Source organism: Palaemon carinicauda, chromosome 30 (genome assembly GCF_036898095.1).
Source record: "Palaemon carinicauda isolate YSFRI2023 chromosome 30, ASM3689809v2, whole genome shotgun sequence".
NCBI classification, from domain to species: Eukaryota; Metazoa; Arthropoda; class Malacostraca; order Decapoda; family Palaemonidae; genus Palaemon; species Palaemon carinicauda.
In genome coordinates this window covers 24791633-24915126 of record NC_090754.1, presented here as the reverse complement: position 1 = coordinate 24915126, position 123494 = coordinate 24791633, and the positions used below count along the sequence as shown (strand labels likewise).

The following is a 123494-nucleotide window of genomic DNA, read 5'->3' as shown; positions in this document are numbered from 1 at the left end:
CCAGCTGTTTACTCAAATATAGTTTTACGGATCACCTGAAGATTGGGTACCCCAACACTCGCTGGGGTCGCTTATCTTCAGGTGGAAAAAATTGGGGTCTTTCTTCTTCAGGTGAGGAATTTAAATTTAAAAATGGGACTAACAAGCTAACTAATCAGTTTATAAGTTGATTATTATTAGTGTAACGACATGAGAGAGGCTAACCAATAAAAGTGCTAACAAACTAATTTATTAGGTAGCAAGTAGATTTTTTTGAATTGACGGTATTTGAAAAAAAAATTCTTATTTTTCTTTAATGGCTAAGAGACAAAATGTTTTTACTCTTCAACATAAAACCAAGTGGTAAAGAATCCCTCACGGATCGTGCAGCTTATGAACAAGATGTGCCGCCACTTTTAATGGATGATTCTCTTCCTGCTATCAACTGGTTAAAGAGCAAGAATCTTTTGAGGAGAGAAATTAAGTGCATTCAGTGCCGAAATTCAATGAACGACGAAACTGTCTGCTATACGAGATAATTATGTGAAGAAATTCCAATTTAAAGAGTATACTAAATTTAAAAGCAAAGTTTCTATTTGTAAGGACTCATTCCTTCCTAAATCTAAACTTCCACTACATAAGGGGATTCAGGATAATATTCTAAACATTTCAGAAAAAAAATATGATTAATATTTAGTTTTCTTAGAGAAATCTGCATGGAGTATTTTGAGGCAAACCCCGTTAGACTTGATGGTAATGGCATAATTGCAAGATAATACGCTTTTAATTGAATATGGATTATTTGTATAAATTAGTTCTTTTTAACAAAATTTTGATAAAGTAGTATTAATGAATATATATTTTTTTCATTTTTTTCTATAGTATTATAAGCCAAAATAGATCACCTGAAGATTGGCGACGTCAATAAGCTGGGGTCGCTTATATTCAGGTGAAGAAAATCAGGGTCTCTCTTCTTCAGGTGAGTGTAGTTGGGGTCCTTTATCTTCAGGAGAACTATTTGGGGTCGCTAATCTTCAGGTGATCCAGTTTGGAGATACTACAAAATATGAGCTTCCTCTAGTAACATCGAGTGTAATTCATCCTTCAATATGTCATTTGGTTAAATATTTTTCAATGAATAATCTCCAGGGAAGAGTAATTTCATCTATTATATCATAAGAGAGTTCAAACGCCCATACGAGATTTGCCATGACAACGTTGGGCACGGGCGAGCATAGGCCTAGTATACAGCGGGCTGGTTTTATCTGCGTAGATAATCTCAAGTTTTCCTTTATAAATAAATAAATAAACAAATTAGAGATGTATATACTATTTCTTTAAGTTAAATGATAATATCTGAAGCTTATTTTCTTGAAAACACGAACATAGATCTTCAGATTTTAAAATAGATTACGTGAAAGTATTAGCAATTTGATGGGATTTCCTCCAACACTCCAACAATGTTTCTTTTTTTTCAACACCCAATGTGTATCAGATAATGGCTTCATATGCGTGTATATGTATATATATATATATATATATATATATATATATATATATATATATATATAGGCCTATATATATATATATATATATATATATATATATATATATATATGTGTGTGTGTGTGTGTGTGTGTGTCTGTTTTATACATCGACAATACAGTAAACCGATTCTAGTCCCCTGCAGGACATAGGCCTCAGACATGTCCTTAGTCATGCCTGGTGTTTGGCCATTTTGATCACCACACTGGCCACTGTGAATTGATGATGGTGGGAGACTTTAGTCTGATCGCTCACAGCAAACCTACCTAGTATGGGCGGTCTTGATTAGTACAGCCTTGCTTGATCATGGCGATATGCAATTCCTTTCACTACATATCTAAGAGGAAAATAAGAAATAGAATAGTGTTTGAATAGAAGTTAAAACGTATGTATAGTAATAATAGAATTAACTGAGGAAATACGATATTAAGAAAAAGCAAAATGAGAATATGATTAAACTATAGGCAGGGGCGTAGGAGCGTTTTCCTGTTTGGGGGGGGGGGGGGGCTAAAGTTCGAAATAACACTGAAGGCAGAGCCGCAGGCGCGAAGGTATAGGGGGTCTCCCCCAGAAATTTTTTATGATGAAACACCCTCAGATGCGATTTCCTGGCATCTGACAGCATATTGTATCAAAAACAAAATCATATTTTTGGAAGATTTTTATGTGACCAATTCCAATTTTTACACAATAACAATCATAAAATACCAATAGGCCTATAGGCCTATATATATATATATATATATATATATATATATATATATATATATATATATCATCTATCTATCTATCTATGTATATATATATACATATATATATATATATATATATATATATATATATATATATATATATATATATATATATATACATTCATGCATATGTTTATTTGTGTGATATTCGTCAACTACATGTGTTCGCGTGTGTCATGTTTTCAATTTATTACTGCGTATCAATAATGTAGTTTGTTACTATAATAGTGTTTGGTAGCCTAATGATGGATAGATTAACATAAGTTTGCACGGTATGCACTGGGGGTCAAACATTTTAAGTGGCTTGATTACCAATATTGGGGCTGCTCTCTGTAAAACTAAGCGAGTGACACGTGACGTACGGGACTGTGAAACTATGATGCTGGGTACTAACATGATACTTACGTGGCGGGAGTGGGGTGGGAGGGTGAGACTGTACAGGAGCTGTTGTCAGAGATGAAATGCATTTACAAAATGTAAATCTGAATGTTTAAAAGCATATTTTCAGCAAAAAAGTGGGGGGGGGGGCTATAGCCCCCCAGGCCCCCCCCCCCCCCCTGCTCCTACGCCCATGGAGATAATGACTGAAATGGAAACATGGATGCAGAGGAAAAAGCTTAAATTAAATGATGATAAAACAGAATGTATGTTTTTTTTGGCACAAAGGTGGCTTTGAAGAATTACCAGTTATTTCAAAGTATAAAAATTGGTGACGCTGATGTTAGGATTGTGCCTGTTGTGAAAAATTTGGTTGTACTGATAGATTGTAATTTGTCAATGAGGGATCAAATAGTGAACACAGTGAAAGTGTGTACCTATCACCTGAGAAACATGGCATTTATTAGAAAATATTTAACAGACGGCAGTACAAAAATTTTAGTGATGAGTCACGTAATATCAAGGCTTGATTATTGCAATTCTCTGTACTATAAATTGCCCAATACACTACTAAGAAAGCTTCAAAATGTGCAAAACCGGGCGGCTAGACTGATAAAAGGCATTAAATTTCGGTAGAGAATAAATCCTGCACTGATCGATCTACAATGGTTACCTGTTAAGGCTAGAATTGAATTTAAGATTTGTTTGTTGACCCATAAAGCACTTACAAGTGATAAGCCTAAATATCTTCGTGATTGCTTGGTCCCCTACCATCAAGCAACTAGCGCTGCTGTAAGACATGCTGATGACCCATATAGACTATTCGAAATTAGTGTGAATCATGAAATAGGAGGAAGAACTTTTTGTTATGCTACACTGAGACTCTTCAACGACCTTCCACTTGATGTCAAGAATAGCAAAAATGTGGCAGCTTCCAAGAAAAACCTGAAGACTTATCTCTTTGGAAAGTGTTATAATAGTGATCTGAAAACTTTTAAGCCTGAATACAAATGCTAGCGAATGACTGAAAAGATACAGAGCAAAATATAAACTGGAAAGGAATTATTTCCACACATCAAGGCCCGCCTGAACAGACTCCTAGTGTCTGATGGAGGGCGAGAAATAAACCCCTAAAAGTAAAAGTAAAGTAGGCCTACATAGATACCATACAGGGCTATAGCCTACCAACATTAAACCCAGCTCCTTTTTATCGCTAGAATCCCTCATACTGTTGTTACATAAGTTATTATTATTATTATTATTATTATTATTATTATTATTATTATTATTATTATTATTATTATTACTTGCTAAGCTACAACCGTAGCTGGAAAAGCAGGATGCTATAAGCCCAGGGGCTCCAACAGGGAAAATAGATTAGTGAGGAAAAGAAACAAGGAAAAATATAAGATTTCAAGAACAGTAACATTAAAATAAAGGTTTCCTATATAAATAAAAAAAAAAGAGAAATACGATAGAATAGTGTGCCCGAGTGTACCCTCAGGCAAGAGATATATTGCTTATATCAATCTATCCATTTTTGTTGTTGTCTATCTGTTAATGCTGCTATTTTATTATCGAAACTTTCGTTTTGGTTTGTTAAGCCGTGAATATTCATTATTTTGAAACAAATTGTCTTATTTTTACCATTGTTCTTTATCGTGTGCCGTTCTGCGTTCTAGCTTCAACGTTCCGTTGTCTCCTCTTGTTTTGTGTTTCTGGCCCTGAGTCCTCTATGTTGACCTTAAATTCCCTGAAAAACTTCCCTTTTACAATATGAATCAATATTCTCATTTATTTCGCTTTTCTTCGAGCTCTCCTCGAAATTTTGAAGTTTCTCTCTTTTTCCAGTATGAAAAATTTTAAAGTCAGTATTGCCAACTTGAACGTTTTTTATCTAGCAAAGCTTCATAGATATCTCACGAGCCATACCTATTTTCAATGCCGTGTCCAGGAAAGGTTTTGTAAAATTTTGCTATAGAATATATATATATATATATATATATATATATATATATATATATATGTATATATATATATATATATATATATATATATATATATATATATATATATGTATGTGTGTGTGTGTGTGTGTGTGTGTGTAGTATATTCTTGTGTGGTGGCGAGCATGTATGGATTTTATACCTCCATAGAATAAGGCTACAAATATTTTGTTGTTAGCATAAACCTTATAAAACCATGTTAAATAACCGTAACATCACTGATAAGTTCAGTTCACTTCCAACGGCAAAATATTCGCTTACAATCAGATCTGGCAACAGTGGTTGTTGTTTACATGATCCGAAAACGATTTGGCGCCACTGCTTCAAAGGTGTATCGCGATCTACCGAAAGTTGTGTCACATTTTAAACGGTTTTAATTATCAACGATGGTTCGAGCAACGCAAAAGTAAGCTACTTGTTCGCTATTTTTCTTGTAAAGGAGTTAGACTCCCAGTTGAACTGTTTAACACTGTCTATGTATGCTTTAACATTCGTAGGCCCGCAAGCCAAGTCGATTCTCTTCGGTAGCCTGTAGTTGTTTACCGTGCCTTAGGGATGAATATCATGTTTAAATTACCATAAGTGAAAATTGTGTCTTTCTTGCCAATACTTAATACTGCACATCTGTATAAACTGTGTTATCGGGTCTGAGATAGTTTCTATATATCCCAATTTGTTAGCATTGAAAGCAAAAAGTATATTGTACCATGCCATCGGGGTTGGCTAAACCCAGCAGTTGTACCGATAAATGTCCAGGAGAAGGCCGCACCCGTTTTTCAAGTATTAACGACGAAAAACTGCAAAAAAAACTACCAGATTGGTGTTGCACATCGCATAGAAACATGAGAAAATGAATAAAAAAGAAACTAAGACTTACTCTTACACACAAAGTGTAAGCATAAACCTACTACTACAATTATGGGGGACCCCAGTGGGAAGCTGGGTTTTTGGGTTGGGGGAGGAGGAGAAAAAGTGATTTTCGGGGCACTACCAAACCTAATACAACCACCTAACCTAACCTAGGGCCCTGTACCCCTACCTAGGCCACAGTGATTTTTGGGGCCAAACATGTAAGATGTCATAGTGAACTAGTTTGTCTGCAGATTATAGTAGTTACAGGGCTCATTTGAGCTAAAAACAAGACTGTCAACAATAACAATAGACTTAGAAAAATTCTGGGAGGAAGATAAGAGTAGCACGAGTTTGATAGTCGATATTTCCACTTATTGAATTTCACTAGATTATCTCACTCGTATACCACTATTTACATACATTCCTATACATTCTAGTAAAAATACATTGAATATCACTGATATCTTCATGCGGCCCTCTCCTAGACATTAACCGTTTTACGGTATTGTATGAAGGAAGGAACTCAGGTCTTTCAACATTATTAGTTATGTTTTTTTTGAGAAGGCTTCAGGGTTTTGGTTCTATTGTAGTTTATTACAGGGTAATGTAACCTAGGGCAAAAACTACTTTTTTCTTTAGAAATAGTTTTGTTCTCTTCGAAAATGACACTCGTTCCTGTCGGAAATGAATAGTTTCAGAAATATATCTATATCCGCCGATAATGGGGGCCCCCCAGTCGGAACTCGGATTTTTGGGCGGGGAAAGCGGAAACCAGTCAATACAGCCCTCAACCACTGCGGCCCTAGTCACTACGGCCTCTCTCACCGTCAACCCTAGTCACTACAGCCTCCCAAGATGGTAACTTAAATATGAGAACTACAGTGGTACCTCTCTCTCTCTCTCTCTCTCTCTCTCTCTCTCTCTCTCTCTCTCTCTCTCTCTCTCTCTCTCTCTCTCTCTCTCTCTCTCTCTCTCTCTCTCTCTCTCCTTTTTATTCTTCTTCTTTGCTTTCTTTGTTTCTTGAGAGAGAGAGAAAGCACATGTCAATTTCTCTCTCTCTCCATTATTATTTTATTTATTATTGTTTATCTTCGAGAGAGAGAGAGAGAGAGAGAGAGAGAGAGAGAGAGAATAAAAGCGCACATACATGAACACGCAAAATAAATTAAGAAAAACAAATAACAATCAAATCATAAAAAGAAAAAAAAAACAATAACGAATATGGGAAACAGACCACTTAAAAATTCAGTGGATTATATTAAAGAAACTTGGATCAATGGATTCTGGGCGCCAAGTGACTGGACTGTATTCGGCCAGAGTATCCGTATCAACAATGACGTAGAGGGATACCACAGAAAGTTGAATGGCATGGCAGGCAGCTCTCATATTCCATTTCATGTTTTAGTACCATTATTGTACAAAAAAGCCAAAAATGTCACCGTAGAGGTCCGTCTTGTCAAGGATGGTTAGTTTAGAACAGTGCAAGGCAAAATATTTGCCTTATGGAAATGGTATGAAGACCACGAAATTACCACCAATCACCTCTTAAAAGCATGTTCTAAGTTATGTACAAATGGACCTTCCAAATAAATGCTGTTTTTAAATATTAAACTTAGCCGGTGAATATATAATATCTGACGTCTCGGACGGCTCGACAGAAACACAAAAACTCGCGAGCGATCGCCATGAAGGTTGCGGGTGTGCCCACCAGCGCCGACTATCGGCCAGATACCGCATATACTTGTAAACAGCTCCAGTTCTTCTCTGTCGGTCTTGTCGACAAGTTGATTCCGCTCGCTGTTGACCTGGAGTTTTCGTCATTTTTGGTGAAGTACTTCTTTTTGGTTGTTTTGAGCTTTCGCAGTGACAGGTGTTTTTCTCTTCAATTAAAACTCTTGAACCCTTTTTTGGCTAGTGTTTATTGTTGATGACTTTGGATTTGTTTTGGATTTTCTTTGACTGTTCAATATGGCTGACCCTTCTCCTATCCCTGGACCTAAATTTCGTAAATGTAATGCTAGGGATTGTAACAAACGTCTTCCCAAGGCTTCTCTCGACCCACATACCGTGTGTTCTGATTGCCGGGGTAAAACCTGCCAATTAGGAGATCGGTGTGATGAGTGCGTGGTCTTGTCGGAATTCGACTGGCTTGAGTTTGATAAATATTCTCGTAAGCTGGAGAGAGAGATAGGGTGAGGAGAAGCTCCTCTAGGTCGTTGGAATTTTCCTCCTCCCGTGCCCCTGAACCTAATCCTTCCCCTGAATTTATTGAAGTGTCAGAGTGCCAAATCAGAATATCGTGGGGATAAAGTGATAAGTGCGCAAAGTGTTTTAAGTGTTGCGACCGAGGGTTCGTCTGTTCGTGCTTGTCGTTCCCCTAGTCCGAGACCTCTTTCAGGCTCCCCTGCACCAGGGAGAAGTAATGTCGTAGGACTTAAGGGGACGAGAGGCTTTAACCAACGTACAGACGTTCCCTCTTTGGTATCGGGCGTGTCTCGTCAAGATCGCCCCTACCATAAGACGAGCGAGGCTGTTTTCTCCTCGTCATCCGAAGGCTTCTCGCAAAAGAAACCTTGGCGCAAGGTTTCTAGACCCTTGAAGCGGAAGTCAGTCCCTTCAGGACAGGTCCAGCGTCCTGGCTGTAGCCATTGGGACAGCTCTGACCCTTTGCAGTCGTCGGAAGACTGTTCGCCTATTAAACGTAAGCGTAACACGGGCTCCGAGATTCTCAGTAAAGGCAATGTTTTGCCGACACAGACGTTACCATCGTCTCGGCCCGTCCCGACTCCCGTTGATCCTAAATGGGTTGTCCTGCAGGATATGCAGACTAAGCTTGCCTCCCTTATGGAGGAGTATACCGTTGAGCAGGTTCACGATGATCCTCGCCGTTACGCTGATCGAGACTCTGGCCGTCAGCCGCCCAAACGAGCTTTTACTCGTCCTTTTGACGTTATGAAACGTGATGTCGGTAGTTTGTCACGTCAGTCACATGACTTGGATCCTCACTCGCTGCAGTCCCGTGTTGACTTTCAGCCGCTGCCGCAGCCTCGTGTTGACGTTCAGCCGCTGCCGCAGTCTCGTGTTGACGTTCAGGACGTTCGCCAACCAGCTCAGTTGCCTCGTTTTGACGTTGAGCGTCAAGCACCGCAGTCAAGGGTTGTTTTGACTGCTCCAGTCTAGGCAGTCAAGGCAGTCTCGACTTGACGTCGAGCGTCCATCAACTCCTGTTGTTGTTGCTGGTCAGTCCTTTCAGCAGCGACATGACGTCGCTTCCTTAACTGCTACTACTGCTCCTTTGCTTGTGGACTTTGCCTGTCAAGCATTGCCACCGCGGCAGGTCTCTCCTTTTCTTGAGACTCGACAATTGTCGGACGAGGTTCCTTCAGATGAGGATGTTGCTGATCCTCTGCCTACTGATATTCCTTTGGGTGTTTTATCAGACGGAGAAGAGCCTAAAGCTGCTCAACCCTCTATGGACTTTAAGAAAATCATGATGATTTTTAAGGATCTTTTCCCAGACCATTTTGTAACTTCTGCTCCTCGTTCGCCTCCGTCAGAGTTTGCGCTAGGCCTAGCTACTTCGAAGCCTTCTTTTACTAAGCTAGTGCTCTCTCGCTCTTCTAAGAGGGCTTTACGTTTGCTAGGCGACTGGTTGATTACCAGGAGGAGTTTGGGGAAGACGGCCTTTGCTTTCCCTCCTTTTAAACTAGCTTCTAGAGCGAGCGTCTGGTATGACACGGGAGAAGTTCTCGGCTTGGGAGTCCCTGCCTCTGCCCAGGGAGACTTCTCAAGCCTCGTAGACTCTCCCCGTCGCCTGGCCATGAGACGCTCTAAAGTTTGTTGGTCCTCCTCGGACCTTGACCATCTCCTTAAAGGGGTTTACAGGGCCTTCGAAGTTTTTAACTAATTAGATTGGTCTCTAGGAGCATTAAGCAGGAAGATCTCGTCGGCCGACCAGGATGTTTCCGTGCTTATTATGTCTTGCATGGACAAAGCCATTCGTGATGGCTCCAATGAGCTCGCCGCTACCTTTATGGCTGGAGTCCTGAAGAAGAGGGAGACTCTTTGCTCGTTCCTTTCGGCAGGAGTGACTCCCTGTCAAAGGTCGGAGCTTCTCTTTGCCCCCTTATCAGCTGCCTTGTTTCCTCAACAGCTGATCAAGGACATTGCGGCTTCGCTGGTGCAGAAGGATACACACGACCTGATGGCGACTTCTGCTCGCAAGGGTGCTCCTTCATCGTCTTATGTAGTGAGACCCAAGATCGATACCCCAGCGTCTAGGTTTATCCCGCCCTTTCGTGGCAGAGCCCCCGCAGGGGAGGCGCTCGTGCCGACGGTAAAAGAGGCAAGAGGAGAGGATCGAAGTCCTCCCGTGGCAGAGTCTGACTGCCCACGTCCTCAGACAGCGGTAGGGGCCAGACTGAACAGCTTCTGGCAGGCCTGGGAGAAGAGGGGTGCAGACCAAGAGTCTGTGTTGTTGCTCAAGGAGGGGTACAAAATACCTTTTGTACGCAGACCTCCTCTAGTAACAGTTCCTTTAGACCTCTCTCCCAGGTATCGAGAGGAGTCAAGGAGACAAGCTCTACATCAGCAGGTTTCTCTGTTGCTAGAGAAGGGAGCGGTGGTGAAAGTCTCGGACCTTCAATCACCGGGATTTTACAACCGTCTCTTCCTAGTCCCAAAGCATATGGGAGGTTGGAGGCCAGTGCTGGACGTCAGTGCGCTCAACGTTTTTGTTGTAAAAACAAAATTTACGATGGAGACCACGAAGTCCGTCCTAGCAGCGGTCAGAGAGGGAGACTGGATGGTCTCTCTCGACCTGCAGGATGCGTACTTCCACATTCCTATACACCCAGATTCTCAACCGTATCTGAGGTTTGTTTACAGGAATGTGGTGTACCAGTTCCGAGCACTGTGCTTCGGCCTCAGCCCTGCTCCTCTCGTGTTTACGAGGCTCATGAGGAATGTGGCAAAATTCCTTCATTTATCGGGAATTCGAGCCTCCCTGTATCTGGACGACTGGCTTCTCAGAGCATCGTCCCGTCATCGCTGTCTGCAGGACCTTCAATGGACGTTGGGTCTGGCAAAGGAGTTGGGACTGTTGGTGAACTTAGAAAAGTCTCAACTGAATCCCTCCCAGACGATTCTCTATTTGGGGATGGAGATTCGCAGTCTAGTTTTTCGGGCTTTTCCGTCTGCCACCAGGATAGAGCAAGCCCTGCTCAAAGTCCGCCTCATGCTGAAAAAAGACCGTTGCTCAGTAAGAGGTTGGATGAGCCTCTTAGGGACTCTGTCATCCCTGGAGCAATTTATCTCACTAGGGAGACTTCACCTTCGCCCTCTCCAGTTCCATCTAGACTTCCATTGGAACAAGAGCAAGACTTTGGAAGCTGTGTCAATCCCGATCTCCGAGCCAGTAAAAACGTGCCTGAACTGGTGGGACAGCAACATAAGTCTGCGAGAGGGTCTGTCCCTGGCGGTCAAGAACCCAAACCACATGTTGTTCTCAGACGCGTCGGATTTGGGTTGGGGAGCGACTCTGGACGGTCTGGAATGTTCGGGTCTTTGGACGTCGGATCAGAAGAGCATGCACATCAACTGCAAGGAGCTGTTGGCGGTTCACTTGGCCTTGACGAGTTTCGAGAGCATTCTTCGGAACAAAGTGGTAGAAGTCAATTCGGACAACACCACAGCCTTGGCGTACATCTCCAAGCAAGGAGGCACTCACTCCCACACACTGTTCGTCATCGCAAGGGACCTCCTCATCTGGTCAAAAAATCGAGGCATCTCCCTGTTGACAAGATTCATCCAGGGGGAATTGAACGTCTTGGCGGACTGTCTCAGTCGGAGAGGTCAGGTGATCCCCACAGAATGGACCCTCCACAAGGATGTGTGCAAGAGTCTTTGGGTGACTTGGGGTCAACCCACCATAGACCTCTTTGCCACCTCGTTGACCAAAAGGCTCCTGACCTATTGCTCTCCAGTCCCAGATCCAGAGGCGGCCCACATAGATGCGTTTCTACTGGACTGGTCTTACCTGGACGCGTACGCATTCCCGCCGTTCAAGATCATCAACAAGGTACTGCAGAAGTTCGCCTCTCACGAAGGGACAAGGTTGACGTTGGTTGCTCCCCTCTGGCCCGCGAGAGAGTGGTTCACAGAGGTACTTCAATGGCTGGTAGACGTTCCAAGGAGTCTTCCTTTAAGGATGGATCTCTTACGGCAGCCCCACGTAAGGAGTCTTCATCAAAGCCTCCCCACGCTTCGTCTGACTGCCTTCAGACTATCGAAAGACTCTCAAGAGCTCGAGGTTTTTCGAAGGAGGCAGCCAGAGCGATTGCGAGAGCTAGGAGAGCTTCTACCATCAAGGTCTACCAGTCGAAGTGGGAAGTCTTTAGAGACTGGTGCAAGTCCTCATCCATTTCCTCTTCCAGTACCTCTGTAGCCCAAATTGCAGACTTTCTCCTGCATCTGAGAAATGTTCGCTCCCTCTCGGCTCCCACTATTAAGGGCTACAGGAGCATGTTGGCTTCTGTGTTCAGACATAGAGGCTTAGATCTGTCCAATAATAAAGATCTCCTTAAGTCCTTCGAGACCTCTAAGGAGCGTCGTATGGCAACTCCTGGATGGAACTTAGACGTGGTCCTAAGGTTCCTAATGTCCGACAGGTTTGAGCCATTACATTCAGCCTCCCTGAAGGATCTCACCCTCAAGACGCTTTTCTTAGTGTGCTTGGCTTCGGCTAAAAGGGTCAGTGAGATCCATGCCTTTAGTAAAAACATCGGCTTTTCTACAGATAAAGCCACATGTTTGCTTCAGCTGGGTTTCTTGGCCAAAAATGAACTGCCTTCTCGTCCTTGGCCTAAGTCGTTTGATATACCTTGCCTATCAGAGATCGTAGGCAACGAGCTTGAAAGAGTACTGTGCCCAGTTAGAGCTCTTAAGTTTTATTTAGCTCGTACCAGATCCTTACGAGGTGGATCTGAGGCCTTGTGGTGCTCAGTTAAGAAGCCCTCATTGCCTATGTCTAAAAATGCTTTATCGTATTTTATTAGATTTTTAATCCGAGAGGCTCATTCTCACTTAAGTGAAAAAGATCGTTGCTTGCTTAAGGTCAAGACGCACGAAGTAAGAGCGATAGCAACTTCCGTGGCCTTTAAGCAAAACAGATCTCTGCGAAGTATTATGGACGCGACCTTTTGGAGGAGCAAGTCGGTGTTCGCTTCATTTTACTTAAAAGACGTCCAGACTCTTTATAAGGACTGCTACACACTGGGTCCATTCGTTGCAGCGAGTGCAGTAGTGGGTGAGGGTTCTACCACTACATTCCCTTAATTCCAATATCCTCTTAATCTTCTCTTGAAATGTTTTTAATCTTGTTTTGGGTTGTACGGAAGGCTAAGAAGCCTTTCGCATCCTTTTTGTTTTGGCGGGTGGTCAAATGTCGTTTCTTGAGAGCGCCCAGATTAAGGGTTTTGGTGAGGTCCTGTTGTATGGGTGGTCGCCCTGGATACAACAGCTCCTGGGAGTCTTTCAGCATCCTGAGAGGATGGCTGGGCTTCGTGAGGAAAGCGGACTAATAAGGCAGAGTAATCGTCAGAGTCAGCTTCCTTACCAGGTACCTATATTTATTTGGGTTTTGTTATGATATAACTGTCAAAAACTCTAAGCATATACGCCTTTATTGTATTAATACTGGTCTCTACCCACCACCATGGGTGTGAATCAGCTATTATATATTCACCGGCTAAGTTTAATATTTAAAAATGATATTTTGATTATAAAATAAATTTTTGAATATACTTACCCGGTGAATATATAAATTAGAGGCCCTCCCTTCCTCCCCGATAGAGACCCAGCGGAATGAGAAGAACTGGAGCTGTTTACAAGTATATGCGGTATCTGGCCGATAGTCGGCGCTGGTGGGCACACCCGCAACCTTCATGGCGATCGCTCGCGAGTTTTTGTGTTTCTGTCGAGCCGTCCGAGACGTCAGCTATTATATATTCACCGGGTAAGTATATTCAAAAATTTATTTTATAATCAAAATATCATTTTATATATTATATCAAGTTTTAAACATACTATATATTGGATTTTAGATCATAAGTTTTAAATCTAAATATATGTATACTGTATATCATATTTCCTTATTTGTGTAGCGCGACTACAATTTGTACAGTTTGTATGAACCATATACTGTATTCTGGTTGTACTGCTATTTTTTTTTTTTTAATGAAATACATTTTTCTTCCTTTTAACATGTTTTACTATTTAACCTTATAATGAATATATATATATATATATATATATATATATATATATATATATATATATATATATATATATATATTATTTGTTCCGTAACCGAAATACAAACCACGCTATTTACAAAGGGTTATTACTTTTAGCGTAGCTGAAATGGCGAGCCATTAGAATTTAACGAGGGTGTATTACCCCCGCGCTAGTTAGCGGGGGGGTAGGGGAGTGGTAGCTAGCTACCCCTCCTCCCCCTCACACACAGGTGAATACTCACTTTCACTTTTGGCTCGGACTGTGACAGACGTCTCTGTCTTGGTCCTCGCTTGGCAGCCATTGTCTGTTTTGTCTTTACTTAATCGCTTACTTTTCTTTTACTCAATATATATGTAAACATGTTTTCATGTTTGTATATATATTTGAGTATAGAAATAAGTAAGTTTCCTTTTCAGATGTGTGTGTGTAGTGTACGATATCTACGTGGAGGCCTCGGCAGTTAGGCCACCACGGCCCTATTTTTATGGGTTGCGATCGAGTTTGACTTCGGTCTTTCTCTCTCTCTCTCTCTTGAGGTCGTTCACCCTTTTACTATGTTTTACTACGCCCTTGTAGCTTCCTTCCCGTGTGGGTGGGGTTGCTACGCCGTACATTTTGTCTCAATTAGTTTATGAATCTAATTGTAGTTGTTAATTTTTCAGCTTGTAGAACGATTCCTTTCGGGGTTTTCGTTTTTTCATTAGTGTTCATTCATTTTTAAATTACATAATTACATAGTTACATAATTATAATTGTTATAATTCTGTTTTGGTTACAGCTCTCCTTCCGCGAGTGTAAGTGGTTGTGAGGGCACGTGCCTGTTGTGTAATTCTTGTTCCTTTTCCTCGGGATTCCTCTTCGGAGCCTTCCCGGGGGAATGAATGTGTACTAATATTATTTTTTTTTTTTTTTTTTTACAGTTACCGATCTAGTTCGTTTCTGTAATATAGCAACGGTGTGAGCTGTCTGGTTGAGTCCTGGGGATTCGGCTGTTGCTGCCTCCCCCCTTGTATTGTCGTCAGGGGCGTGTCTCCTTCTACTGGTAGTACTCCCGTGTCGACGGACAGCTCTCCAGTTCATTTTAGAACAGTCAGGAGGCTTGCCTCCTTGGGCGGATAACTTTCCTTCCGAGGGAAGTTTTTTCCTGTCCAGGCTTGAGCTTTTCCTCTTTTGGGGGGTTCTTCTCTTGCCTTTTTTTCGTGCGACTATGCTCTTGGTGCTGAGCGGTCGCACCTGCAGTTTCGCTCAAGGGGCTGGGCAACTGCAGGAGCTCCTCTTCGGAGGATTGCCCCTTTTAGGTCACTGGCTGACCAGTCTCTTCCACGAAGTGTTTCTCTTTCGTTCGCGAGAGAGTACACTCATAGAGACTCCTCTTCGGAGGTTTCTTCTGTTGCTGTTGCTGTTGACCTCCCTCGCCGTAAGGCCCTCCGTCCGCCTCGTCGTAAGGGCCTCTCATCTCCCTATAAGGGTGCTTGAGGCGCCTTTTTGAATCTCCGATTGCAGCCTACAACTTCTTTTTCTCGATCTTCCGTCTTGGTGCAGATGGACAGCAGTCTAATCTCGTCTTCCGACGGGCAACGGTCTTCCCGACGGACAACGGTCTTCCCGACGGACAGCGGTCTTCCGACGGACATCAGTCTCCCGGCGGACAACGATCCCTTCGGGGCAAAGGGTTGCCCCCACGGGGGTTCTTCCCTTGCGTGTCAGGGTTTCCCTGTGCGCCCTTCTGTTCGTCAGCGCTCTCCTGTTCGTCAGCGCTTTCAAGATGATCTACCCTGCGGTTCCTGTTCCGTGCCCTGTGCGCCCACGTTCGCCCTCGCGATCTAGAACTTCGGTTCAGGTCGGGGTCAAGGACTCTTCTTCTTTGCGCAGGCTTCCACGCGTAGCCTTCTGCTCGTCAGCGATCATCAGCTCGTCAGCGATCATCAGCTCGTCAGCGATCATCAGCTCGCCAGCGATCGTCAGCTCGTCAGCGATCATCAGCTCGCCAGCGATCTCCGGATCGCCCACGTGTGTTACAGCTGGCACGCCAACGTTCTCCAACACTTCTGAAGGAACATGGTTCGCCAGCTACTAGCTCAACTGCGGATGCTGATCGCCATCGCGCGACCCTCAACTGCAGATGCTGATCGCCATCGCGCGACCCTCAACTGCGGATGCTGATCGCCATCGCGCGACCCTCAACTGCGGATGCTGATCGCCATCGCGCGACCCTCAACTGCGGATGCTGATCGCCATCGCGCGACCCTCAACTGCGGATGCTGATCGCCATCGCGCGACCCTCAACTGCGGATGCTGATCGCCATCGCGCGACCCTCAACTGCGGATGCTGATCGCCATCGCGCGACCCTCAACTGCGGATGCTGATCGCCATCGCGCGACCCTCAACTGCGGATGCTGATCGCCATCGCGCGACCCTCAACTGCGGATGCTGATCGCCATCGCGCGACCCTCAACTGCGGATGCTGATCACCATCGCACCCTTTCACGCGATCATTCACCTGCGCATGCTGCTCGCCATCGCACAACCCTGAACGATTGCCCGCTTACGCATGCTGCTCCTCATCGCACAACCCTGAACGATCGCCCTCTTGCGGATGCTGATCACCATCGCACCCTTTCACGCGATCATTCACCTGCGCATGCTGCTCGCCATCGCACAACCCTGAACGATTGCCCGCTTACGCATGCTGCTCCTCATCGCACAACCCTGAACGATCGCCCTCTTGCGGATGCTGATCACCATCGCACCCTTTCACGCGATCATTCACCTGCGCATGCTGCTCGTCATCGCACAACCCTGAACGATTGCCCGCTTACGCATGCTGCTCCTCATCGCACAACCCTGAACGATCGCCCTCTTGCGGATGCTGATCACCATCGCACCCTTTCACGCGATCATTCACCTGCGCATGCTGCTCGCCATCGCACAACCCTGCACGATTGCCCGCTTACGCATGCTGCTCCTCATCGCACAACCCTGAACGCTCGCCCTCTTGCGGATGCTGATCACCATCGCACCCTATCACGCGATCATTCACCTACACATGCTGCTCGCCATCGCTTACCGCCAGCGATCTTCTTCACCTACGCGGCAGCACGATCCCTCGCCGTCACGCCCATTCGCCTGCGCGATCGCTCGCCTGCGCGCCCGTGCGATCGCTCGCCCGCGCGATCGCTCGCCTGCGCGACCGCTCGCCTGCGCGCCCGCGCGACCATTCGCCTGCGCGCCCGCGCGACCATTCGCCTTTGCGCGACCGTTCGCCCTCGCGCGACCATAGTTCGCGGCGAATTCCACAGCCGGTGGTAGCAGCAGGGACGCGTGCTCCTAGGCGGCACTCGGGATCACCTCCATCCAAGCACAGGTTGGTAGTGCAGGACGAAGACAGGTCAGTACAGCATTCTTCCCACCTTCTTTTCAGGCAGGAACCGTCGTGTCCTCTCCAAAGGATCGCCCGATCCCTTTTCACCTTAGCGAGGATTTCGGACTCTGTGTCCTTGGAGCAGCAGACATGGTTTGATCCGCTGGCACGGGCGTTAATGAGGTTTATGAAACCAGCACTCACCGGCCAGGGTAACAAACCAGCGGCTGTCTCTCCTACGCTGAAAAGAAGGAGAGGAGTGGACTTCGTGGTGACTTCCCCCAGGGCGAAGTTGGTTCCCAAGAGGTCGGTCTCGAGGGTCCCCTCTCCTGCACGAGTACTCTCTCCTTCTCCCGCCCTGGAAGGATTTTTGGCGGGGGGGGCTTTCCGTTGAAGATTTCTCCATCGGACAAGGGGTGACTGCTTACCTCTTCCTCTGGGAGCTTACCAGGTTCTTTCCCTCCTCGGTTACGGCCCGAGGTTTGGTTCAAGGAAGCTACAGGAAGATCAAGGGTACTTTCCTCCTCTCGAGCTCAGGCACCTTGGCCTTTCGTCGTTAAGTATCTACTTGCGGACAAGCTCGATGTTGTACCATCTGGACGCACTGACTGAAGGCTTCCTTCGGGTGTCTCATCTGTGGAGGTCAACGACCTCAGACACCCTTCCATCCTTGAGAAGAGTTTTGTCTTTGCCCAAGGACAGAGACTTAAACATCTGCTGTGCGGAGTAAATCGACTTCCGGTTTCACTCCTCCAAGGCGCTTTCTTCCAGACTCTGCAGGGCTCCAGCTCCCTTTTCTTTCAACCACGTCGGCCTAAGTTATCGGCTACGACAACTGGGACAAGGTGTCCAATTGTAGTTTCCTCCTGTCAGGAACAGTTGGCACGGGAGACTCCCCCGGGGGGGCATAGTCCTAAAAGGAGTTCACGAACTCTAGGATTGCAGGTTTTTTCGCTGGGAGGATGCTTAAGGTTACTCATCCGAATGACAGCTTCCCGATGCCCATTCCCGCACAATCTCTGTGAGTAGCCAAGGATATCGCGCCTGCCGTCTCTGTCAGCGAATTCAGTGTCTCTGAACCTCTATGCCATAGCATCAGCAGAGTTGCCCGGTTGGGCAGAATGATCCATACCTTAGGCGAAGGTCTTCCTTAGGATCATCGACGGCTTCACCCCCGGCCCCCTCAGTCGATCCTTTCTTGTAAGGAAGGATCTGAGAGGGGATGTCCATAGTCGACCTCTCAGCCCTGATCAAGTTTGTCGAACAAACTTCGGCCAGCGTAGACCAGCAGAATCGATCAGACTGGTAACGAGGCGACAGGACTCCTTTAACCCTGGATCGGAAGGACGGGTACTTTCAGTTTCCATTCCATCCATCTTCCAGGGTGCTCGTCGAATTCAGCCTAAACTGCAAGTACTCCTGCTTATGATGCAGTGTGGCTATCCCGCCGTGGCATAGCAGGTTTGTTTCCCCAGAGAACTCTCCCTGCCTTCCTCTTGGCCGCTCAGGTGCAGACTTCCGCCTCCTCTGCTGTTTGGAGGGCTGGTCAACTCCGGTAGGCTCGGGTTTCGACCTTCTTCAGCGCCGGGAAAAGCTTCCGAATGCTGACCATGAGTGTGGGCTCATGGTATTTTGCTTGGAGCCTTCTCTTCCTCTGCCTCAACATCTGGAGTATCTGGCCATGATATTGAGTCAACCGCCTTACCACGTTGGAAACCCCGCTTCTCGTCCGTCCAGCGAGGTTAAGCAACGTCGGTACTTGGATGGGTGGCCACCTGGGGACGCCAGATTCTGTTACCACATCCTCCGAGCCTTCCTTTCGGTTCACCGTGGCAAGACTGAGGAGAGTCGCAGTACCTGTTCTCAGTCAAGCAGAGTTTTCAGCCCTACCTTGGAACGTTTCCTAGTTCTTCTTTCCTCATTGACCCGTTTATAGTCCGAACGGTCGCCTCAGGATAAGTTCCATGTGGGGCGATCCAAGTTCCGGTGGCTTCAGGCAATGTTTAACCGGACTCCCTGGCCCTATGGGACCAGCGGAACTATTAAACCTGCAATGGGTGTTGACCTATGGAGCCTCTTGATGGTAGTGGATATTCTCGTCCTTTCCCCACATTCTTGATGCGGTTCTCGGACTCGTCAAAGGAAAGGGGGGGGGGCATGTTCCGGTCCAGGCCTATGGTCAAGACCTGAAGGATACCTCTCCATCATTCAGGCAGGCTTAAGGGCCTTAGTCTGGCCCCTCTTCAGATCCTACCGCTCCTGCCAAGTCGCCCCGTTGCGTGTCGACTTCATGCTAACCAGCAGGGGACGCATTTTCACACCTTCACATCTTGCAGTAGAGATATCGGGATGATTGAGATTCTCTCAATTCCACCATCGGCTCTCTCATTCCAGGCAGGGGAATGTTTCTCTCAGACTATCCGAGCAGAGCCTCATAGAGAGAGTGTACCTAGGGGTCTTTGACCTTGGGTAACCAGCAAGTGCTGGTCTGGGGGACCTGATCGCGACAGCTTGGAACCTCAAGCTTCCGCTAGTTTTCCCCCCAGTCTCAGACCCCGAGACTCTGGCAAGATGCATTCCGGTGATGGTGGGACAACTTCGACGCCTGCGTCTTCCCTCCTTTTTGTCTGCGGACAATGGGTCTCAACAAATCCAGGTTGTCTGTCAACCTTTCAATGGGAGAGCTCCACTGGGACTATGTGCAGAACGGTTTCTGGACCCTCTGCTTCCCCTGACGGAACTCCCGGGAGAGCTTCTCCCACGGCGCAGACTACTCAAGCAACCACACTGCGACATCTCTCCCGAACCGGGGCGTCGCTTCGGCTTCATGCCTGGAGACACTACGCTTCCTCCTCTAGAAGAGACAACCCGCTACAGTCGCGGTACGGAGGTCGCGTCATCTGCGATAGTCATCCACAGGGGTCTCCCAGGCAAAGTGAAGAGTCTAAGGTGGTTGGTGCCGTGGGAGATATACCTCTTCCCGTGAGGCCTCTTCTCCAGCAATAACGGTCTTATTGCCTTTCGGCGGGAGGAAACTCCTTTCCGCTCTTGGCAATGAAGCCTGTCGCTCAGCCTTTCCCTGACCTTCAGGCTTAAAGGAATAACTTTTTCCTGCCCGCTGGATCTATCCTCGCTCATGCGAAGCTACGATCGTCCCTGCCCTAGTCGGAGGAAGACCTCCAACTTGGAGCATGGCTCGGACTTTTAGTCCTTTAAGAGATCTTCTCAAGACCCTTTTACGACAGGCCTCGGATTGTATTCCGCCCTGGGTCTTCTGCTCACTCTGGCCACGGCCAGTGTGTAAGCAATCATCTTGGTCTCTTACTACTCCCCCCCTTTCTAAGGAAGAGGGGAAGGCAACATTCAGGCTCGCTCCTGAGTTGTTGGCTAGACTCAGAATCTGAGGGTCCCGACCCTTCGGTCCGATTCATTCAAGATTTTGAGTCTCCATTCTGTGTCTGATGTCCCAAGACCTTCTCTTTCTGGCCAGTACAGGAATCGAGAGGTTAGCGCTGGGAACAGCTGCAGTTTGGCCTCAGTTGCAGCCGATTTGGGAACACAAGGAGGACATGGGGGGAGAGTCACCAGTATACCTCTTCAGCCCGGACTCAAGGACATTCATCTCGACCTGTCTTCAGACCCTCCCCCGTCACGTCGCCCTACAGCACGATGTTGGATACATCGCAACGTCCCTCGCCTTCGAGTAATACTACTCTGTGACGCAGGTGCTACAAGCTGGAGTCTGGAAGCGTCTGATGACCTTCGCAGCCCGCTTCCTGCAGGGCGTGACCCACAGGAGTCTCGATACGTTTTCTATCGCTCTGTGGTGGCTACACAACAGCTGGTCTAACCTCAGGCTCCTTTTTGGACAGGTAGCAGAAGGTTGAGGGCATTGTTATCAGGTTTTAGTCTGCATGAACGAAAGAAGTATGTCTGGCCCTTACTTCTTTCTTCATCATCCCCTCTACGGGGAAGCAGCATCCTGGTCTCTGCATAGCTGACCTCGAACCTCTGCAGGTAAACCATGCTTCCTTGTGTTCCGAGTATTGAGTCAATACTGTCGCGTCCCCCATACCCTGACGAGGTGGTATTGGGAACGTCTTAACCCAGAGTTCCTTCTGGAACTCCAGGTCAACTGCCTAAGACGGGTCACACTTCTTCCTTCACACACAAGCTTACGTAGGCCACATGGTTCCTTGCGGTGCAAGGAACTTGTGAGGTGCAGGGACTCCTTTTCTCGAGTGCGACTCACTCGGATTCTGAGTCCCCGGGTAAAGCCAAAGCCAGTATGGCTGGGGACTTTCCACCCTTCCTAAGGGATAAGTCACCCTTTGTAAATAGCGTGGTTTGTATTTCGGTTACGGAACAAATGACAAATTCGAAGATAATTTGTATTTTTCCTAACCATACAAACCTTAGCTATTTACACATATTTGCCCGCCAGCCCTGTCCCCCAAGACAAGTCCTACCTCTAAGTGAAAGTGAGTATACACCTGTGTGTGAGGGGGAGGAGGGGTAGCTAGCTACCACTCCCCTACCCCCCCGCTAACTAGCGCGGGGGTAATACACCCTCGTTAAATTCTAATGGCTCGCCATTTCAGCTACGCTAAAAGTAATAACCCTTTGTAAATAGCTAAGGTTTGTATGGTTAGGAAAAATACAAATTATCTTCGAATTTGTCATATTTATATATATATATATATATATATATATATATATATATATATGTGTGTGTGTGTATATATATATATTCTTTTATTTTATATTAATGCAAGGTCACCAATGAATACCAATTTTCATTAAAAAATACTTTGTTCCGTAACCAAAATACAAACCACGCTATTTGCATAGGGTTTACTTTCGGCGTAGCTGAAGTGACGAGCCATTAGATTTTAACGAGGGTTAAACTACCCCCGCGTTAGTTAGCACGGGGGTAGGGGAGGGGTAGCTACCTAACCCCCCCCCCCCACACCGGTGAGCTGCCTCACTTCACTTTTGGCTCGGACGATGTACAGACATTTCTGTCCCGTCCTCGCATATTTGACAGCCTTAATCTGTTTTTCTTTTTCTTTCAGTGTGTGTTTGTTTGAAGTTGGCCTCTACCTTTGCTTCCACCATGCGGAAATGCCCTGGACTTCCCGATCGCCCCTGTGGAACATTCATGTCGGCGGTCGAGACAGACCCTCACACCCTTTGCCCGCAGTGTCGCGGTCAACGGTGTGATAGTGATAATCTGCGTATGGAATGTAGGGAGTGGCCTACCTCCCAGTGGGAGAGGTTTGCCCGGCGGCGTAAGAAGAGTTCTAAGCAAGACCGTTCTTCCTCAGGGACTGCCCTGGGGAAGGAAGGCTCCAAGGACTCTTCTTCCGTTGTCCGAAGCTCCCACTCGTTCGGTCTCTCGTGAGAGGCCGCCGAGTGGTAGCGTAGGCCCTTCTTTTGTTTCCCAAACTCGGGGTGGGGGAGAGGGCGTTGCCTCCCATAGCGAGGTAGCTCCTCCTCCGGGGGAGGATATTATTGATTTTGTAGATTACGACCAAACTGTGTCTAACTATCTTTTCCAGCTTTGGGCTTCCTTGCGGCTTAAGGGCTCCCAACGCTCTCCTGTTCACCAGCGCGCTCCTGCTCGCCAGCGCCCTCCTGCGAGCAAGCGCTCTACGGTAGATGAGTCGTCAGACTCTTCTTGCCAGCGCTCGCCTGCGCACACGCGCACTTCAGCCCCTCCTGCGCGTCAACAGTCTCCTGAGCGCCGTCAACCTCCTGCGTGTCAGCGCACTACTGCGTGCCAACGTTCGCCCGCGCCCCCACGATCTTCGGATCTGGGCGCAGGCAAGGACATTGTTCCGATGCCTCGCCAGCGTTCCCTTACGCGTCGACTGCCGCCTGCACTCCAGTCTCCAGCGCGCACTAAGGCGCATACGCGCCCACGAGACTTCACCTTCGAGACCATCAGCCACGGCGCGCCATCCTACGCGTCAGCGATCTCCTACGCGCCCACGCGTATGATCGCCTCAGGGCTCCGACTCGCCCACGCGCCAACTCACCTGTGCGCGGTCAGTCGCCCGCGCGTTCCACGCGTCATCAATCACCAACGCGTCACCGTTCGCCAACGCGCTTACTCTCGCCTAGGCTCCATCGTTCGCCTACGCGCCATCGTTCTCCTGATTGCCAGCGATCACCCAGGCACTCGCGCTCACCTGTGCATTCACACGCACCCTCACCTACGCGCCCCCTCGCCCGCGCCTTCATCTCCGCACGACCCAGCGATTCGGCCACCGTGCGAGCGCCAGCTCGACCCGGCAATTCTGCCATCGCGCGAACCAGCGATTTTACCATCGCGTGACCCCCAGCGTGATTCCCGCCGGGTTTCGCAGCGCGCCCAGCCTTGCGAGGTACCGGGGCCGCGTACTTCTAGATCGTCCTCGCGATCACCATCGCGGACGCGCCGAGCACGCGCCCAGGAGCAGGAAGAGTCATCAGAGAGGTCCGGACAACATTCTTCTTCCCTTTCTTCTTTCCAGGCAGGCCCTGTAGTATCCACTCCGAAGGATCAACCGATCCCCTTCCCTCCAGCGGGGATCGCTGACACTGCGTCAGTCAGCCGCCAGCCTTGGTTTGGTTCCCTGATGAAAGCGGTGGTGCAGGCTATGAAGCCAGCCCTCGCTGATCTGGGACTGAAACCAAAGGCTCCCTCGCCCCCGCTGAAGAGAAGGAGAGGAGTGGATTTCGCGGTGACTTCTCCCAGGGTTAAGCTGGCTCCCAAGAGGTCCGTCGGGAAGGCCCCTTCCCCCTCGCAGGCGTTTTCTCCTTCTGTGGATGAACCTTTCCCGTCCTCGGGAGAATCCAGTGAGGTGAGACACTCCCACGGCACCAATGGGAGGAACCCCACCTCAAGGAAGAGAAACGTCTCGCGTAGGGGGGACCTTCCAGACCTCTTTGCTGGATTCCTGTATCCCTCCTAGGAGGGAGCCCAAGGACTCGAAGACGGTACCCAAATCATCGTCGAGGTTTCGTCCAGAGCCAACCTTTCCCCGGGAGAACGTCCGCGTGTCCCCCCATGAAGGTGCCATAGGGCACAGGAGACTTAGCTGCCAGTCCACAAGGAGGAGAGCAGCGTGAGTCTGAGCACGCCTTCTGGCAGGTCCTTGGACTAATGAGGCAACTCAATAGTTTCAAGGACCCCGAGACCGCCCCTCGCGAAGGCAAGGATACGGTCCTGGACCAGATTTATGGCATTCAGAAGCCCCCCCAAGACCAGTGCAGCCCTGCCCTGGTCCCAGGGGGTGAAGAGCGCCAGGGACAAGGTTGAGGGCCAGCTTTCCGAGCTCGCCTCCTCCAGCCGTTCTTCTGCCGGGAACAAGCTCCTCCCACCTCCTCGCGTGCAGCAGAGGAGGTACTTCGAGATCATGGAGGAGCCTTGTTTAGCTCTTCCCCTCCACCACTCCGTGGAATAGCTCACCAGGGGTCTCTCTTTAGAGAAACTCAACGCCCGGCAGGTGACATTCTCGGCGTCTGAGATCCTGATCCAGGAGAAGGTCGCGAAGTGTGCCATGCAGGCCACTTCGTGGCTGGATGTCTGGCTAGGGTCTCTGGGCATCCTATTGCGCTCTGAGGACTTGTCCAAGGAGAACAATAGGAAGGCCCTGGAGACCTTCCTCCTCCCGGGCCCGCGCTCCATCGAGTTTTTAGCTCACCAGGTCACTAACCTGTGGCTAACTCGATTCTCAAGCGTCATTATCCGGTGACCGAGAGGTTCCACCTGAAGGTCCCCGCTATGGATGTCAGCAAGCTCAGACATTGCTTCATCCTTGAAGGAAACCTGTTTGAGCCCAAGGACGTAGAACGGACAGCTGAGAGGTGGAGGAAGACGAGTCACGATTCGCTCCTCCAGAAGGCCCTTACATCTCGGCCCTACAAACCTCCAGCTCCTCAACAACAACAGCAGCCTTGCAGGACACCGAAGCAGGCTCCGGCAGCTAAGACCAAGGTGTCTAAACCGCAGCCCTTTCCTGTCAAAGACAAGAGGGGCGGAAAGTCCTCTAGGGGAGGCAAAAATCCTAGAAGGAGCGGCCGAGGCCGCAAGCGCTAGGATTGGCAATCCCCTTGCGTGTCCACCTGTGGGGGGATGCCTACAAAGTTGCCTGCTCAGGTGGCAGCAACTTGGGGCCGATTCCTGGACGATCTCTGTGATCGGACAAGGATATCGCGTCCCGTTAATTTCATCTCAACCTCCCCTGACAGCGAATCCAGTGTCGTTGAGCTCCTATGCCACAGGATCGGCAAAGGGTCTAGCCCTTCGGGCAGAAGTCAAGACCATGCTCAAGAAGGATGCTCTCCAGGAGGTCGTGGACGGCCCCCCAGGCTTCTTCAGTCGACTCTTTCTTGTAAAGAAGGCGTCTGGAGGCTGGAGACCCGTCATCGACCTCTCAGCCCAGAACAAGTTTGTCAAGCAAACTTCATTCAGCATGGAGACAGCAGACATGGTCAGACTTGCAGTGAGACCGCAAGAATTCATGTGCACACTGGATCTGAAGGATGTGTACTTCCAGATCCCAATCCATCCGTCTTCCAGGAAGTACCTACGATTCAGCCTAGACAACAAGATCTACCAGTTCAAGGTGCTGTGTTTCGGTCTCTCCACAGCACCTCAGGTGTTCACCAGAGTGTTCACACTGATATCTTCGTGGGCACACAGGAACGGCATCCGTCTCCTCCGTTATCTGGACGATTGGCTGATCCTGGCAGACTCGGAGTCGACCCTTCTTCGACACCGAGACAGGCTTCTGGGAATTTGCCAAGATCTAGGGATTATGGTAAATCTCGAGAATTCCTCTCTGCTCCCAACACAACGACTGGTATATCTAGGTATGATATTAGACACCGATCTCCACAGAGCCTTTCCATCAGACGACAGGATAGCAAGGCTGAGGAGGGTTGCAAAGCATTTCCTCAGTCGAGAAGATCTTCCAGCCCAATCGTGGTTACGTCTTTTAGGTCACCTAGCTTCCTTGGCCCGTCTGGTTCCCAATGGTCGCCTCAGGATGAGATCCCTTCAATGGCGGCTCAAGGCATCGATTCCCAGGACCTCCTGGTCCCGATAGTACCTGCGGAACGGACGGACCTGCAGTGGTGGCTGACCGACGACAACCTTCGAAAGGGAGTGGATCTTCTCGTCCTTCCCCCGGATTTGATGCTGTTTTCGGACGCATCAAAAGAAGGGTGGGGTGCCCACGTTCTGAACCAGAGGGCCTCAGGCCTATGGTCAGAATCAGAAAAGTACCTCCACATCAACCTGCTAGAGCTGAAGGCCGTTTCCCTGGCCCTTCAACAGTTCCAACAGACCCTGGCGGGCCACTCTGTGGTGGTGATGAGCGACTACACCACGGTAGTGGCTTATATCAACAGCTATCCCATCTTGCAGTAGAGATATTAAGATGGACCGAAGTCCACTCGATACGTCTATCAGCTCGCTTCATTCCTGGCAAAAGGAATGAGCTTGCTGACAATCTGAGCAGAGCTTCGCAGATAGTGAGTACCGAGTGATCTTTGGATCCTCTGGTAGCCAACAAAGTCCGGACTTTGTGGGGTTCCCCGACATTGGACCTGTTCACGACAGCCTTGAATTTCAAGCTGCCGCTGTACTGCTCCCCAGTCCCGGACCCCAAGGAACTCTGGCAAGATGCCTTCCAACAACGGTGGGACAACATCGACGTCTACGCCTTCCCACCGTTCTGTCTGATGAGAAGGGTGCTCAACAAGACCAGACTATCGGTCAACCTGTCGATGACCTTAATAGCTCCGCTATGGCATCATGCATAGTGGTTTCCGGACCTTCTGCAGCTCCTGACGCAACCCCCGAGAGAGATTCCCCCACGACACGAGCTACTCAGACAACCACATTGCAACATCTTCCACAAAGCCGTAGCATCGCTTCGGCTTCACGCCTGGAGACTATCCAGCATCTCCTCTCTGAGAGAGGCTTTTTGCAACAAGTTGCGGAAAGGATGTCTCGACACCTGCGAAAGTCATCCGCAGGGGTCTACCAGGTGAAGTGGAGAGTCTTCTGTGGTTGGTGTCATGGGAGGGGTATCTCTCCCCTCGATGCCTCTATTCCAGCAATAGCGGAGTTCCTTGTGTATTTGCGGGAGGAAATGCGCCTTTCGGTCTCGGCGGTGATAGGTTATCGCTCAGCCTTAAGCCTTGCCTTCAGGCTGAAAGGAATAGACATTTCCTCCTGGCTGGAACTTTCCTTACTCATACGTAGCTACGAGCTTACCTGCCCTCAGTCGGAAGTGAGACCGCCTCCTTGGAACGTGGTTCGGGTCCTCAGGGCTCTGAAGAGACTTCCGTTCGAACCATTACGCCAGGCCTCTGACCAACACCTGACTTGGAAGACGGTATTCCTGCTCGCTCTGGCTTCGGCCAAGCGAGTCAGTGAACTTCATGGTCTCTCATACGACATCGCCCATTCAAGGGGATGGGGGGAGGTAACGTTCAGGTTCTTCCCTGAGTTTGTTGCCAAGACTCAGAACCCTGGGGTGCCGGACCCACGGTTCGACTCCTTCAGGGTTGTGAGTCTCCATTCCGTAACAGATGACCCAGATCATCTGCTACTCTGCCCAGTAAGAAGTCTGAGACGTTATCTGAAGGGAACAGCTGCAGTCCGTCCCCGCATGCAAGCCCTGTTTGTGAGCACGGGAAGGACAAAGAGGAGGGTCACCAAGAATACCATCTCAGCCTGGATTCGACGGCCCATCCATCATGCCTTGAATCCAGACCCTCCTCCGTCATGTCGCCCTAGGGCACATGGTGTCAGGGGCATCGCCACGTCCCTGGCCTTCAAGAGAAACTTCTCTGTGACACAGGTGCTACAAGCTGGGGTCTGGAAGCGTCAGACGACCTTCACAGCCCACTACCTGCAGGACGTGACCCACAGGAGCCTCGATACTTTTTCTATCGGCCCTGTGGTGGCTGCTCAACAGCTGGTCTAACCTCAGGCTCCTTAATGGACAAGTAGCAGAAGGTTGAGGGCACTGTTACCCGGTTTTAGTCTGCGTGAATGAAAGAGTATGTCTGGCCCTTACTTCTTTCTTCATCCTCCCCTCTCTTGGGGAATGCAGCATCCTGGGTCTCTGCATAGCTGACCTCAAACCTCTGCAGGTAAACCATGCTTCCTTGTGTTCCTAGTATTAAGTACAATACTGTCACGTGCCCCATACCCTGACGAGCTGGTATGGGGACGTCCTAGCCTAGAATTCCATATAAAGGACTTCAGGTCAACTTCCTAGGACGAGTCACACTTCATCTCTCCACACACAACTTATGTAGGCCGCCCGTTTCTTGCGTAGCAAGAAGCTTGCGAGGCGCAGGGACTCTTTTTCTTGAAGTGCTGCGCACTAGGATTCTGAGTCCCCGGGTAAGCCAAAGCCAGTAAGGCTGGGGACTTTCCACCCTGCCTAAGGGTAAGTCACCCTATGTAAATAGCGTGGTTTGTATTTCGGTTACGGAACAAATGACAAATTCGGAGATAATTTGTATTTTTCCTAACCATACAAACCTTAGCTATTTACACATACTTGCCCGCCAGCCCTGTCCCCCGTGAAGTCCTACCTCTAAGCGAAGTGAATCAGTTCACCGGTGTGTGAGGGAGGAGGGGTATCTAGCTACCCCTCCCCTACCCCCTCGCTAACTAGCGAGGGGGTAGTAAACCCTCGTTAAAAATCTAATGGCTCGTCATTTCAGCTACGCCGAAAGTAATACCCCATGTAAAAAGCTAAGGTTTGTATGGTTAGGAAAAATACAAATTATCTCCGAATTTGTCATTTTTGGGATTTTCCCTTCATAAAACACAGTTTCTCACTGGGTCTCCCATAATTATCTTTTTATAATGGAGTCTAAAAACTCATAAACAGGTGGTTTGTCCCAATAATCATGGTTAGAAATACATAAAACACATGATAGCGACTAGGAAAAATATATGGTTCATGTGTTTAGCTAAAAATTAAAGTATCATATATTTACCAGATATTGTTTCAGTGCAAGCTGGAATTGGTCGTTGAAAGTTAGATAACGAGTGATTATTCAACTAGCTAGGGAGTGGGGTAAGAGTCCGACCCCTCTCCAGCCGGATAGTTTTGTTGTTTCAATCTTTATCATGGACGGAAGTGCAAGACAAGCACTCTTGGAATTCAGATTGTCTAATCTATATCTCTTCTTTTAGGAATTGAATGATTGGTTGTAATGGAATGGAAGCAAGAAGTTTATTTTTGCTGTGGGAAAGGAGGACACTTTGCCATGATTATGGCGAAACTGGCTGTTGATCTTCACTCCTGTGATTCTTGTAAGGGCATAACTGTTCGCAGTCATCCCAGTGTCCCGAATGTAGGTCATGGCCTCCAGTGCAGGGCAGGCGTATACCCTGAAGGAGGGGAAATGTGTGAAACGTCCATCAGGGTTGGACTGGGAAACACTCAAAAAGACTAGGGAAGTCTGTCGCCTCAGGGGAACTGCTGTTGCGCTTGTACTTATCCCCCATGGATTAGACCCCGGGAAGTACGCTGTAGGTGTCAAGGGGGACTCTGGAGCGTGGGAACCTCTGGTGTTTGTTTCTCCCCTTCAGGGACTGAAACTCCATTTTTGAACATGCAGGCTGCTGACGACGAGTTTGGCCTTAGGAAGTCTTGGTTTTCCTTTGCTTTTAGGTAAGCCCTTGATGACTTTTTGAGGGAGTTGGCTCTCTCAGTACCCCCCCCCCCCATGCATTTTGTGCCTCAGGAGGTGTCGCCGGTGATGCCAGTGGTGGTTCCCCCTGTGTTATGGAGCCCAGTGGTTCCCTTGAAAGTTTAAGTCTGATAAGATGCACCAGAACTGGAAGGCAAAGTCCTGGGTTCATGAGACATAGCCACTGTGGCCTTGAAGGATAAGGGTAGAAATGAAGGTAGGATGTACTCTGTTACCCTGATTCCTGACCCAGTACCTGTGCTTGCTGCAGGCATCTGCATCCAACTCCTGCCTCAGTGTCACTGGTTGTGCTTCCGGCCTTGCTCGTTCCTGGGTTGTGGGCCTTGTGAGTGTGTCTTTCCCTCTCCTTGTGACAGTGTTCCCCATTGTTGTAACTCCTGTTGGAGTAACCCGTGTTAATCTCCTTTCAGGAGAGTGTCATTCTACCACATGAAGAGGAGGAGGAGGGCAAAGAAGTCCAGTTAGCCATATTCACAGGGAAAGGAGTCTCTTGAAGATTGTGAATGGCACCCAAATGGTTCCTGGCTCCATAGGAGCTGGGACAGTGGTGTACATGCCTGTGCACTTTCTGTTCTAAGGTTGATGGATAAGCTTTGACGACCTCCATCTCCCATACTTCCAGTACACTGGACACCTGCACCTCCTGGTATTGATTCGATAGTTGGGATGGTACTATTCCAGATTGTTTTCAAGCATACATGCACTTTTGTTGGTCAAGAGTGGGAGGCGGAGATCCTTGCTTCCTTCGCCTTAACCCACAGAAAGAAAAGTGCTGTACTCTTGTTTCTGTCTGGTCTCTTGCTAGATCTCTTCCATTTGCCACTGACCTGTTTGGGCCTTCATCAACCCCTGATTATGTGCCCGTCTCTGTCCTAGGGATAAACAGTCATATGTGGGGAGGTCGGGGTGAGTCTCTTGAGCTTGCTGGTTCACCTTTGACAAGGGTGTTTTGGGGCAGTTTATTCCGAGTACTCCATAGCCTCCTGAGGCAGAATATCCCATGTCAGATAATTCTTTTATGAAGGTCTTTGCACTCGCTTGTGAGTACAATGGCCTGGGACAGAATTTTTTGGCACCTCCGATGAGGAGGACTTCGGTCATGGGTTGGCGCTTTTGTCCCCCCCCCCACCAGGTTCAAAGCCCCCAATGTAGTTGCTGAAGTCAGATCGGGTCTGAAATTTCATGCCATGCCATGAGGTCAAGCTAAATCCTGCCACCCTTACTTGCGAGGCAGCTGAGGTTCTACACACCTTCACCTTTGCAGGTTGACCTGTCAGTGTGCCCTCGGATGGGGACTGCTCTTGGAGAGCCCCAAGTCATGAGGCATGTCCTTCTCGGCCTTATGAGTCTATGGCCATGAAGGCTTTGACCTTGGCCACTCTCTACGGTGTTTCGTGGTTTGACCAATGGTCAGGGACAGTTATGCACAGTACATCACAAATTCAACAAAGTTACCAGATCTGGAGGCTTTTGGAGAAGTACATGAGTTATACTGTTGAGTGGGAAGGCAGGAACTTTTCTTGCCTGTCAATCAGCAAATCTGTGAGCTAACTGGTTCTTGAAGAGGTGAGGCCCTTTGGTTGTTCGCATCTCAAGATAAGTTACCTCAGAGGTGGCGTTGGCAGCGAGATACTCGGATGTGCGTTGTGCCACTTCTTTTCTGCTAGAGAGTTGTGTTTAGGCAGCGGAGGATACATGCAGGACTCTTTGATTCACCATGCTCCCTCTTATAAGGGTCCCAGCCCTTCAAAGAGGGCAGCACCCAAGCCTTCAGGTTCCAAGCCTGCGGGGTCAGGATCAAGGAAGTGCCTTGCACTTGTTTCAAGACCTCGGACTGCAGCGCCTGTGACCTTGTCCATTAAAGAGTTTGTGCGTGCACAGACTATTTGACCAGCCAAGCCCATTCACCGTCTCCCGCTGCTAATAATAGAGGGTTGCTTGTTTTGTCAGTGGGTCACTTGGCTGAGACATGGGGCTAAGTTTTGGGTGGTGAATGCCATTCTGGACGGTTACTTATTAACTTTAATTGACAACCAGCCTCACCTATCTCTAGTTCTGATAGAGTTCACATTGAAGTATCCAACACCCATCAAAGCCTATTCCCTACAGGCAGAAATGGAGGGGATGTTGGAGAAGAACGCGCTCAAAGTCGTTCGAGAAGGATATTCGGGCTTCTTCGGTTGATCCTTCCTGGTGGAAAAGTTGACTGGTGGCTGGAAAACTGTCATTGACCTTTCTCCACTAAACAAGTTTGTTTGTCAAATGTTGAGGATGGAGTCATTACAGTCTGTGGAGGGGCATCCCCTCCCACCTATCAGTCAGCTGGAGACACTTTTGGCTTACACCACAATCTTTACAGTACACATGTACTCTTGTGCCTCTGTGATTTTGGCGGTTTCAATTTCTGCTTTCTCTTTCTAAAATAAATGGATGAATGGGCTGACAGGCTGTCTTGTTCAAGGGATAGGTTAAAGGAAGAAAATGAGAATTTGCAGTTGTTTCCTGATATAGCCACAAATGCATGACAGGTTTATGGGCAAATCTGCCTTTAATCTTATCGTCTTTGTTGGTGTTGTAAGTGTCATGACTGTTTGCATCGGCTTGGAGTGGTACGACAACAACCTGAACCTAAGGAAGTTAGTCGTCTTTGAACATTGCTGGTGTTCTGTTGGGTGGAGATGGTTATTGGTTGCTGCTAGAATTTCTAAGGCTGTGGTGTCTTCCCAACTCTTGTTTCACTCATGGAGGTGCTGAAGGACATGACACCTGCTTGTATTGTCTGATGCTTTGGAAGAGTCCCATGGGAATGTTGTTGGTTTCAACAACCCCAGAGAAGGCGAGCAAGAAGTGAAAGAAATTACCCCGTATAGAAGTCCAGGAAGATCGATAGAGCATTAAATGATTGGCATACTAGTGATCATGCACCAATCATTATAAACACCAACAATAATCCACCTTTACAGAGATTGCCACGATGGAATCTTGTCAAGGCAGACTGATAGATTTCTGCTGGAGCTAAGCAAAATTGAAGGGAATGCGGAACAGTTTAAAATTGTTGATGATGCATTAGACTTACTAAATGGAACTCTCCATAAGGCAAGAATCAATTTGATTCCAAAAACCCTAGGGTTATTCAAACTCCGACCAATCCCTGGTGGTCTTTAGAATTAATTGCCTTGCACAGAGCTAAAAGAAAATCTTTTGAATAGATGCGTAGACGCCGTACCGAGGAGAATTTGATAATATAAAAAATGTAGCACAGTCATGTCATGCCTTGAAAGAAGCTGCTCGTCAGTCTTAGATATCTTTTGTTTCCTCAGTCAACAGTATAACACAACCATCTTCGGTATGGAGGAAGTAAAAAAGATAGCTGGCAAATTTATCCTCAACCCACCGTTAGTGTTAAAGGTGAATAGTCAGTTGACTAGAGTAACTGAGGTTAGCAATGCCTTGGCCATTCATTTCTCCATTGTGTCATGCAAATGTGAAGGAGCAGTTGGTCACTAGTGTAAAAGCACTGAAGAACAGAGAATGCTAAATTTTGCAGCAGAAACAGAGGAATCATACAATGTTCCTTTTTCTGTAAGGGAATTTGATTCCGCACTCGCAATGATACAGCCCCTGGACTCATGGAATTTTATATACAATAATTTAAAATGTACCTGTTCATACTAAGTTTTTTATTTTAAGCATTATCAATGAGAGAGGAAATGTCAGGAAGATGTAGTTCCCCAGAGTAGTGTGCTAAGTGTAATCTTATTGGCATTAGCCATTAATGGGATATCCTTTGTCATTCCCCCCAAGATATTCTCTCAATGCTCTTTGTAGATGATCTCTCTATATCATTTGCTGGAGCTAAAATATCAATGGTTGAGAGGAAACTACAACTCAAAAATTATTCAGTGGACTCATAGAATCTTGTCCCTACCAAGATTCTTAGACATGATATGTCGTACCATGCTAGCGGTAGTTTTATATTTATTTCAGATGCAGGTCATCTGAAAGCTATTTAACTTTTATTGTTGTAAATTGAATTTCCTTTTATTCTTTTTTAACAAGTGATATAGATGTTGGGATGCCAGAAAACTCAATCAATCAATCCAATCATGTCATTTTAACTAGGTTTATCAACCTGAGTCCTTTAAATTAGATTTCCCACCTCTACCACCTCTCTCAGACCTTAGTGTAAGGATCAAAGTGGTTAATCTTTGACAGGTGGGTGAGTGGGGCTGTCCCCTCATACAACTTAGCCTTTTTAACTACGTCGTTAAATGATTTAGAACTTTTGAAGTCACATGCTTGTTTTAAAGGACTTAGTTTTGTTTAGAGACGAAAAATAAGAATGAGCTGGTTTTTTTTATTTCCATCTTAATTTACACTTTTCACCTCAACCACCTTACTCAGTTCTGGGTCAAAGGTCAAATTCTTTAGTCTGTGATAGGCAGGTACTGAATGTGGGGGGCGCATGCTTTTCCCTGCCACCTCTTGATGTTGATTTCATGCTTCATTAGTAAATCAATGGTTCTTCCAGACCCTTCTGAAGGCATCTCCTATATTATAGGACTCAGGTTTGCATTGCTGTGAAAAATGACATAACTTTTTAGATTTTTATTTTTGCAGATACAGTATACAGATCTGAAGTACTATTTTATGTTAAAACTTATCTAAACAAAACTGCATTTGTTCCTGTAGCCAAAGGAAAAATTTGAGGGTTCAACTGAGTTGGTGGGGGTCTATACCCATATGTTAAACCAGCTGTTATCAAATGACGTTTCTATAGATATTCCAAGGCTTGCATATCAAGAAAAACAAAGTAATTTTCAAACTTTGCTTCATTTACAGATTAGCCTCAAAGAAGAAGATAGTTACTTCTACACCTAAGAAATCTACTGTGACACCACCACCACTGTCCGCATCTGTTGCAACAACTCCAGGCACTAATAAGAGAAGAAGTAGTTTGGGTATTCGCAAAAAGGCTGTAAGTTAAATAGCCACAATATTCATGAAATGTTTGTAGATTTTATAGTACTGCCATAAAACAGAATTATTTAAATGCATAGTACTTGGTAGCCATGCTTTAATCATTGAAGGGACTGGTTCTCCTATCTTTTAACATTAATAAAATATGTGTACCCTACTATCTCTCCCATCTCACCCTCCCCTGTGTTTCCTAGTGGATTTGATAGGTGGCTCCACAGGGCAAAACATTGCAATCCTATTACTCTTAAGGACTGGCCTCTTCTGCCCCAATTTAATTCAAGATTTTATAAATGGTTTATCTGGTAGTGCAGTGGAATTAAGTGTGTTTTTTATGGTTATTAGATAGTTTTGTTCCTACGTGGATACAGCCTTCGTCATTTATTGGGGTTAGCTCTGGTGAGCACAGCTTTGTTGTGACCATATTGAAGAATTATTGTGGGTCTGACAGCCAGCTGCTACTGCTTCAGGGTCCACCATGTGCTTTGTTATGTTGATACTGTACTAGCGGCTGTGTGCCCACTCTGGCATTGGCCGTAACGGCATTCAGTCGTCCAGTACTGACCTTCCAGGGTGCTTTGTGTTATTCCTTTTTTAGAGCGAGAGCTAGCAGCCATTTATTTACCGGAGATGACCAAAATTCTAGTGGACATTTTTGGAAAGGGTCTACCATGGGACATCCAAAAATGGGTATCTTTAAGTTTGGCAGTGGTGGGTGTGGATTTTATTAACCCCTTTCGTCTGAAAACGGGCTTTTCATTTTTCGGCAAAATTTGGGGGTTGGTGAAAGTAAATTGGCTGCAGCTCCTCTCACACTGGGCCTAGAATAAATAACTATATACCAAAATGATGCTATTGATGAGTAGATTTATTTGATATTAAACTAAATTAATTAATTTATTATTAGAGGTCACCAGGGGTCAAAAGGTCAAGTTCAGCCCTTTGAAATGCCGGATTTGGGTTTTAGTTGTATTTTGGCTAAATAAGACATCAAAATTTCCAAAAGGTTTACTAAATATGCATAAAATATAAAAAAGAGATACAAATAAAGTTTTTTGAGGAACGTGGGATCTATTCCAGCTATATTACTAGTATGGAGATCTCTAAAAATCTATTTCCTTTTCTTCATCCGAGGAATGGTTGATCTCATCATCATCATCATCATCATCTTCCTGTACATCAAATTCTTCAATGGTTAACTTATCAGGAATATTTGAGCCAGTGAACCAGACAATCATCAATCTGCCATTCTGGAGTTTCCAGCCATGTCCTTCAGGAACAAATGAGTCTGGATCGGCTTCCCTTGCATTCCTCCATTTGTGTGCAACAAAGTTAGTTCTTAGCAACTTCTGTTGCAACACTCCTTGGCAAGGAGGAAGACAACAGGGGTCTGTAGTTTTGATTTTATCCGATGGATCAGTTTCCTTCTTAGGGGCATACAACTTGCGGAAAAATTGAAGCCTGGCTTCATCAACACTTGTCAGGTTCCGAACTCCATAGACAATGCACAAGTACTCTTCAACTACAGCAGCAACATCTGGATCGATGACATCTGAGTCTCCAAGGTGACTAATTGCTGATGTGAACCTAGGGTTGTTTTTCATTATTTCAAATGGCTTCAATTTTGCTTTTCTCATAAAACAGGCTGCGTAATTACAGCCTGTCAGCGCATGGAAGCTTGGTAGAGCATTGCATATAGCTCCAGTCAGTTTGGTTGCAAGATGTGACATATCTATGAAACGCATGGAATTTCTAAAACTCAGTCCAGCATCCATCCAAATCCGTGCATTAAGAAACCTAGCATGGTAGAGAATGATGATGAAGACGTCATTGTCGTTACTGCGAATGGCAATCACTGGGACCACATCATGGTTAACAGCAACAAAGTTTGCATGGTACAGTAACCGTGTATCAGCTTCTTCATGCCTGCACTGAAGTTCATGAACCAGGATCCTGTTGACAGTTTCACGTGCTGAAGTGTAAAGGTAGCATTCATGTTCCACTGCAAAGTCGACCTGATGTCCCTGAAGAATCGATGCACATCTATCTGATGACCATTCATCCTTCAAGAAGGCCAAAAACTCTGTTTTGAAATGTGATGTGCTCCTAGCCGTGTTGAGATCTGGTGGTCTTTTCTGTGACGAGCCAGTGATTATGTAGGTAATGGGTGTCCTACCACACAAGCCATGTTCAATGTCCTTGATACTTGGCCCATTAGGATATGTGTCACAGGCTATGTGTACAATTTCACCAGTGCTACAAGCTTATTTCAAAATAGACATTGCCATCCCCCCCTAGGTGGATGGCATGTCGAGCGTACGGAAGAAGAACATAGCATCAATAATATACACATCAGTCCTGTCTGGTATGGCATTCAAGGTTCCCATTGCTTCTAATTTTTCCATTAATGTCCTCTTTGATGTCTTGTTCATATCACCGGTTATATGACACAATGAGAAAGGAACTGGAGTGAGAGGATAGGACAGGTCAATACTGAGATCAAGTTATTGCGTTACCGACGAATACAGCAGCCTTCTAAATATGTCTCTAGTGCATTTTTCTTCCTTGATCTGTTCATGTGCAGTTAGAACTCATATCGGGAAAAAAATTACTTTATGCTCGCTATATATTGAACCATCCTTAGAACTTTTCCTCTTAGATCATGCTGGTAATCCAAGAAGGCTTAGACTTTCTGACCTCCAAGACTTGATCAATCAGCTTCCTGCCCCTTTTATTTTAATGGGTGATTTTAATGCAAAGCATACTTTATGGGGTGGAAATGTGTGCGATAGATGGGGTAATCTTGTTGAAGAATTAATCGACAACAATGATGTAATACTAATGAATGATGGTTCTCCAACTAGGTATGATGTATTCCACAACTCTACATCAGCCATTGATTTGTCAATCTGTTCCTCATCCATTCGATTGGACTACCTTTGGTCAGTAAATGAACACCTACATGGCAGTGACCATTGGCCAATAATGTTAAATTATGTCCATAATCTTCCTTCTCAGTGTCCACCAAAATGGAAGATAGATGAGGCAGACTGGGCAGCTTATGAAAACTGTTCACACACTGATAAAGAATATGATGAATTTACATCTCCAGTGCATGCCTATCAACATCTTGAAAATATTATTGATGATAATGCTAGCAAGTTTATACCTAAAACATGCGGTTTACCTCATCGCTCTGTAGTTCCTTGGTGGAGTAAAGAATGTGCCAACGCAAGAAAAGTGACCCGAACTTGCTTCAGAAGATACTTGAGGACAAACTATTTAGCAGATAGAATAGCATATCTCAGAGCCTGTGCCAAACAAAAAAGAATTTTTAAAAAAGCAAAGAGAGCATCTTGGAAGAAATATATATCTAATATTAATACCAAAACTCCTTCAAAGGAAATATGGGACAAGATTAGAAAACTTCAAGGTAAATTCGTCCCTAAGCCTCTACCAATATTAAGGGAAAATAATAGATATATATCTGACCCCAAAGATGTAGCAGAGGTTCTTGCTAAGCACTTTGCTCATGTATCAAGTGCTGACAACTATTCCCCAGCATTTCAACAAATTAGAGCATCAACATCTGTTGTTCCTCCTGCTTCTTCAAATACTGAAGCTTTTAACCTGCCTTTTAGTATGGAGGAGATGCAAAATGCTATCTCCAGCTCTTCTTTAACTGCCCCAGGTGAGGATGGCATCCGGTATGAAATGATATCACATCTTCCAGTGGATACCAAGGAATTTTTATTAGAAACCTTTAATGGTCTATGGGCTTCCCATACATCTCCTGATTCCTGGCATACTTCAATTGTAATTCCAGGCCACAAGTCTGGTAAAGACCCAGAACTGCCATCTAGTTATAGGCCCATATCCTTGACCAGTTGCATATGCAAACTATTTGAGAGAATGATCAACAACAGACTTGTGTGGTATCTAGAATCAAAAAATCTTTTATCTAACAGACAGTTTGGTTTCAGGAAGAACCGAAGTACTCTGGACCCTTTGCTGATGTTATCAAGGGAAATTTCAAATGCTTTTTCTAACCAAAACCAGGTGGTGGGTGTCTTTTTTGACCTCGAAAAGGCATATGACACCACCTGGAGGGGTGGTATTTTAAAGCAATTGGCCTCGTGGGGTATAGGAGGACATATGTTCTCTTTTATTGAAGAATTTTTATCAAACCGCTCCATTAAAGTGAGAGTAGGGTCAGAACTATCTTCATCCTACATGCAAGAAGAAGGTGTCCCCCAAGGCAGCGTATTGAGTGTGACCTTGTTTGCTGTTGCAATTAATAGTCTCATTAGTCACATACCTCCTGGCATACAAGGATCACTATTTGTCGATGACTTTGCAATTTATTGTAGTGGATCATCTGCACTACAAGCATGCCAAAATCTTCAAATTGCAATAAATGCTGCTTCCGCATGGGCAAATTCTCGCGGATTCATGTTTTCTCCTCAGAAGACCAAAGCCATTCGCTTTACTCGTACTCGTAAAAGGGAAGAGATCCCCACCCTTTTCTTAAATGATTGTATTTTGCCATATGAGGATAGTGTCAAGTTTCTTGGAGTCATTTTCGACAAGAAAATGACATTTGGTCCCCATATAAATGACCTATCTATCAGGGTTAAGAAGTCACTGAACATTCTGAAAGTGATATCGCATTTTGATTGGGGTGCTGATAGAACAACTTTGCTTAGAATTTATACATCTTTGTGTCTGAGCAAGTTAGACTATGCATGCCAAATATATGGGTCAGCTACAAAGACTTTACTTGGAAAACTTGATATTGTTCACAATGCTGGGCTTCGCATCTGCACAGGTGCTTACAGAACATCTCCCATTGACAGTCTCTATGTTGATTCTGGCATACCTCCCCTTTCCATTCGCAGAGAGGAGTTGAGTTTGAGGTTTTTAGCTAGGTCCCTTGCTGTGAGAAACAATCCTAACTGTAAATATGTTAGGGCGCCTTTAGATCGGGCTCCTAACAGATCTAGAGTGCCTAAGCCTTTGGAAGTACAGCTGAAAAATGATGCTAGAGAAGTAGGCTTGTTAACAGCACAGATAGCAGAGGTAGGATATCCCAAGTCTCCTCCTTGGTGTAATCCACCTGTTAAAGTATGTTTTACGGCAGGAGGGAAAAATACCTTACCTAGTAGGGTAATGAAAAGTGAGTTTTTAAATCATGTTGCTCAACATCATGGGAAACATGTTTTTACAGATGGCTCCAAATCGGCTGCAGGAGTTGGAAGTGCAGCTGTGGTGGGGGATATTGTTATTAGAAGGAAACTCCCATCCTCTTGTTCAATTTTTACTGCTGAGCTGTACGCAATAATTCTCGCAGTCCAACATATTTTTAAAAATGGCAACCAAAATAGTTTTTATACAATTTTTACGGATTCCAATAGTGTTTTACTCTCATTAAAACAAATTATGCCAGGCCATCATCTAGTACAAGAGGTGCAGGACTGGTTAGTACTTCTGCAGTCTAGGAAGAGTATCAGTGTTCACTTCTGTTGGGTCCCTGCCCATGTTGGGGTGGATGGGAATGAACAAGTAGATAAGGCAGCAAAGGAAGCTTCAGGGCTAAGTAATCCATCCCCCTTGAGTATTCCTTACAAAGATCTTAGAAGTGAGATTCATCTTTACTGTAAAAATAAGTGGCAAGCTCGATGGTCTGAACGGACCACCAATACAAAATTGAAACAAGTCCACCCATTGGTGGATAAATGGTCATCTTGTAATTCTACAAGTAGAAGGGATACCATTATTTTAACTAGGCTGCGTATTGGCCATACACATGCAACGCACAATTATTTAATGAAGAGTGGGGAAGGGAGACAGGCCCCTCTTTGTAATACCTGTCAAGTGACAATGGATGTTAAACATATTTTAGTCGATTGTCCTGTTTTTAATCTCCAGAGGAGGACACATTTACTCCAGGACAAACCGTTAAGAGATATACTGGGGGAAAACTGTAATACCCTGAACTTGAGAAAATTTATACAAAGTATTGGGTTATATTACGAGCTATAATTGATTTTATTAATTTATTTATTTATTTTACCCTTTTAATCCCTATTTATTTCACATCTAGATTTTATTGTATGAAAGTGTTACGATTTGTATTAAAGGTTAAAATGATACTAAATGTTGTGAGTGTACAGATATGATTGAATGATTTTAGTTATATAGCGCTGAATGGCCTTTGATGCCCCAGTGCTTGGCTTAATGCCTAAATCCCATATTCAATTCAATTCCTTGATCTGTTTGTCCTTTGTGGTGAATTTAACTTTTACTGCATCCTGTGTGACATTTATCACCTTTCTTTGCTTAACAGTCCGTTCAAAACGCCCACCATCTACATTACATTCATTAACAAAAACTTGATGCCAGGTAGATCCAGTTTCTTTTGACTGCAGAAGTCTGTCTTTCACACCATCCAGTGTTTAGGCAATACAGAGTATCATCATTAACAGTGAATGGATTGAGAGTGTTCTCCACCTCTGTGATCGTGCTCTTAAGGTATGCATTGTCTTTGGCTATCCTTGATGGCTTTATTCCCGTATTGCATCATCCACCAGTGTGATTCCAGCCATTTCCAGGACACAACTCACAAATGCTCCCCTAAAAGATCTTGTCACCGTCAACCCCATACGTACTGCAACATTCTGTGTAAATGCAGCAATACCCTTTTGGCTGGATGCGGCATCCCTATTCACAGCTTGCTGTAAGGTAATAGCAAATGCACTTCTGGAAAAGGTATTCCTAGTTCTCTGCACAGAGAGTGCACCTGCTTCAAAACTTTGCTTGATTCCGGGATGTGTTATTTCCATATTAAGCAGATTGAGGTGATACAATGACATCCAACGGGCATAGCTTGGCTTGTGAGTTGCAAATAATATAGGAATCATTGAGCCTAAAGCATAGATGTAGAGGTCTAGGTCATATGTCCTGCTGGCCCTGTCAAAAAGCATGAATATGTGAATGAGATCAATGTAGAGAAACCAGAACCTAGCAGTAGAGCCATAATGACCCTGACGAGTCTGATCATAGAATTTACCATATCTTTCCAACAAATTACAAATTACAGCGGACTCCAATAATGTCAAAAGTGATTGGGGTGATGGGTCTGCAGAAAATGAATTCAACAATGCCATGCATTCATTTGGTATTCCACCTTCTACCAAAAATTGCTTAAAATGCAGAATCTGCCAGGCAAGTGCAAACAGGAGATGGATACGCTTGCATCTGTTAAAATGTTTTCCACCAATGAACCCTCGTACTGAACCATGACCCAACACATCAGCCAAGCTAAGAACCTCGGTACAACCAGACGATTCAACAATATAACCTAATGCGCTGAAATAGGCCATGGAAATATGAAATGCACCAAAACAAACAAAGATATTGTCAAAGAGAGAGGATTCTTGTGCTTGGTTCTGGAGTGCAGGTTTTGCGATAACAAGGTCACATGTCACTATAGCATATGCCTCACTGCACTCACTTGCAACCTTTTGAGACCTGACCAAAGTTTCTTTAACTACATCCAATCTTGTTGGTGGCACTTCAATATTTTCCATATACCCAATCTACTGCAAAGGGATTCTGTCCTCTGTGACCAAGATATTCCAGCCTGCCACATAGGGGTGCTGGACATCAGGCAGCAGCAGATTAACCAGATGATATTCATTTTCTTTGCTATCTCCAGGCTGGATTGTGGATCTTGTGAATATTTTTCAAATTCGAACCTCGACAGTGATGACTTTCTTTTATATGGGATGATTTGTCGCTGAGGCGCATCAAATATTCAGCGTCTTTTCACAGGTACTTGGTCAGTAGTTGCATCAGTATTCATGGTCCCTTCAGTTTCAGCACCTTGCATCACACCTGCAGCAGGCCTATTCTGGTAGCATATCACAATGGTGTCATGAAGAGTGTCTTTGCCAGATAGGGTTTCTGTCAGCTCGTCATAATTATCCCAAGCAAGACCTGTGGAGAGACCAACTTGAGGTAAAAGCATATCAGGTAAAAGCTGCCCTTCTGCTGTGATTTTTGACGCTATATCCGTCTCAATTGATTCAGCTGTGTGATAACTTACCGCATAACCCTAGTGATTAGGAATTTCCACAACTCTGCGACTACCAGTGAGGGTTTTCATTCCGACTCCCAGACAAAGATGCTTGGATGGTTTTACTCATCCCCGCCTGGTACAGAAAATAACATCCTGAGATAGTGAGACTACCCTTCGTTTTACTTATTCACTAGGCTTATCTTTATTCTGCAAGACTCAGAGAAGTGTGGTAAAAACCAAATGAAGAAGGTCTGGAATTTCTACTTGCCCTTTCTTAAAATCCTCAAGTGACAAGGACACGGGCAATTCAGGTGCACACTTACAAATTTCAAGGATGTTAAAACACAATGTAGAGGTTGTTTTTATAATATTTTAAAGACAAAACAGGTGCACACACAAATTCAATAAAACAAATCTCAGTAATATAGGTGAACCATCTATCAACTAAATTTGAAACGGTTTGAGGAATAAAATTCACAGGAACCGTTTAATAATGACTTTTGTCATATCAGTCATATTGCTGGAATAGATCCCATATTCTTCAAAAAACTTTATTTATGTCTCTTCTTTATATTCTATTCATATTTAGTAAACCCTGGGCAAATTTTGATGTCTTATTTACCAAAATACAGCTAAAACCCAAATCCGGCATTGCAAAAGGCTGACCTTGACATTTTGACCCTTGGTGACCCCACATAATCATTTAATTAATGATGTCTGATATCAAATAAATCTGCCGATCAATAGCATCATTTTGGTATATAGTTCTTTATTCTAGACCCAGTATGAAAGGAGCTGCAGGCAATTTATTTTCCTCCACCCCCATATTTTGCCGAAAAATTAAAAGTCCGTTTTCAGACAAAAGGGGTTAATAAAATCCACACCCACCACTGCCAAACTTAAAGATACCCATTTTTGGATGTCCCATGGTAGACCCTTTCCAAAAATGCCCATTAGAATTTTGGTCATCTCCGGTAAATAAATGGCTGCTAGCTCTTGGACTATTTCTTATACAGTACATAGTACGTATGAGTGTTAAATAGGTGTTTATGAGAATCTGCCCTGGCCTTGAAGGTCTCACTTATGGCACTTTCATGTGTCCTGTCAACATAGACCCGCATCCTTTGTGTCCTACTTGTAGGGGACATAGTGTTATGAATTAACTATGTAAGTTTTTCTGGGAGTGGTTACCCTCTTAATGGAAAAAGTTCACCAGCCATAAGAAAAAAAAAGACCAAGCTGGATCATTCCCCTTCAACAGATTTTTCTTCTAAGGAAAAGATGTTTAAGTCCTCTTTTTCCAGCCCTGATCTTACATTGTCCTATCCTTCATTATCGGAGTTCCTTGAAACCCTGGTTATGAAGGATGACGACCAAATTTTTGTGGATTAATTTATCAATGTAGTGTCTTATGCCCTACTTAGTGTGACCGTTGAATGCTATAGTGGGTCATGATCCTGTAGCATCTGCTTTTATCTCGATGGAGGGTAATGTAAGGTATCTTTTTATTACCAGAATTTGGAAATCCTGCTCGTTCGCTGTTGTCCAATGAGTGTGCTAAGCTTGTACAAGCAAGGGTATTTCTCTTCTGTTGTTTCAGAAATGTTCCCTGTGCATGTGTTGCACGTATTCCCTCAAAATACTCTTAAATTTTTTCCTCGTCAGCTTATGGGTGTATGTCATGTCTATCCCCATACACCGTCTTTATCCTTGGAGGGAGCTTATCTCTCCCTATCAAGGTCTGATTTTTCATCAGCCCTTCCTGTTGCCCCACGTGGTCCTACAGGTGCAGCTAACCCCCAAAAGGAGAATAGTAAAATATTCTAGAAAATCTTTTGTGAAAGATCAATACAATATTCATCATCGTTCTGGAGCTAGAGCTAGTCCGCAAACCTACAAACAATCCCCTTGTTCGCATTCCCATAAAGTCTGTCACCTGTCTGTCAATGTATCCACATTATGGACACGCCATGTGCCCGACTGCATGTGCATCATGTGATTCCACAGTGTATCCACAAGAACGTGCCTGGGCCTGGCCCATGTGCCCTACTGCTTGCACGCCACATGAATGGGCTGCAGTCATTACTTGTCCTGCCGAACTCGCCACTTATTAAGTGTGTTCCAACTTTTCGCCCAGTTGCTTATCCTTCTGGGAACTTTCCCGCTTCCAAGACTTTGCCCTCTCCTCCAATAACCTCTTTGGAGGATGGCAAGCATTCATCAGTGACATATCAATCAAAATTTTCAGACCATAGTAAAGAATTTGCAGTGTTAGAGGTAAGACCTCACCTCATCCGAGTGAAAAGAAACGGAGTGCAAAACCATATCCTCCATTTCTGTAAGATATGCCTTGTGCTTTCCAGCATCATGCTTTACCAGCACATAAGTGTCCAAGATTTTTTTCTCCTTCGGAAGTTATTTGATAAACATAGAAGTTGATATTTGATAAACAGACCTGATCTTAGAGTTGAAGGCTCAAAAAGACCTGGTTATTTTAGAAGATATTACAGATTACACAAATCTAATTCGCTTTGTTCCTCAGATGAAAACAAGGTAAAGCCTCCTCTGCCTCCATCTTATTATGAACCCGGTATTTACAATGCTATCACTAAAGTACAGCTCAATTAGCTCAGGTGAGACGAAATTTCACTTGTATTGTCTAGGTCGACTCGCAACCTTTCCAACTCATCACAAAAGTATGATACAGTATTTACCATAGAATATTAATACTGTATTAAAAAAAAAAGTAGTGACACGGCTAACCATTTTGAATAAGTGTTGTATTAATGAAAAAGTAACGATGACACAACTAACCATTTTCATACGAAATTCTACGCAGCAACATCTTGTGAAGCATGATGCAATTCCTGAGGTGATGGCAGGTAGTTAGGATGTAACTGTAAAGTTTCTAGCACACAATGCGGCCAACTATTAGACTAACTGGATCTTAAAAAGGAGTGATGCCATCTTCTGCCCTAACACCAGTGGGGGGATGCGAGAGATGGACGTTCCATGGGGCCGATCCTCGGACGGTCAAAGATCCTCCGAGCAGGATGCTGCATCCTGTTTGCTAGCTCTCACGCTCTTCTGATGCATCATCCTTTGTGAAGATATTAACAAAGGATCTTGCCCTTTAGGCGAAAGTTCAGACCTTGCTAGAAAAGGGCGTTTGCCAGGAGGTTGTCAACGGGTTCCCACTCTTTTTCAGTCAAATCTTTCTTGTAGAGACAGCGTTTTGAGGCATGTAGCCTCCGAGCTATGGTCCAATTCTGCTCGGCAGTGCCACATAAACATCCTGGAAATGTAGGCAGCCTTTCACACTTCCAACAGCTCCTTTCAGGTCATGGCGTAGTGTTGATGAGCAAAAACACGGCGATAATGGCATGCCTAAACAAAAGGGGAGGTATTTTTTCATGGCTAGGCCATTTAATTGTGGGAATTCTGCGATGGAAAGAAGAGAATTTGATTTCCGTCATCTCGGTTAATTCCAGGTAAGAATGTTCTGTCAGACAATCTGAGGACTCGGATAGTTGGTTCCAAATAGTCTTTGCATCCCTGGATAGCCAAAAAAGTCGTAACTTAGTGTGTTTTGTTGATACTAGACCTGTTCGAGACGTCTGTCAACGAAACTCTTCTGGTGTACTATCCACCAGTACCAGTCCTGCAGGGGACCTTCCTGAAACCCCCCCCCCCCCCCAACACCCGTTCAAGAGCATAGACATCAATGCTTTCTCCCCGTTCTGCCTAATGAGACATCTCAACAAAGTGGGGGCATCCCACAACCAGTTGATGGGTCTAATAGCACCACTGTGGTAGCAAGCAGAATGGTACCCAGACTTTCTATTTTAGCTGACAAAGGTTCCAAGAGAGATTCAGCTTATATAAGAATGTCCTTAGTATAGAATAGGAGCAGCAAACGTCGGATGCAGAGCGTATCAGTGTGGGATGTACTAGGCGACTTCTATCCTAAAGTTACGCCAAGGCTTTTAAATCTAAGGATGCAGGACATTCAGAAAGAATTGCAACACCACCTATACCTGGTAATGTAAAGCATCCTATTCGTGAATCACCAGCTAAGGCTTGTACCATTCCTCATAATTTAGTTGTTCCGTAACTGGAATACAAACCATGCTATTTAATAGGGGTATTACTTTCGGCGTAGCTGAAATGACGAGCCATTAATTTTTAACGAGGGTTTACTACCCACACCGCTAGTTAGCGGGGGTAGGGGAGGGTAGCTTGCTTTTCCCCCCCCCCCCCCACCCCCTCTCACTCACACCTGTGCTTGAGCTCACTTTGCTCTCGTCTCAGATGGTGGTCGGATGTGTCCGCTTTCATCCTCGCCGTCATTTGGCAGCCATTTAATTGTGTGTTGTTTCTGGTGTGTGGTTTTTTTTTTTTTTTTTTTTTTTTTTTTTTTTTTTTTTTTTTCTCCTGTATATGTGAAGTTGGCCTCTGCGATCCTGCGCACCTTCCTTGGGTTTCCCGACCGCCCCTGTGGAACATTCATGTCAGCGGTCGAGATTGATCCTCACGCCCTTTGTCCTTCTTGTAGGGGCCAACGGTGTGATAGCAACAACAGGTGTAGGGAGTGGTCTACCTCACAGTGGGAGAGGTTTTCGCGGTGACGGAAGAACAAGTCCAACGGGATTTTACTCCTTCGAAGGTTTCTTTGAAAGGAGAAAAACACAAGGCCTTTTCTTCCGTTGCCCAACCCTCCTCCGAAGCTCCCACTCGGTCGGTCTCTCGAAAGAGACCGTCGAGTGGTAGCGTAGACCGATGTACTGTTTACCAACCTCAGGGCTCAAGAGATGACGTTGCTTCCCCTAGCGAAGCAGCTCCACCTCTCCTCCCGGGGGAGGATGTGTCACTAACCTTATTTCAGCTTTGGCCCTCCTTGGGGCTTACGGGTTCGCCCTCCAAGAAGGTTTTGCTTAACTACATCCGATTGGGTGCCGCTGTCAAGCAATCGCCGTCACCGTCAGATGTTGATCCTCTGTCTCTTGTCGATGTTGTGGTGTCAGAGGTATCCAATGCGGTATCACCCATCACCTCTGCCTCTCCTAACTCGATGGTAGCTGACGGCTTAGTTACTCCTGTTCCTGTTCAACTTACGAGGGAGAAACTAAGTCCATTGTCAGTCTCTCCTGCTAGTGTTTCTTTTCCTCTGGGGAGTTCACTTACAGAGGCTCCTCTTCAGAGAACTGCAGAAGGTCAGCTTGCTGATCCAACGGCCCCCAGAGGGCGCATTCGTCGGAAGGCTCGCCTTCCTCTTCGCCATAGAGGCCTTCCTTCACCTGCGGTGAGGAGGCGCCTCTTTGGTTTAACACCTTCGTTGCAGTCCACCACAAAGGAGCCTCGAGACCAATCATCTATCACTGCTCCTGCACTGGTCCTGGACCTTTCTGCAGATCGTTAGTGATCTCCTTCGGTGGAAGGTCGTCCTTTTAAAGGACACGTCGACCTTCCATCCGACAGACCTGCCGACCTCATTTCTACATGGGCCTAATAAGGCTTCACCTAAGCACGCTAAGGTGCGCCAACCAGATACGCGCTACGCGCCAACGAAACCTGACGAACGCTCCCTAACACAGGGCATCAAGGGCGTACGGGCATACGCCCCAACAGGAGCATAGCTCCATCATGTGCTACCCGCGCCCTTATGTGCGTACGCGCCCATGTTCTCCTGCGCGCCAGGTCTTGTCAGCACCTACGCGCCAACATTCTCCTACGCGTCAACATTCTCCTGCGCCCTACGCGCCAACATTCTCCTACGCGTCAACATTCTCCTGCGCCCTACGCGCCAACATTCTCCTACGCGTCAACATTCTCCTACTCGCCCACGCCCAGCTGCACGCCAACGGTCTACTAAACGTAGTGGTGCTTGGAAGTCAACAAAGCTGGCTTCTCCCACGCGCCAGCCTTCTCCAGCACACATCCGCGAGGATACGCGCACGCTCGCCCATCCTCTCCAAAGGATGCGCGCCAACATTCCCTCGCACTCCCGCACGCCTCACATGATTCAACTGCACGCCCGCGCACTAGGGATCCTTCACCTGCGCGCGCCCTACGGCTGGTACAGGTGCACGCGAACTCTCTCCCGCGCGCGAGGCCCGAGATTCTCCCGCGCGCGAGGCCCGAGATTCTCCCGCGCGCGAGGCCCGAGATTCTCCCGCGCGCGAGGCCCGAGATTCTCCCGCGCGCGAGGCCCGAGATTCTCCCGCGCGCGAGGCCCGAGATTCTCCCGCGCGCGAGGCCCGAGATTCTCCCGCGCGCGAGGCCCGAGATTCTCCCGCGCGCGAGGCCCGAGATTCTCCCGCGCGCGAGGCCCGAGATTCTCCCGCGCGCGAGGCCCGAGATTCTCCCGCGCGCGAGGCCCGAGATTCTCCCGCGCGCGAGGCCCGAGATTCTCCCCCGCGCGAGGCCCGAGATTCTCCCGCGCGCGAGGCCCGAGATTCTCCCCCGCGCGAGGCCCGAGATTCTCCCGCGCGCGAGGCCCGAGATTCTCCCCCGCGCGAGGCCCGAGATTCTCCCCCGCGCGAGGCCCGAGATTCTCCCCCGCGCGAGGCCCGAGATTCTCCCCCGCGCGAGGCCCGAGATTCTCCCCCGCGCGAGGCCCGAGATTCTCCCCCGCGCGAGGCCCGAGATTCTCCCCCGCGCGAGGCCCGAGATTCTCCCCCGCGCGAGGCCCGAGATTCTCCCCCGCGCGAGGCCCGAGATTCTCCCCCGCGCGAGGCCCGAGATTCTCCCCCGCGCGAGGCCCGAGATTCTCCCCCGCGCGAGGCCCGAGATTCTCCCCCGCGCGAGGCCCGAGATTCTCCCCCGCGCGAGGCCCGAGATTCTCCCCCGCGCGAGGCCCGAGATTCTCCCGTGCGCGAGGCCCGAGATTCTCCCCCGCGCGAGGCCCGAGATTCTCCCCCGCGCGAGACTACTGAACTACGCACGGCAAGGTCGCCTTCGCCTCATTCCCCTCCCCGCAAGCGCATACCTTCGTGCATTGTGGGAGAAGTCAAACATCTTCAGGGGTCCAGGATCCCAAAGCCACCACAGGCGAACCCACCAATGATGGGGACTCCTCCCAGGTATCCTTCAATCCCTGTCCCTTCAAAGGGTATGTCTGAGAGTGCATCTGTCAGCCAACAGCCCTGGTTCGGTGCACTGATCAGAGCCCTAACGCAGGCTTTCAAGCCTGTCTTCTCTAAATTGGGACACAGAACCATGGCTTCTTTTACTCCTTTGAAGAGGAAAAGAGAAGTTTCAGACACGGTCACTTCCCCAAGGGCGAAACTGACTCCACACAGACCTTCGAGGCAGATTCCTTCCTTTCCTGAGACTGCCTCCTTCCCTTTCGGGCGAAGATTTTCCGTCCCCAAGGGAATCACACGAAGAGAGACTTTCCCCCCATCGCACTAATGGGGGAAGCCTCTCCTCGCGCCGAGGGGTCTACTCAGTTGGGGATTGAAAGGAACATGCCACCCTCGTCAATGTTGGAGTCCTACATCCTTCCCAGGAAGGAATCTAAGGACTCCAAAACATTGCTGAAGTCCTCTACTAGGACTAGGATGGAGCCAGCTAGCCACTCGGAACGTCCGCGACTCCCCAAGAAGAGCCTTTGGGGACAGAAGAAGACTTCGCTGCAAGTCCTACAACAGGAGGAGACCAGCAAGAGTCAGAACATGTGTTTTGGCAAGTTCTGACTCTAATGAGGGCTCTCAATGGGTTTTCCGACCCAGAGATCCCTCCTCGAGAGGGCAAGGACACTGTCTTGGACAGTGTCTTTGGTACTCAGAAACCCTCCAAGACCAGTGCAGCACTGTCCTGGTCTCAAGGGGTTAAGAGTACCAGGGACAAGATCTCACAGCAGCTCTCCGAGATGTCCTCCTCCAACTGTTCCGGTGCCATCAACAAGCTCCTCCCACCTCCTCGCGTACAGCAGAGGTGGTACTTCGAGATCCTTGAGGAGCCTTGTTTAGCTCTTCCTTTTCACCACTTGCTGGAAGAGCTAACCAGGGGAGTCGCTCTTGAGAGACTCTCCAACTGGCAGGTCTCGTTCTCGGCACCCGAGATCCTCAACCAGGAGAAAGTTGCGAAGTGTGCAATGCAAGCCACTTCGTGGCTCGATATCTGGTTGGGGACCTTAGGTATCCTGATACGTTCTGAGGATTTCTCCAAAGAACGTACCAGGAAAGCTATGGAAACCTTCCTTCTCTCAGGTACTCGCACAATCGAGTTTCTGGCCCACCAAGTCTCGAACTTGTGGGCAAATATCATCCTGAAACGTCGGGATGCAGTTGCTGAGAGATTCCATCAGAAGGTCCCTAGCATCGAGATCAATAGGCTCAGACATTCCTCCCTAGAGGGATCCGTCTTGTTCGAGCCTAAGGATGTGGAACATGCCGCTGAGAGGTGGAGGAAGTCTCATCAAGACTCCCTCCTTCATAGAGCTTTAACATCCAAGCCCTATAAGCCTCCAGCACCACAGCAGTCCCGTCTAGTCAAGACCACTAAGACGACAACATCAGCGAAGACCTTGGTGTCTAAGCCCTTTCCTGTCAAAGAAAGGAAAGGCTAAAAGTCCTCCAGGGGTGGCAAGAGTTTTAGAGGTAGCAGCCGAGCCCGCAAACGCTAGGATAGGCAGTCCCCCTGCATGTCCACCAGTGGGGGGATGCTTACAAGTTGCTCAAACATGTGGAAGCAACTCGTGGCCGATTCCTGGACAATCTTCGTGATCAGTTTAGGATATCGCGTCCCGTCCATAACATCTCTACCTCACCTGACGATGAATCCAGTGTCATTGAACTCCCTTGCCATGGGATCGGCAAGGGGGCAAGCCCTTCGGGCAGAAGTCCAGACCCTGTTGAAGAAGGGCGCTCTCCAAGAGGTCCTTGACGGATCCCCAGGTTTCTTCAGTCTGCTCTTTCTTGTGAAGAAGGCGTCTGGAGGCTAGAGACTAGTCATCGACCTCTCGGCTCTGAACAAGTTTGTCAAACAAACTCCGTTCAGCATGTAGACGGCGTACACAGTAAGACCGCAAGATTTCATGTGCACACTGGACCTAAAGGATGTGTACTTCCAGATCCCAGTCCATCCGTCTTCAAGGAAGTACTTAAGATTCACCCTAGACAACAGAAAGTACCAGTTCAAGGTGCTGTGCTTTGGTCTCTCCACAGCACCACAAGTCTTCACCAGAGTGTTCACCCTAGTATCATCTTGGGCACACAGGATTGGCATCAGTCTCCTCTGTTATCTGGACGACTGGTTAATCCTAGCAGACTCGGTGTCAACCCTTCTTTAACACCGAGACAAACTTCTGAGATTTTGCTAAGATCTGGGGATCATGGTAAATCTCGAGAAGTCTAAACTGCTTCCCACTGAAAGACTGGTATACCTAGGCATGATAATAGACACCACTCTCCACAAAGCCTTCCCATCAGACGGCAGGATAGCAAGGCTGAGGAAGGTCGCAAGACCTTTTCTCAGACGAGAAGAACTTCCAGCCCAATCGTGGTTACGTCTCCTCGGTCACCTTTCATTGCTGGCCTGTCTAGTTCCCAATGGTCGCCTCAGGATGAGATCCCTCCAGTGGCGACTCAAATCCCGGTGGAATCAAGCGTACGACTCCCCGGACATCCAGATCCCCATGGGACCTGCGGAACTGATGGATCTCCAGTGGTGGGTGGCACACGAGAACCTACGAAAGGAATGGATCTTCTCGTCCTCCCCCCGGATTTGATGCTGTTTTCGGACGCTTCAAAAAAAAGGGTGGGGGGCCCACATGCTGCACCACACGACCTCAGGCCTCTGGTCAGAATCAGAAAAGTACCTCCGCATAAATCTCGTAGAGATGAAGGCCGTCTTTCTGGCCCTTTAACAGTTCTAACAGTACCTGGCAAGTCACTCTGTGGTGGTGATGAGCGACAACACCACAGTAGTGGCCTACATCAACAAACAAGGAGGTACTAATGAAGCCACCAAGAGAACTCCCTCCACGACACAATCTACTCAAATAACCACATGCCAACATCTTCCACAAAGCCGTAGGTTCACTACGGTTTCACGCCTGGAGACTATCCAGCATATCCTTTCTGAGAGAGGATTTTCGCAACAAGTTGCGATCAGGATGTCTGGACACCTGCAAAAGTCTTCAGCAGCAGTCTACCAGGAAAAGTGGAGAGTCTTCTGTGGTTGGTGACGTAGGAAGGGGTATCTCTCCACTTGATGCCACTATTCCAACAATAGCGGAGTTCCTTGTGTATTTGCGTGAAGAAATGCGCCTTTCAGTCTCGGCAATGAAAGGCTATCGCTCAGCCTTAAGTCTCGCCTTCAGGCTGAAAGGAATGGACATTTCCTCATCGCTAGAACTTTCTCTACTCATATGTAGTTATGAACTTACCTGCCCTCAGTCGGAAGTGAGACCTCCCCCATGGAACGTGGTTCGAGTTCTCAGGTCTCTTAAGAGACCTCCCTATGAACCATTACACCAGGCATCAGATCACCACCTAACCTGGAAGACGGTATTCCTGCAAGCTTTGGCCTCGGCCAAGCGAGTCAGCGAACTTCATGGTCTCTCGTATGACATTGCCCATTCAAGGGGAAGGGGGGAGGTAACGTTCAGCTTCGTCCCCGAGTTTATTGCTAAGACTCAGAATCCAGGAGTAGCGGATCCTCGATTCGACTCCTTCCGGATTTCTAGTCTCCGTACTGTAACAGATGACCCAGACCATCTCTTACTATGCCCAGTAAGGAGCTTGAGACTGTACCTCAAAAGAACAGCCGCAGCCCGTTCTCGCGTGCCAGCACTATTCGTCAGCACAGGAAGGACTAAGAGGAGGGTCACCAAGAACACCATCTCTGCATGGATTCGCAGGGTCATTGACCTGGCTCTGAATCCAGACCCTCCTCCATCACGTCGCCCCAGAGCACATGATGTCAGGGGCATAGCTACATCCCTGGCCTTCAAAAGAAATTTTTCAGTGATGCAGGTTCTTCAAGCTGGGGTGTGGAAATGTCAAACAATATTCACATCCCACTACCTGCAAGACATGACCCACAGGAGCCTCGATAGTTCTCAATCGGTCCTGTGGTGGCTGCACAACAGCTGGTTTAAAACCTCAAGCTCCTTATTGGACAAGTAGCAGAAGGCTGAGGGCATTGTTACCCAGTTTTAGTCTGCATGAATGAAAAGGTTTGACTGGCCCTTATTCTATTCTTCATCATCCCCTCTCTTGGGGAAAGCAGCATCCTGGGTTCTCTGCATAGCTGACCTCAAACCACTGCAGGTAAACCATGCTCCCTTGTGTTCCTAGTATTAATATTAATACTGTTATGTCCCCATACCCTGACGAGGTTGTATTGGGAAAGTCCTAGTCTACAAGTTTCCATCTAAAGAACTTCAGAACAACTTTCTAGGACGAGTCACACTTCTTCATACCTTCACACACAGCTTGCGTAGGCCTCAGACCTTGCGTAGCAAGGTTCTAGCAAGGTGCAGGGACTCCTTATTGCTTGGGTGCTTACACACTCAAAATAAGGAGTCCCCGGGCAAAGCCAAGAGGCAGACTGGCTGGGACGTCCACCCTTCCTAATGGGTGAGTCACCCCTATTAAATAGCATGCTTTGTATTCCAGTTATGGAACAAATGACAAATTCATAGATAATTTTTATTTTTCCTAACTATACAAATCTTAGCTATTTAACCAAACTTGCCCGCCAGCCCTATCCCCCTTGAAGTCCTACCTCCAAGCAAAGTCAGCTCAAGCACAGGTGTGTGAGGGGGGGGGGTAGCAAGCTACCCTCCCCTACCCTCGCGGCGTCAATGACCTTAGATGTCAGGATGCCTGAAAACTTTAAATCAATCAATCCCCTACCCTCGCTAACTAGCGGTGTGGGTAGTAAACCCTCGTTAAAAATTAATGGCTCGTCATTTCAGCTACGCCGAAAGTAATACCCCTATTAAATAGCTAAGGTTTGTATAGTTAGGAAAGATACAAATTATCTACGAATTTGTCATTTTCAGTGCCTCTCTTCAAAAAGGCACCACCTCCTTCCTTTAAATCTGCCACACCTCAGATGAACAGCCCAAGGCTTTCATCTCGGGTAGCATCATTGCCAAACTTGGGGGAAGAATTCTATGCTAGAGAGCTGCTGAATGCACTTGTCACAATGGAGGTACATAATCCTATTAGCTCTCCAACTTTCAATTGAAAAAGAGGAAGACCGCCATCTCTCTTCCCTCTGAGAAATACTAAGTACCCATTGCAAATAGGCCCAATATTTTCTGGAAAAAAAAAAAAGATGAACTTTCAACAAAATTAAATCAATCAAAAATTCAAGTTGAGGTCCACCATCCCCTCATCATCATGGGGTCAAAAGAACATAAAAAAGGCACATGTTTAACCTAGTTTATCAAGACCCTCTCTAAAGAAGCATACAGGAAAAAATTTTTGAATCAAAAATTGCAAAATGGGAAGACCCATGGATAGTCAGGATTTAAGGGCCAAATATTGAGAATTTGAGCTCCTCATTCATGAGCACTCCCCTATAATTGTATGTCTACAGGAGAGTAAGCTTGATGCCTCTTCTCTTTGTCCTCAAGAGTATGTTAGCTATAAGACACCATATGATCAACAAACAGAGCCATGGCGGAAGTCTTATATTTGTTCGTTGAGATGTTCCCCAAATATCTCTGTCTATTCGTACTCCTCTGCAGGGAATGGTTGTACAAATTAATATAAGGAGGAAATACACAATTTGCTCTTTGTACTTGCCTCCAAATGGTAACATTATGTATGATAATGTAGTAGAGGTGATTCAACAAGCTCAACCTTTTGTTTTACTGGGAGATTTCAATGATAGACATCCTTTATGGGGCGATGTTTAGCAAACGCAAGGGGTAATACAGTTTTATATCATAGGTTATGGAGAATGAAGATGTAGGACTCCTTAGTACAGGAGAGCCCACACACTTTCATAACCAGACAAGTACCTGGTCATGCATTGACCTTTCAATTGCAAGCTCTAACTCCTTTCTCAATTTTGATTGGCAAACCTAAGACAGTTGGCATACCAGTGATCATGCACCAATCATTTTTAACCGACAAAAATCCACCTTTACAGAGATTAAAGGTCAACGGATCCCATATGTAAGTGAAGCTAGATTTATAGGATTAATATTTGATTGCAGGCTGACATGGATTCCTCACTTGAATAGAAATGTCTTGAGGCTCTGAATCTTTTAAAAGGTCTTCTATTGTTTGGTATTGGCTTTGGTGGCAAAGACTTAAGCCTATCAGACTGCAACACTTGTAAGGCTTTGTAAATATTTTGAGTTGCATCCAAAATCTCTGCAACCTTATGGTTATTGGGTAAAACCATTAGTAAACAATCTTGATAAAGCTAGAAATAAAATGCCCCCATTTAAGATATCAGCCCCTCCATGGAAATTACTAGATATCTTTTTGTAAAAATTTTATTAGTATAAAAAGGACATGACTGACATAGAAGCCAGGTCTCTTTTTATGGAACATGTTGAAGAACATAGGGAATAGATGGCTCCAAATCTGATGCTGGCGTTGGATTTGGAGTATATAGTTGTGCTTTTAATTGTAGGGGTTCACTTCCTGTAGTCTCTTATATTTACTGCTGAACTATATGCCATACTAACTGTTATTGAGAAAAATAATTAAAAGATGAGAGCAATTTTTCCATTTTTAGTGATGCAAGAAATATCCTACAAGCTTTAGAAGTTTTTAATTCCAGTAACTAGTTTTAATTTTGGAGTAACTGAGAGGTATAACTGTTCTATTTTGCTTGGTTCTGGCGCACGTAGGTATGTCTTGAAAATGAGAAGGCAGATTTACTGGCTAAGAATGCTGCAGCAGAGTTGCTACCAGGAAGGTATCCCATTTTCTCTAATGATTTTTTTCACTTAGCTTTAGGAATTTTATTTATAATAATTGGCAACAGCATTGGGATAGTTTAGTTGAAAATAAGATGACAAATAATGAATGTTATATGTCCTTGGAGGTATAGGAGGATGCCTTGGAAGTGGGAGACTACTATTTGAAGTCTGGATTGGTCACACTCGGCTGACACACGAGTTTCTGCTGACTGACCAACTCCAGCCATATTTCAACGACTGTTGGGTACACTGGACAGTGAGGCGTTTATTGACCGAATTCCCCACTTATAGCACCGGAAGAAATAGATATCTATTTGAGGCTCGAGGTGTGGATGGCAGGTTCATCCTTGCCAAGATTATTGGGCAGGATGTATTGTACAGTACTATGCTAGTGGTATTTTCAGATTTACATCTGAGGTAGGTCTTCTGAAAGCTATTTAAATTTAATTGGGATATCTTTGCTTTTATTGTTTTAAATTGAATACTCTATTCTTTGTAACAAACAATGTCGGCATCAATGAACTTCGATGTCAGCATGCCATAAAATTCTAAATCAATCTATCCGAGGGAGACTTAACCCCTACACAACCTTCTTCAACAACCATACTCAGAGATCTTTCACAAGACAGTTGCATCCCTATGACTTCAGTACTGGAGGTTATCCAGCATCTCGCAGAGAGGATTTTTACACGCTGTGGCGAAACGTATGTCTGAGTACCTCAGAAAGTCTTCTATCACCATCTACCAGGCAGTGGACCTCTATTGCTCTTGGTTCCGTGGACTGGGTATCTCTCTTCTCAGAGCCACCATGTACCTGATCAATGAGTTTTAGTTATACTCCCAGGAGGAAAAAGTTTGCACTGTCTTGATGGTGAAAGGCTATCGCTCAGCCTCAAGTCTAGTCTTTAGACTGAAAGGAGTAGACATTTCCTCCTTAACGGAATTGTCTATGCTCATACAGAGTTTTGAGCTTGCCCTCTGTTGGAAGTGAGACCACCTCCTTGGAACGTAGTGAAGTTGCTACATTCTTTGAAAGGAGCTCCTTGTGAACCAGTAAGTTAAGCATTAAATCGCGACTTGACTCAAAACTTTCTGCTCACTCCACTCGCCTGTGCAGAGTTTTAGTGAGTTGTATGGTCTTTCTTATGACATTGCCCATTCAAGTGGATGAGGTCAAGTAACACTTGGCTTTTTCCCTTAGTTTATTAAGACTCAAAATCCGGCTGTAGCAGACTAGGTTTGGGTCCTTCCAGATTTCGCGTCTTGGAGGAAGTAACTAATGATTCTAACCTGCTGTTATTATGACCTGTGAGAGTGTTAAGGCACTATCTCAAACTTACTCATGTCAGGTGTTTGTCATGTCATGGACATAAGCATGTCCCAGGCGTTCAAGAGAAATTTCTCTGTGGCGCAGGTACTCGAATCGAGAGTGGAAAAGGCAGACTACCTTCACCGTACACCACTTATAAGACGTGACCCACACGACCCTAGATACCTTTACTATACAGTTATTCCCCTACATTCGCGAGGGTTAGGAACCAGACCCCCCTGTAAATAGCTCAAATTTGGGAACATTTCAAAAGCCTTTTGAAAATACTTATAACTGCTTATTTTGGTTTATAAAACGTGTAATAACATCAAGAAATTTAAATAATTAGAATCTTATAAGAATAGTTGACATTTTCCAGAAAAATATTCTGAATGTGGCTCAACACCAATTAACAAACTACCAAAACACATTACTCCTGAACAATGCCATTCACATACAAAATATACAGTAGTGTACTTTATTAATGTTACCCTTATTGTAGGGATATAAGTTTTCTATTATGCATTACCAAACATTTTTCTTTTATTCGCTCATATTTCTAACCCTAGCTAATTTATCAAAGTAATACAATAGATACCTACCTGGTTTTTTTTACAAACACATTTTTAAGCTATTCTATTGTAATACAAGCAAGATTCATTGAAGATAGTCAATAAATAACCTACCTGTTTTTTTCTATACTCATATTTTTAAGCAAGATTCCTTGATGTTAATATACTGTATATACATATACTGTACATATATATCATGGGTGTAAGTAACTAAAGCACAACACACACATGCATGTGCATAGTATTTTTTAATTATGTTTTTGGGCTCAGGCCATGTCGTCCTGATGGAAGGTTCATATAAGTAACTTCCTAGGGTATATTTGACTACAGTGATATTCACAGAGAATTTACCTTTAGGTCTCAAGAATTCTAACTCCTGGCGCAAATATCCTTAAAATTTCTCATAAGGATATCGCATAAATTAGGGGACGTATATCTTGATACGACACATAGCGATCTTCACCCCGAATAGCATTTTCACTTCGAGGGGGAAAGTGGCAAAATTTTGAAGGGGAGCCGATATCAAGGTTACCCTTTTTCCCTTGAGTATCCAGATGGCGCTGTACGTCGCCGCCATGTTTATTCCTATAAGTGTAGCGCTATAGCTTGGTGATTTTCCCTGTTGCTCTTTCGTGTACGCTCTACTTTTTGGATTTATCATGCAATCTCCAGCCTCTTCTGACTCTGGAAAGTTGAGTGTTTGATCTTTACATTGTATAAATTTTAGCTCCTGCCTCACAGTGAAATTAGGTTAATTTAAGTGAGAGAGCTTTGCCTTAACTGGAGGTGTCATGGGCGCTGTCGTTCATTACGCATGAGTTATTTAGTTAGCCTGAAAGACTTTCCTGGTATTAATAGCATGAATATCTTGAAGCTATTCAGTCTTCATTGCTATGAGTTAATTATATTATGCCGATTGTATTCTTGATAGTTTCGGTGATTTAGGTAACCGAACCTTTCTTGCGCTAGGCTTCCTAGCCTATGCGTTTTAGTTTACTTTCATGCATGATATAATAGACATTCCTAGTGTAATAACAATTAAATGAAGCTATTTAGGCAATTTATACGTGTAAGATACATTGATTGCATACATATATTCCTCTTCTGAGATCGTATACGAGAGAGTTTCGGCGATTATGGTACAGTAGTCGATTCTCACCCGCCGCTAGGCTACTAGCCTAGTGGCTTTAGTATACTTTCATACATGTTCCCCGGTTAGCCTCGTGTATCGTTTTATCAATTCAGGCGGAGATAGATTTCTCCTAGAAGTATTATATAAACCGATACTCGTCTCCAGTAGAGATTTAAGGGTAATCCCTCCATCCCTCTGATCGTAGCCTTAGGCTATAACCCTAGTTGGTCTTGCCTTGAGTAGACACTCAGGCATGACTAGGCTAGGGTTTTCTGTCTCTTCCCTTGGCCGGCAGATAGCAGGCTTTGGGTTTCGGTCAGAACCTCGGAGTATACAGTATGGTCTTTTGCCGGCAGCCGGCCGGCAGGGTGAATGGGCATTCCCCTGCCGGACTAGGCTGCCGGCATAGGAGGCTACACCTCCCTAGGCCGCACTTGAAGTGGTTGTACGATGCTGCCACCTTCTCCCTGCGGTCTAGTGGACTAGTCCTGTGCTCGCAGACCCTAGGCTGAAGAATAAACATTCTTCTGCCGCCTAGGATGGCGCCGGCACTGGAACTCCGTTTCTCCCTTGTTGAGAGAAGGTGGCAAGTTTTCCGCCGTCCCCTTAACTGTATTGGCAGACCCTAGGCTGGAGAATAGATATTCTCCTGCCGCCTAGGATGGCGCCGATACTGAAACAGAGTTTCTTAGTGGTTAGGTAGGACCGGCAACCCTACCGGCTCCTTCCACACCTCATATAGGACCCTTTTCCCTCCCCCCTCTGTCCTTTAGTGATGGCCTAACCATTGCAACCCTTTGGCCGGGGCTCCTACACACAGCGGCTTAGTCGTTCAGCTTTCCCTTATGAACGCAAGGTTCCGGGAAAGCTGTGCCGGCGGGAGACCCCTACACGGTAGAGTGTTCTTTAGTCCTCTCTTGGACTGCCATCCACATACCAGTGGCCGGCAGAGACCAGCAATGGTTTGCATTTGGGTGGAAGCCTGAATGATACATTCTCCCCTTCCATTTGAACCCTCATTCTGGAGGAAGGCAGTAAGACTGAGTACTTACACCCTTATTTACTGTTAATACACATTTAATAAAGTCCCCTTCACTCCTTGCTCTCTCTCTCTCTTTCGGCTAGTGCCTAGCCGGCAGTTGCCAGCGGGGTTGATGCTGTTAGCCACTACCCCGGCTGGACCAGTGCGCCGGCAGCCGGCGTCTCGCCAGCCGGGCTGATGCTGCCAGCCATTACCCCAGCCGGCAAGGCGCTGGCTGGACCAGTGCGCCGACACTACCCCAGCCGGCAAGGCGCTGGCTGGACCAGTGCGCCGACACTATCCCAGCCGGCAAGGCGCCGGCTGGGCTTGCCAGCAACATGCCGGCTAAAACTACAGAATATGATTATACAGTACCCAGTATATTTGCAGTATAGATCATACTGCAGACAGAAAACTATAGTATATAATATACAGTAGTTATTTTCCAACATACCCTGTGTATCCATGCACAGTCTATTGTTGAGAGCAATTATATATGAAAAGAAAAGATTTCTTTCCACATATTGATAGATGATCAGTTACAATTTACCCTCATTATTAAAACCTTTGGAAAGTCAGTGTTAAGTTACACTTATCTATCCTTACAGGTTAGAATTCTTCCATTGGGTTTCCTGAATAGGAAAACTAGGTTTTAAACAAAAAACTTACCTGCTGGTTATATAAGAATGGCTAAAGTCCCTGGACGCCTGGCAGAAATTCAAAATCTCGCGGCAATCGCAGATATGCCCTCGCGGTAGACAGGCCGAACTATTCCAACCAATTCAGACCTTCTCTGCCGCCATTGCTGGCTGGAATGATTGAAATTCACTCGCAACCTACTTTGATTTGGACGGTTTATTTGGTTATGTACACTGTCTTTTGGTTTTAGGCTTTCGCTTTATTAATTTCTCTTTCATAACTTGAAATCTTTGTTGTTTTGGGTTTATTTAGATAGTTTTGACCCTTGTTTATGTTTTCATCTCTCATAACTTTTCAATATGGCCGACCCCTCCCCTGTATATAGGAAGTGTATATAGGATGTCATACTCGTCTTCCTAAAGCTTCAGTTGATCCTCATACGATTTTGTGAAATGTAGGGGTAATACTTGTACTTTTGGGGATCGGTGCGAAAAATGCTTTTCTTTGACCGAAAGTGAGTGGTTAGCTTTTGAGCGCTATACTCGGAGACTAGAGAGAGATAGAATTAGATGCAGTTCTTCTCGTTCTGTAGATTTACCTGTATCCAATGTCATTGATCCTAATCCTTCCCCCGTAGTGGTAGATCAAGAACTGAAGGAACCTACGATGAAGGATATGTTGTCTGCGATTCAAGCTCTCGGCGTAAGAGTTGAATCGCTAGCGGCGGACAAGAACCAGATTATGTCCGAAATTAATTTGCTTAAAAGTTGTCGCACAGGCGACCTGTCAAGTGCGAAAAGTTTGGCTAATGTGTTCAGTGTTGTAGAGGGTGCGTCTGCACTATTCTGTCGGTCGCCTAGCCTTAGACCTCTTTCAAGCTCCCGAACCCATGGGAGAAGTAACGTCGAACGGCGAAAGGGAACGAGAGGCGTCATCGCTCGCGCAGACGTCCCCTCGAGCATTCCTGATGTCGTATCACAGGTTGCTCACCCTCACCATAGGATAGGTGAGGTTAGTGCATTATTGCCTTCTTTGGATGAAGTGTCGCGTGATGAAGTCTGGCGTCAAGCCTCTAGACCTCTTAAGAGAAAAGCAGACGCAGTGGTGCATCAACACTATTCTCCTCCGCAAAAGCCTGACTGTAGCCATTGGGATACATCTGAGCGTTTTCAGTCCCTTGGCGAGGGTTTGCCTGCGAAACGCTCTGACGGGAGTTCTGATATAGATAAAGGTTTGGTTCAGTCAGTTTCGGAGCTGATCCCTGGTTCATGCACCGCTGCTTCCATCAGACTGGTGTTCGTCTGAAAGTGGGGAGCGATGAGGAAGGCGAATTTGCGTTGGAGGAGGCTGAACGTGTGTCGCCTAAGGGTGATCCCAAATGGTCTATGCTGTTGGGCATGAAGCAGCAGCTCTCGTCGCTTATGTAATCTTATCTGTCTGCTGTTGGCAGTGCGGTTGGGCGTCGGTCTTCCGGTTTAGACGTGTTGTCGGATAGGCGGCCTGTTGATTCCGTTAATGACGCGCTGTCGCACAGGCGGCCTGTTGATTCCGGTAATGTCACGTTGTCGCACAGGCGATATCCCAGCCGCAGTGTTCAACGACAGGTTGAGGTGGATGTGTCTCGTCAGGGACCTGCTTCTCAGCATCAATCGACTGCTCATAGCGCCGAACGTTGGTCTTCCAAACGCGACGACGTTCGCCAAACAACGGAGCGGGCCGCAAGGCGGCAGGACAGAAGCAGACGTGATACGGAGCGTCGCGTCAGTCAGACGCCACGCGTCAGTTAACCCATGACACCGCACGTCAGTTTACTTATGACGACAAACATCAGTCATCCCATGACGCCGCGCGTCAGTCTACCCACGACGGCACACGTCAGTCAATCCATAACGCCACACGTCAGTCTGCCCATGGCGGCACGCGTCAGTCTGCCCATGGTGGCACGCGTCAGTCAACCCATGACGCCACGCGTCAGCCAACCCATGATGCCACGCGTCAGCCAACCCATGATGCCACGCGTCAGCCAACCCATGACGCCACACGTCAGTCGACCCTTGTCGCCTCGCGTCAGTTGGATACTATTCCACAAACAACGTGACAACAAGCGCAAGGCTAGTGAACGTTATGCAGATGGGAATATTGAACAGCGCAAACGCACGCACGTCAGTGCTCACGCGTCTACGCGGCGGCTGATGTTCTTTCGGAGGAGGAGCCGGATGAGGTTTTCTCCCCGGATGAACCGTTGGACGAGATCTCGGAGGAAGAAGAGGATAAACCACCTCAACATTCGGTGGACCTTAAGAAGTTAATGCTGGTCTTTACGGAGTTATTCCCAGACCATTTTACTCCTGTGGCCCCGCGTTCTCCACCTTCGGAATTTACCCTTGGTAAAGCAGCAAGAGCGTCTATATTCACGAAGATGGTACTATCTCGCTCCTCTAAGAGGGCGTTGAAGTTAATGGGAGTGTGGATGAATTCGAAGAAAATCCTTGGCGAGACGTGTTTCGCTTTTCCTCCTGCCAGACTAGCCTCCAAGTCTAGTGTTTGGTATGAGACAGGAGAAGTCTTAGGCTTGGGAGTTCCTGCCTCTGCCCAGGGAGATTTCTTGAGCCCAGTAGACACTTCACGTCGGCTAGCTATGAGGAAGACTAAAGTGTGGTGGTCTATGTCTGAGTTCAACCATCTCTTGAAAGGCATGTTCAGGGCTTTCGAAGTGTTTAATTTTCTGGACTTTTAACTGGGAGCCTTGGGAAGGAAAGTGTTGGTAATGAAGGGCACTGACACTAGTAACCTCATTCAACTAATGTCATGCATGGACAAGGAAGTTAGGGACAGTTCAAACGAATTGGCTGCCCTATTCACAGCCGGAGTTGTCAAGAAGAGGGCAACTATGTGTTCTTTCCTCTCCGTGGGGGTCACTCCTTTTCAGAGATCTGAGTTACTTTTTGCGCCGCTGTCTTCTGCGCTATTCCCTCAAGAGTTGGTAAGGGAAGTTGCCGCTGCACTGACCCAGAAGGCTACCCATGATCTGGTTGCCAAGACGGCTAGGAAGGTGCTGCCTACTTCATTCCCTTCCCGTTGACCAAAGGAAGTTACTTCGTTTCCTCAATCCGCTCAGCCCTTTCGTGGTAAACCTGCCGGAAGGGGTAACTTCAGGCCCGACGGGAAGAAGTCCAAGAAGAAAGGAGCTAAATCCAGTCGAGGCAGCGTCTGACTGCCCTCTCCTTCAGACAGCAGTGGGGGCCAGGCTGAATTACTTCTGGCAGGCCTGGGACAAGGTCTGGCAGCCAACAAGATAACTACGTGTAAGTCGGCCCTGACTAGACTTCTTCTATACGCCTTCCAAGTGGACCTGACGAACGAAATCTTTAACAAGATCCCGAAGGCATGTGCTAGACTTGGGCCTGTAGCTCCTCCGAAGCCAATTTCATGGTCCTTGGACAAGGTCCTACATTATGCTTCAACCGTGAACAATGAAGATTGTTCTCTTAAGGATCTAACTCAAAAAGTTATTTTCCTGTTCGCTATAGCCTCAGGGGCCAGCGTTAGTGAAATAGTGGCCCTATCCAGAAACGAGAGCCATATTGAGTTCACGGAAGTGGGAGAACTGAATCTTTTTCCTGATCCAACCTTTCTTGACAAAAACGAGCTACCCACTAAGAGATGGGGTCCCTGGAGAATCTGCCCTCTGAAGGAAGATATTTCTCTGTGTCCAGTAGAATGTCTAAAGGTCTACAGTGAACCCTCGTTTATCGCGGTAGATAGGTTCCAGACCCGGCCGCGATAGGTGAAAATCCGCGAAGTAGTGACACCATATTTACCTATTTATTCAACATGTATATTCAGACTTTTAAAACCTTCCCTTGTACGTAGTACTGTTAACAAACTACCCTTTAATGTACAGAACACTTAATGCATGTACTAAAGTACCCTAAACTAAAACAGGCACAAATATTAAAGGCGATTTTATATCATGCGTTTCCTAAACACGCTAAAAAGCACGATAAAAAATGGCAACCAATGTTTAGTTTACGTTTATCTCTGATCATAATGAAGAAACAAACTCATTTAGTGTACACATATATGTATAGGTTAGTTTTTGCATCGATTATATTGATTATACAGTATGTTGATTTTGTTATTACCAATGTTTTACTTAATTTTTCTTAGGACTTCCAAATGAAATGTTTTTCTTTATGACGCCGCCTGAAACGACGGCGTCATAAAGTACTGTACGCTCAGTAAACAACCACGCTCAGAACAAAGAAGGCATTTAACGCGCATGATGAAAGTGATAAATAATGATATTTACAGTAAAAGCATTTACAAAATATGTTATTACAAATATAATTTACCGTATCTATATAAAATCATACAGTACATACTGTACGTAGCAAAGCAGGAAAACAATTTACGAGAGAGAGAGAGAGATTGTTTTACGTACGTAAATGTAAATTTTAAACAAAAAAAATATGATAGGTTACAACATGTATACTGTACTCTTCAGACTTTTAAAACCTTTCCTTTAACTTAATGCATACAGTACTACAACTATAAAATAGGCACAAATATTAAAATGTTAGAATATTAAAGTAAAAAATAAAGATTGTTACTGTACTCACCACGAAAGAAGTTCAAGAAAAACTTGAATGATGATGGCGATGAATTTGCTGCACAGTAGAAATGATGATGATGAAGCTGATGATGTCTTCTACTGTGCAGCCAATGATAGTATTTTACGTCAATTCAGACGGAGGTGTCTTTTCCTGGGACACCTCTTCAACTTCTTCAATTTCTTCCGAAGGCGTACTAGCAGGAGGAACTGGCTCTTTTTTGCGAGGCTGGAAGAACATTGTGATCGGAAGTTGCTGCCGCTGCTTCTTTTTTCGCTCTAAGAGCATCCTGTAGGGAGTCATGATGTCATCGACCTTGTTGGAGAATTGCATAGACCGAACCATATCCTCGTCCCACTCTTGCAACATTTCTTTCGCCTCCTTTATATGGTTGCAGAACTTGGCAAGCCGTTCTAATGTTAAGCCCGTTTCTTCGACATTTTTTTGGGTCTCTTCCTGTATTTCACTGTCTTCTTCGCTTGCCGATTACGTCAGGTCTTCGAGGTCTGCGTCAGTTAGCGGCTGGGAATGGCAGTCCAACAACTCGTCGACGTCTTCAGTCGTCATGTCGCCAAACCCGTCACCTCCAATTATGGCAGTCAACTGCACAGATTTGCGTATTGCAGAGTGTTGGATTTCCGACGGAGTAAATCCCTCGTCGTCGTAAACAATCTGGGGCCACAACTTCTTCCAGCTCGCATTCACGGTTGCAGGTTTCATCTCTTGCAGTGCCTTCTGAATATTCTTCAGGCACGTGGCTATGGTGAACTGCCGCCAGTACGCCTTCAAGTTAAAATCTTCATCCTCATCATCTTGGGCAGCATCCACACACGCAACGAGGTCCGCCAAGGTGTCCTTCGTGTAGAGGGCCTTCAACTCCCTGATAACCCCCTGGTCCATCGGTTGAATTAATGACTGGTGTTGGGTGGCAGGAACTCAACCTGAACGCCCTCACGCGACAGGTCAGTTGCGTGTCCACCAGCGTTATCCATAAGGAGAAGGATCTTGAATGGCAAGCCCTTCTCTACGAGATATTCACTGACTTGCGGGATGAAACACTGGTGGAACCAGTTGGAGGTCAGCATCTTCGTAATCCATGCTTTTGGATTATGCATCCAGTACACGGGAAGGAGATTCTTGTTTTTATTTTTCAAAGCGCGAGGATTTTTCGACTTATAAATAAGCCCCAACTTTAGCAAAAATCCAGCAGTATTGCCACACATCACGAGGGTAACGCAATCCTTGAATGCTTTAAAGCCAGAGGCTATGGCTTCCTCTTTGAACAGGAAAGTTTGCGACGGCATTCTCTTCCAAAACAAGCCGGTCTCATCCATATTAAAGACTTGTTCCGGCTTGTATCCACCTTCGGCGATAATATTCTTGAACGTCTGGTTCACGTAAGTTTCAGCAGCGGCAGTGTCAGCCGAAGCAGCCTCGCCATGCAGGGAAACGCTTTTCAGGGCGAAGCGTTTCTGAAACTTTGCGAACCATCCTTTGCTGGCGGAAAAACGTTGTTTCTGAGGCTGGGAATCAGTGGATGTCCCTGGTTGAGGTTCATCTGCATCATCATCATCTTCAGCATGGTTGCCATCATCGTCTTGAGGTTCCTTTGCCGCAAAATTCTCATACAAGCTCAAAGCCTTTGTTTGGATGGTGTTCGTATCCAAGGCTATGTTCTTCTTCCGGCAGTCGGCAATCCACACAGCTAAAGCACCTTCCATGTGTACGATCGTTTTATTACGCGTGGTAACGACTCGCTTTGCTGATCTGCTATAGGTGATTGCAGCCGTCTTTCTAATGTTCGCCTCGTCCTTCTTGATATAGCGAACGGTGGATTCGTTGATTCCAAAATGGCGGGCTGCAGACGCAAAACTTCTACCGTCTTTCAACATATTGAGAAGCGTCACCTTCTCAGCAATCGTCATCATCCTTCGGTGGCGTTTAGGCTCACTACCAGCCTTAGTAGAAGCAGAACGCTTGGGAGCCATTGTACAGTAGGATTTAACAGAAAGTTCAACAAAAAGTTCAACTTAAAACAGTCGCACACAGCACAGATTAAAGTTCACAAACTTAACAACGTCTACTCAGCGATACGGCGTAAGAGAAAGTGGCCGCGAACAGAGCCTGGAAGCTGGAGATGCAGGCAAAACACCAATCACAGGCTAGATAACAAAACTTGAGTTCTGATTCGTCATCTATCAGCGCTTGAACCAATCACAACCCGTCTTATATGATGTGTAGGTTACCAATTCAAAGTACAAGATACCCCGCGTATACTGTACGTACAGTATTAATAATAATAATAATAAATAATGATAATAATACAGTAATAATAATAATAATAATGATAATAATAATAACAATAATAATTTTATTAACAACAACAACAATAATAATAACAATAATAATAATAGCTTTACGTATGCTATTTTATGCTTTTGTTGTATGATGTGTGTCTCTCTATCTCTCTCTCTCTCTCTCTCTCGTACGCTTATTCGAAATGTGATTTTTGCAACAAAGAATATTATTGGATGCAGTACTACGTACGTATACATACAAAAGATTCATGGAAAAGAAGCACATCCATTACATTTGTAGTACAGTAGTAGCCATCAGCAGCCTTACACCATTTTAATATGGTATGACTGCATCTGATTTGCGTTTCATGTTCGATTTAATTTTACTACGTACTGTATACAGTACTGAATTATCGTATGATCACATTCTCTTTTCGTGTTTTATTTCTTTCTGTGCTGAATTATATATCATATGTAATGCAATGAACAATCAGTAAGAGCAGATATTACTAATTACAGTATTAATGGAATTACAGGTAATGAAATATCATATTTGGGGTCTTCAGATATCGCGGTATTTTCGAAATTTCCGGAAAATCCGCGATATGTATATATATATGGGTTATGGAAAAAACCCGCAAAGTGGTGAATCCGCGATGGTCGAACCGCGAAGTAGCGAGGGTTCACTGTATATATATATATATGTATATATATATATATATATATATATATATATATATATATATATATATATATGTACACATATATTAAGCTTTTATTTTTTTTATTTTTTTAATGGCGATGTTTCTACATCCGTTATTGCCACTTGCGTGGATGGTTTTACATCCGTTATTGCTGCCTGCTTCGATGAATGGGAGGAGATATCACGGTTGGGAGTTATTTGCATTCAAAGCTACATGTGAGAGTATTGAATGATCTCGGCCATCCCGAAGATGGTTTGGACCTTTTTGGCGGAACTAATCTCAACGGTTGGGTCTTTGGAATCTAGGTGGATCCAATGCTAGGGTTAGGACTCTCGGGTTCTGGCCGGAAACCCATTATTACAGATATGGGGAGGAGGATTCCATAGTTTCTTGGTCTCAGCCCTAACAGGTGAGTTCAGCTTACACATATATCTCTACAGTATATATGTTTTGGTGCTATCCCTTGGGTAGGGTATGGAGTGGACCATCTCGGAAGTATATTCTCATTGTGCCGATAATGGAGAGTGCAAATTTCCTTTTTGACGTGTAATGCCTTCTCGAGCAGGTAAATCAAACCAATTACCTTCCCAATTTCAACCCCGTGTACTTGGATTCTTTAAGCAACGACCCCCCCATCTCCAAGATACGCTGACACTCCCCCGGCTCTATTGACGGCAATTTATTCAAACAAAATTCCATTGACGACTTGATTACTAAAAAGGACCATTCTTTGAATATTTGTATAACGGTAATTTTGGCAACACGGGAAAACTGAAAATCCTGCACGTTACCCAAATTCCATTGGAAGCCAATTATGATGTACTATACAAGATATTGAATGCTACGGGTTAATAAATGAAATTAGAATGAAACTTCAAGATGATGAATGGGATTCTTGGTCATCTCTTTCAATAGCCATGAAGCATTCAACACTAGCCGTAACATTATTAATATTAAAGTTGGTAATTTGAATATTAAGAGTGCTCCATGTGATGGGGTACCTAAAGATCTGGATGTCTACAGACCGGCAGACTGGATTGTTAAAGTCTTAAGAGATAGTAATGCCATCCCAGAGAAAGCCAAAACTGCCAATGTGGCTTGTTGCTCAATCTAAAGGAGGTAAGATCAGCAAATTTCTTCAGAGTAGGGTAGGAACGATAGAACCTGGAGATATATTGCGATTCGGGAAGAAAAATCACTTAATAAATGCCAAGTCATTCACACAGTGTTATATTGTCCAATTTAAAGACAGACCATGATGTAAAATTGGAAATCAAACCCCATCTAAACTAGATATGGAAGGGGAGTGGTTTTCAATAGACACCTATATGAATTCACGGAAGAGGAGATATTGGCTGCGTGTTCATTAACAGTGTGGAAAGTTCCTAAAGTACCTGGAACTTTAGAGATAATCCTTACTTTCCAGGAGGCTGATGTACCTTTCCACATTTACATAGAAAATGAAAGGATTAAAGTTCAACCTTTTAAGCAGAAGCCACTGCAATGTTTTAATTGCTTTAAATTTGGGCACCAAAATTTGTAAGAATGAAAAAAATTGTTATAATTGCTCCAATCTTTACCATGGAGAATGTACACTTGAGGCAAGGTTCTTTAACTGCAACTCTAATCATAAATCTACTTTAGGAGCTGCTAGCTATATACGTTAGAAGAAGCTGCCCTTAATAAATCCATTATTGAGCATGTAAGCGTAGGATATTACAAGAGGTTATTAAATAAATCGGCTACCTATGCAAAGACATTGAAAACAGGAAAAAATGTTTCCCAGGAGTCATCTAATCCACCTATTACTGCTAGTAATTCTTGAAAAAGAAATTCACCAGCTACTGGTAAAGTGCTGCAGGGTGAGGCAAGAATATCTCCTCCTGAAGATTTACCATTGTGTTTTAACAGTAAGACATTGCCCACTACTATCCAACCTTTGTCGCCCATTACAAAGGATAATACTGACCTCCCTCAGGCTATGGCCTTGCCTGATTTGATGGAGGTTACACTTGAAAAAAAAAACTAGAAAAAGAAAAAAAAAAGTTATCAGGTGCACCTGTAGTGGGGAAGATGCTAAAACCTGTTAACTCTCTACCTCCTAATAGGAAAGGAGAGACCTCCATCTCTCTCACCCACTTCCATTTAAAACACTCAAGTTATGACAAGTAGATATATATATATATATATATATATATATATATATATATAATATATATATATAAATATATATATATATATATATATATATATATATATATATATATATATATATATATGTTATGTGTGTGTGTATGTATGTGTGTGTATATATATATATATATATATATATATATATATATATATATATATATATATAAAACTTAATTTATCAAGACCCTCTTCTAAGAAGCCTACAAGAAATATTAAATCGAAGATTGCCTATGGGAAGACCTCATCCAAGATGTCTTCCATAAATAGACCATAGTTTTTTCTTCCATTTTGCAATGGAATTGTCAAGGTTTAAGGGCCAAATATGAAGAACTTAAGCTCCCAATTCATGAGCATTCCCCCATAATTGTATGTTTACAGGAGAGCAAGCTTGATGTTAATACACCTTGTCCTCGAGAGTATGTTAGCTATAGAACACCATATAATCCACAAGCAGCGCCATGGTGGAAGTCTCCTGTACGTTCATCGAGATGTTCCCCAAATATCTTTCTATTCATACACCTCTGCAGGCAGTGGTTGTACAGATTGATATAGGGAGAAAATATACAATTTGCTCTCTGTACTTACCTCCAAATGATAAAATATTGTATGATAATTTAGTAGAGGTGATTCAACAACTCCCTTGACCTTTTCTTTTAATTTAGTAGAGGTAATTCAACAACTCCCTTGACCTTTTCTTTTACTTAGAGATTTGAATGATAGACATCCTTTATGAGGCGATGTTTTAGCAAACATCAGGGGCCATGTTATATCATTAATTGTGGAAAATGAGGATGGGACTCCTTAATGCAGGAGAGCCCACACACCTTCATGTTCAGCTATGTATTGACCTTTCAATTGCAAGCTCTTAACTGCCTTCTTGATTTTGATTTGAGGGCATTAGATGATTGGCATACTAGTGATCATGCAATGGAAGATGAAATATCATTGGAAGGAGAAAGGATTAATGAGGTAGAATCTTTCAAGTATTTAGGAACTATGATCTCCAATGCAGGGTCTTTAGAATTAGAGTTTAGTGAAAGATTGAAAAAAGCAAATCGGACAATGGCTTGGTTGAGTAAAATTTGGAAATCAAATCGCCTGAAATTACATATAAAAATCAGAATATATATCAGTTTAGTGAGATCAGTGTTGCTCTTTGGACATGAGTCATGGTATGACAATGAAACAATCTCCAATAGACTCAGTAGATTTGAGAACAAAGCCCTCAAAAGGATATTGGGAGTTGAATGGCAGGACAGGATTAGAAATGAAACTATGAGAGATTATTCGAGTGCCATAAGTGGACAAGGTCATGATGAGGGGTAGATGGAGATGGTTTGGGCATGCTCTTCGCACTCCCCAAGAGAGATTAGTTAATCAAACGTTCAGCTGGGCTCCACAAGGGACTAGAAGAGTTGGAAGACCCAGGCCTACATGGCTGAGGACTTTGAAGTGCAAAGTAGGAGATGATAAATTATTATTGTTGTTGAAGATTATCTGGCCCTTTTGGCCAGACACGGGCTTTTGCAATCTTGCAGCCCGTAGGTGTTTAGGTAGGATGTATTTGGATAGTTAGTTGGGTGGGGGATATTCTGCAACATTTATTTTAGGATATTGGGATAGGTTTTAGGTTGTGATGGGTTGTTTGAGAAAGGAGTAATTGACTGTGGGAAGGGGATGCCTTCCCATGAGCCCACTGGCTCCAGTCTTAGTTAGAGAGAAAGAATTATAGTAGCAAGTCCCGATAAGTAGGAGAGCTCGGGAAGGAGTTGAAAAGCTTATAGTTGGAGAAGTTGATATAGGTGAAGTAAAAAAACTTTGTAGTGGTTTAAGCTTAAATTGTGAGATTTCAGCTGAGTGGGAGAGAGCTGAAAGAGGGGACTATAGCAGTTTTAGTAGTAGAGATAGGATGGAATAAAAAAAAATTCCTGTACCTGTGAATAAGTAAAGAAAAAAAAAGTAAAAATAAAGGTTACTTATGATTTTATTTATTTAGACTTACAAAGGTGGTTTGGAGGGATGCCTGAACTGAAAAAAAAAAGAAAAAAAAGAAGAGAGATTAAAGGTGAAAAAGGGGCTGGATATCAAAAAGACCGCCAACGGCTCCGTTCCCAGTTCCAGCGTTGAAAAAAGGACGGGAAGGCTAAACTGCGGAATGGAGGAGTCTTGAATTAAAAGCTCAAGATAGAGACGACTAGTGAAATCTAACCGAGGCCCTTTGCGTCGATAGGCATAAGAAGAGATGATGATATCATAAATCCTTTCTAAATTCTCTTAACTAATCAGCATTCACAAGAAACACACACAGGTATACACCTTACCTGGGCAAGCTGAGAAAGGCATGCATGCCAGTGTGCTTTATCAGCTCTTACCTTGCGAACGCCCGCACCCCATCGTGGGTGTGCACAGGTAGATCAGTCATCTGTACGAGCTGAGAGAGGCGCACTTTTCTAGCTCTCTCCTTGTGATCGTGCACACTCAGCTGGGCAAACTGGAACTGGTGTGCATACCAGCGCACACAGGTTGGCTATACCTCGCTTGTATGGGGTAAACAAGGCGCGCATGCCAGCGCACTTGATCACCCTTTCCCTCGCCATTGCACACAGGTGGGTTTTGCCTTACTTGAACAAGCAGGATTGCACCTATGCACTGGCTCATTCTTCGCCTCGCCATTGTCCCGGACTGGTGAACAGCACTCGCTTACTTCAAGAGCAAGAGCATGAACTCGACTGCGTGCTTTGATCTTCTTGCCCTCATCCCATCCTAGGCACTTCACCCAGGCCTTGGAAGCAGGCGCACGTGGTGCAATCGTGAACAAATTTGTTTTCAGAAGTTGCCCCTTGGATTCAGGATCTAGTTTAGGTAGTGAGGCAACCTGTCGTAGGACCAACCGACCTTCCACCTAAGCTTCGTTCTCTGGGGATTCCCAGCATTCCATTGGAATCCTCACGGGAGGAATGTCCCAATGGACCTCAGCCAGTCTAGCCTAGCTAGGCAGCCTCCTCCTGCCCCTCTCAGGTCTTCGAAGTATGAAGATAACCTTAAGACCAAGGATCTGACCAGCCAGGATTGCACTTGGGAGAGGCTAGGCATGATTCCCATCTTGCCTAAGAGGAGGAATCGGAACCAAAGAGCTTTCACTCCCCATCCAGGGACACAATCCACTGTCTGACTAGTAGGGGATTGAGGTCACATAGGGAGATCTCTCTCATGAAGATGTATAGAATCTCTCTTATTGAAATGGGCCAACCTGAACCTTCTACCACAATGGCAGAGGTTCCTCGGTTCCTCCTCCTGCCCACTACAAAGTAGCAAGACCTGCATAGTCAACATGGAAGGAGATTTCTTCCATACGGGAAGAATTTGACTTTCGACCCAGAGACAGGAAGGACGCGAAGACTACCCAAGAATTGGCGCTAAATGGATGAGCGTCAATCATGAGGGGAACGTCTTACAGGCCTAATCGCCTATGCAGGACCAAAGCATAGCGGACATCCCCCCTAGAGCTCAGTCCTCTACTAGGAGGAACCAGGACGACGACAGTCACCCTCCACGTGTTGCTATGGGTGCTAGTTCTGAGGAGGAAGAACCATTTGATGATGGGTCTGAACACTTAGGCTGAGCAACTGCCTGCCCAAAGATATTTGTACTTGAGCTGAAGGGTGCTGACCGCAGCTTTATGCAGGTATTGATGTATCCGGAATGTCATCAAATTAGGGGAATCTGATCAGATCCTGACTGAGGGACAGGACATGGTCCTTGATCTCTTCGGATGTGCCAAAGCTCACCAGAACTAAGGTCGCTTTGCCTTGGTCCAGGGGGTGCTGAGGGGGGCGAAGAAGAGAGCATATGCCCAAGTGGCAGGCACATCACAGGTCCTTGGTTCTATGGACTTCTCGTTCACCTTTTCTGCCATATATACGACAGAGGAAGTACTATGGAATGGTTGAAGATGATCCATCCCCTCTTCCACATGATCTGGCCATTGACTCTCTGACATAAGGTTCTTCTCTGGTGGCCTCAACTTGGAGCGGGTTGTGAAGAAGTGGTCTTTGCAATCCGTTTTGAGGTTGAGGAATGGTAGAATACCTTGTTAAAAACGAGGACTTCTCTACCCCCTTGAGGAAGGAAGCCCTCTTCACCTTGCAGCTCTCGAGCGTGCGGACCTTAGAGTTTTTAACCAAGAATGTGGTCAATCAATGGATCAAATTCCAGAGGCAGGTGCCAAGGAGGGAAGCGATGAGGCTTCCCAATGCCCCATTGTTCGGCTCTTCCCTGTTTAACAGGGAGAACATCAAGGCAGTCACAAACAAGTGGAGAAAAGCGGTCCAAGACTCACTTCTCTAATGAGTCATGACCTCTCACTCCTACCCCTCGTCACCTCCACCTCAGAGACACTATTCATTCATGGCTCAAAGTCGAAGAAGAGCGTACCCAAGAGGCAGATAGCTCAAAGTCGAGTCCATGCATCCCTTTTGATCTAGGGGTTCCAGAAAGGGCAGAGGGAGTAAGAAGTACTGTCGGGGACGGTCCCGCTAGGATGGGTGTTCCCCCGTCCAATCCATCGGTAGGGGGATGCCTGAAGAGCAAATGACGTAGGTGGATGCATTACGAAGCCAAACTGTGGTCGTTTTCCATGTTGAGAAAGGGGTACACCATCCCTTTCGTCAGCTCTCTCCCTCGTCTGGCGCTTCATCCAATGATGTCAAATTCTTACGCAAAGGGATCCGGGACCCGGGACCCGCGAAGGAACAGGACCTTCAGGCCTATGTCCAAACCATGCTAAAGAAGGACGCTCTGCTCAGTATAATCATATACAGTACTGTAGTTGTTTAAGTAAAATAAAAATAAATTAATTTTATCTTTACTGTATTACAATGCAGTACTTCCATCACCAAAACATTTGTTTTGGACAGCTAGGATTGTTTACATTATTGCTAAGAGATGGCAGTAAATGGTATGATGACGAATAAGTAAAGCTGATTTTATAAACTAAAAACACAGTTATATAACAGTAGCAACAATAAAGATTATAATGTGTGGTAAGAGATTTATAATAAAAGTGTAGTAACATTATGCTGGCCTTGAAGTGGCTGTTCTCCTATTACATGCTGTATATGATAAAAATGCTTTTTCTAAAGGAAATTTTGGGGTTCGCCCTTACATGGGGTTGTCCTTTGCACAAGAATATACAGTATTTCAAATGAAATTATTGAAATTATGCTAATTGGAAAATGTTAGATCAAGTAATAATTGTTTCTTTAAGGAAATATGAAATATCCTGCAGTAGCATGCCTTAATCAGCTAATTTGGAAAGTATAAAATTAAACAGTGGAAAAGATTATAAATTGCTGTTTTTATTTACAAATACAATACTGTACTAAAATTTAAATATTATATACATTATTATTGGATACAGTTGAGTGAAACTCCAGTTTAATCAAGATCCAGTTTACTTTAAATATACAGTATATAGCTGTAATTTTTTACCACAGTAAATGTATATAGTGTACTGAGAGAGCTGGGTCGAGGGAAAGGGAAGTGGTGCAAAGCAAGCCCAGTGTAAAGGAGCGTGGATTATTTGAAATCGCGGTGCAAGATATCGCGGGTATTTGGTTTTTTATTTAATAGGTTTTGCCGTTCTGTGTTTCTCGTATAATTGAAATCGCGAAGTATAAACCGGTTGGCTGATTGTATGGTTAGGAAAAATACAAATTATTTACAAATTTGTCATATTGCTGGTAATTTGTGTCTTAATATTGACTGGCAGCCTTAAACTTCATCTTCGTATGATTAATTATGCATGAGTTGGTAAACAAAGTCCTACTCTGTGGGTGTATGTAACAATACCTCAGCACCTTAGTGTAGTAGATTTCTTTTCTACAATACTGTACGGCTTTCACACTAGATTAGCTACACTTGCAAACATAAATTGGTAGGGGCTGTGTTGATAGGAATTTTTTTTATATAAACTATATAAACCCATCAGTTTATATGCAAGTGTCCGCAACCTACCTAAACACCAATTCGCGGAAAGTTCATACTGTATATAAGGCTACTTGGTGAGAATTTTCTTCCTTTGGAGTGGTTGTTACATGCCGTCGCCTGGCTGAGAAGACAAATTTAAACGTGTTTTATTTGAAATTAAAAAAAAAAAAAAATTAAGAACATAGTTACTGTACACATATTTTACTGGCTGTTTAGTAAAAAATTGGATTTTGTCAATGTAGATTTGTTTCCTATTTGGAAGTTGAATTCACCAAATATCACTAGTTTCAAATTTTTAGAGCTGAAAATATTTTTAAAGAAGCCTGAAATAGAGTTAAAATGGGAAATGGTTCGTTATTTTGCTACTTGCATTCACAATGATTTACTCTTGTTACAGATCAAACAGAAGGCAACTCCCAAAGAAGGTTCTCTAAAAGCGGACAAAAAGAAGCACCGTTTTAGACCTGGCACTGTTGCTTTGATGGAAATAAGACATTATCAGAAATCTGGGAGTTTATTGATACCAAAACTACCTTTTTCCCGGCTTGTGAGGGAGATCTTTCAAAGCTTTGGCCAAAACTTCAGGTATTTTCTGTTTCAGTCTGTTCTTTAATTTACCATCCTGTTTTCATTGGAATGATTGATACTTTGTTAATTTGTATTTGATCCGTAACCGAAACACAAACCACGCTATTTACATTGGGTTTACCTTTTAGCGCAGCTGAAATGACGAGCCAATAGTTTTAACGACGGTTAATTACCCCCGCGCTAGTTAGTGGGGGGTAGGGGAAGGGTAGCTTGCTACCCCTCCCCCCCCCACACACCGGTGACTTGCTTCACTTCACTTTTGGCTCGGCGATGAACAGACGTGTCTGTCCATCGTCCTCGTTGACAGCCTTTAATCTTTTTTCTGCTTTTTCTTTACTACAGTTTGTGTGTGTGTTTGAATTTGACTAATTGTTATTATCTTTACTATGCGTACGTGCCCTGGTGTTGCCGGCCGCCCTTGTGGGACCTTTATGTCGGCCTTGGATACGGATCCTCACACCCTTTGCCCTCAGTGTCGGGGCCGATGGTGTGACCAGGAAAACATGTGTAGGGAGTGGTCTGCCTCCCAGTGGGAGAGGTTTGGCCGCCGGCGTAAGAAGAAGTCCAAGAGAGACCGTTCTCCTTCGGGGGTTGCCTTGAATGAGGAAGGTTCTCGGGACTCTTCTTTCGCCGCCCAAACCTCCTCCGAAGCTCCCCCTCGTCCAGCTCCTAAGGAGAGTCGGCCGAGTGGTAGCGCAGGCCCTAGTTCTGTTTCCCGACCTTGGGTGGGGGGGGGGGCGTCGCCTCCCATAGCGGGGTGGTTCCCCCTCCTCCTCCGGGGGAGGTTATTGATATTCGTTGTCTAATGATGATCTCTTACAGATTTGGGCTTCCCTGGGGCTTAAGGGCTTGCCCTCCAGGGTCGCCTTGATTGACCTTGTCTCGTTGGGGGCCGCCGTTAAGCAGTCGCCGGCGGTAGCAGAGGTAGACCCTCTGTCTATCGTCGACGTCGTGGTACCAGAGGCCTCCGACGGGGCGGGGCAATCCTCTGCAGGTGCAGTTGAGGATGATGGTGCTGACGGCTCTCCTCCCCCTTCCGTACATCCTTCGAAGGGGGAAGTGAGTCCTACGGGCTCTTCTGCTGTTCAGCTTCCCTCTAAGGGAAGTGCCTTGACTGAGACTCCCCTTCGGAGGACTGATGGTCCTGATGATCTTCCCCGTGGCCGCCTTCGCCGTAAGGCTCACCGTCCGCTGCGTCGCAAGGGCCTCCCTTCCCCTTATAAGGGGGTTAAGAGGCGCCTTTTTGGATCTTCTTCCTCCGAAGGGGACTCTCCTCGTCGTACTCAGCCTACAGCTCCTGCTCCTTTGGACCTCTCTGCAGACCGTTCTCCAACTCCCTTCTGGGGAACTCGTCACCCGACGGGCAACGGTCCCTTCGGGCAAAGGGATTCTTCCCTTTCACGTGCAGTGTTAGCGCACAGGCGCTCTCCTGCTCGTCAGCGCTCTCCTACTCGTCAGCGCTCTCCTGCTCGTCAGCGCTCACCTGTTCGCCGGCGCTCTCCTGATGTTCGCCTTCCTCGTCAGCGCTCTCCTGAGGACATCCTACATCCTGTGGTTCCTGAAGAGCGCGCCAGCATTCTTCTGCTCGCCCTTCTGCAGTGTTAGCGCATAGGCGCTCTCCTGCTCGTCAGCGCTCTCCCGTTCGTCAGCGCTCTTTTGATTGAGGATCATCGCCCTCCTGCTCGCCAGCGCTCTCCTGTGGTCTCTGACCATCCTGCAGTCCCTGTTGGACACCCTGCGCGCCATCAGTCTCCTGAGATCTCTCGCGATCCTCATCTTGTGTCTACTCAACATCGTCCGCGTTCTCCAGCGCGTGTTTCTAAAGCACATGTTCGCCCACGCGCCTACGCTCTTCCTGTTCCTGTTCGTGAACGCGCCGCGCCACCTCTTCCTTCACAGGATCTCACGCGTCGCCCCCTTGCTCGCCAGCGTTCACAGGCGATCCTAGTATCGCCTGTTCATCAGCGCTCTCCTACGCGTCAACGATCACCTGTTTATCGGCGATTTCCGGACCGCCCGCGTGATTTACAGCCTGCGCGCACGCGTTCTCCAACGCGTCGTCGACCAGAGGTTCTGGAAGGACATGGTTCGCCGTCTGCTAGCTCGTCATTGCGCGATCATTCACCTGCGCTTCCTGCACGCTATCACTCGCCAACGCGTCACCATGCGACAACGCGCCATCGCTCACCTGCGCGTCAGCGTTCTCCAGCTCATGACCGATTGCCTGCTGATTTACGTCGCCAGCGACCTTCCTCGCCCACGCGGCAACGCGTTCCCTTGCCATCGCGCCAACGCATTCGTTCGCCGACTCGGGCACGCGCTCGTTCACCTGTACACCCTCGCGCCCGCGCGACCATCGTTCGCGGCGAATTTCGCAGCCAGTGGTAACAGCAGGAACGCGTGTTCCTAGACAGCGCTCGGGATCGCCTCCATGCAAACGCAGGACTATAGTGCAGGACAGGGAAGACACTGCGGAAAGGTTAGTGCATCATTCTTCCCCCCCTTCTTTTCAGGCAGGTACTGTGGTGTCCACTCGAAAGGATCGCCCGATCCCTTTCCCTCCAGCGAGGATTTCAGACTCTGTGTCCGTGGAGCAACAGACTTGGTTTGGTCCTCTGATGCGGGCGTTAGTGAGGGTAATGAAGCCAGCACTCGCCGATCAGGGCAACAAACCAACAGCTGCCTCTCTTACGCTGAAGGGAAAGAGAGGAGTGGACTTCGTGGTGACTTCCCCCAGGGCGAAGCTGGTTCCCAAGAGGTCGGTCGCGAAGCCCCCTTCTCCTGCTCGAGCGTTTTCTCCTTCTCCCGTGGACGAGGCTTTTCCGTCCTCGGGTGAGTCCAGTGAAGCGGTAGTCTTCCCCTCGGCACCAAGGGGGGAGACTTCGCTTCATGGAGGAGAGTCGTCTCGTGAGGAAGGGGCTCCTCGAACCTCTTTGTTGGGATCCTGTATCCCTCCCAGGAGGGAATCCAAGGACTCCAAGACCTTCCCGAAATCATCTTCGAGGATTCGCCAGGAACCCGCGGCGCCCCGGGGGAACGTCCACGCTTCACCCCAGGAAGAGATTCCGGGGACAGGAGACTTAGCTGCCAGCGCGCAAGGAGGAGATCAGCAGGAATCCGAACATGCCTTCTGGCAGGTCCTGAGCCTGATAAGGCAACTTAACGGGCTTATGGACCCCGTGATCGCCCCCCGTGAAGGCAAGGACACTATCTTGGACGAAGTGTGTGACGTTCGGAAGGCCCCTAAGTCCAGTGCGGCTCTGCCCTGGTCTCGGGGTCTGAAGAGTGCCAGAGCTAGGGCCAACGCTCAGCTCGCGATTCTTGCCTCCTCCAGTCGTTCCTCTGCCGGGAACAAGCTCATCCCTCCTCCTCGTCTTCAGCAGAGGAGGTATTTCGAGATCTTGGGTGAGTCCAGCCTCGCTCTTCCTCTCCATCACTCCGTGGAGGAGCTGGCGAAGGGAGTTCCCCTTGAGAAGCTCTCTGCCCGGCAGGTGTTGTTCTCGGCGGCAGAGATCCTTAGCCATGAAAAGGTCGCGAAGTGTGCCATGCAAGCCACTTCGTGGCTGGACTTTTGGCTAGGAACTCTGGGCATCCTATTGCGCTCTGAGGACTTGTCCAAGGAGACCAATAGGAAGGCCCTGGAGACCTTCTTACTCTCGGGCACCCGCTCCATCGAGTTTTTGGCGCACCAGGTTACCACCCTGTGGGCCAACTCGGTGTTGAAGCGGCGCGATGCTGTGACCAAGAGATTCCATCCGAAGGTCCCCGCCGTGGATGTGTGCAGGCTTAGACATGCTTCCCTTCTGGGGGAGAACCTGTTTGAGCCTCAGGACATGGAGCGAACGGCTGAGAGGTGGAGGAAATCCAGCACGGACTCCCTCCTCCATAGGGCCCTTACAGCTCGGCCCTATAAGCCTCCAGCTCCGCCGCAACAGCAGCAGCAGCCTCGTAAGGCTCCGAAGCAGGCACCGGCAGTTAAGAAGGTGGTGTCTAAGCCCCAGCCCTTTCCAGCCAAGGTCAAGACGGGCGGTAAGTCCTCCAGGGGAGGCAAGACTCCTAGGGGTGGCGGCCGCGGCCGCAAGCCCTAGGGGTGGCGGTCCCCCTGCGTGTCCACCTGTGGGGGGATGCCTTCAGCGTTGCGTCCGCTGGTGGCAGCAACACGGGGCTGATGCTTGGACGGTCTCAGTGATCGGCCAAGGCTATCGCGTCCCGTTCACAATATCTCAACCTCCCCTGACAGCGAATCCAGTGTCGTTGAGCTCCTGTGCCACAGGGTCGGCAAAGGGGCTGGCCCTTCGGGCCGAAGTCGAGACCATGCTAGAGAAGGGTGCTCTCCAGGAGGTCGTCGATGGCTCCCCAGACTTCTTCAGTCGACTCTTTCTTGTAAAGAAGGCGTCTGGAGGCTGGAGACCTGTCATCGACCTCTCAGCTCTGAACGGGTTTGTCAAGCTAACCCGGTTCAGCATGGAGACAGCAGACACGGTCAGACTTGCGGTGAGACCACAAGACTTCATGTGCACACTGGATCTAAAGGACTCGTACTTCCAGATCCCAATCCATCCGTCTTCCAGGAAGTACCTGAGATTCTGCCTAGACGACAAGATCTACCAGTTCAAGGTGCTGTGTTTCGGTCTCTCCACAGCTCCTCAGGTGTTCACCAGAGTGTTCACCCTGATTTCATCTTGGGCGCACAGGAACGGCATTCGTCTCCTTCGTTATCTGGACGATTGGCTGATCCTAGCAGACTCGGAGTCGACCCTTCTTCGGCACCGAGACTGGCTTCTGGATCTTTGCCAGGATCTAGGGATCGTGGTAAACCTCGAGAAGTCTTCTCTGCAGCCGTCCCAATGACTGGTTTATCTAGGCATGCTAATAGACACCAATCTCCACAAAGCCTTTCCATCAGACGACCGGATAGCAAGGCTGAGGAGGGTGGCGGAACCCTTCCTCAGGCGAGAAGAGCTCCCCGCCCAATCGTGGTTGTGTCTCTAAGGTCACCTATCCTCTCTGGCCCGTCTGGTTCCAAACAGCCGCCTCAGGATGATATCCCTACAGTGTCGGCTCAAGTCCCGGTGGAATCAAGGATCCGATTCTCCAGACATTCTGATCCTGATGGGGTCTTTGGAACGGACGGACTTGCGGTGGTGGCTGGTCGACGAGAACCTGCGGAAGGGAGTGAGTCTTCTCGTCCTCCCCCCGGAATTGACTCTGTTTTCGGACGCGTCAAAAGAAGGGTGGGGGGCGCACGTTCTGAACCAGAGGGCCTCAGGCCTTTGGTCAGAATCAGAAAAGTGCCTACACATCAACCTGCTAGAATTGAAGGCCGTCTTTCTGGCTCTTCAGCAGTTCCAACGGTCCCTGGCGGGTCACTCCATGGTGGTGATGAGCGACAACACCACGGTAGTGGCTTATATCAACAAGCAGGGAGGCACTTTTTCGCAGCAGCTATCCCATCTTGCAGTAGAGACTCTGAGGTGGACCGAAATCCACTCGATAACACTCAGCTCGCTTCATTCCTGGCAAGAGGAATGTGCTCGCCGACAGTCTGAGCAGGGCCTCGCAGATAGTGAGTACCGAGTGGTCTTTGGATCCTCAGATAGCCAAGAAAGTCCTGACTTTGTGGGGTTCCCCGACTATGGACTTGTTCGCGACAGCGTTGAACTTCAAGCTGCCCCTGTACTGCTCCCCAGTCCCGGACCCCAAGGCACTCTGGCAAGATGCTTTCGAGCAACGGTGGGACAACATCGACGTGTACGCCTTCCCACTGTTCTGTCTGATGAGAAGGGTGCTCAACAGGACCAGACTATCGGTCAACTGTTCGATGACTCTGGTAGCTCCGCTATGGCATCACGCGGAATGGTTCCCGGACCTTCTGCAACTCCTGACGTAGCTCCCGAGGGAACTTCCTCCCCGACACGAGCTTCTCAGACAACCCCACTCCGGCGTCCCTCACAAGGCCGTGGCCTCGCTTCGACTTCACGCCTGGAGACTATCCAGCGTCTCCTCGCGGAGAGAGGCTTTTCGCAACAGGTTGCGGAGAGAATGTCTCGGCACCTGCGAAAGTCCTCTGAGGGAGTCTACCAAGCAAAGTGGAGAGTCTTTTGTGGTTGGTGTCATGGGAGGGGTATCTCTCCACTCGATGCCACTATTCCAGCAATAGCGGACTTCCTCGTTTATCTGCGGGAAGAATTGCGCCTTTCTGTCTCGGCAGTGAAAGGCTATCGCTCAGCCTTAAGCTTGGCCTTCAGGCTGAAGGGCGTGGATATTTCTTCATCGCTTACTCATACGTAGCTATGAGCTTACCTGCCCCCAGTCGGAAGTAAGACCTCCTCCTTGGAACGTGGTTCGGGTCCTCAGGTCTCTTAAGAGGCCTCCCTTCGAACCATTACGCCAGGCCTCCGATCGCCACCTGTCTTGGAAGACGGCTTTCCTACTCACTTTGGCTTCGGCCAAGCGGGTTAGTGAACTTCATGGTCTCTCGTACGACATCGCCCATTCAAGGGGATAGGGGGAGGTAACGTTCAGGTTCGTCCCTGAGTTTGTTGCCAAGACTCAGAATCCTGGAGTGCCGGATCCTCGCTTCGACTCTTTCAGGATCGCGAGTCTCCGTTCTGTAACAAGCGACCCAGACCAGCTGCTACTATGTCCAGTGAGGTGTCTGAGGCATTACTTGAAGAGAACGGCTGCAGTCCGTCCTCAAGTGCGAGCTTTGTTTGTGAGCACAGGCAGGACTAAGAGGAGGGTCACCAGGAACACCATCTCAGCTTAGATTCGAAGGGTTATCCACCATGCCTTTAATCCGGACCCTCCTCCGTCACGTCGCCCTCGGGCACACGATGTCAGGGGTATTGCTACATCCCTTTGCCTTCAAGAGAAACTTCTCTGTGACGCAGGTACTTCAAGCTGGGGTCTGGAAGCGTCAGACGACCTTCACAGCCCACTACCTGCAAGACGTGACCCACAGGAGCCTCGATACGTTTTCTATCGGCCCTGTGGTGGCTGCACAACAGCTGGTCTAACCTCAGGCTCCTTTTTGGACAAGTAGCAGTAGGTTGAGTGCGTTGTTACCCGGTCTTAGTCTGCGTGGATGAAAGAGTATGTCTGACCCTCACTTTCTTCATTCTCCCCTCTCTTGGGGAAGCAGCATCCTGGTCCTCGCATAGCTGACCTCGACCTCTGCAGGTAACCCATGCTTCTTTGTGCTCCTAGCATTAAGCTTAATACTGTTGCGTCCCCCATACCCTGACGAGGTGGTATTGGGAACGTCCTATCCTAGATTCCTATCTGAAGGTCTCAAGGTCAACTTCATAGGACGAGTCACACTCCTCCACACACTGCTTATGTAGGCCACTCGTTCCTAGCGATGCTAGGAACTTGTGAGGTACAGGGGCTCCTTTTCTCTAGTGCTGCTCACTGAGGGATTGAGCCCCCGGGCAAGCCGAAGTCAGTAAGGCTGGGGACTCTCCACCCTTCCTAAGGGGTAAGTCACCCAATGTAAATACTGTAGCGTGGTTTGTATTTCGGTTACGGAACAAAGGACAAATTGGAAGATAATTTGTATTTTTCCTAACCATACAAACCTTAGCTATTTACACATGTGCCTGCCATCCCTGACCCCCAAGTCAAGTCCTACCTCTAAGTGAAGTGAAGCAAGTCACCGGTGTGTGGGGGGGGGAGAGGTAGCAAGCTACCCTTCCCCTACCCTCCGCTAACTAGCGTGGGGGTAATTAACCCTCGTTAAAACTACTGGCTCGTCATTTCAGCTGCGCTAAAAGGTAAACCCAATGTAAATAGCTAAGGTTTGTATGGTTAGGAAAAATACAAATTATCTTCGAATTTGTCATATTTTTAGCAATCCTTGAGGCAAAATATTACTAATCCCTTTTTTTCTAATTTATTTAATTGTTTACAGAATACAACAGCTGGCATTAATGGCACTTCAGGAAGCAACCGAAGCCTACTTAGTGAACTTGATGGATACGGCAAATCTCTGCGCAATACATGCAAAGAGGGTAACACTCTTCCCCAAAGATATTCGACTTGCTCGAAGAATTCGTGGTGATATTTAGGATTCAGGAATCCTTGAGCTAACAAAACCATTTAATGATAAGGTGCCTTTGAATTTTTCTTTTAGTTAATCCTGCAGTGTTATTTGTCAGTTCAGTGAATACCCAATAGTTTGAAGTATTCTGAACATTTAAAGTAAAGGGGCTAGGAAACTGCTTGCAAATTGAAAATATCCTTCATTCAATGTTTTTCCCATACATAAGATGTCCAAGTAGTATTAATGTTTGGCAAGTATTTTTCCTTTAAAATTCTAGGCTGGAGAAAGTAGTGATTATTAATGATTGGTCATTCATGGGATACAAATGAGTCTATTCAATGTAAAATACATTGAATTATATACAGGATACTTTATCAATATAAAATTCACTGAAGTAACAAATTTTAGGGCAAAGTTTAGAGAAAAGCAAGAAATATGATTAAAGTATTTTTTGCAATGCATATATAAATTTGTATAATGTAATAGCTGTATTAATATCTTTGTGTATACAGTTTCTAAAACCCCACATTTCTATTTGAGCCATTGATTTTTTCTTTTTCTTTTTTTTTTACATTTAACCCCTGAATATTTTTTTTTAATTCTTAAAAATATAGGAAATCTGTTTATTATTTTATAAGGAATAATCTTATTTTTTTTAAGGTATTGTGATTTTAATAGAGTTTCAAGCATTTTATTTTTAAAACCTTTTCTTAATTGTTCAATTTGGTAAAATTGAAGAAAGAGTTGTTCACGCTATTAGAAATAACCATTTGCCTGTTTCAACTTGGGTAAATACTATACCAACCATCAATAATCTAGGTTAAAAGTACAGTGATACCTCAGAGTTTGAACTTAATTTGTTCCAAAACTTGTTCAAACATCAAATCAATTTTCCATTTAAGAATTGGAAATATTATCAATTGGTTCTTCATAAGCCATTTTTACACAATTTATAGTATAAATATAACAAACCGTGTAGTAAATAAAACCACATAAAAAAGATTATAAAAGCCTTTTCTTTAACTGATCAAGATAAGTTTATTTCTGCCTATGTTGTCAGGTGTTTCTATAATGAATTGATGCATTATCATCATACAAATTACCTGCCTTGCTAACTACTGCCTTATTTTTTTTTTTTTTTTGACAACATTTTGTAACTCCATTTTGCTATCATTTTCTATATCACTGAAACATGGGCAGGATCCCTTGACTCCTATTCTGGAGACATGTCCTCTTTTGCTGTCTAATCTGTTCATAGTGAGTTTTGGAGTTTCTCTGTCATTAGTGGTGTGTCATTGTCCATCAACATCCGAAAGGAAAAATATTCTCAACAACAGCTTTAGGCTTGGTTCAAAAATGCCCAATTTTGTCGTAGTTTGAAATTGTGATTATAGCTTACAAATTTCGCAACATATTTCTCATTAGCTTCTCGGTTTGAATGTCACTTCTCTTTTGACGAAGGAAAAATCTATTTCTGGGGAGAGACCTGTGTCGCCCGGTGAAACCCTTCCCTGTTTTTCCCTTCCCTTCTAAATTGTATCAATCCAGTCTTGGCTAACCACAAAATTTTCACTAGAATCTGCAACATAACTTGTTCCTGAGGTGTTTTTAATGGTTAGTATTTGCTTTTTCTGTCCACATTTGAAACACTCACCCGCCAACTTTTTTTTTTTTTTTCCTTACCCAGATTGATAATTTCTAAACTACCTCTAGTTTTTTTTGTTTTTTTTTAGAGATAACAGTCCTTTTGCCCTATCATCTTAAATTTTCAAAACTTTTTGGAGATATCAGTCATGCAGGCACTTCTTTCTGCCTCTTCAGTCATCATGATTTTGAGTTCTATCGTGGTTCTCAAAATCTTTTTTGTCTTATCACTGCTACTTCTAACCTTTCTAGGAGCCATTGCATATAGATAATCACTAAAATAAATGGAATGATGTTTTCCGGGTCAGAACTGCCTGAGAGGTACTTGTAAACTGGGCCAGTCACCTTTGTTAAGCATCTTGACTCATACAAGCTTTTTCAATTTGTTTGACCCATTTTTTTTTCAATCGGACAAAAAACTTAGAAAACTAAGTTTGATCACTGAATTATTAGAGTTTTGGACCGTTTAGTGTTTGAGATATTACTGTATGCCTACTTTTCTTTTGCATGGTTTGAGCAACTCTTGCAGTTTTAACAGAAAATAAATTCAAATTCAATACATTTTTTATTTTTCAACATTATTGGAAGGTTTTTAAGTGATGGAAAACTTGAGTAACATTCTGTAGAGCAAATTTATCTCAGTATTTTTAAGTTTTATGAGTAATTTTATGTTAGGTCAGGCTACTCTTGAAAAAGAAACTTATCCTTAATTGCCATAGTTTGGAAAATTTGAGCTGAAAATTTTTCATGTGTTAGAACTCCATAGTACAAATGGCCAGTTATAAGCAAAAATTGACACATTGTTTGGAAAATCTCGACAATGTAATACCTGATGCAGTCATGGTTAATTTTCTTTTATAATTAGGATAACAACATTATTAAATAAAGTGTATTTATATTTTATTTCTTTTAATTAAAAAATCCCATTTTCAAATATTGTAGCTAGCTATAGATCCCATCAAGGTTGGCTTCAGTTTACTGTTTTATATATTAATGAGGGTGGTTCATTATCAGGTTTTATTGTATTAGAAGTGTAGGTACAGTTTGCAGCAAAACTGGTGATACTTTATTTTTGTATTAGACAAGCGTTGTTCTTGCGTTGCCACTTAGTATTAAATCATATATTTCACTTGACAAACATGTTTAAGTATGAGGCAACATTGGTCAATTGTTATGTATCATGGGAAGATATTAGATTGCTAAAAAGATATTTCACGGTAAAATATTATTTCAGAACAAAAATAGAATTCATTACTATGGCACAAATTTCTCTGTTACTGTGACTCCGCGAGACTAATCTTGAAACTGTCTGTCTGGATGAAGGAGGTTGATTGGATTTAACCTACTTGGGCTGGATAGAAGGAAATTGGGAAAGAGGGTGTCAAGATGGAGAAGAATTTAGGCAGAGCCCTATAGTCTATTTATAACAATTTATGTGTTTGGGATATGAGTTCAAGGTTATTTTTGCTTATGTAGTTTTGTGTAAAGCAAATGTTAGTTAGGATTGTGATTTTTAAATTTGCAATAAATTATTATGTCATTACTTTTAGGTTATAGTTACTGCTACCTATACAGTATAGGTTTAGTCTCTCGAGTGATTTCTTGAGCTTGGGGAGAAAATAATAATTGAGTAAATAAGCAAGGTGGTGAGTTATCTTCGCTATTAGAAATACAATTAATTCTACCTCTGTATTATATTACTTTTACTTTACGAATGGAAGACTATAATTAGGTCAGACATTCACCCTAAGCTATTATGTGCACATTCTACAATCAGACAATAATAGCGTATCTTGAATAATAATGATAATGGCTCTGAAATCTAGGCCTATGCTATTGGTTTTACAACATACTAGGGCGTAGGCTATTTGTCAGGTAGTATCAATATATATTTTTCAATATTAATCTTACCCGATGATCATGTAGCTGTCAACTCCGTTGCCCGACAGAAATCTACGGTCGGGATACGCCAGCGATCGCTATCCAGGTGGGGGTGTACTCAACAGCGCCATCTGTGGTCAGGTACTCAAGTACTTCTTGTCAACAAGAACTCAATTTTTCCTCTGTCGTGCCGCCGGCAAGACCTACTTGGATACGCTGTTGATTTTGGAGTCTTTTGTTCACGATTTGGTGATGTATTTGCTCTAAAGTTTAGCCTTCGCTGTTCAGGAAGCTTTATCCTTAGCTTAGCAAGCTTTTGGAATTAATTTGATTTATTGGTTAACGAACTTTGCTTAATTTTGGAATTCCCCCTTGACTACTTCTAAATTCAAGATGTCTGACCATTCCCAAGTTCCTAAATACAGGCAGTGTAGTGTTAGGACTTGTACTAGGCGTCTTCCGAAGGCCTCTATAGATCCTCACACCGTATGTTCCAATTGTAGGGGTAAATCCTGTCAATTGGAAGATCGATGTGGGGAATGTGCTGGGCTTTCGGAATTCGATTTTAACGAATTCCTCAGATATGCACGTAGGTTAGAGAAGGAGAGAGATAGGAGGAGTTCTTCTCGCTCTGTGGATTTTTCTTCTCCCCATGCCCCTCAACCTTTTCCTTCCCCTGTGGTGGTGACTCCCGAACCTGCTACGAGTGCTCAGCCTGCAATGGCTGATATGTTGCGTGCCATTCAGGCTCTCGGTGATAAGGTGGAGTCGTTGGTTAGTGACCGCAATCAGCTCTTGGCAGATGTCAGAGAGCTGAAAGCGAAGAGTGCAGTGGGAAGTGTTAGTGCTAGTGATGTGCATAGTGTCAGTGTCAGTGTTGCGCATGAGGGTACATCTGTGCGTGCCAGTCGTCCTCCCAGTCCGGGACCTCTTGCAAGCTCCCAAGCCCAGGGGAGAAGCAATGTCGAAGGACCAAAGGGTTCGGCAGGCCTTGATCGGCGCACGGATGTATCCTCAGTGGTTGCGGACGTATCTGTTAAGGATCGTCCCATCCACATACAGACGAATGAGCCCTTACATTCCTCGTCTGTGGAAGAAGTTTCCAGGAGGAAACGGTGGACCAAGGTCTCACGACCGCTCAAACGTAAGGTCCCTTCCGAGCTTGTCCAACGGCCCAGGTGTAGCCACTGGGTCAGTTCGGACTCGCCACAGTCATCTGATGACTGCACACCTCCCAAGAGAGGTAGAGTGGTCCCTCAACAGGCTACTGCTCCGTCTGTTGTTGCTCCAACCACAGTAGACCCTAAGTGGTCCATGCTGCAGACTATGCAGTCTCAGCTTGCGGCATTCATGCAGGAGTATCATGCCGAGAAGTTTAACACCTCTCCTGTTAGCCTACAACCCGCAGAGGTTGTGCGCTCAGCAGATACTGCGGCTGCCTGCTCCCACACCCCACCTGTGAGAGCTCCTTCCTGCCAGACGCATGTTCTTGCTGCACCATCTGCTAACATGCGTGAGCTGCCGCATCAGGAGTTGCCGGGTTCCAGCACTATGCGGCATTCTCCTCAGCCCATGCAGCATGCTCTGCAGACCTTACAGCATGCTCCGCATACCATGCAGCATGAGCCGCATACCTTACAGCATGCTCTGCATACCATACCGCATGCTCCTCAGCCCACCGCAGACCCTCCCTCACACCAGCCCTCTGCTTTTGTTGTTGCCAGCTCGCAGACTGTCCAGCAGAGGCTTGATGTTGGATCCGCAGGTACGCATGCACCCGTTCTGCAGGATTCAGCCGGTCAGCTTGCTGCTCTGCCTTTGCCACTCACAACTCAACTTTCGGAGGATGATGTATTGGATGATGAAGCTGCTCATCTGGATGAACCTCACTCTGATGTTGAAGGACACAAGTCTTCGCCACCCTCCTTAGACTTTCGCAAGGTCCTTGCTTTGTTCAGGGACTTGTATCCTGAACATTTTGTGTCTGCAACCCCTCGTTCTCCTCCCTCCGAGTTTGCTCTGGGCATGCAGTCTGCTGCGCCTGCCTTCACCAAGCTTGTTCTCGCCAGATCATCTAGGAGAGCTTTGAGGGTTATGGGGGACTGGTTGCATTCCAAGAAACAACTGGGAAGGACCTCTTTTGTGTTTCCTCCTCCCAAGCTTGCTTCTAAGTCGAGCGTCTGGTATGCCACGGGAGAGGAACCTGGCTTGGGGGTTCCTGCCTCTGCCCAGGCCGACTTCTCAAGTCTGGTTGACTCTCCCCGCAGGTTGGCTATGAGACGTTCGAAGATCTGCTGGTCCTTTTCAGATCTTGATCATCTGTTGAAGGGAGTCTTTCGTGCCTTCGAGATATTCAACTTCCTCGATTGGTGTTTGGGAGCCTTAAGCAGGAAGACTTCCCCTTCAGATAAGGACTCGGCCATGCTGATCATGTCTAGCATGGACAAGGCAATTCGGGATGGGTCTGGTGAACTTGCGGCTTCATATGTATCAGGAGTCCTCAAGAAGAGAGAACATCTTTGCTCCTTCTTATCTGCTGGTATCACTCCTTGCCAGAAGTCAGAGTTGTTGTTTGCTCCTCTCTCCAAGTGTCTGTTTCCGGAGGAGTTGATTAAGGGGATGGCTGCCTCACTTATCCAGAAGGATACTCATGATCTGATGGCTTCTCCTGCACGTAAGGCTAAAACCTTACCTTCCGTGCCTAGACCCTTCCGCCCTGCAGCAGTTGATACACCTGCTTCTAGGTTCATCCCGCCCTTTCGTGGCAGAACCTCCAGCAGAGGAGGTACCCGTGCAGACAGTCACCGTGGCAAGTCCAAGAAGGGTTCCAAGTCCGCAAAAGGCAAGTTTTGACTGCCTTCCTCTCCAGACAGCAGTAGGAGCCAGACTCAAGACCTTCTGGCAAGCTTGGGAGAGCAGAGGTGCAGACGCTCAGTCTGTGAAGTGGCTAAGGGAGGGATACAGAATTCCGTTCTGCCGCAATCCCCCTCTAGCTACATCTCCCATCAACCTCTCTCCCAACTACAAGGAGAAGGACAAGAGGCTAGCGTTGCAACAAGAGGTGTCGCTCTTGCTACAAAAGGAAGCAGTGGTCATAGTCCGGGACCATCAATCCCCGGGCTTTTACAACCGTCTCTTCCTGGTAGCCAAGAAGACAGGAGGTTGGAGACCGGTGCTGGACGTCAGTGCTCTCAATGCTTTTGTCACCAAGCAGACGTTCACGATGGAGACGATGAAGTCGGTCCTAGCAGCGGTCAGGCAGGAGGACTGGATGGTCTCGTTAGACCTGAAAGACGCATACTTTCACGTCCCCATCCATCCAGACTCCCAACCTTTCCTGAGATTCGTCTTTGGAAAGGTTGTGTACCAGTTCCAAGCCCTGTGCTTTGGCCTAAGCACGGCACCTCTTGTGTTTACCAGACTGATGAGGAATATTGCGAAATTCCTTCACTTGGCAGACATCAGAGCCTCCCTCTATTTAGACGACTGGCTTTTAAGAGCTCCCACAAGTCGTCGCTGTCTGGAGAATCTCAGATGGACTATGGATCTGACCAAGGAACTGGGCCTCCTGGTCAATTTAGAGAAGTCCCAGCTCGTCGCATCCCAGACCATTGTCTACCTGGGTATGGAGATTCAGAGTCGAGCTTTTCGGGCTTTTCCGTCGGCCCCAAGGATCAACCAAGCCCTAGAATGCATCCAGAGCATGCTGAGAAGGAACCGATGCTCAGTCAGGCAGTGGATGAGTCTAACAGGGACACTTTCATCGCTGGCCCTGTTCATTGAGTTAGGGAAGAACAGCATTCTTCTCAAGGAAGGTCTACCTTTGGCTGTTCAGACCCCCGACCACCGTCTCTTCTCGGACGCATCAGACACGGGCTGGGGTGCGACATTGGACGGACAGGAATGCTCGGGAACATGGAATCAGGAGCAAAGGACACTTCACATCAATTGCAAGGAGTTGTTGGCGGTTCATCTGGCCTTGATAAACTTCAAGTCCCTCCAGCTAAACAAGGTGGTGGAGGTGAACTCCGACAACACCACAGCCTTGGCTTACATCTCCAAGCAGGGAGGGACTCATTCGAGGAAGTTGTTCGAGATCGCAAGGGACCTCCTCATCTGGTCAAAAGATCGAAAGCTCACGCTGGTAACGAGGTTCATTCAGGGCGATATGAATGTCATGGCAGATCGCCTCAGCCGGAAGGGTCAAGTCATCCCCACAGAGTGGACCCTTCACAAGAATGTTTGCAGCAGACTTTGGGCCCTGTGGGGTCAGCCAACCATAGATCTGTTCGCTACCTCGATGACCAAGAGGCTCCCGTTGTATTGTTCTCCGATTCCAGACCCAGCAGCAGTTCACGTGGATGCCTTTCTGCTGGATTGGTCCCATCTCGACCTGTATGCATTCCCGCCGTTCAAGATTGTCAACAGGGTACTTCAGAAGTTCGCCTCTCACAAAGGGACACGGCTGACGTTGGTTGCTCCCCTCTGGCCCGCGAGAGAATGGTTCACAGAGGTACTGCAATGGCTGGTCGACGTTCCCAGGACTCTTCCTCTAAGAGTGGACCTTCTACGTCAACCTCACGTAAAGAAGGTACACCCAAACCTCCACGCTCTTCGTCTGACTGCCTTCAGACTATCGAAAGACTCTCAAGAGCTAGAGGCTTTTCGAAGGAGGCAGCCAGAGCGATTGCCAGAGCAAGGAGGACATCCACTCTCAGAGTCTATCAGTCTAAATGGGAAGTCTTCCGAAGCTGGTGCAAGGCCAATGCAGTTTCCTCAACCAGTACCACTGTAACCCAGATTGCTGACTTCCTGTTACATCTAAGGAACGTAAGATCCCTTTCAGCTCCTACGATCAAGGGTTACAGAAGTATGTTGGCAGCGGTTTTCCGCCACAGAGGCTTGGATCTTTCCACCAACAAAGATCTACAGGACCTCCTTAGGTCTTTTGAGACCTCAAAGGAACGTCGGTTGTCCACTCCAGGCTGGAATCTAGACGTGGTCCTAAGGTTCCTTATGTCATCAAGATTTGAACCTCTCCAATCAGCCTCTTTTAAGGACCTCACATTAAAAACTTTTCCTCGTGTGCTTGGCAACAGCTAAAAGAGTAAGTGAGATCCACGCCTTCAGCAGGAACATAGGTTTCACATCTGAAACGGCTACATGTTCCTTGCAGCTCGGTTTTTTGGCTAAAAACGAGCTTCCTTCACGTCCTTGGCCTAAGTCGTTCGAGATCCCAAGCCTGTCCAACTTGGTGGGGAACGAACTGGAGAGAGTACTTTGCCCAGTTAGAGCTCTTAGGTACTATCTAAAAAGGTCAAAACCTTTACGAGGACAATCAGAAGCCTTATGGTGTGCTATCAAGAAGCCTTCTCTACCAATGTCTAAGAACGCAGTTTCTTACTACATCAGGCTTCTGATTAGAGAAGCACATTCTCATCTGAAGGAAGAAGACCTTGCTTTGCTGAAGGTAAGGACACATGAAGTGAGAGCTGTGGCTACTTCAGTGGCCTTCAAACAGAACCGTTCTCTGCAGAGTGTTATGGATGCAACCTATTGGAGAAGCAAGTCAGTGTTCGCATCATTCTATCTCAAAGATGTCCAGTCTCTTTACGAGAACTGCTACACCCTGGGACCATTCGTAGCAGCGAGTGCAGTAGTAGGTGAGGGCTCAGCCACTACATTCCCATAATCCCATAACCTTTTTAACCTTTCTCTTGAATACTTTTTATTGTTGTTTTTGGGTTGTACGGTCGGCTAAGAAGCCTTCCGCATCCTTGTTGATTTGGCGGGTGGTCAATTCTTTCTTGAGAAGCGCCTAGGTTAGAGGTTGTGATGAGGTCCTTTAGTATGGATTGCAGCCCTTTATACTTCAGCACCTAAGAGTCGTTCAGCATCCTAAGAGGACCGCTACGCTCAGTAAGGAAGACGTACTTAATAAAGGCAGAGTAATGGTTCAAGTCGACTTCCTTACCAGGTACTTATTTATTTTATGTTTGTTATTTTGAATAACTGCTAAAATGAAATACGGGATACTTAGCTTCTTTGTTAACATGTATGCTGGTCTCCACCCACCACCCTGGGTGTGAATCAGCTACATGATCATCGGGTAAGATTAATATTGAAAAATGTTATTTTCATTAGTAAAATAAATTTTTGAATATACTTACCCGATGATCATGAATTAAAGAACCCGCCCTTCCTCCCCATAGAGAACCAGTGGACCGAGGAGAAAATTGAGTTCTTGTTGACAAGAAGTACTTGAGTACCTGACCACAGATGGCGCTGTTGAGTACACCCCCACCTGGATAGCGATCGCTGGCGTATCCCGACCGTAGATTTCTGTCGGGCAACGGAGTTGACAGCTACATGATCATCGGGTAAGTATATTCAAAAATTTATTTTACTAATGAAAATAACATTTTAATCAAATCTTGTAACTTATAAAGGTAGTTTATCAGGCCATAAAGTAGGATTTGTGAAATTTCTGTACAGTCTGGGTGTAGTATACTTCGTCTTCATTTACTTCCTAGGCCTGTAGGTTTAATAAGACTTATATAATCGAGAAGAGTGAAGTTCAAGTCACGTAAGAGTCAGGTGAGGAGAGGCAAATTGGGCTATTTAAGGGGTTAACTTGCTAAGTAAATCTACTGAGATAAAACTTACTAAAGGTATTGATAAATCAAATGATAGATAATACAAAAGTTATAGGTTAAGTTAATGATATACCACTATGATTTATTAAAACAAATACATAGGCTAATGTGAAAAACAAACAAATTCCAGTTAAACATTTAGAATGAAATTTCATCTTTTAAAAGGGCAGAATATTTTAAAAGTACCGAATGTTGAGGATAATAGGGAGGCAGATATAATTGCTGCTGCAGGTGTTGAGGTGCCGGTGGTGGGAGATGAGAATTAGAGAGAGATTACAAGAGAGGAAGTGAGGAGAGCACTAGATGAAACGAGAGTAGGAAAAGCATCTGGTATGGATGGTGTGAGAGCTGAGATGTTGAAGGAAGGGGGTGTGACTGTACTTGAATGGTTGGTGAGATTGTTTAATATGTGTTTTGTGTTGTTAATGATACCAGTAGATTGGGTTTTTGCATGTATTACACCACTATAATGGTAAGGGAGATGTGCATGAGTGTTGTAATTCAAGGGGTATTAGTTTGAGTGTGGTGGGAAAAGTATATGGTAGAGTACTGATTAATAGGATTAAGGATAAAACAGAGAATGCAATCTTAGAAGTACAGGGTGGTTTTAGAAGAGGTAGGGGTTGTATGAATCAGATTTTTATAGTTAGGCAGATATGCGAGAAATATTTAGCAAAAGGTAAGGAGGTGTATGTTGCGTTTATGGATCTGGAGAAAGCGTATGAGAGAGTTGATAGGGAAGCAATGTGGAATGTGATGAGGTTATATGGAGTTGGTGGAAGGTTGTTGCAAGCAGTGAAAAGTTTCTACAAAGGTAGTAAAGCATGTGTTAGGATAGGAAATGAAGTGAGCGATTGGTTTCCAGTGAGAGTGGGACTGAGACAGGGATGTGTGATGTCGCCGTGGTTGTTTAACTTGTATGTTGATGGAGTGGTGAGAGAGGTGAATGCTCGAGTGCTAGGACAAGGATTGAGACTGGTAGACGAGAATGACTATGAATTGAAGGTAAATCAGTTGTTGTTTGCGGATGATACTGTACTGGTTGCAGACACGGAAGAGAAGCTTGGCTGATTAGTGACAGAATTTAGAAGGGTGTGTGAGAGAAGGAAGTTTAGAGTTGATGTGGGTAAGAGTAAGATTATGAGATGTACGAGAAGGGAAGGTGGTGCGAGGTTGAATGTCATGTTGAATGGAGAGTTACTTGAGGTGGTGGATCAGTTTAAATACTTGGGGTCTGTTGTTGCAGCAAATGGTGGAGTGGAAGATGATGTACGTCAAGAGGGAATGAAGGATGCAAAGTGTTGGGGGGCAGTTAAGGGAGTAGTAAAAAAAATTGAGGGTTGGGCATGAATGTAGAGAGAGTTCTGTATGAGAAAGTGATTGTACCAACTGTGATGTATGGATCGGAGGTGTGGGGAATGAAAGTGACGGAGAGATAGAAATTGAATGTGTTTGAGATGAAGTGTCTAAGGAGTATGGCTGGTGTATCTCGAGTAGATAGGGTTAGGAACGAAGTAGTGAGGGTGAGAACGGGTGTAAGAAATAAGTTAGCAGCTAGAGTGGATATAAATGTGTTGAGGTGGTTTGGCCATGAGAGAATGGAAAATGGCTGTCTGCTAAAGAAGGTGATGAATGCAAGAGTTGATGGGAGAAGTACAAGAGGAAGGCCAAGGTTTGGGTGGATGGATGGAGTGAAGGAAGCTCTGGGTGATAGGAGGATAGATGTGAGAGGCAAGAGAGCGTGCTAGAAATAGGAATGAATGGCGAGCGATTGTGATGCAGTTCCGGTAGGCCCTGCTGCTTCCTCCGGTGCCTTGGATGACTGCGGAGGTAGCAGCAGTAGGGGATTCAGTGTTATGAAGCTTAATCTGTGGTGGATAACTGGGGAGGGTGGGCTGTGGCACCCTTAGCAGTACCAGCCGAACTCGCTTGAGTCCCCTGTCAGGCTGGGAGGAACGTAGAGAGGAGAGGTCCCCTTTTCTGTTTCATTTTAATTTTCTGTTTGTTTGGACAATTCTATCCTGTTCGTAATACTAGGCAGGCAGATAATTCTAATAGCCATGCCTTCAACATCATGAGGCTCAATACTACACAGTATTCTAGAAGCTTTATTCCAGCTGTTACCAAGTCGTGGAATGATCTTCCTAATCGGGTAGTTGAATAAGTAGAACTTCAAAAGTTCAAAGTTGGAGCAAATGTTTTTATGTTGACCAGGCTGACATGAGTCTTTTTATTGTTAATATATGACATATCTGTTTTTGACGTTAATAGTTTATATAGGACATACAGTATCTGTTTTGACGCTGTTACTGTTTTTAGAATGATATATTGTTAATTTATTCTCATCATTTATTTATTTCCTTATTTCCTTTCCTCACTGGGCTATTTTCCCTGTTGGAGCCCTTGGGCTTATAGCATCTTGCTTTTCCAACTAGGGTTGTAGCTTGGCTAGTAATAATAATAATGTTGGCTACCCCCCAAAATTGGGGGAAGTGCCTTGGTATATGTATGTATGATTATTATGTTAAGGCAAACTAAGTAATGAAAGTGAAACCTGTTGAAATGTGCCGTTGATAACAATAAACAGTATGTGTATATATATATATATATATATAGAAAGAGAGAGAGAGAGGTGATGAATATATAAGTATGTGAGTCTAGGTTGTTTATTCATTCTGGGAATAATGTCAACCAGTCTATTACAAATATTTACTCACATAGACTTCTAAGGTGATAAGCATTGGCTTATGATGGCATGTCTACTATTGAGAACGGAAAATGATTATGAAAATTAATGCTTAATTATATAGTTAGTTAACTTTTTCTTATTCGGTTGTGTAGCGGGGTCTTAACCTCCCAGGATAGTTTTTCTATCTTTCTCCTTGATTGTATCGTTTTAGTCATATATAGACAGTTGTTTTGTCGATGTCAAGATGATTGTTTATGTCTACTTTGATCTGAAAATCTGGTGAAATACTGCACAACTAGAGTTTCTATTTCCAGTTGCGGATGGTTACCTCCCAAAACCTACAGAAAAATTGGTAGCTCCTATCATGTTTTGGCAGGTGACTAGATGAGTAGAATTAGAAGTACTTTTTGAGTGTCGCCATGAAATTGCCACTTGATGTCTGGATAGGTCCCAATCACAACTTCACCTTCGATACATTCTTTACGTCATCACGGTGGTTAAAGAGTCGGATTCGTTAAGTATTTAAGTTTTTCATTTCTTCCACAATTAAAGATTGTGTTTATTTTTCCATAATCATCTAGCTGATATTTTGATAGAGATATTGCTTTAATACTTTAAAACAATGCTTAATGAACTGCATCTTTTATTGTGTAAAGTTTCAAAATGTTTCATCACTTGACCCTAGTGTCATGGAAATGTGAAGAATGCTAGAGTTGCCAGTTAATGACTTTCAAACAAAAATAACAGAATTCAGGTATCACCCATTTTGCTGCATACTGTACATAATGAAATAATCTGTTCTCTCCATTTTCATTGTAAACTGCTGAATTTGCATGATTGGATTTTCCCTTATGTCTCATTACTTCATGTATACAAAGTTACTTTCCGTTATATACCTTGTGGGAGGATTTATTTCTTGGACGGAAATTATTTGCCACTTGGTGGTCTTGACAATTATTATTATTATTATTATTATTATTATTATTATTATTATTATTATTATTATTAGCTAAGTTATAACTCTAGATAGAAAAGCAGGATGGTATAAGCCTATGGGCTCCAATAGGGAAAAATAGCCCACTGAGGAAAGAAAATAGATAAACAACATTATATGAGAATTAATGAACACTTAAAATAAAATATGTTAAGAACAGTAACAACATTAAAACAGATTTTTTCCCGCACTAACAAACCTGTTGTTTACATTGGATATATCTTTCAGCAAAGCTGGAAGGCAGCCAATAGAATGAAAAAAAGTGCGAGGTGGCAACCCTACCTTCCCACTGTTGTGGGACAGTAGGGGGTTAGTTGGGGGTTACCCCAGCCACTTATCTCTACTCACAGCTTGCCAAGGTTGGCATTACGGTACAGTACGATTGATATTTAGTCTAAAAGTACGGTACAATAATCTTGCCAAAGTACGGTACCGAAAAATGGGCAAAATTCCCTAATGTACATCAACTTAGCTTTATCTCTAAGCGATTACTAATTCCTATTTGGCCGTTTGAATGACTGCGCAAATAGATCTCTAAGGTAGGTTACCTGGCATATCAATAAGCAGCATACCATGCATGTGTGTATATAATTACTTAATTGATATGCCTGTGTGTAATTCTTGAGGAATCACTTTGCAAACATTTATAACATTAACTATATAATCTAATATTGTTCATTTGGCTTTTCCACTGCCTGATTATGAACCTGCCTTCTGCTTAGTACTTTTGCTAGTGATTCACGCCCCATTAAGCGCGAATTTCTTGATTCTGCGCGAATCATGCGTTGTCGCGAGTAAAGCGCCTCTTCCAGCAAGTCCACCTGCTGAACAGGCGACTGTCTCGCTGGGTGAGGCCACAGTTTCACGAGCTAGCGAGGACCCAAATCTTCTGAAAACATCCTCCATTACTGACAGCTCTAGCGGCAGGCCAGTCCCCTTTCCAGGTAGTTTTAAGGAACCATCAGTGAACCCTCGTTTATCGCGGTAGATAGGTTCCAGTCGCGGCCGCGATATGTGAAAATCCGCGAAGTAGTGACACCATATTTACCTATTTATTCAACATGTATATTCAGACTTTTAAAACCTTCCCTTGTACGTAGTACTGTTAACAAACTACCCTTTAATGTACAGAACACTTAATGCATGTACTACAGTACCCTAAACTAAAACAGGCACAAATATTAAAGGTGATTTTATATCATGCATTTCCTAAACATGCTAAAAAGCACGATAAAAAATGGCAACCAATGTTTTGTTTACATTCATCTCTGATCATAATGTAGAAACAAACTGGAGGTAGAGCTTTGCTTATTACCCAGACATATTTCCCATACTTTTCCCTTAGAACTACATCACATCTTCCTACTTTAGATATATATATATATATATATATATATATATATATGTGTGTGTGTGTGTGTGTGTGTGTATATATATATATATTTATATGTATACACATATACATACCTACATATATACATAAATACATGCATACATATATATATATATATATATTACTGTATATATATGGATTATGGAAAAAATCCGCGAAGTGGTGAATCCGCGATGGTCGAACCGCGAAGTAGCGAGGGTTCACTGTAATAAGTATGCGAACCTTCCTATCTCTCCTGATAGCCCAGCGCGCAGTACCAAAGAGCATGATGCCTAAGAAGCTTCCTTTACCAGAAGCTGGCACCTCTAAACACCATCCTAAGAGGCCGCCTTTAAAGGCCCTACTCTTCGACAAGGAGGTCTTAAGATATTCCACGGTGCACAGAGAAGGATCCTCCTCTAGTGGAACAATCTTCCAGGGCCCCCAACGTTTTGGGGGAAGTTCGTTTTTCGACAAGAATGCAGGATCAGGGTAAAGATTTACCTCCCCCGAATCCAAGAATTCGATGTGGCCATCATCCCTTGAAAATGCCACAATCTTGCTGAATAGCACCAGAAGCCATAGCAAGCAAAAAGATTGCCTTTTGAGTAAGATCCCTCAGAGAGGTACTGGCATTATCTATCAAGGAGGCTAAGTGCAAGACTTTATTCAACGGCCATGAGATAGCCTTGGGAGGAGCATTAGGTTTCAATTAGCACAAGCCTTCGGGATCTTATTCAACAGCTCACTGTTGAGTTTAATATCAAAAGCATAAGCAATAGGTCTAGTTAGTGCCGACTTACATGTGGCAATAGTTGTAGAGGCCAGACCTTTTTTGTGTAATGAAATAAAGAAAGATATACAAAAGTCTATAGGAATGGAAGAGGGTTGATGTCTTTTAATGAATTCCACACATTTTTTCCAGGAAGACAAGTATTGTTTTTCATAGTATCAGACTTGTATTCTTCTATAAAGTCAATTTTCTCCTTTGGAACTCTGAACTTTCTTTGAGCCGCTTGGGCAAGAAAATCATTAAATGAAAGTTTTTCATTATCCAAGAGGAAGCAAAGGCAGTCTTCTGTTGAACCTCCTGGGACAGCAATGGAGATGGTATAGGGACCTGAAGAGGTTTGAGTTCCGGAACAAGAGGACAGCATACCTAACACTCTTGGGACATTAAAGCCGCTGTTCCTTTGAAAGTCTTCAGTTTGTTCAGGACTTTCGTCAGAAGGTTGAACGGTGGAAATAGGTAAATGTGAGACCACTGGTTCCAATCCAGGGACATTGCATCTATTCCTGCTGCTTCCAGACCTAAGTTTGGTGCTACGTACCCGGGGAAGCTTCTTGTTGAAGCTCATTGCAAGGAGATATATTTGCAGTTCTTGGACTTGCTCTGTGATGAAACAGAATGATTTTTCATCTAGAGACCATTCTGTTTCCAGAGGCTTGGATCTTGGATAATTGGTTTCCACACACTTGCATGTCAAAAACAAGATTATTCTTACAATTGGAGGAATTACCTTTACTTCTCAAAGGTGTGACACACCGACACGATAAATCAGTTAATCTGCAGGTATTAAACCAGGTCAGATTCTTCACTCATAGCTTCATTGTCAGCTCCGCTGAAAGCATTTCCGACTTTTTTTATGAGAGAGAGAGAGAAAGAGAGGTTGAAATTATGGTACATTGTATGGGCATTATTGTACAAGGTACACAAGGGTACATGTACCATAATTATGGTACGCATGGGAACCCTGGACGGGCAGTAAATAATCTAGGAAATAACTTTTGTGATGTATGAGATTTTATTGTTTAAAACAGTTGTTCGTAATATTGATGCACATCAGAATAGCAAGTGGGGGGGGGGTGGTAAATCTGCAATTTAGGGGTAAACGCCTTCGTCAAAGATGTACAGTAGAAACGATGAGTGCATCGGGTGATATACTTTTTTTTTTCAACGTTCTGTAGGCCACTGAAAAAATAAAAATCCAAAATACAATTAAAAAACGGTCGATGAATGAAATTTAATTGGTGTTGTGAACGACATGATAAAGGTTGAACCATAATTTGAAGGGAAATGACTCATTTTATAAGTTTTAGTTAGCAACATCCATAGTGTAAACAAAATCGAGATCCGACTAGCCAAGAACTTCGATACAAACCATTCGTGTCCCTATTGTTATAAACTGATCAACATATTACAAGATTAATAATAATGTAATGTATATTTTCCTTTCCTAATATTTGGTACCAATTGTGAAATGGGAAATAACCTTGAAACTTGCTTACCATCAATTTGCATTTCACCTTACAGAGTTGTTTTGAATTATGATCTACAAGTAGAGAACTGTCGGTAAGCTTTATTCCTTACCTAAAAATAATGAAATAGAATACAATTGCATATGGCATTGAGCATGGTATTGGCAAGTGCCAGGATTCGACCCCTGTGAAAAGGCTCTATCGCTAACTGTCAAGTTGGGTCATGGGGCAAAGTCATATGAATACTTGTTGTGAACTGGGTCAAGCAATCTACAAATGTGACCAAGTTATATATATATATATATATATATATATATATATATATATATATATATTGTAAGGACACCGCTCCCTTCGTCGTCCAGAAAATCAACAAACTGTTTATTTATTTGAATTCTCCTTTCGCCATACCGTGGTTTCCCATGTATATGTATTCCGCTCTATCAGAACTACATTTTGACACATGTATTATTTCATTACATGTTTCTGTTAACTCATAATTCGTATATTTGTAAGTGTAAGAAAACACATATATTTTGGCGGGCAATTCAATCTGATTTGGCGCCAGCACCATCCTACCTTTCCGTCTGCACCTTGTAATATACTCCCACGCACATTTAAATAAAGTATCAGTTGATCTTGGTGACGCTCGTCTCACTGTCCTTACAACTGGTGACCCCGGAGTTGAAAGTAGCATCAGCGGTTTTGGCTTTGCCATTAACGGACTTATTACGGCCGTGCTACCTTCTCTATACTCCATTACCTTAGGCGTGAGCCTGCCTTTGGTTCTCCCACACTTCGGTGCATATAAGGCAGTAGGATGAGCTTAACCGACATATCAACTTCTCACCTCTTCGCCGACTCGTTGTCTGGCCACGATGCAGGAAGCAACACGCCCATCGCACCCAACGGCCTCGCCTCCACGCCCAAAGTCAAACTGCCGCCCTTTTCTCAACACAACACCGCTTCCTGGTTCCTGAGAGCAGACGTACTCTTCCGCGTCGTTAGACTCAGCGACTCCTGCGCCAAGGCTGACATCGTTCTCACCTCCATACCTGAAGAGGTATTCGACAAGATTTCCCCATGGCTCGACGCCCAGGCCGGCCAAGTTTCATACGACGACCTGAGAACGAAACTCATCGGTATCTACTCCCTCTCCGTCTCAGCAAGGGCACAGAAAGTCCTGGACCTCGCCGGCAAGCCCATGGGTGACACCTCTCCTGTCGAGGCGTGGGACGAGTTATCCGGCCTGCTTATGCTCCCCGAAACAGACAGCAACGGCTGACGACGTGAGATTAGCTTATCTCGCGAGATCTTTCTTCGACGCCTACCACAGGATGTAAGGGTCCAATTGACAGACGCTGACACGCTCCCGATGAACGAACTCCTGTCGAAGGCTCAGAAGCTCCACGAGGCCTCCAAAGCATCTCACCTCGGAGCATCATCGTCAGCACCGCCTTCGTTCTCCTCCTTCAGCAGCTGCTCTTCCATAGACTCCTCGGCAGCGGCCCCTGAGGACGACGAGATCAACGTTCTATCAAGAAAGAAACCGCCGCAACCAACACGACCGAACCCTAGGACCAACCCAGCATGGTGCTTCTACCACCAACAGTTCGGCAGCGACGCCAAAAAATGTAGAGCACCATGCAGTTTCCCTAGAAGACGACGCCAGAAGCATCCACCTGCCACCATCGCAGCCGCAGGTAACCAAAACAAGAATGGTTTCTATATCCTCGATACCATTTCCAACCGTAGACTCATGGTAGACACCGGCGCAATGCAGTCAACGTTCCCACCTTCCAAGTCCGACCTAGACCGTGGTCCCGACAAAAACGCTCCCTCACTCATCGCCGCCAACGGATCTCCCATACGGTGCTATGGGATTAGGACCCTAAAGATATCTATCATGGGCCGTTCGTATTCTTGGCCCTTCGCCATCGCTGACGTCAATCTCCCCCTCCTCGGTGCGGATTTCCTCGCCCACCACGGACTCCTCGTCGATGTCGCTAACAAACGTCTCATCGACATGGGAACCTGCCAGTCCCGCGCCCTAGAATACGGCCCTGCAACAATGTCCCTATCCGCCGTAACGACGCACCCCTACGCCGACCTCTTACAAGAATTTCCCGAGGTTATCAAGCCTGAGCTCCGACACTCGCCAGGTTCCCCGTCCAAGCACGGGATCTACCACCACATCACAACAACAGGACCTCCTACTCACACCAAATTCCGCCGCCTCCCGCCCCAGAAACTGAAGGATGCCAAACGCGCCTTCGAGGACATGGAACGCATGGGTATCTGTAAGAAAGCATCGAGCCCCTGGGCATCGCCCCTACACATGGTAAAAAAGCCGGACGGGTCCTGGAGACCTTGCGGCGACTACAGGCGCCTCAACCTCATCACAACGCCCGATCACTACCCGCTGCCCAACATGCATGACCTAACGAACGCGTTGCACGGCGCGAAGTATTTTACCAAGATGGACCTCCTCAAGTCTTACTTCCAGGTCCCCGTATTTCCGGAAGACATCCCGAAAACTGCCATTGTAACGCCGTTTGGATCCTACACATTCGCATACTCAACCTTCGGTCTACGCAACGCCGGGGCGACCTTCCAACGACTAATGGATAGCATTCTGGGTAACCTACCTTTTTGCGTCTGCTACGTCGATGACATCCTGATATTCTCGAAAACTAAGGAGGAACTCCGGAGGCACGTCCGCACCGTCCTCAAACGCCTACAGGAGAACGGCCTGGTCGTACGTTTCGACAAGTGCACGTTCGGTGCGGAAGGAGTGGATTTTCTTAGTCACCGCGTATCCTCGTGCGGGATAAAACCCATGACAACCAAGGTCGACGCCATCAGAAAGTTCCCGATACCTACGACCATCCGCCAACTTCAGGAGTTCCTGGGGATGGTCAATTACTACAGGCGCTTCATCCCCAACATCGCACAAACCCTGTCACCCCTCGACAACGTCCTGAAAGGAAAAGCGAAAAGACTCGAGTGGGGTTTGCCCCAGGAACAGGCATTCGCCCGGACGAAGGATGCCCTCGCGAATGCCACCACCCTGGCTCATTTCGACGACAACGCGCCCCTGCGACTAACGACCGACGCCAGCAACGTCGCCTGTGGGGCTGTGCTGGAGCAACTCGTCGATGGTTCTTCTCGACCGCTGGCATTCTTCAGCAAGAAATTGAAACCCGCCGAAACAAGATACAGCACCTTCGATAGGGAACTCCTCGCCATCTACCTCGCCGTCCGCCACTTCAGGCACATCTTGGAGGGCACTCCCTTCACAATCGCGACAGACCATCAACCCCTCGTACACGCTTTCACGAAATCGACAGACGCATGGTCCTCCCGACAACAACGTCATCTCGCAACAATCGCCGAATTCGGGTGCACCATACGTTACGTCCCATGAAAGAAAGACCCAGTCGCGGACGCCCTTTCAAGGATTGAAATTGACGCACTCCACCTGGGAATCGACTACGCCAATCTCGCAACCGAACAACGCACCGACCGAGAAGCACAGGATCACCTGACGGGACCATCTGCGCTCAAGATAAGTGCGATTCCCCTCGGACCAGCAGGAGTAACTATTCTTTGCGACACCAGCACCGGGCGCCCACGTCCCTGGATACCAGCCTCCTGCAGAAGGAAAATATTCTATATAATCCATGGACTTTCACACCCCTCAGGACGCACCACCGCTCGCCTTCTGTCTGAAAAGTTCGTTTGGCCAGGGATAAAAAAGGACGCCCGGGAATGGGCAAAGTCATGCATCAACTGCCAGTCAAGCAAAGTTTGCCGTCACACCGAATCGGGGGTAGGCGATTTCCCCCAGCCAAAAAGACGTTTCAGTCACATACACATCGACGTCGTGGGACCATTGCCCCCTTCTGGATCTGCTCGCTACCTGCTTACGATCATCGATCGCTCCACGAGGTAGTTAGAGGTATCGCCGATGACCGAAGCTACGACTCAAGCATGCGCCGAAGCCCTCCTGTCAAGCTGGGTGAGCAGGTTTGGCGTTCCTGACGACATTACGACAGACAGAGGCCCCGCTTTCCTCTCAGAAATATGGCTCGCTTTGGCAAACCTGATGGGGACGACGCTCCACAGCACCACGGCATACAACCCCGCGGCAAACGGCATGGTCGAAAGAACTCACCGCGGCCTCAAGGCGTCCCTGATGGCGAGCTGCACCGACGGGGACTGGAAATCACGACTTCCTTGGGTACTCCTCGGCCTTCGCACCGCCCCTCGCGCAGACGGCGAACCTTCGCCCGCCGAAAAGGTTTACGGGGAGGCGCTCGCAGTTCCTGGCGAATTCTTTCCCTCATCAACCGACGACACGCAGCTGGATCACCTAAGGGACATCGCCAGGAAGTTCAGGCCATGTCTCAAAACTTAGCAGGACAGAACCAAGCACTTCAAGCCAAGAAACCTGGACGACTGCAGGTACGTTTTCGTCCGTGTCGACGCTCATCGACAACCACTAACTAGACCTTATTGAGGCCCCTACCGGGTAATTAAGAAGACAACGAAAGCCTTCCTTCTCGACGTCCATGGCCAAGAGGACTGGGTCTCAATAGACCGCGTGAAACCAGTGTTTCTCGAAGGAAGAGACACCGCCTCCGCCGGACCTGGCAGATCCAGAGTGCCACCTCAAAACAAGGCGCCCAATGAAAGAAAAATCATCAAACGACGACAAGAGGAAGAGATCCTTACGCCGACCGCCGGCGCGCCCCTCCGTTCAAAACCAAGAGGAACCCTCCGACGCCCGAAAAGATACGAAGATTGATCATCAGCCCTCTACGCCGCCCGATGTCTTGGGGGGGGGAGAGTACTTGTAAGGACACCGCTCCCTTCGTCGTCCAGAAAATCAACAAACTGTTTATTTATTTGAATTCTCCTTTCGCCAAACCGTGGTTTCCCATGTATATGTATTCCGCTCTATCAGAGCTACATTTTGACATATGTATTATTTCATTACATGTTTCTGTTAACTCATAATTCGTATATTTGTAAGTGTAAGAAAACATATATTTTGGCGGGCAATTCAATCTGATTTTGGCGCCAGCGCCATCCTACCTTTCCGTCCGCACCTTGTAATATACTCCCACGCACATTTGAATAAAGTATCAGTTGATCTTGGTGATGCTCCTCTCACTGTCCTTACAATATATATAAAAGAATTTTGAGATGGAGTAGCTATGCCCATGCACTTCTATGCAGTGGTTAGTTGCCAGGTGCAAAATCTATAGATACAAGTAAAAATCTAAAACCATTTTTAAAATAAGTCGAACTACAACGTTTCATCTAATCCCGGACGTACCACGGGCAATGCCATCTCGATATCAGGGTTGCCAAATAACCTGACATCCAAACCGCGGTGCAAAGCCTCAAAAGTAGTGGCAGTTGCTTCAAAAGTAGCCCAATTATAGTAACTTAGCCATCATTAAATTGGTACTAAAAACTATTGATATTATATACTATAGAAATAAATTAGTGGGGCGGGGATCGAAATCAATCAACTAAGCTTTTGTAGAAGAGTATGATAACGAAAAATTTACATAATTTTTATTCAAAAATACAGAAAATAAGCCGTATATTATTTTGCAAAATTAAATACTAGTTGAATGACATTTAACAAAATTAAAATTAGCAAAATTAAAGAGATTTGTTATTCATTCAACATGATCATAAAAGGATTCAATTAACTAAGTTTAATATAGTATATTTACATTGGTGATTGTATTGTTTTAGAATTTATTCAATTAATGAAAAAAAAAAGTTTTTACAACAAAGGTTCAGATAGCAAACGTGGTTATGGTGACTCTTCGTCCGATGAAGTTAGTTCTATCACAAAAGATTTAATGAATTAGCTAATACAGACGTCATTTATCATGTCTTCCTTTATAATGTTATCAGTATGCTTAATAACCTTGAACCAATTTTCCTTGCAATTTTGAAACAAAGTCATTTTGGATATGTTGGTCGCATCTGTGACACGTTTGATTGCTTGGTCAATTACAAATTGACAGTTTCATCATAACTATGCTACATGTACTATTCAGAGCTTGCGTACCATGTACAATAATGACCGTACAATGTACCATAATTTCAACCTCTCTCTCTCTCTCTCTCTCTCTCTCTCTCTCTCTCTCTCTCTCTCTCTCTCTCTCTCTCTCTCTCTCTCTCTCTCTCTCTCTCAAAAGAAAAAAAGGTCGGAAATGCTTTCAGCGGACAATGAAGCTATGAGTGAAGAATCTGACCTGGGTTAATACCTGCAGATTAACTGATTTAACGTGTCGGTGTGTCACCTTTGAGGAGTAAAGGTATTTCCTCCAATTAAGAATAATCTTGTTTTTGACTTGCAGGTGTGGGGAAACCAATTATCCAAATCTTAATCCTTAGCCCGTGTCTGGATGGCCTGGAAGGTCCAAGTAATCTACTATGATGGTTTAAACTATCTGTGAACTATTGAAATTTGAAATAGAATAATCGATCTACATTTCCACTTTGAAATTATTATAATAAAAATTGCATTTGTAAAGACCATTTAAACAATTTATTGGCGCCGCGGTTTATTTCTTCCAGAGTAGCACAATTTCAGGCAAGTAGCGGCACCCTTTTATAACCCGCGGCAAGGTGTTCAAAAGTAGCCCAATTGGGCGGGTAAACCGCGGGTTTGGCAACACTGTCGATATAACCAACCAGTGTTGAGAAATCCTCAAACCAACTCAAACATCCCCATTTCCACAAATACATTTTCTTCTGATCATGCAGGCTTTGCTAATATAGAAATTACTCACTATACTTCATATACTGTATATATAAGTGCAAGCAAACTAATTGCAACAATATAAAGATTTACTTATCTTTGTTTCTTCACAGAAATTTGTACAGAATATCCCCACCAGACACCCAAAATCCCCAAATCTAGGGATAAATTCCCATATCTGATGGCACTGTAACCAACAGCGCCATCCGCTCCTCTGTTGCTACCGGAGGCTCACTTACATAGTGACGTCATTGTACCATCCTAAAACATTTAGAATACAAAGCTTACGCCTCGGCGCTGATATTGGCCTCCCATAACACAGCACTTGAATATAAGGCCTAAGATCGAATAAAAATCGACCAATCATAACCGTATATAATGTTGATTTGATTTGGCCTTTTTTGCCCCAATGTTTCTGCGTAGATTATTCGTGGTAATAAAAACTTTAGATCCGTATAATTTTCATCATTCTCTTACAGTTACTCGAAATCATCATTTATGCCATAGTGTTTTCAGGAACGAATCTTTAAATGAATTAACGACTTTATAATAAACTATCAAAATAAGATGGATTTGATTTGAAGAGCGAATTAAATAATGGTATGTCTAGTATACCGATGTAACCTACAGCGATTACTATATTGTTTTACGAAACCACGTTTTACAACGTGTAACCGTGAGAAAAGTATCATATTTAATATTTGTAAATATTCGTTTGTCTGTCGGCATGTTCTAATCACTGAAATAGCTATCATTAAAAAAAAAAAAAAAAAACGGCTGTTTCTCATAGGGAATGTCACTCAAGGCCAAATAAACACACCCTACCTTCACGCCAGTGAGAAGCGTTATCTGCCTGACACACCTACTTTTCAACCAATCGGCAAACAGCAGGGTTGGACATTCCTTGGCAAACTCAAACAAAAGCTTTATCCTTTTCTTTTCCATACTTTCTTACTATTTTTACTTTTATTAGTGCTTATATATATACATATATATATATATATATATATATATATATATATATATATATATATATATATATATATATATATATATATATATATATATATATGTATATATATATATATATATATATATATATATATATATATATATATATATATATATATATATATATGTATGTATATATATATATATATATATATATATATATATATATATATATATATATATATATATATATACATACATATATATATATATATATATATATATATATATATATATATATGTGTGTGTGTGTGTGTGTGTGTGTGTATGTACAGTATGTGTAGCCTATACTGTCTACTGTACATAATTTGTATGTTGTGTACCATAATGACTATTAGGAATTTGAAATGAAAATATTTACAAATATTCATCCTTATTTGTTGGACAACAATTTGCTCTCGATTATATTTCTTATTCCTGATTAGATATTAATCTGTCCATAAGATTTTTCATAATTCTGACCATCCTTTGCATATAGATTCCATCATAGAAATTCTCAGATCCATATATGTCATGTATAACTTTCCCTTTCACTCCCAAACTTTTCATATCACTGATCCACGCACCTTTTCTATTGCCTAAAACCCCACTGGACTGATGCTGATTATTATTATTATTGTTGTTGTTGTTGTTGTTGTTGTTGTTGTTATTATTATTAATTGCTAAGCCACAATCCTTCTTGGAAAAGCAGGATGCTATAAGCCCAGGTTCTCCAACAGGGAAAATAGCCCAGTGAGGAAAGAAAAAAATATATTTTAAGTAGAGTAACAACATTGAGATAGATATCTCCTATGTAAACTATAAAAACTTTAACAAAACAAGAGGAAGAGAAACTAAATAGAATAGTGTGCTCGAGTGTATCCTCAAGCAACAGAGCTCTAACCCAAGACAGTGGAAGACCATGGTACAGAGGCTATGGCACTACCCAAGACCAGAGAACAATGGTTTGATTTTGGAGTGTCCTTTTCCTAGAAGAGCAGCTTATCTTAGCTAAAGAGTCTCTTCTACCGTAATTTCCCTTTAAAACTGTTCCCTTCTTATTCTCACTAGCGTTTCTATTCACCTGTTTTTTTTTTGCCATCTTTTTCTTTCTCTCACTTTATTGTTGACTATCTTATCCATTCTCTAGAATATTCCTACACCTGCTCTTCTCTTCTATCATACGAATGCACCTCAAAAAGTTTCCTTGACTAAACTTTATCTCTTCATACCACAACTATTTCTCATTCCCCTTCCCTCCCATCTTATATCTATATACTCTCTTTGACTCCTCCATCTTGTCTTTCTTTACTTTACCTCTAGCACACTCTTTTCCATCTAACTTGTCTGTGTTTGGTTTATACTGTAGCTAAGCTACTTTTTCCGCCACAACTTTTGCTTCCAACACGACCCAAGGACTGGATAGGCCTCTTGCCACACCTTATCACCATTACATGCATCAACTCATTCTTCCTTGTACTATGTACTAAAGCACAGCGTAGTAAACTTTTACACGCGCTTTTCTTTTCAACAAATCTATTTGTATAGGCTAGTCTTCGAAAATAAGTACTTCCCATAATGAAAACTCTTTCAAGCATATTTTTACAAGACTTTTTTTTTTTCTTTATTCTCGTGCATTACAGTAACACCGTACCTACCAACATTGCGACATATTTCTCTTTCTTTGACATATGTATATATAACGATATTCCAATGAAAAACTAAATTCATAGCTAAAATTCACCATGGCCCATGTCAAGCATTCTGAGATAGTCTAGCATTTCTCTTATATCTAGAGATGAAGAAAACAACATTTATTCTAGATTTTACAATCAAGAAATTTTATTTTTAGAATTTGAATGTGTGGATATTCAAGACATAAAATGCATCTGGGGTTAGATATAAGGTAAATCAGTCTAGGTGCAAGTTATTTACATTTATTATGAGGAACAAGTAATAAAACAAACTGGGGCTCCAACAACAATAATCAAAGTAATGAGAAAAGGCTGATTGGGAGGGGCACAAGATTTTAAAAGTATTTTCCCTCTTCTGCCACATCACATAGCACGGGCTTGCCTTCTTTTTCCATCATCTCTCTCTCTCTCTCTCTCTCTCTCTCTCTCTCTCTCTCTCTCTCTCTCTCTCTCTCTCTCTCTCTCTCTCTCTCTCTCTCTCTCTCTCTCTCTCTCTCTCTCTCTCTCTAATAATTATCCTGACTTCTTACAATTGTGTGTAAGATTTACAAATATCACCAATTTTTTTTTTCTTTTTGAAGGTTCGACTGGAAGAGTAAATTTCCCACAAAAATCATATTTTTCACAACTTAATTGTAATCTATTTTTACTTGTATTCATTGCAAATGAACTGTGAAATTGGAACATGTCAGATAAAGCAGTTTATTTTTATATAAAAATAATATAGGAAAGATAGCAAGGATGTACATATGCATGAGTTTATATATATATATATATATATATATATATATATATATATATATATATATATATATATATATATATATATATATATATATATATATATATATATATATATATATATTCATCTCGGGTCAGACTTTCTTGGGTTTGAAATGAACTTATAATGCCCTTTAACCTCCGTCCACTGGACAAAGCAGCAACCCCAAGACCACCTTTCAAATCGAATCCAAAGAACATTTCACCCATGCCTGGGTTGATTTCAATCACATTTTGATACTTATGTACGATGCCATATTATTTCTTGTTTTCGATTCTTAATTGCTCATTCCGCAAAACCCATTTACGGGCACTCTATCAACTATTAGATAAGTGCAAACCTACTTAGCTTATACTAAATGCAGTATTTAGACTTTTTCCCTTAACAAGAAATAACACTCTTAATGAAAACCCCGAGCTTTATTTCTATCCATTTCTATCTCAAGTCTTTGGTAGTGCCATACCCTCTGTACCATGGTCCTTTACTGTCTTGGGGTGAGTTGTCCTGCCTATGGGTACGCTGTAGCACACTATCTTATTTCTCTTCCTCTTATTTTATTTGAAGTTTTTATAGTTTATATATGAAAGATCTATTTTAATGTTGTTACTGTTCTTATAATACTTTATTCTAATTTCCCATTACTTCTCTTGTAATTTATTTCCTTATTGCCTTTCCGCACTGGGCTATTTTTCACTGTTGGAGCCCCTTGGCTTATAGCATTCTGCTTTTCCAACTAGGGTTGCAGCTTAGGTATTAACGACAATGATAATACCTTGAAATATAATGATATAATGCCTTGTCATTTTGAAAAACTATTCTATTTTTTAATTATTCTTTCGGTTTTATGTCCCATCTTATGTAAACTACTGTAATCCACAAGCTTTCTGGTAAAACTTTACAACATACCCACTCTTATATATATCCTTTTCTCTTAATCCTGCCAATTTTCAGCATGATTCCTTGGTCCATGATGCTCACCCCAAAGCTGAAAACGTCCACGGACACATTACTTGAACAGTTGCGAAGCGTTGACACAGTATTTACGGACAGGACATTATCACCAGCTGTAATCTAGCCTAACATCCTTCCCCCTTCCTGTATACACGGTAGTCCCATTATCTCCACTGGCCATGTGGCACCAGCACCCGTTGAGATTCTTCCGCTAGCGAGTTATTGGGTCCTTTGACTGGGCAGACAGTACTGCATTGGATCCTCCTCTTTGGTTATGGCTTGTTTTCCCCTTGCCTGCACATACACCGAATAGTCTTGTCTATTTTTTACATATTTTCCTCTGTCCTTATACACATGACAACACTAAGATTACCAAACAATTCATCTTCGCTCAATTGGTTAACTACTGCACTGTAATTGTTCATTGGCTACTTTTCTCTAGGTAAGTGTAGAAGATACTCTTTAGCCGTGATAAGCAGCTCCTCTAGAGGGAAACTTCAAAATGGAACCATTGTTCTCTAGTCTTGGATAATTCCATAACATCTGCACCATGGTCTTCCATTGTCTTTGGGTAGAGTTCTCTTGCTTGATTGAGGGTACACTCAGGCACACTATCCTGTCTTATTTTTTCCTCTTGTTTTTTTTTTAATTTTTTTTATAATTTATTTAAGAAAGATTTATTTCATTGTTGTTACTGTTCTTAAGATATTTCATTTTAATTGTTAATTACTTCGCTTGAAGTGTATTTCTTTATTTCCTTTTCTGATTGGGCTATTTTCCTTGTTGGAGCCCTTGGGCTTATAGAATCCTGCTTAACCACCTAGGGTTAAGCACTATCAACTTCCTTTTGTGGACTCTAAGCCCGTAATACTGTGTTGATTTTGAGGTGTTTAGCCCCGAAAGCCTTGAGCAATTTAATATGTGCTCCAAGTTTTCCTCTTCTGGCCCACATAACTAGCAGCTTAAACCATCTTCAATTATTGTTCTTTTAAAAGACGTTCTACTAATCTAACATAGTTATATCAGCCTTCCTTGCGCTAAATCTATATATCACATTTTCTTTTCTCCGTGGACAACTTCGTCATCTATTTTATAACAACATTCTTTACAAGGTTTTCATATATGATCTTCTACAATCTCTCTAATCTCTTCCCTTCTGTAGTTATTATGTATGTTATGATATAGCATATTTTATTCTAGATTCAATCTTGTTTTTACTGGCAACACACCTGTTTCAGTTATAAGTCCCCAGTATGGTGTTGACCCAGCATTCTTTTCATTGTGCCATATTGTATGCTTTTCCGTTCCTACAATTTATCTCCTTTATTCTTCCCTGTTTTGTGTCGACTAAGAAGTTTGGTATTACAACAGTTTCTTATATTTTGATTCGTTCTTCCATGGCCATCACCTCCACCTTGGCCATGTTTCGATATTTCATTGTCTCATCTCTTCCACTTTTACTTTCCTTTTTCAAATGCTCATCTTATTATTATCTTAAATTTGTAGGCTTACCATTCCCCAAAATATTTATATTCTTTTACTTTTTTATCTCTCCATGTTTAACCTTCCAATTTTCTTGCTTATCCTCTGCCTTACTTCCTATCATTAACACGCCAGATTTCTCTAGTTTGATGCAGATTTTTTTTTTTAGTCTATTTCCATTTTCACGCCCTCCTTCATGTCAATGTCATCATTCCTTTCTTAACTTAGGTATTCACCATACCTCTGATTATTGAGCAGAATTTCATACCACACATTGACCAGTATTTTACCTTTCTCTTCAACCCGATTTCCCCTGATTTGTTCATTGAAAATTATTGAGGCCTCTCTACCCTGCTATTTTCTTAGCTCTTTTGTGCAATCACCAAGGCCAAGTTTGTCAAAACATTAACTCGCGTCTCCAAACCATACATAGGTTGGCACTCCATGTTATTATCTATGTATGCATTAAGTGTAATCAGATAGTCTGCTGTCGATTTTCATTCCATTACGTCACGGTGGTGTTTACTTGACTTTAATTACTCATTTGATTTTACCTAATCATAGCTTTTCAAAGCGTTTACAAACCATTTTGTTATTTGCAGATTCCTCCTGTCACATGAACTTCATTTACTTCCATATCCTTTATTTACTGACAAGATCCCCATTCTATTCCGTCATTTAATACTCAACTTTGGGATTTTCTTCACATCTCTCTCTCTCTCTCTCTCTCTCTCTCTCTCTCTCTCTCTCTCTCTCTCTCTCTCTCTCTCTCTCTCTCTCAAGCGCTTCATCTATTCCAATTCCTAGGTGCTAGTCTTCTCACCTCCCTACTCTGACTAGTGTGTTCAATGTCAAATCTTTAAGAGATTCATTTCCTCAGCAGTTTTCCTTCTTCTGAAAAGACATTTAAATTTTTTAAAATTCCTTTTTTTTTTTTACGGTTTGTACACTTTCATTCGATTCCCCTGTTTCAGATTATGGTTCCTTTTTGTACATCCATCTTTTCCCCAAAGTTCAAAGGGGCTGCTCCATAAACTACTTCTTTTGTAATCCTTTCTACCATTTTCCTTACTCTATCTCCTTGTTCTGTCGTCTTTTCATTTATAATGTAGGCATATTCCTCTTTTAGCTTGGATATAATGTAAAGGATATATATATATATATATATATATATATATATATATATATATATATATATATATATATATATATATATATATATATATATATATGTGTGTGTGTGTGTGTGTGTGTGTGTGTGTGTGTGTGTGTGTGTAGGGGGGGATACCTTAACGTGGTGAAAGGGATTGTGTATCGACACGATTAGCTGTACAATCAGAGCCACTTATGAAGAATTTTCTTCACTACTCTTCTTCTTCATAGTTTATACGTAGACTTTGTTATTGTTCGTGACGTCACGACAGGGAAAAATGTGAGTAATGTGTCCTTCTTAAGCGAGTGTCCCAAGATTAATACTTTTGTGTTTTTGTATACATTATTCTACCGTAAGTATTTAGGTACAGTATTTTAAATCTCTCTGGAATTAGATTTATGCTTATTAACGGAAACTTGGTTGCAGGGAAATATTAGTGATAACTCAAAGATTCAGGAGATGACGCCGTGTACTCACGATTTCCACCACGTACCAAGAAAGGACAAAACTGGAGGAGGAGTGGGTGTCTTTGTGTCGAAAACCTTCTCTAGGGTTTCTATCATGAATGAAATAGTATTTGAAACGTTTGAATATATCTGTTTAAAACTGACAAGAAACAATAAGGTATTGAATATAATATCATTATATACACCACCAGGGAGTAATATGACGAAATTCATTGAAGAATTTAGTATTCTTGTGGGTGTGGTGGACGATATTAAAAATACATTAATTGGTGGAGACTTCAACTGTTGGGTAGATGATGAAAATGATTATAAGGCTAAAGAACTCAAGGAAGTATTTGAGATGTTTAATTTAATAAACAGTGTTTTGGTATTAACGTCAGTAGGTGGTCATACACTCGACTTGGTCATATGTGGAAAAGACTCAGACCTAATAAAAAAAAACCTTGAAGTGGAACCAGACTTTGAGATCTCAAAAACACATAAACTCATCACCTTTAATGTTAATATAAATTGCTCCAGAGTATTGAAAAAATGGATCACATATAGGGAACGGGAAAATTTTGATGCTGAGAATTTTATTGAAGCTAGTGTAGCGCAAATGTCTTGTGTGAACACACAATGTGAACATATGGTAGACATAGAATGTGTTGGGTGCTATACCAAGAAATACAACGACAATTTTGGAAAAATGTACGATACCATGTGTCCCATAAAAAACAAACAAATAGTGGTACGCGAAAATGTTAGATGGTATAATAGTGAGCTATTAAAGGCAAAAAGACACAGACGTAAGATGGAAGGTAGATGGAAAAGAGCCAAATCCTTACAAGCCAGAAATCTATATAATAAGGCCAGAAATGACTATAACATCCTGATAGAAAAAACAAAAAGAAAATTCTACAACGGCGAATGTAAAAAAAAAACCAATAACATGAAGGACTTTCACAAAAATCTTGATGATTTGATGGGATTAAAGAAAAAATATGTCTTGCCTGACAATGTTTGTGCAGAGAGTTTTGCTATATTCTTTAATGAAAAAATTGATAAAATCTATAGAGGTTTCCCCCAAAATCACTTGGAAGGACAGTCAGCTATGCCAGTTAAGGAGGGAAAGAAGTTAATGAAATTTAAGGAAATAAATATGTGCGACTTGTTAAAGGTTATGAGAGAGATGAAGAATACATATTGTGGAAACGACCCTTTCCCAAACAGTTCAATAAGTGAAGCTCCAAACAAGCAAGTTGTATATAATATTTACCTGAACATAATTAACCTAAGTATATCACAATCCTGTTTTCCTAGCTGTGAAAAAACTGCGTTGATCAAACCAATTTACAAAGGGAAAGGTGATGTAAACGAGCTAATTTCATATAGGCCCATTTCAAATTTATCCTACATGTCAAAGCTTATTGAAAAAGTCATAAGTGAGCAATTATGGGCGCATATTGACGAGTTAGAGGTATTCCCGGAAAATCAATCGGCCTACAGAGCTAATCATTCTACAGAAACTACTTTGTGCTCAATAATGAATGATATGATAGGTCTTCTTGATGGGGGAAAGTGTGGAATTTTAATTATGTTAGATCTTAGTGCTGCTTTTGACACTGTTGTGCACGAATACTTACTTGACGACTTAAAGTCTATTGGAGTGACTGAGGAAGCACTGAAATTTTTGCGAAGTTACTTAGTGAACAGGAAGACTATTGTAGAAGTTTCTGGAAACCGATCCAGTGAGAGAATTCTTATGAAGGGTGTAACACAGGGTAGCGTTCTGGGCCCTATCTTGTTTAACATATATACTATCGAGCTATCACACATCTTGAAAAAACAAAAAGTTGGTTTTAAACTAAATGCAGATGATACTCAGTTTTACCTCTCAATTTCAACAACACAAGATACAGAGAAGAAACTTGATGAGATAATGACTGAAATAAAAACATGGATGCAGAGGAAAAAGCTCAAATTAAATGATGATAAAACAGAATGTATGTTCTTTGGCACAAAGGTGGCTTTGAAGAATTACCAGTTAATTCAAAGTATAAAAATTGGTGATGCTGATGTTGGGATTGTGCCTGTTGTGAAAAATTTGGGTGTACTGATAGACTGTAATTTGTCAGTGAGGGACCAAATTGTGAACACAGTGAAAGTGTGTAACTATCACCTGAGAAACATAGCATTTATTAGAAAATATTTAACAGAGGGCAGTACAAAAATTTTAGTGATGAGTCGTGTAATATCAAGGCTTGATTATTGCAATTCTCTGTACTACAAATTGCCCAATACACTACTAAGAAAGCTTCAAAATGTGCAAAACCGGGCGGCTAGACTGATAAAAGGCATTAAACTAAGGGAGAGAATAACTCCTGCATTGATCGATCTACATTGGTTACCTGTTAAGGCTAGAATTGAATTTAAAATTTGCTTGTTGACTCACAAAGCATTTACAAGTGATAAGCCTAAATATCTTCGTGATTGCTTGGTCCCCTACCCTGAAGCTACCAGCGCCGCTGTAAGAGTTAGACATGCTGATGACCCACATAGACTATTCGAAATTAGTGTGAATCATGCAATAGGAGGAAGAACGTTCAGTTATGCTGCACCGAGACTCTTTAACGACCTTCCACTCGATGTCAAGAATAGCAATAATGTGGCAGCTTTCAAGAAAAACCTGAAGACTTATCTTTTTAGAAAGTGTTATAATAGTGACCTGAAAACTATTAAGCCTGAATACAAATGCTAGCGAAATAACTGATAACGATACAGAGCAAAATATTAACTGGAAAGAAATTATTTTTTCACACACCAAGGCCCGCCTGAACAGACCTTTAGTGTTTGGTGGAGGGCGAGAAATAAACCCCTAAAAGTAAAAGTAAAGTAAGTTAATTACAACTCGAGTCTGCTAGTCTACGAGGTATGGTTGTCCACACACGTAAGCCCGACTTGCTAAATTACCCTTTAGTTTCTTTTTTTATTCTGTATGCCAGATGTTTAGAATTAGGATTATCTTTGTCCCCTGGAGTTGCAAGATTTCTCCTTGTATTCTAAATAAGTGTATTGCTTAAAACTCACCTCACAAGTATTTCAAGCCTGTCCTAAATGAGAGTTGGCACCTCAAGACCATAGGCCTACGCACCAAGATACGCTTTTTTTTGGGAAGGAAGGAGGACGCAGGTGACCTGAACTCGACCTCACAAACATACAGGCCACGGTACGAAACGGAGCTGCCAAGTCAGGCTCCAATGTCAACCTCGTGCTCCCACTCTCCATCACTAGCCTGTCCCCTTACACCATAACTAATCAAGATTACGTAGAGGAGGTCAAGCAGATAACCAGTGTCAGTGCAAATCTGCTAATTCTACTGCATGTCGGTTCCAGTCTTGGGGGCTAGTTGGAGGGGACCGTTGACTCTGCAAATTAAGTGCTGTAGGTCTAGTGAGCAAACTGAAGACCGCCACATTTAGGACGCGGGCGCCCACAACAGAAAAAATCTTGTGAGTTCAACTAATGGCCATTTCCCCTTTAGATAAGTTTCAATTTCTCATAAGTTAAGTTTAGGTATTATTTTGGCATTACATCTTTCGGGCTGTGTGCATGGAAATTAATGTACTCATATTTTTTTTGATCTTGGTAATTGCTTGAGATTACTGACCACATGTTGGGACCTCACAGCAGCCTACCGCACAAATTGTTATCAGAATTTTTTGACTCGTATTTATTCTGTTTGAGGGTTAATCCACAAGTTAATCCGTTTAACATTTTCATTTTTTTTTTGTGTTGTAAATTCACTTATTCATTTTATCATATGAAAAACTTAAATAATTGAGTTACTGATATTTTTTCCAATTTTTAATTTTGTTGTGTTAAAATCATCGAGTTATTTCCATCCCTTTTTACTGTAATAAATCATTTGGAATAGAGTACACATTTTGGTATCTTTAACTGCATTATATGAATTTTACCAATTTATACTATGGGACGGGTCAGAAGTCCCAAGGTGTTGAGAGTAACCTACTCTAGACATAGGTAAGTTGGTATCAGCGAGTGTACGCTCTTTAACTTAGTGCTATGAAGGTGAAGATCCCCATTTAACTTTACTTTATACTTTTATACTCCACTGTTCCCCCTTTTTTTTATTGTCTCTAATTGCATTAACGTAAGATACCTGTACAGCATCTCACTGGGGTCACTGGGACGGAGTCGAAACAGAGCCTTAGAGTGAGATGACTCTAGCCCTGACAAAGCTAGAGTAGGCCATAAATTATTTCCAATTTAACGTGTGGAGTTCTCCGGCCTCTGGACAGTAAAATTTCCCCCTTTTGTATTTAAGAGGGATGGTTAGTGAATTGTGACAGTAAAGTATTAGCAGGGCGTTTGTGCCCCGAGAGTAAGTGCTCATTATCCTCCCCTGTTGAACTTTATGTAACTGTCATAAGGAGACTTTCCCGGACTAAGTTCCCACTCAACCATTCAGATACAAATTCTCCACACCACCCACCCATACTAGGTTGGTCAACAATGAGGGATCTGATAAAAGTCTCCCACCATCACAAATCCGTAGTTGGCCAGCGAGGTGATGAAAACTAACCAAACCCAAGGCATGAATAAGGAATCTTTTGTTCAGTAGTGGATTATAAATGGCTACATTTGATACATAGGTTGTAGGTAGTAGGTTGGCCAGGGTACCAGCCATCTGTTGAGATACTACTAATAGAGAGTTATGGGGTCCTTTGACTGGCCAGACAGTACTACATTGGATCCTTCTCTCTTGTTACAGTTCTCTTTCCCTTAGCTAACACATAACCGAATAGTCTGGGCTATTCTTTACAGATTCTCTTCTGTCCTCATACACCTGACAACACCGAGAGTACCAGACACTTCTTCACCCAAGGGGTTAATTACTATACTGTAATTGTTCAGTGGCCACTTTCTTATTGGCAAGGATAGAAGAGACTCTTTAGCTATGGTACGATGCTTTTGCAGGAGGACAATCTCAAACCATTGTTCTCGAGTCTTGGGTAGTGCCCTAGCCTCTGTACCGTGGTTCTTCTACTGTCTTGGGTTAGAGTTCACTGGCACATACTATCCTATCTAATTCTCTTCCTTTTGTTTTGTTAAAGTTTTTATAGTTCATATAGGAAATATCTATTTTAATGAGTATTTTCGTAACAGATGTTGCCTAAATAGACATTACAATATGTAGGATAAACAACGTAGATAAAATTGCGCTGCGATGAACCTTTCATAAAAAAAAACCGCAACAACGTCCTATTGTTTAGGCCTACACACTGCATGAAAGAGTTCTGCAACTTTTAATGTCATTTCATTCTGTAAACGATTGCTTGAATGGACAGTATATATATATATATATATATATATATATATATATATATATATATATATATATATATATATATATATATATATATATATATATATATATACATATATATATATATATATATATATATATACATAAGATGAAACAAATGTTCTGCTATATGAGATGCTACTATTAATGACAATGAAATTCATATATCTGACAGTTGACTAGATTTATTTTCATATGCTAATGGTGCATTGATGTCAATTCTCGTGAAATATAATGAGAAAAAAAATAAATGTGATGATTAACTACTTCGTCAGTATTGCGTAATAAATAGCAAGCATTGCACAATAGGTAGATAAAACATTAGAATGAAGAAATTAACTGTAATCGCTCAACTA

The 123494-nt window shown here is 44.5% G+C and overlaps 1 protein-coding gene across 1 annotated transcript; it reads left to right on the top strand.

Annotated features, from left to right (window-relative positions):
• The first annotated feature begins 4912 nt into the window (after positions 1-4912).
• Positions 4913-87418, top strand: LOC137622929 (histone H3-like). The gene is made up of 4 exons (XM_068353499.1): positions 4913-5066; positions 34750-34885; positions 77730-77917; positions 85833-87418. The coding sequence occupies exons 1-4, from the start codon at positions 5047-5049 to the stop codon at positions 85987-85989; spliced, it is 501 nt and encodes a 166-aa protein (XP_068209600.1). The 5' UTR covers positions 4913-5046; the 3' UTR covers positions 85990-87418.
• Positions 87419-123494: the final 36076 nt, after the last annotated feature.

Excerpts from the sequence above, each read along its gene's own strand:
- LOC137622929 (XM_068353499.1), top strand. The coding sequence starts at position 5,047 with ATGGTTCGAGCAACGCAAAA. Across the intron at positions 5,067-34,749 it reads ATGGTTCGAGCAACGCAAAA|ATTAGCCTCAAAGAAGAAGA; the intron begins GTAAGCTACTTG and ends CTTCATTTACAG. Across the intron at positions 34,886-77,729 it reads TGGGTATTCGCAAAAAGGCT|ATCAAACAGAAGGCAACTCC; the intron begins GTAAGTTAAATA and ends CTCTTGTTACAG.